At 47.7% G+C, this 120,648-nt stretch overlaps 1 protein-coding gene across 2 annotated transcripts; it reads left to right on the top strand.

Moving 5' to 3' along the window:
* Positions 1 to 19,196: 19,196 nt before the first annotated feature.
* On the top strand, positions 19,197 to 71,529 carry MICALL2 (MICAL like 2). 2 transcript variants are annotated; one of them, XM_083585651.1, is made up of 17 exons: positions 19,197 to 19,971; positions 33,980 to 34,028; positions 42,134 to 42,275; positions 43,150 to 43,328; positions 43,906 to 44,027; positions 46,808 to 47,482; positions 49,290 to 49,558; positions 52,917 to 52,995; positions 53,897 to 54,036; positions 55,807 to 55,959; positions 57,868 to 57,932; positions 58,877 to 59,000; positions 60,861 to 60,951; positions 62,103 to 62,176; positions 63,928 to 64,042; positions 66,949 to 66,995; positions 68,738 to 70,319. In XM_083585651.1, the coding sequence occupies exons 1-17, from the start codon at positions 19,829 to 19,831 to the stop codon at positions 68,815 to 68,817; spliced, it is 2,547 nt and encodes an 848-aa protein (XP_083441777.1). In that variant the 5' UTR covers positions 19,197 to 19,828; the 3' UTR covers positions 68,818 to 70,319. The 2 variants fall into 2 exon arrangements, with proteins under 2 accessions (XP_083441777.1, XP_083441776.1); XM_083585650.1 differs by having other exon boundaries at positions 19,204 to 19,971; positions 49,287 to 49,558; positions 68,738 to 71,529.
* Positions 71,530 to 120,648: the final 49,119 nt, after the last annotated feature.

Genomic DNA, 120,648 nt, shown 5'->3' with positions numbered 1-120,648 from the left:
GTGAAGACCCAGTAGACGAAAGACCCAGGAGCCAGAGAATTAGTGGTCCTGAGATACTCGGTGACGGCCAGATTGATTGCCCTCCTAAACACCGATGGACAGCAAGAGACAGATCTCTGCTGTCTGGTCTTCTTTGCCTGGGTCATTTTGTCTCAGGGACAGGTTATCCATTCAGTACAGAGAACCGCAGCATGGAAATGGATGCCGACCCAGCGGCCTTTTGCTCCTTGGTTTTACACTTCCCTTTAACACATCTTGATTAAATCTGGAAGTTCGGCAGGGAGGAGTCGATACCCGCCGGGGCTTCTGGGCTTCGGCTGTGTGATGGTCAGGTGTCTATGTAAGTAACATCTTCTGCATGCCATGAGGTGTAATTAAGGTAAACATATAAAGGTAAAGGTTAAGGACCCCTGACAGTTAAGTCCAGTCGTGAACGACTCAGGGGTTGTGGCACTCATCTCGCTTTACTGCTGAGGGAGCAGGCGTTTGTCCGCAGACAGTTTTTCCAGGTCATGTGGCCAGCAGGACTAAACTGCTTCTGGCAAACCAGAGCAGCGCACGGAAACACTGTTTACCTTCCCACTGGAGCGGTACCTATTTATCTACTTGCACTTTGACGTGCTTTCGAACTGCTAGGTTGACAGGAGCTGGGACCGAGCAACAGGAGCTCACCCTGTTGCGGGGATTTGAACCGCTGACCTTCTGATCGGCAAGTCCTAGGCTCAGTGGTTTAACCCACAGCGCCACCCGCGTCCCTAAGGTAAACGTATAGCTAGGTGTAAAAAAAATGTGTTAGGCTGGGAGGAGGCGAGAGAGCATGCTTGGAATGTGGGAAATGATTGGCCAAGAGCTTGAAAGGGGAGTTCGAGTGCTGGTGGGAGTCAGCATAAGAGCATTAAAAGAGCCTTGTTAGAGCCATCCAGTCTAGCATCTTGTTCTCCCAGGGGTCAACCAGATGCCTGTGGGAGGCCAGCGAGCAGGATCCAAGCATGAGAGCCCCTCTCCCCTCCTTTTGGGAACACCCTCCCATCAGATGTCAAACAGGTAAACGGCTGCACAACTTTCTGAAGGCAGCCCTGTGTTGGGACGTTTTTAATGTTTGACGTTTTGCGGTGCTTTTATTGCGCTGGAAGCCGCCCAGAGTAGCTGGTGCAACCCAGACAGATGGGTGGGGTATAAGTACTAAATTATTATAAGTAATAAATTACTATGGAAGGGACCTCAAGGGTCTTCTGGTCCAAACCAACCCCCCTGCATTGCAGGAATCTGCAGTTTTCCCATACAGAGATCGAACCGGCAACCTTGGCGTTATCAGCAGCATGCACTAAAAACGCGGGTGGCGCTGTGGTCTAAACCACTGAGCCTCTTAGGCTTGCCGATCAAAAGGTCAGCAGTTCAAATCCCTGTCACCAGGTGAGCTCCCGTTGCTCCTGCCAACCTAGCAGTTCGAAAGCACACCAGTGCGAGTAGATAAATAGGTATCACTACGGCAGGAAGGAAAACAGCATTTCTGTGCACTCTGGTTTCTGTCACGGTGTCCCATTTTGCCAGAAGCAGTCTAGTCATGCTGGCCACATAACCCGGAAAGCTGTCTGTGGACAAACGCCGGCTCCCTTGGCCTGAAAGCGAGATGAGCGCTGCACCCCACAGTCGCCTTTGACTGTATTTAACTGTCCAGGGGTCCTTTATCTTTACTAATCAACTGATCTTCTTATTGCTGCAATTGTTATCCCAAAGCATTGCCGCTTCCAGCTGTGGAGGGTAGAGCAATAGCCATCATGGCTACTAACTATCAATAGTTTTCTCCATGAATTTGTATAATCCTCTTTTTACAAAGCCATCTAGGATGGTGGCCATCACTGCCTCATGTAGGACTGAGTTTCACTATGTGCTGCGTGAAGAATTTTATTTTATCTGTTCTGAATCATCCACCCTTCAGCTTCATTGGATTTCCACAAGTTCTAGCATAAGGAGGGACAGAGAAGAACTTCATCCCCTTTCTCCTTGCCGTGCATAATTTTACACCCTTTTATCATGTCACCTCTTTACTCGCCAGAAAGTCCCAAATGCTACAACCTTTCTGCATAGGGGAGTCGCTTCTTCCCATTGATCGTTTTGGTTTCCCTTTTCCAACTCCTCTTTGAGACGAGGCGACCAGAACTGTGCACAGTACTCCAAATGCAGTCGCACCGCAGATTCGTATAACAGCATTATGATATGGGCAGCTTTGCTTTCCTTTCCTTTCCAAAGGATCCCGACGTGGGAGGGTCAGTTGAGTTTGGGAGTGGGTGGCAGTTTGAGTGACCCCTGGAGGTGGAAAGATTATTTGGGATGGAAGCAGAGCTGAGCCAACACATATGGCCCAAAGTAACAAATAAGAGAATACAAAGCTGAAACCGTATGCCTCTCAACACTTAAGTGATCATCAAACTCTTGTTCATTAGCTCTGTGTTAATCAATTGCTGCATTGCACCACGTGCTTCTTGATAGGCTACTTTAGAGGCGAGGAATATCATGTTTCATTATACAAAGGCAAGGGAAAACTGAGTGCAATAATATCCTTTCTGGCATGCACGACCGTCAGCTTATGGAACTCACCGCCACATGAAGTGATGGTGGCTGACACTGGTTCAGGTGGCTTTCAAACAGAGGGCAAATCCATGGAGGGACCGTTCTGTCAACAGCAAGCAGATATGGCGACTGAACAGGACCCCCATGTCCAGAGGCACGCTAATTATTATGGTTATGATTATGATTATTAAATGTACGGATGATGGGGACAAGTGAAAGGAGGTCTGGTAGCATATCCTGCCCTGCTTGTGCATCCCAAGATGTGCCAAGCTGTGTCCAGCCATATATATTTGGGGGGCAGTGTCACAAGCTTGGTGTTTGCTTGCAGTCGACCAGGTAGCGGGAAGGAAGGCTTGGGAATCTGCAGCTTCCTTCCTCCGAAACATCAGGCCAGGCGCGTTTCCCATCAAAGAGATTGCTGCACTCTCTGGAGTCAAACTAACAGTTCACATCTGACCGCGGCAGCTTCAGCAAACGACTTGAGTGCCCACAATGGGCCTGGAATGAAATCCGAGGCTAATCGCCTAGGTATTTCCCCGGATGGCTTCAGGATGATGAATCTGGCTTGCCTGCCGCTGGATAGCTCCCCACCGGTCCTGCCAACATCTGAGTCTTTACCAGCGTCCGGCCAAGGAGGCAGTGTTGCCCTGCTGATGGAAAAGGAGTTGGCAGACCTGCGGAGCTGGCCTGGGATCTCCCCAGGCTGAATTATAACTTGGGAGACCAGGGTTCAAATCCCCCCTCATCCTTGAACCTTGGAACCTGGGTTACTGTCTCTCAGCCTGACCTACCTCACAGGGTTGTTGTGCGGATTAAATAGGTAAAGGACCCCTGGACGGTGAAGTCCAGTCAAAGGCGACTATGGGGTTGCGACGCTCATCTCGCTTTCAGGCCGAGGGAGTTGGCGTTTATCCACAGACAGCTTTCCGGGTCGTGTGGCCAGCAGGACTAAACCCATGGGTAGGCAAACTAAGGCCCGGGGGCCGGATCTGGCCCAATCGCCTTCTAAATCTGGTCCATGGACGGTCCGGGAATCAGCGTGTTTTTCCATGAGTAGAATGTGTCCTTTCATTTAAAATGCATCTCTGGGTTATTTGTGGGGCATAGGAATTCGTTCATCCCCCCCCCCCAAAAAAAAATATAGTCCGGCCCTCCACAAGGTCTGAGGGACAGTGGACCGGCCCCTGCTGAAAAGGTTTGCTGACCCCTGACTAAACCGCTTCTGGCGCAGCGGGACACCATCATGGGACACCAGACCGCACGGAAACGCAGTTTACCTTCACACTGGAGCGGTACCTATTTATCTACTTGCACTGGCGTGCTTTCAAACTGCTAGGTTCGCCACTCTGAGGTCCTGGGAGAAAAAGGTGGGATAGAAAAGCAACAATAATAATAGTAATAATAATAATATCAGATTGCCTCATTCCCCCGCAAAGAGGCAGATGAGATCCCACATGAATCAAGAAGCTGGGAAACCAAATTCCAAACCTATTAACAGAGCCAATCCCCGCCCCCAAATGTAGGAACAGCCGCCCCCCCCCCCCAGTTCCCTGCATACACAGAGCGTCAGTTGGAGCTTTTTTTATTCAGCTCATGAGTCATTCCCAATAAACTCTGGAGAGCAAAATGGCCATCGCCGCAATCTGCAATCTCTTTATTAGTGTAAAAATAAAAGGAGTAATTTTATTGCTATTACAGCCTGTTTGCCATTATTTGCATAATTGTTAAATGCTAATAAGACAATTAGCAATTATAGCTTAATAATTATGCCGCCGCAATAACTGTCCTATTGTATCATAATGAAATTCTTAATTGTTGCTACGGGTTTTTTCCCCCATTCAGGCTCCGCTTCCTGTGAAGGAGCAAGAGGGAGAAAGGAAAGCAGAGGGGCTGAGAGATAAAAAGGGATGTTTCCTTGAAGAAAAGGAATATAGATATTCGTTAACAATGTTATTTAAACCAGGAGTGGGGACGGGGAGGCGGGCAGAGCTTGGGCTCACATGACTTTTGGCGTGGAAAACCCATGCCCCACTTGCTTTAATAAATAATCATAATAAAACATTTTCCCCCCATAACGTTTATAACTCTGTTTAATAACCAACCCAGATGGTGAGCGCTCTAGCAAAAATGTGGTCATTGAAAAACAAGAGGAGGATCTCGGCATGTAAGAGGGGGACCTCAAAATCTGAAGGACGGGGGGAAACCTTGGTGGGAGAAAGAGAGAGAACAAAACAGCCCAATGAGGGCTGAAAACGATCTGGTGGGGTATAATGGAGTATTTTGGAATAAAGCATGGCTGGCTGGAAGTGGAAGTGGAAGTGAAAGCTGGACCACAAAGAAGGCTGATCGCCAAAGAATTGATGCTTTTGAATTCTGGTGCTGGAGGAGACTCTTGAGAGTCCCATGGACTGTAAGAAGATCAAACCTCTCCATTCTGAAGGAAATCAGCCCTGAGTGCTCACTGGAAGGACAGATCCTGAAGCTGAGGCTCCAATACTTTGGCCACCTCATGAGAAGAGAAGACTCCTGGAAAAGACCCTGATGCTGGGAAAGATTGAGGGCACAAGGAGAAGGGGACGACAGAGGACGAGATGGTTGGATAGTGTTCTTGAAGCTACCAGCATGAGTTTGACCAAACTGCGGGAGGCAGTGGAAGACAGGAGTGCCTGGCGTGCTCTGGTCCATGGGGTCATGAAGAGTCGGACACGACTAAACGACTAAACAACAACAACAACATGGCTGGCTGGTTCTGCTCTGTTTCCACAAGCAGAGAAACTGATGCTTCCTAATTTCAGTTGCTGGAAACTGCAGGAGGAGAGAGTTGGTCTTGTGGTCTGGTCCTGTTGGTGGGTTTCCTACAGGGATCTGGTTGTTCACGATGCTGGACCAGGTGGGCCGTTGGTCGGATCCAGAAGGCTCTTCTTCCAACTCACCTGTGCTTTGAAACATGCTCCAGCCACCCAGCAAGCAAATTTCTTAGAAATACAGTGGTACCTTGGTTCTCAAACACCTTGGAACTCAAACAACCTGAAACCCAAACACTGCAAACCCGCAAGTAAGAGTTCCGGTTTGCAAACCCTTTTTCAGAAGTCGAATGTGCTCCGTTTTGAGTGCTACGCTTCCGATTTGAGTGCCACACTTTCAGTTTGAGTGTTACGCTGAGGTCTGTCTGCTTTTGCTATTTATTTTGTGTTTTTGAGGCTCTTTTTTTTATGTGTGGCAATTTCCTGCCCCCCCCCCCAGTGGAAATAAAGACACATGAGACAATTATTAAGGTTAATGGGCTAAATAAGGCCACAACTTTATTGGTTACAGGTGATGAGCGGTATTGGCTTAGGCATTGGTCCTAACTGACCATATCCAACCAGCCCGTCCGCTTGAAGTCCAGGAAGGGTTAACCACCACTGGATGAGTCCTGCTGATGCACATCACATAGGAACTCCCCCGGGGTCACCGATAGGGGGCGTGCCTTAGGCCCTCACCTCCCCAGGCTTTGGACAGGGCCACGCCCCCTGGAATCCTTTATCAGATTACCCTTCAATATGTGGGGCAGGTGGTGGCACTTCCTCCCTTCTTCCATCTACAGAACTATACCAATGCCTAACCGCCAATACCAAGAAAGTTGTGACGATTTACTACATGGTAGGCGAAAACCAAGTGGCTGATGCCAATTTGCCAAGTGGAAAAATTCCTACCAGGCCCCTCGACGGCGACCAACCAAGGTCCAGAGCAAGGTCAAGGAACGAAAACCTTATAGGGCGGGAGGGTGGGAAAAGCAGGAACAGCTGGCAGGCGGCAAAGAGGGAAATCCCCGGCCGTGTCCTGCTTTAAATAAGGCAGGTCACACCCCCAGAGCCAGCTGATTGGCTGGCCAGGGGATGACGCTGCCGGGAATCCCCCCAATCGCGCGGGGCTGGGCTACAGGTGCCACGCGCATGGTGGGGCCGCAAAGCCCGCAACTCCACCTCCTTCGAAGGGTGGATGGGCTTTGTGTGACTGTGTGGAACCCAGTTCAGCTACCCATTGATTGACTGATTGTGTGACTGCAGTACATTGTTTATTGCTTTCATTTTAGGGATCAAGGGTCTTGTTAGATAGTCAAATTCATGTTCAATGGCTGTTTTAGGGGTTGTTTTTAAAAGTCTGGAATGGATCGATCCGTTTTGCATTACTTTCTATGGGAAAGCACGCCTTGGTTTTGGAACGCTTTGGTTTTGGAACGGACTTCTGGAACGGATTAAGTTTGAGAACCAAGGCACCACTGTAATGGGGAAAGGAGGAAGGGGAGAAAGAGGAACAGGAAATTTGGTGCAAAAGACTTGGGGCTAGCCACATCTCTGCTTCAGATCTGTTCCACCCCCAGGAGAAAACCGCAAGCGTGGCAGGCCTGCCCTCCTAATATTAATTTACCGACCTCATCAGGGCAGGGGAGGTTAATTGGTTAATATTTGCAGGATGATTAGATGCTAAATTACTCTTATTGTTTATCACTAAACCCACGCCATCGGGGGCTTTTAATTGCCGTCAGGAGGGAGCGACTGCATTCCAGTGGCAAGGCTGCCTTGGTTTCATTTGGACTTCAACCTCCAGCTATCTCCAGGGCTCAGCTGGGATTGCCTCTCTGGAGTCACTGGGCAGAAATGCACCTGAAGGCTCGGCTGTGGATTTAAAGCACACGGTTTCCCTCCAGAGAATCCTGGGAGCTGTGTTTTACTCCTTGCACAGCTAAAGTTCTCAGCACCCTTAAATGGCAGGCCCCAGGATTCTCGGGGGCCGAGGGGAGATCATCATGTGCTTTCAATGTACAGTCATACCTTGGAAGTCAAATGGAATCTGTTCTAGAAGTCTGTTTGACTTCCAAAATGTTCGGAAACCAAAGTGCGGCTTCTGATTGGCTGCAGAAAGCTCCTGCAGCCAATCAGAAGCCCCGTCGGACGTTTGGCTTCGAAAAATCGTTCGAAAACCAGAACACTCACTTCCGGGTTTCGATCGTTTGGGAGCTGATTTGTTTGGGAGCCAAGGCGTTTGAGATCCAAGGTACAACTGTACAGGGTGTGTACAGAGCCACGGTTTCCATTTTGAAGATTAAGTCCAAACACCTTATTTGACTTGGCAGAAGACGGCCATTGATAGCAGGGCAGGAGGGATTTGCCTGCTCTTGTTTAAAATGGCAATAGCTGTTACGCAAGAGTAAGGCATAAAGAGAAACTGAGCGGCTACTAGAACTTTGCTGAAAAAAGAGGACACCAGTTTGATGGATTGATTTAGTTTATTTACACGCCACCTTTCCACAGTGAGCTCTGCCCAAAGTGCCATGCAACAGACTTCCCGCTATTTTCAAATACCAAACATTGGTGGAGGGAAGCAGCTTAGGCATGCAGCCATTTTTGCTACTTAAATTTGGCAGCTCAGCATAAACTTGCCATCCTACATAATTTCCTTTATTTGGACGTTAATGAGAAATGCCCAGAAAACTCAAGGGAGTAAAAAAAGGAGAAAGATTTTAAAGGTTAAAATCCATTTAAAATGCATATTTAGGACAGTCAAAATCGGGCAGTCAAACCCAAGTGGTTCTCTCTTCTTGAACAAAGAGGCTAGGATTTTTAACAGAGTTAAAAGGGGACTCTTTTTTTTTGCAAAATATACAATACATTCATTCCATTGGCATATACAGCAGGCTGCCTTTGGCAACAAACAACAATTTGTGCATTCTAATTTATATGGAGGATGCAAATTTAGAAATAGTGACTATGAATGTGAAAGGAAGTTTGGTGTCAAATTGACAAAGGTTTTTTTATATACTGGTCTAACTCAGTATAAGGAAACAGGAAATTGAATTATCTGAGTTAGACCAGTATATTATACTGAGTTAGACCAGTATATTAAAAAAACCCTTTGTCAATATGAGACCAAACTTCCTTTCACATTTATTGAGTTGTGGGTCCTGTGTGTTGTTCTTGTGTCTTTTGCCCTTCTTTGAAACAGTTCCAGTTTGTCTGCATCCTTCATAAACTGCAGCGATAATTCAAGCATATAGGCACCCAGAGCATAGGTGCCAAACCCCTGGGTGCCCGGGCACCCACACAATTCCCCGTGAAGCAGCCGGGCACCCACAAATTTCGGTCCAGGGCCAGGCACGCTGCATGGTACCCATGGCCCCGGGCACTCCTGACCCAAAGGAACACCTCTTTGGCCTTTCAGTAAGTGGGGAGTAGCTTGTTGCAGAGTAAATCAATATAGTCATACCTTGGGTTACAGACACTTCGGGTTGCGCAATTTCGGGTTGCGCACCATGCCGAACCTGGAAGTACCGGAACAGGGTTACTTCCAGGTTTCAGAGCTTTGTGCATGTGCAGAAGCGCTAAATTGCTCAGAAACGCATGCACAGAAGCGCCGAATCACGACCCACACATGTGCAGACGTGGCGCTGCAGGTTGCGAACACTGCAGGTTGCGAACGTGCTTCCCGCATGGATAACGTTCGCAACCCGAGCGTCCACTGTACAGTGGTACCTCAGGTTACAGACACTTCAGGTTACAGACGCTTCAAGTTACAGACTCTGCTAACCCAGAAATAGTACCTTGGGTTAAGAACTTTGCTTCAGGATGAGAACATTAGCTAAAGTGGTGCTTCAGGTTAAGAACGGGTTCAGGTTAAGAACAGACCTCTGGAACGAATTAAGTACTTAACCCGAGGTACCACTGTATAGGAAACAGCAGGCAGAGTTTGGCAATGGTTCAGAGTGGAGGTTTTGAGCTTGGCACTAGTCTTAGGGTACTAACAGACATTTCCCTGTTTTTATCAAAAAGTGTACAAGGTCGCAGGATATGGAATAGAAGGAACGGACAGACTGAGCATTAGAATCATTGTGGGTGCAAGATTGCAGGAACCTAAAACCAGCTGGAACAGGTCAGGGGCCCGTCTAGTCCAGCATCCTGTTCTCACAGTGGCCAACCAGACGCCTGGGGGAAACCTTCAAGCAGGATTCGAACACAAGAGCAACTCTCTCCCCTCAGAAGCATTTCTATCTCCAGCTGTGGGGGTAGATCATAGTCCTCATGGCTTTGTTGTTGTTGTTGTTGAGTTGTTTAGTCGTGTCCAACTCTTCGAGACCCCCTGGACCAGAGCACGCCAGGCCCTCCTGTCTTCCACTGCCTCCCGCAGTTTGGTCAAACTCATAATGGGAGCTTCAAGAACACTGTCCAACCATCTCGTCCTCTGTCGTCCCCTTCTCCTTGCGCCCTCCATCTTTCCCAACATCAGGGTCTTCTCCAGGGAGTCTTCTCTTCTCATGAGGTGGCCTAAGTGTTGGAGCCTCAGCTTCAGGATCTGTCCTTCCAGTGAGCACTCAGGGCTGATTTCCTTAAGAATGGATACGTTTGATCTTCTTGCAGTCCATGGGACTCTCAAGAGTCTCCTCCAGCACCAGAATTCAAAAGCATCCATTCTTCGGCGATCAGCCTTCTTTATGGTCCAGCTTTCACTTCCATACATCACTGCTGGGAAAAGCATAGCTTTGGCTAGTAGCCATCAATAGCTTTCTCTTCCATGAATTTCTCTCATCCTCTTTTAAAGCCATCCAAGTTGCTGGCCATCGCTGCCTCTTGTGGGAGGGAGTTCCACAGGCTAACTGCACGAACAAGTCCTTTCTTTTATAATCCCAAATCCTCAAACTTTCTGCTTCAAGTCGATGAGCTCTAGCGTTAAGGGAGACAGAGAAAAACCTTTCTCTCCACGCTTTCACCACGTTAATGCAAAATTAAATAACCTTTTCAAATGTTGCCTTTTACTTGAATTTTCTCTAAACTAAAAAAAGAGAAAAAAAAGTCCCAAATGCTGCAGCCTTTATTCTCAGGGCAGTCATTCCATCTCATTTATCATCTGAGTGGCCCTTTTCTGAACCTCCTCCATCTCTATGATACCCTTTGCGAGGTGAGGCCAGGGCCGGATTTAGGTTTGATGAGGCCCTAAGCTACTGAAGGTAATGGGGTGCTTTCTATGTCCAGCTGTCCTTTGTCAACAACAAATTGTCACTGTTTGTTGTGTTGAATATATGCTATATGGTAATTTATGGACCTAATAGGTATCTAAAGCCATTTGCCCATGTTGCCATGCTACCAGTCCATGCAGAATGTAGGCACCCTATATATAGAAATAAGCAAACCAGTGATATTTGAGGGAGCAGGCTAGCAGGCGGGGCCCATGACTTGCATCACAGGAGCCCACACAACACAAAACACTGTTGCTGTATGTAGGTTTTATTTTATTTGTTTTTTATCTTATATTTTGGAAATATACATCCAGGGTTTTTTTCCTTTAATTTTTTTGGGGGCCCCCAAGAAAGTGGGGCCCTAAGCTATAGCTTGTTTATCTTATACGTAAATCTGGCACTGGGTGAGGCCGCAAGAAACATACACGGTATCCCAACTGCAGTTGTGCAATTGTATAACTCCATTACGATATTGGCAGGAATTAGTTGCAGAGAGTTATTTGGATCCTTGGCTGGGGTCCTTTGCAACGGAATGGTCCGTTGCTAAAACCCTTCTGGGCTTTAAAGGCCTTGCCTTTTGACATGCCTCGCGGGTGTCGCTTAACGCCGTGCAGGTCTAAACAGATGCCGATTCCGTCCTCTTTCGTCCGCCAAGCCCGGCCGTGACTGAAGGAAGTGAAGTTCCACAGTGTAATATATTTCCCATCAGCGGCCGACAACCTATTTATTATCCCACTTGTAGAGCAACATATGCTAAACCCTTATTACAAGAGATTCCTATAAACGGCGTAAAGGATTAATAATGCATTTATAACACAACTTTGCTTTTTAGTATGAAATGATCTATAAACGCGTAATAAATGTTTTATAATGTTTTTGTAGCCTGTTATAAATGATGGATGGGGGGGAGGCTATAGATGCCGCATCAAATATTAATGGCGCATTGTTTGCGCCGTTGCGCTGCTGCAGTTCGGGAGCCCATTAATAATAAAGCGCGCTGAGATGCGGGAGAGGGAAAAGGAGAAAAGTTGCGGGCGGTGGACGGCGAGCCATTTATAACGCCATCTATAATCCTTACCGTAAAGTAAATGCATTGTCCGGTGACCGCTGATGTAGACGGAGGGAATATGGTGAATTATTTGTAACGGTGGTTATATATTAATGTATATTATCCATATCATGCCCATAGAACTGTCATCAATATATTATATGGCATGTATTATTAATAATTCCAGCCCAATTTATGAGCAGCAGCTCTGGCAGAGGGGGAAATAAGCCTTACCTCTCCTGTTTTGCCGCACCATCACCCGGGAGCGACGTACGTTTGTTGGGTCTTCCCCGACATTTCCTGCGAATCAACGGCGAGGGTTTATCTCTCTGACACACACACACACACAGCTCCCACCAGGATCCCAAATGCCAGTTTGGCATGGAGTAACGTGACAAACCTGATACATGACCAGTTAGGGGGCGCTTGCTCATCGCTTAAATGCTGCCAGCACTGTAGATGGCATTTCTCAGCATGAAATAAGAAAGAGAGGTCCCTGCCCCAATGAGCATACACTCCAATCTCAGAGCGGCAAGAGACTCCAGGGGTTCCCACATGCACCCAGGGTTCGGTTGCCCTGGAATGACGGTCAACGGAGACTGCAATGTCTTTAGGATACATGGTTTTATTTACACATATATACCATCTGAGCATGGGATGCGGATGGCGCTGTGGTCCAAACCACTGAGCCTAGGACTTGCTGATCGGAAGGTCAGCGGTTTGAATCCCCGCAACGGGGTGAGCTCCCGTTGCTTGGTCTCAGCTCCTGCCAACCTAGCAGTTCGAAAGCACACCAGTGCAAGTAGATAAATAGGTACCGCTCCGGCGGGAAGGTAAACAGCATATCCGTGCGCTGCTCTGGTTTCACCAGAAGTGGCTTAGTCCTGCTGGCCACATGACCTGGAAAAACTGTCTGCGGACAAACGTTGGCTCCCTCGGCCTGTAAAGTGAGATGAACTCCGCAACCCCAGAGTCGTTCATGACTGGACTTAACTATCAGGGGTCCTTTACCTTTACCATCTGAGCATAGGATGGAGGGGCTCGCAGCATTAATGCCCCAATAGATCTTGCTTGCCCATTAATGTTCCAGGGAAGCCCCCAAGCTCACAGCTTTGGGTCCAGCACAGAGCAAGACGTGCCTCTCATTCTCCAGCTTCCAGCATCAGCCCAACTCTTAAATGCAACTCTCTCAAACTCGGTCCCCCTTGGCCTATCCATCACTGACCTGTTGTTCTCCCTCTTTGGCCTACTCTTAGTCCGGTGGGGTGGGAAAAGGCTCACTCGTCTGTCCCTATGGCAACCACTTTAAACATGTAAATGGCAGTACTTAACTGGGCAGCCAGTGCCATTCCCTTAACAAAGGAACAAGTTTAACCAGTTCAGCAGCTTCTTCCACTAGATTCTGAGTCTCATTGGACACGAGATCACAAGCTTGGAAAGGACCCGGGGTATCATCCAGACTGACCCCCCCCCCAAAAAAAACACCCCATAACAATTTAATGTTAGCCTTGGGCTAACATTAGTCTAACTAGCAAGATTAAGGGCTGTGATGGTTTCTATGAGAGAATCTGGAAAGGATGCAAACCACTTCAAATGATGGTTGGCCATGTGAGAACCCAATGCTGGACTAGATGGGCCTGATCCACCAGGGGTCTTTTTATGTTCTCCTTCGAAATTAGCACAAATTTCAATGATATATTTTTTTAAGGCAAATGGCAAAATCATGGAAACAGGGCCAGCTGACCTTTAGGGGGAAACAAAAATGAAAAAAGAGGTGAAATTGATAGACATGCCCATCACTTCTCACTTCTCACTGTAATTATTTGGCACTTGCTAATGCTCACCTGTGGACGTGGGTGGCGCTGTGGGTTAAACCACTGAGCCTAGGACTTGCCGATCAGAAGGTTGGCGGTTCGAATCCCCAAGACGGGGTGAGCTCCTGTCTCTCGGTCCCTGCTCCTGCCCACCTAGCAGTTCGAAAGCACATCAAAGTGCAAGTAGATAAATAGGTACCACTCAGGCAGGAAGGTAAAGAGTGTTTCCGTGTGCTGCTCTGGTTCGCCAGAAGCGGATTAGTCAGGCTGGCCACATGACCCGGAAGCTGGACGCCGGCTCCCTCGGCCAATAAAGCGAGATGAGCACCGCAACCCCAGAGTCAGCCACGACTGGACCTAATGGTCAGGGGTCCCTTTACCTTTACCTTAATGCTCACCTGAATATATGAACTGCCTCACCGTTAGAACACAATGTCTTCAAAATTGTCTGTCTGAAGTGATTAAGCTATGATTTCTCATCCATACATGGTTCTCTCCATTAGCCACCAAGGAGTGAGCTTGTGTGAACCAGCCCAAAGAAGTGAGTTAGATTTATTACAGTCTTCTTCAACCTCGGGACCTGAGATGTTACTGCATTACAACTGAACGAGGTACCTGTTAGGCGGATTTGCAGCTGGTTGACTGAGCCCATTGTTGTTCAACATCTTTACAAATGACTTGAATGAAGGTATTGAGGGGGTTTGCAGATGACACCAAACTGGGAGGGGCAGCCAATGTGGCAGAAGAGAGAACCAGGATCCAAGATGACCTTAACAGACTGGAGAACTGGGCCAAAACTAACAAAATGAATTGCAATAGGGACAAATGTAAGGTTCTGCACTTAGGCAGTAAGAACCAGATGAGGGATACCTGGCCTACTAGCAGTACATGTGAAAAGGATACAGAGGTCTTAGTAGATCACAAGCTTAACATGAGTCAACAGTATGTGTAGCAGCAAAAAAAGCTAGTGTTATTCTAGGCTGCATCAAGAGAAGTATAGTGTCCAGGTCAAGGAAAGTAAGAGTACCACTCTGTTCTGCCTTGGTCAGACCACACCTGGAATACTGTATCCAATTCTGGGCACCACAATTTAAGAAGGATGTTGACAAGCTGGAACGTGTGCAGAGGAGGGCGACCAAGGTGATCAAGGGTCTGGAAACCAAGCCTGATGAGGAACAGTTGAAGGAGCTGGGTATGTTTAGCCTGGAAAAGAGGTGACTGAGAGGAGATATGATAGCCATCTTCAAATACTTCAATATGGAAGGTACAGCAAGCTTTTCTCCTTCTCCAGAGAGGGAGAAACTCAAAATAAAGGATTCAAGTTACAGCTTCCAACAAAACATTAAAAATACAGTAAAAGATCAAACATTAAAAACTTCCCTAAACAGGGCTGCCTTCAGCTGTCTTCTAAAAGTAAGATAGTTGTTTATTTCCTTGACATCTGGTGGGAGGGCGTTCCACAGGGTGGGCGCCACCACCGAGAAAGCCCTCTGCCTGGTTCCCTGTAACCTCGCTTCTCCCAGGGAGAGAACTGCCAGAAGGCCCTCAGAGCTGGACCTCAGTGTCCGGGCTGAACGATGGGGGTGAAGACACTCCTTCAGAAAGGAGATTCTGACTAAACATCAAGAAGAACTTTCTGACAGTAAGAGCTGTTCATCAGTGGAACAGTCTCCCTCGGGAGTTTGGCAGATTCTCCGTCCCTGGAGGTTCTAAGCAGAGGTTGGATAGTCCTCTGTCATGGATGCTTTGGTTGAGATTCCTGTGCTTCAGGGAGTGGGACGAGATGATTTTGGGGGACTCTTTAACGCTACAGTTCTATGATTCCCATTAGCCTCAGACAGCTTGGCCAGGGCTGATGGGAATTGTAGTCCAGCAACATCCAGGAACCCAAGGTTGAAGAACACTGAGAAAGTGCAAAGATAAGAAGGTAGAAATCTGATGGAACAGCAACCCGCACTGGCTTTCTAGCTGCAAATGCAAACTGGCTAGCATCTTAGAAGGCTGGGAGAGAAATGCGCTTTACTGAACTGGTTCTGACAGAGGATTAACCCAACAAATGCATGCTGGCGCTGGCCTCCCCTAGTCAGGTTCCTGCGCAGAATCATGGCCCCCTACTCATCTCACATGTTAACAAAGACTCTTCCACCATTCCATGTTTCACCATAATCCATAGATCATTTCGGAGAGGCGTACGTCGCCTTTTAAAGTCTTCATCTTTCCACAGGGCTGACATGAGATTTGAAAAAATCTCCGCTGACATTTAAGCACATGTTTGCTTGGCTGCAATGGGATTAGGCGGCTGTTTCTGCTGGTTGTTGTCTGTGAAGTGGGAGGAATTTTTCAATAAAAACAGAGCTTTTTATTTTTATTTATTTTTATTTTTTAGCAGAATAAAACTTTATTTAGAATTCAACAATAACAAAGAGGGGGAAAAACAACCACAGTGGTTGCTACATCAAGTCATTACAATTAAACAGTTTAAACATTTTGTAAATACTACTAAAGAAATTACATAGTATCACTTTGAACTTACTGAGGTTTTCATAATACACTTTTATCACTTTATCTTTTTCTTAGCATATCAAAAAGAGAAAGACCAAGAAAGGAAACACAAAAAGAAAGAGAGAAAAAGAAGAGCTTTTTAAAGGTACGTACGTAGCTCATTTAGCCATGGTTAACAAGCAAATCAGGGACGCGGGTGGCGCTGTGGGATAAACCACAAAGCCTAGGACTTGCTGATCAGAAGGTCGGCGGTTCGAATCCCCATGATGGGGTGAGCTTCCTTTGCTCGGTCCCTGCTCCTGCCAACCTAGCAGTTCGAAAACACGTCAAAGTGCAAGTAGATAAATAGGTAATGCTCCAGCGGGAAGGTAAACGGTGTTTCTGTGCGCTGCTCTGGTTTGCCAGAAGCGGCTTTGTCATGCTGGCCACATGACCCGGAAGCTGTACGCCGGCTCCCTTGGCCAATAAAGCGAGATGAGCGTCGCAACCCCAGAGTTGGCCACAACTGGACCTAATGGTCAGGGGTCCCTTTACCTTTACCTAACAAGCAAATCAGCCATGCCCGTTGCCCATAACACTGATCAGCAAATCCCTATTTGGGGGTAATGTGGGGTGTATGTGTGTGTGTGTGTGTGTGTGTGTGTGTGTGTGTGTGTGTTCACAATTGCAAGGAGTATGGTAGCGACTGTCACCTGTTTATAAGGCGAAGGGCTGTGGTTCAGCCAGTGTGGTGTAGTGGTTAAGAGCGGTAGACTCGTAATCTGGTGAACCGGGTTCGCTTCCCCGCTCCTCCACATGCAGCTGCTGGGTGACCTTGGGCTAGTCATACTTCTTTGAAGTCTCTCAGCCCCACTCGCCTCACAGAGTGTTTGTTTTGGGGGAGGAAGGGAAAGGAGAATGTTAGCCGCTTTGAGACTCCTTCGGGTAGTGATAAAGCGGGATATCAAATCCAAACTCTTCTTCTGAGACCTTGCAGCGCTGCTGCCAGTCAGAATAGGCAGTTCTCAGCTAGATGGACCAGTGGGTTCGCCTCAGTAGAAGCTTCCTGTTCTCCGATCTTCCCAACTCCTTTTGCGTTGTAAGCAAGAAGGTTGGAAGTGGTCTCAGTGCAGGTGGGGAGAGTGGGCCATGCACCTCCTTCCTCGCTACCTGCCCTGGCACACACACACACACACACACACACACACACACACACACCCTTTCTGTTTGGGTTCTGCCACCCTCTGGAAACCCTTATTTGTTTTGGCAGACCTTTGAGGGGAGTTTGGGGCCTCCTTGGTGAATTAAACCCCAGAAGATTGCTGGGTCCGGGAGGCATTCCTCTTAGAGCAGGAGTCAGCAAACTTTTTCAGCAGGGGGCCGGTCCACTGTCCCTCAGACCTTGTGGGGGGCCGGACTATATTTTATGGAAATAAATGAACGAATGCCCCACAAATTATCCAGAGATGCATTTTAAATAAAAGCACACATTCTACTCATGTACAAACACCAGGCAGGCCCCACAAATAACCCAGAGATGCATTTTAAAGAAAAGGACACATTCTACTCATGTAAAAACACGCTGATTCCCTGACCACCCATGGGCCGGATTTAGAAGGCAATAGGGCCGGATCTGGCCCTTGGGCCTTAGTTTGCCTACCCATGTCTTAGAGAGAATCTTTAGAAAGAACTCAGATGCGAAAACTGCTGATCTCCTTACAAAAATATGCAATTTGTTCCCAAGCTCAGCTTCCAAACTTGAGGACTGGTAAGTGGCCAATGAAAAAACTTTTTTTAAGGGATCTGGCGGGGAATTTCCAGGGGGGGATCACAGGCTGGTTAGCTTAAGTGTCTGTTCTGGTGAAATGGGTTGGAAAGCATTGCTGTTGTTGTGGATTAAAGATCTCCTTGGTTTACAAAAGCACATGCCTTGCCTCTTTTTTCAGGATTTCTCACAGACCAATGACATTTGGTATGAAACATTAGTGCTGAGTACAGTATAAGGCTGGAGAAGAAGAGGGGGGAGAGGAAGGGTGAGGGGGTAAGGCTTATATTCTTTTATATAGTGTACTTGTGTGTGGGGGGGGTTGTGTCAGCCTTGGTTGAAATGCATTGTTAAAGATACTATTTTGTAATTGTTGGCAACCATCTGTTTCAGGAGATGTCTGCGGGAATCCCCTGGAGACAAGAGCAGTCAAGTTGTGCAACCACAGCAGTGGCCAGAGGAGGAATGACCGCGGGAGGAGCAGAGAGAAAAATCGCCCTGGTGCATCTGCAGCAGCACAACTGGACACTTTCATGTGTCCCAGCTGCAACAAAACATGTCTCTCCCCTATCGGTCTCTACAGCCACGGCAGGCGCTGTAACTGTCCAACAGTTTGACTTTATCCAGGAAGGTGCACTTCTCCATTGTCTCCAGGGGTGCCAAAAACAGGGGATAAGAGCAGAGGCCCTCTTATGGATTAGGAACTGCTTAAGAAGTGGGTGGCGTTGTGGGTTAAACCACAGAGCCTAGGACTTGCCGATCAGAAGGTCGGCAGTTCGAATCCCCGTGATGGGGTGAGCTCCTGTTGCCCGGTCCCTGCTCCTGCCAACCTAGCAGTTCGAAAGCTCGAAAGTGCAAGTAGATAAATAGGTACCACTGGGGCGGGAAGGTAAATAGCGTTTCCGTGCGCTGCTCTGGTTCACCAGAAGTGGCTTAGTCATGCTGGCCACATGACCCGGAAGCTGTACGCTGGCTCCCTCGGCCAGTAAAGCGAGATGAGCGCCACAACCCCAGAGTTGGCCACGACTGGACCTAATGGTCAGGGGTCCCTTTACCCTTTACCTTTAAGAAGCAGGAAGCCAAAAGTAGGAATAAATGGACAGCTCCCCCCAGCCGAGCCCTGTGTTTTTTTAAAAAATCATAAATGATCTAGATCGTTTTCCTGTTGGACAACAGGATCGGGCTGGACGTCCTATAGGACTCTAGGAGCTTACTTCTAAAAAAGTGCTATCAGGATCCGACCGCTCGCCCCACCATTGGGAATCCTTTGCAGGGACCCGGTCCTCCCAACTGCGCGAAGCGCACCTTACTCCAGAGTAAGCATGCATAGGATCCGGCCAGGACACCCCACTGGACCACTCCCGAGCGCACCGGAGAGTAAGCACGCAGAAGATCGCCGCTGGAGGCCCGACAGCAGCAAGGAAGGGCAGAGCGGGGAGGTCCGGGAGGCGGAGTTCGGCTGGTCTCGTCCCGCTCCCCGCCCTCCTGCGCTCCAGGCTCGGCCATTGGCTCCCCGGTTCCCCCCGCCGCCGAAGTTTTCCTTTCCCTCCCCGCCTCCTCTTTCCCACAGATCCGGAGGCTGGAGTTTCTCCGGCTTTCCCGGCGGAGCCTCCCCGACGCGATCGTTCCTTACGGGGCTCCCTCCGCCCTGCCGCCCGGCCGCTCCTACGGGCGCCTCTGGGGTACTTTTTGGAGAGGTCGTGCGTCTTGGCGCACGTCGGAAGCGCCGCGGCCGCTTTCCGTTCCACCGATCGGGAGCGGGGCTGGATTTCGGCCGGCGCTGCTCTTCCCGGGCGCCGGATTTGGGGAGGGTCTCTGGCACAGAGTGCCCGCCCCGCGCCCCACAACAATTTGGCACATTTGGGAACGCGCGACGTGGCTGGCCACCAGACGTTGCCCCGCTGCTAGACACGTGTGCCTGGGATTTCAGACAGTTTTGCCTGCAGCTTTCCTCGCCTCCTGCTATGGAAAAAGGAGGGCGCGGGGCGACTTGGGGGGCTGGATAGGGGCGGGGAGAGCTTTAGACGGCGGCGCGCTTCGGAAGACCGCCAGCGTCTCCAATCCTGCGCTGAGCAGCCCAGAAGCCAAGGCGAGGGGCTCTGAACAGCTCTCTCCTCCTTCTCCATCGCTTCCTCGTATTTTCATCGCCCCCCTCCAAGATGGCAGCTATCCAAGCCCTCCAGCAGTGGTGCAAGCAACAGTGCCAAGGATACCGGGATGTCAGCATCACCAACATGACCACTTCTTTCCGGGACGGTTTGGCCTTCTGTGCCATCCTTCATCGGCACAGACCGGATCTCATGTGAGTTCTACAAAGAGAGAGAGCGCTGGGGAAGGGGTTGCCTTAGGGGTCTCACCCCCTTGCAATTAAGGACTTGGTGTGTGTGTGCAAAGAACCCTTGCAAAGCGCTGGGGGGCAGGGATGAGGGCAGGATGGCAAGTTTCTGGCAGGTAGAGCTTTCAGAGGGGGGTCTGCTGGAATAGCTAAGTGGCACCTCCATGGACAGATGCAGTCTACCAGAGTCATAAGCCAGCGTGGTGCAGTGGTTAGAGTGTTGGACAAAGGCCTGAGAGTGACCAGGGTTCATTTGGCTATAAGTCACAGAATCAGAGAGTTGGAAGGGACCCTGAGGGACATCTAGTCTAACCCACTGCAATGCAGGAATATTCAGCTGCAGGAATCAAACCTGCAACCTTGGCATTATCAACACCATGCTCTAACCGACTGAGCTATATCTTGGAACAGGCACTTATTCTCAACCTGGTCTGCTTCACGGGGCTGTTGTGAGGATTAAATGAGGAGGCAGGGAAAACCATGCAAAGGCAGGATATTTAAAGCAAATAATAATAATAATAATAATAATAATAATAATAATAATAATAATATAGGTGGTGTCGGTGGCAACTTCTTCATGTCTCCAAAAGGCAGGATCAGCTGGGGTTTGTGGTCCAAAGTTGTTCCTACGCTAGATGAAATGTCAAAGTGCTGTGATCAGAAAATATGATGTGGGGATATCTCTCTTTAAGTAGTAGTAATTGCTGATGTTGGGGACTACAACTCCCATCACCCCCTGGCCATTTGCCTTGCTGGCTGGGGCTGATGGGAGTTGGAGCCCAACAACTAATGGAGGGCAGCAGTTTGCAGGAGGCTGCTTTGGTCCATAGAGTTTCACATTCATTAACCTGTGAACATCCAGGTCGATCCAATAAGCTTCCTTATCAATCTGCCTTTGCTCTGAAATCATGTTCCAATGTCCACCTCTGTTTGTGCCTTCCCTTTTCAAGCAAAGTGGGTGGTGCTTAGTGAGAGAAGCTTTCTTCCTCTGTTATGGGATGCCGTCCCCTGAGGCTCACCTGGCAGCATCACGGCTTTCTTTTAGGTGCCAAGTAAAAAAACAAAACCATCACCTTTTTGTTTGCTCAGCCTTTGAAAAAGTTCTTTTGCACTTTTAAAATGTACTTGCCTGCTCCTTCCCCCTCAGTTTCGTCTTGTGTTCTTAAAAACAGACAAACAAACAAACCTGTAACCTGCCCTGGAGTCAAGCCGGATGAAGGGTGGTTTTAAAAACATGCTCATTAATTTTGCCCTGACAATCCGTACAACAACCCTGCGAGGTAGGGGTGGTATTAGTGCTGGCTGAAGCCCGCAGGGTGGTTTGCCAAACTCCCCCGAGGGAATTCAGGACAGAGGTGAGATCTGAACAAGTTTTTTCACCTAAAAGCAAAAGTGATAATACAGATGTCATGGCTAGTCACTGCCAATAGCCTTTACCTCCGTGGATTTCTGCAATCTGCTTTAAAAGCCATCCAAGTTAGTGGCCATTATCACATTTTGCAGTAGGGAACCTCACAATTTAACTATGCACTATGTGGATAAATTATTTTTGTCTGTCCTGAACTTTCCAATGTTCAGCTTCTCTGAATTTCCTCTAGTATTCTGAGAGAGGGAGCAAAACTTTGATCTATCCACTTTCTTCATGCCATGCATAATTTTTATAAACTTGTATCTTATCCCCTCTAACTTGCCTTTTCCCTAAACAAAAAACTCCCAAATGCTGGTGCCTTTCCTTGTAAGGTTGTTGATCCATCCCCTCGATCATCTGCATTGCCCTTTCCTGAACTTTCTCCAACTCTTCCGTCTCCTTTTTGGGGTGAGGTGACCAGAACCCTATACGGTTTTCCAAATGCAGTTTCACCTGAGATTTACATCACAGTGTCATGATACTAGCATTTTTCTTTTCAGCTCTTTCACCTAATGATCCCTAGTGTGGAATATCGATAATTTTGGTTGCCCTTTTCTGAACCTCTACAATCCCCTGGATGGCTCAGCCAGTAGAGCATGAGCCCCTTAATCTCCAGGTCATGGGTTCAAGCCACACATTGGGCAAAATATTCTTGCATTTCAGGGGGTTGGACTAGGTGACCCTCATGGTCCCTTCTAGCTGATGGTCCAATCAGCTGATCCGCAGTCACAGCAAGCCCTGGTGAGATCAGCTGCAATAGGGAGTGCCTGAGTGGGGGCTGCACAGCACAGCTTGCCCCTCCCATTTCAGCAAGTTCACCCCCCCCCCGTTTTGCCCTAGATTCACACTAGGGCTGCATGCATTCCCCCAAAGCTAAGAAGTTCACTGTTCGTCTCCCGAAGCTTCAAAATTAATTCAGATTGGCAGTTGCCGCCCACAAAAAGCAGGATGGAATTCTAAATAATAAATAACAAAATTCAGCCCCTCCTCCTCCATTTCTTCCAAGTAAGTCCATTGCAGGAGCAAAAGGATTAAGAAACAAAGAAAAGGAACTGCCTTCTCTTGGGGGTTAAGAAAACTAAGAGGTTTTCCACAGGCCTGTCGGGGGTCCACTATATCGCCCTCCACTTCTGCAAAACCAGGGCCAGACAAAGGAATCGCTCACAATCAAACTTCGCCCACCGGATGACGCTATCCCTGTTGAAACCCCAAACGCACATGATGAATGAACTCAGAGGTTATGCATGACTGTCTGAGCCACTGTGGCATAATGTGCCCTTGTCCCACTTCCTTCCATATGACTGACTCTGACGAAGAAACTGGTGGGAAATGAGAAAGGAGACAGCTGAGCGGTCGAGCTGCATCACCGCTTCTACCCAACCCTCTCCTCTCTGTCTTCAGCACCAACAGGTCAAAGAATCGTAGAAATGTTGAGTTGGAAGTGCAATAAACAAAAAACTGCCCTTATTCCCTTATGGGGAACACAAGAGCCCTTATAGAGTCCTTTGCAGGTTCTCCATCGGTCAGAGAAAATAACAGAGCCAACCAGAGAATATTGAGAAGCAAAGCAGCTAGTAAGCCTGATCTTTATTGATCTGTTGCAACAGGGTGCCCCCTTCACACGCAGGAGGAGGACCCAGAACAAAAGTGTGCCTGCCCTTATATAGACAATTTAAATTGCCTTCCTGGAGCTCAAGACCACCCCTCCATACATCATATATACATCCCAGAAGGGGTGTAACCCAAGACCACCCCCCACAAACATCATACCTACATCACAGAAAAGGCGGTCTACAACAGAAATTTGAATGTTGTTGTTTTTCCTGTCTGCCAGGTTATCTGGTAATGCCTTATCTGATTGCCTTTCCTGGTAGTCTGGCCATTCCTTTGAGATGGTGATTTCCCAATTCCTGAGACAATGGGAAGGTTCTCTGTTCCCCTCTCTCCTTGCAGAGAAAACATTTGGTCAGTTTGGGAGTCAAAATGGTTTCAGGACTGTCTTTCCGTGCTGATCTATGTACGTGCTTGGTTGGTACATTTATGAACATTTATTTTATATATATAAGACCTTAAAATTTTTATTTCGGAAGGGACCCCCAAATGTCATCTAGTCCAACCCCCTGTAATGCAGGAATCTCAGCTAAAGCATCCAGGACCATCCTCTGCTTAAAAACCTCGGAGGAAGGAGAGTTCACCATCTCCCGAGGGAGGTTCTTCTGCAGTCTCACTGTTAGATCCGCAGATGGATTCAATAAGTTTTGCTCTCTTCTTAAGAGCCCATCTGATTCTGGACCTTTGCAATGGAGCCTTCCTGGAAAAAAAGCCAGGATTCTTGTCCCATATCCTTTCTCTTGATTGCATCTGTGTTTAAACAGCGTTTATTTCTCAGCAAACAGACGCTAAACTTACCCCTTGGAATGTGGAGGTTAAAGCAAATAGTTTAGATGGAAAGTCTGTTATTGTTTTGACTTGCTTTGCTAACAGGTCTGACACATGTTTGGCTGTTTATACATCATCCACATCCTTCTCAGGAAAAGCAGGCGAGAGGGTCGGAGGAGAGAAGTGAAACAGAATCTGCTCGCCCAAGGGCTAGCCCCCGCCTTGGTATTTTTACAATTCGTTAATCACCTTCTAAACCACTGTCCCAAGGTGATTTGCACATAAGATAATTAAAAACTGTTAAAAAAACACAACACGATTAAAATCCCAGTGAAGCATAGTGGAAAAGACCCCTTTATCTATCTGTCGGATCAAAAATGTCTTCAGCTGTTTCTGGAAAGTGCCTGTTGAATCTTGACAGGAATACTCTAGCCAAGTAAGATTGTTTTCCATGAACGCAGTCTTAACAGTGAGTCTGGAATTGACTGTGGAGGCCAATACCGGATCCACCTGTCCTTCCACAGTGGAGACATAGGTTTCCGGGCAGGAGTTGATCACAGTGAGGGTTTGCCAAGTGTGCCTTCCTCTTAGCACGTTTCTCCCTTGTGTCCTGAGTTTGAGCGTCTTCAAAGGCAATGACACCTTTGGTAAAGGCTGTTCTCCAATTGGAGCGCTCGTAGGCCAGTGTTTCCCAGTTGTCGGTATTTATACATTTTTTTAGATTTGCCTTGAGAGAGTCTTTAAACCTCTTTTGTTGACCACCAGCATTACACTTTCCCTTTTAAAGTTCAGAATAGAATAGTTGCTTTGGAAGACGATAATCAGGCACCCGCACAACATGACCAGACCAACGAAGTTGATGTTGAAGAATCATTGCTTCGACCCTGGAGATCTTTGCTTCTTCCAGTACACTGGCATTAGTTCGCCTGTCTTCCCCAGTGATGTGTAAACGTTTTCGGAGACACCATTGATGGAATCTTTCGAGGAGTTGGAGATGGCGTTTATAAGTGGTCCGTGTTTCACAAGCATGGGACCTGAGCGCCCCGTGTGGCTTCTCACCTGTTCAATACGACCAGCAGAAGCTGAGTCAATTCTTCCCACTGGCATGATTTGCATAATGGATATAGAGGGCAAGACTTTTTTTTGTGGGGAGGAGACATTTGGGTGAAGTTGAGCAGGATTTTGATGCAGACATATCTCTGTTGTTAATAGGGAGTGGGCTTTTGTGGGGCGGCTTCTGTGACCCTCTCTATGCTGTTTCTTAAAAAGGTAAAGGTACCCCTGCCCGTACGGGCCAGTCGTGACCGACTCTGGGGTTGCGCGCCCATCTCACTTAAGAGGCCGGGGGCCAGCGCTGTCCGAGGACACTTCCGGGTCACGTGGCCAGCGTGACGAAGCTGCTCTGGCGAGCCAGCACCAGCGCAGCACACGGAAACGTCGTTTACCTTCCCGCTATAAAGTGGTACCTATTTATCTACTTGCACTTGAGGGTGCTTTCGAACTGCTAGGTGGGCAGGAGCTGGGACCGAACGACGGGAGCTCACCCCGCTGCGGGGATTCGAACCGCCGACCATATGATCGGCAAGTCTTAGGCGCTGAGGTTTTACCCACAGCGCCACCCGCGTCCCCTCATGCTGTTTCTTAAGTTGCGTTAAAAGATCATTTGCCAGCTTGCTGCTCCCCCCAAAAGCATATTTTGTGCTGTTACCTCCCAAAAGCCCCAACAAGCATGGGGGGGATTTGTGGTCCAGAGCACTAGGAGGGCACCATGTTGATGAAGGCACCAGGTTGCTTTGTAAACAAGCATTTTGGTTTCCCTGTGAATGTCTCTGTCCTTGTACACTCTACACTTCAATTGGGAGAAAGCTGTACTTGCAGAGCTCAGGTGATGCTGAATTTCGGCATGAATGTCGGCCCTTGTAGAAAGATAACTCCCCAGGCAGGAGAAGTGATTGACACTTTCCAACGTTACACCATTGCGTTGGATTTGTGACACTGCGGAGGGGTTGTTTTGTGCTTGTTGGTGCAGCACTTTGTTTTTTTGGATGTTGAGCAATAGGCCAAGATTTCCATAAGCTTCTGCGAAGATATTTAGGATGGTTTGGAGGTCATCTTCTGAGTGTGCAAACACTACGTTGTCATCAGCATACTGAAGGTCTATGACGGAAGCCATGGTAATCTTATTCTTTGCTTTCAGCCTATTCAGCTTAAAGAGCTTTCCATCTGGTCAATATATGATTTCTACTCGGTTGGGGAGTTTCCATTCGACAAAGTGTAGGATCATGGCGATGAAAATAATAAATAGAGTTGGGGGGATAACACAACCCTGTTTAACACCTGATGCCACTGTGAATGGTTCACTGAGAGCCATTGCTATCTGCGATTGCTGCTGTCATATTATCATGGAGGAGCTGAAGTCATTGCCTCCAATGTTTGACATGCGCACACTGCAAATCTACCTTAAGAGCTGAGTGCTGGGAGCAATTCACATACGGTACTTTTTCCTGATAATCTTTACAGCGACACTGCGAGGTAGACCAGTATGATTATTCCCATGTAGCAAGGGAGCTTTTTAAGATGCTCATCTTGCCAACAAAGGTCCGTATGGTTAAAGCTATGGTTTTCCCAGTAGTGATGTATGGAAGTGAAAGCTGGACCATAAAGAAGGCTGATCACCGAAGAATTGATGCTTTTGAATTCTGGTGCTGGAGGAGACTCTTGAGAGTCCCATGGACTGCAAGAAGATCAAACCTATCCATTCTTAAAGAAATCAGCCCTGAGTGCTCACTGGAAGGACAGATCCTGAAGCTGAGGCTCCAATACTTTGGCCATCTCATGAGAAGAGAAGACTCCCTGGAAAAGACCCTGATGCTGGGAAAGATGGAGGGCACAAGGAGAAGGGGACGACAGAGGACGAGATGGTTGGACAGTGTTCTCGAAGCTACCAGCATGAGTTTGACCAAACTGCGGGAGGCAGTGGAAGACAGGAGTGCCTGGCGTGCTCTGGTCCAGGGGGTCATGAAGAGGCGGACACGACTAAACAACAACAACAACAAAGCAAGGGAGCTACAATTCCCAGATTTCCTTGGGAAAAGGGATTGGTTGTTGAACCACTCTGGGAACTGCTTCTTCTACTTTCTTCTTTGGCGATGACTCGTAGCCAAATAAGATTGTCTGCAGCTGCGCGAGGGCAATAGAGGGGTCTCCCAGCGACTCTCAGCACCCTATAAAACCGCAGCTCCCAGGATTCTTTGAGGAGCTGAACTGGAAGCTGACCTGAAGCTGATTTGTGAGCGGAGGAAGGAAAAATCTCTTGTGCTGAGGATCCAGAAGTAAAAGTGAGTCTTCACCGAAACTGTGGAGAAGGCAAAGAACTCAGTACTTTCCTGCCTCTGTCCTGGGTCAGCGGCGCCCGAGCCAGGAGAGGCGGCTGAGCTCCTCTGTATCTCCATATCTTAATAACCTTCATTGGGGGGTTTTAATAAGAGGTTGGGTGGCCATCTGTCCTATAAGATCGAGTTGAGATTCCTGCATTGCCGGGGTTGGACTAGATGACCTTTGGGGTACCCTCCCCAGTTCTATGATTCTATGAAACCACAGCTGTTTAAAGTGGCATCGCAGCCCTTTATTTATGGTGCCAAGTGGCCTTTGTTTCTTCATTATTTACCCTCCTTTCCCCCTTCTCATGAATCTCTTCCTGCTTCCTGCCAGCCCCTCCCACCTCCCTCAGGCATTTCCTTGAACTTCCCTCCCTGCCTGTTCTCTTCCTGGCCAGGGAATCAACTTTTCTTTCAAACTTTGGCAGCGGGAATCCATTTTTCACTGCCCTGGTGTTGATTCCCCTCCCTTCTCCCTGCTTTCCCTTCATTTCCACTCCAGTTTAATTACTAATTGCCTCTGTTAATCTGTTAAGCCAGTTCAATATACTCCAACAGTTTGTCTTGCCATTCTTTTTTTGTTGGCACAATTTCTTTTTTTCCAGTTTTTAGCAATTAGGATCCTTGCCGCTCCTGTGGCATAGAGGAATATTTTCTGATCTTCTCTTGCTATACCTGTGTCTGTTATCGCTGGTGGAAAAGCTTCTGTATTTTTCATAAAGTTATACTTAAACATTTTTTTAAGCTTGTCATATACAGTGGTACCTCAGGTTAAGTACTTAATTCATTCCGGAGGTCTGTTCTTAACCTGAAACTGTTCTTAACCTGAAGCACCACTTTAGCTAATGCGGCCTCCCGCTGCTGCCGCGCCGCCGGAGCACAATTTCTGTTCTCATCCTGAAGCAAAGTTCTTAACCTGAAGCACTATTTCTGGGTTAGCGGAGTCTGTAATCTGAAACATATGTAACCTGAAGCGTATGTAACTCGAGGTACCACTGTACTATATTCCAGAAGCTTTTGATTTTTTTCACAGGTCCACCAAACATGTATAAGTGTCCCCTCTGTTTTACCACACCTCCAGCACAGATTTGTTTTTGTCATACATTTTAGCTATTTTGGTAGGTGTTAAGGACGCGGGTGGCGCTGTGGGTTAAACCACAGAGCCTAGGACTTGCCGATCAGAAGGTTGGCGGTTCGAATCCCCGCGACGGGGTGAGCTCCCGTTGCCTGGTCCCAGCTTCTGCCAACCTATCAGTTCGAAAGCACGTCAAAGTGCAAGTAGATAAATAGGTACTGCTCTGGCAGGAAAGTAAACAGTGTTTCCGTGCGCTGTTCTGGTTCGCCAGAAGCGGCTTAGTCATGCTGGCCACATGACCCAGAAGCTGTACGCCAGCTTCCTCGGCCAATAAAGCGAGATGAGCACCGCAACCCCAGAGTCGGTCACGACTGGACCTAATGGTCAGGGGTCCCTTTACCTTTAAGGACCATCTATAAAACATCTTGATTAGATTTCCACTCCAGTTTCATTACTGCACCAGGCAAGTCTGTTTGAACTCCTGTGCCTTTAATAGTTGTGTAGAATTTGGAGGGTAGAATTTTATTCTGTGCTGCTTCTCCCCTTTCCTACAGCAAGACAAGTTGCGCTTGCAAAAATGTCCTCTTTTAAGCAGCTATGAAATGATAGAGTAGACCGCATGCCCTTGAGGAAATCGCTTGGCTTCTACTGAGTGGGGGTTTTTTTTTGCATGACAGGCAGAAATCAACAGGTCAAGCCTTTCCCAGGATGTTGATATGGTGATGCTGGAAACTTGCCACAGGCATGTGGGGGTCAGTGACTCCGGGTCAGCCTCAGACCCTTTGTCCTTCCTTGGCCTGAGCTGAGATGCGAGTAGGGGCAGGATCCTTCGGGGGAGCGGAGGACAACCAAGCAACTGTTTCCAGCTTCTCTTCATCTGCGTTGTTTGCATGTACAGGAAAGGATAAACTCACATTCCAGCAAAGGGCACTTCAGAAAACTGGAGAGCAACAGTAGCAATGTGCAAACGTCAAGTAAGATGGACTAGTGAATTCAGTTTGCACTCTATGTGGGGCTACCTTTGAAGGTGACCTGGAAACTACAACTAATCCAGAATGCGGCAGCTAGACTCGTGGCTGGGAGCAGCCGCCGAGACCATATAACACCAGTTCTGAAAGACATACACTGGCTCCCAGTACATTTCTGAGCACAATTCAAAGTGTTGGTGCTGACCTTTAACCCCTAAACAGCTTCAGTCCAGTATACCTGAAGGAGCATCTCCACCCCCATTGTCCAGCCCGGACACTGAGGTCCAGCGCTGAGGGCCTTCTGGTGGTTCTCTCACTGCGAGAAGCCAAGTTACAGGGAACCAGGCAGAGGGCCTTCTCGGTGGTGGCGCCCGCCATGGGGAACACCCTCCTGCCAGATGTCAAGGAAATAAGCAACTGTCTGACTTTTAGAAGACACCTGAAGGCAGCCCTGTTTAGGGAAGATTTTAATAGACTATTGTATTTTAATATTCTTTTTTTTTTATAAATTTTTATAAAAAATTTTTTTATAAATTTTTTATTGGTTTTTCAACACATATTAAAAGACAATACAACACAATACATAAACAAACAAACAAACAAACAAACATATAAACATATAAACACGTATAATTTCTTAACCTTTTTTTCCTTAAACCTTTCAGCGACTTCCCCATACCTCCCTTTTCTGCATCCCTGTTTTAAATCTTTCCAGCAACCCCTAATTTCAATTACTTGTAGCACTTTCTTTAAATCCTTTTTCTCATATCCAATTGTTTGTCACTGCAATTCTATTTTGCATTACCCAAGACATTTTAACACTCATTAATTTTACAACAGTTCTTAAGATAAACTTTAAATTTCTTCCAATCTTCTTCCACCGTCTCTTTCCCTTGGTCACGGATTCTGCCAGTCATCTCAGCCAGTCCCATGTAGTCTATCACCTTTGTCTGCCATTCTTCCAATGTGGGTAGCTCTTGTGTCTTCCAATACTTTGCTAAGAGTACTCTTGCTGCTGTTGTAGCATACATAAAGAACGTCCTATCTTTCCTTGACACCAATTGGCCTACCATGCCCAGGAGGAAGGCCTCTGGTTTCTTCACGAAAGTGCATTTAAGCACCTTTTTCATTTCATTATAAATCATTTCCCAGAAGACCTTGATCCTTGGGCACGTCCACCAAAGGTGGTAGAAAGTACCTTCAGTTTCCTTACATTTCCAGCATTTATTATTGGGCGTTATTGTATTTTAATATTCTGTTGAAAGCCACCCAGAGTGGCTGGGGAAACCCAGCCAAATGGGTGGGGTATAAATAAATAAATCATCATCATCATCAGCATCATCATACTAGGACTGCTACTTGCTTGCCATTATGGTTTCATTTACTATATTTGTAGGATAGGCTGTGACAGAGCAAATGGCCTGAGGCTAGTCAGTGAACTTTGTGGCTGAGTGAGGTTTTGAAGCAGGATTCAATCCTCTAACCCAGGCTTCTTCAACCTCGGCCCTCCAGATGTTTTTGGCCTAAAACTCCCATGATCCCTAGCTAGCAGGACCAGCGGTCAGGGATGATGGGAATTGTAGTCTCAAAACACCTGGAGGGCCGAGGTTGAGGAAGCCTGCTCTAACCATTGCACAGCCGGTCAAACTATTGGAAAGGTCTTCCTGATTTTTGATTCTTCCGGTCATTTTAGCCATTTCAGCATAGTCCATCAACTTCATCCGCCATTCTTCTCTGGTAGGGACTTTATCTTCTTTCCATCTCTTCCACCTCTCCTTTTATTGGCCTACTGTCGTTATCTGCGGCTGGACACGCAAGCCAGCAGGGGATTTTCCTCCCGTGCCCAACCTCTGTGTTTGCGTGCTGAACTTTGCACCTGCCAGTTGGGTCTTAAGCTTAATGCCCAGGTGGAAACGAAAGAGAAAGCGAGGGCGTTGCCTCCAAATTGCGGCAGGTTTATAAGCTTAAAGCTCTGGTGGTGATGATTTCCTTTCAAGTCTTGAGCCGGAGTAGGAAAGAGTAAAGATCAGCGTGAGTTTTTGGCTGCTTTGCGGCGTCTGCGTTGCCCAACCAGCTATGCCTTCGGAGGAAATGTGTTCTCAAGCTGATTTTTGATGACTCATTGGTGCTGAGTCATGCTTCCCTAAAACCGCTGTGGTAAATGCCTGCTAGCTCTCTGTGCCCAGTTCTTCCCAGTACAGTGGTACCTTGGTTCTCAAACCTAATCTGTTCTGGAAGTCTGTTCCAAAACCAAAGCGTTCCAAAACCAAGGCACGCTTTCCCAAAGAAAGTAATGCAAAACAGATTAATCCATTCCAGACTTTTAAAAACAACCCCTAATTTAACATGAATTTTACTATCTAACAAGACCACTGATCCATAAAATGAAAGTAATAAACCATATGGTACCTCTAGTTACGAACTTAATTCATTCCAGAGGTCTGTTCTTAACCTGAAACTGTTCTCAACTAGAGGCGTGTGTTCACTAATGGGGCCTCTTGCTGTTGCTGCACTGCCGGCACATGATTTCCGTTCTCATCCTGGGGCAAAGTTCTCAACTTGAGATAACTCTTCCAGGTTAGCGGAGTTTGTAACCTGAGGCGTTTGTAACCTGAGGCGTTTGTAACTCGAGGTACCACTGTACTGCACTCACACAATCAGTCAATCAATCAATCAGTAGCTGAACTGGGTTCCACACAGTCACAAAAACAAAACAAAAAAGAGGCGCAAAAGCAAAAACCCAAAATAAGTAGCAAAAACAAACAGACCTCAGTTTAATACTCAAAATGGAAGCGCAACACTCAAAATGGAGCATGTTTGGCTTCTGAAAAAAGTTCGCAAACCAGAACACTTACTTCCGGGTTTGCAGTGTTTGGGTTCCAAGTTATATGAGTACCAAGGCGTTTGAAAACCAAGTGTGATAGCCTTAGGGGTTGCTTTTGCGTAAGTTACCGCTGCTCTGGGCTAGGTTGCCTGGTTAAGCCGTTTCTGCCTGGACAGCCATCCACTCCGTGGCTGTTCAGTCGCTGGCAGAATCCGTCAGTGGGCGTTTCTTGAACCTCTTCCAGCAAAGAAGTTCTTTGACGCCAAGTCACCGCCTACTTTCCCTGCGCGGAAGTCTTCTGCGCAGGGTGGGTGTGGGCAGCGGAGGACCTGTGCTCTCCTCGCTGGTCTCCTGCGAAGAGTCCTGGAGCCTCGTCTCTGCTTCCCCCATCGGCCCCCCTCTATCCCTGGTATTACGCTGATTTTCTTCCCCAGCCGGAGACCTGCCTCTCTCCCTGCTTGGCCCCTCTCCAGCATCGCTGTGGAGCCTTGCCTCCTCCTCTAGTTCCGATGGCAGTTCCCTGACACCAAGATACAGTCATACCTTATGTTACGTTTGCTTCAGGTTGAGCGTTATCAGGTTGCGTCCCACGGCGACCCGGAAGTACCGGAAAGGGTTACTTCTGGGTTTCGTCGCTTGCGCATGCGCGGACGCGCAAAATGACGTCATGTGCATGCGCAGAAGTGGCGAACCGCGACCCGCGCACACACAGATGCGGCTTGCGTTCTTTTCAGGTTGCGAACGGGCCTCCGGAATGGATCCCGTTCTCAACCAGAGGTACCACTGTATAGAGTCTCTCACCCACTCGGTGGACAATTGGTTGCTTGTGGCTTGGTCTGAGATCAGAGGCAAGTGCAAGTCAGCATTTCCCAGGCTTAAGGGAGTTGTAGTTCAAGATCTCTGGAGATGCATGGAGTTGGGGATGGCGGCTATAGGATATGGAGATGACTGCACTGGTTCCTCAGCAAGTTTGGAAGGTTCTTTTAATAAACGTATCTACTGCTTCTCTGGACATGGGTGGCACTGTGGGTTAAACTGCAGAGCCTAGGACTTGCCGATCAGAAGGCCGGCAGTTCGAATCCCCGCAACAGGGTGAGCTCCCATTGCTCGGTCCCTGCTCCTGCCAACCTAGCAGTTTGAAAGCATGTCAAAGTGCAAGTAGATAAATTGGTACCGCTCCGGCGGGAAGGTAAACGGCGTTTCCGTGCGCTGCTCTGGTTCGCCAGAAGCGGCTTAGTCATGCTGGCCACATGACCCGGAAGCTGTACGCCGGCTCCCTTGGCCAATAAAGCGAGATGAGCGCCGCAACCCCAGAGTCGGCCACGACTAGACCTAATGGTCAGGGGTCCCTTTACCTTTACCTTTACCTGCTTCTTTGGCCACATTAACAGCATACATTTAGAACAGCACCATGCTATTTTAAACAGGCATGGCTTCCCCCCTGCAAAGAATCCTGGGAGCTGTAGTTTGTTAAGGGTGCTGGGAATTCTTAGGAGGCCCCCATTCCCTACCCTCCAGCACATCAAAAGGGAAAAACCAGGACGCCATATTCTGGGATGTTATCCCTTTTTTTCTTTCTTGCGAGGGCACGACAGCCATTTTGGGTGCTGTGATCTCCCGTGATTTCACGCTGCAATCTCTCCCTGAAAAAGCGCTTTTCAGGCATGGTGCCTCAAAATGCCCAAGATCACAGCCCCGGGGAAAACGCTGAGGAAATCGTGCGAGATCACGGCGCCCCAAATGGTGAGCGGAGCTGGCGAGCTGAGGGTTCAATCCTGCCGGGTGCTGCTTTGCCTGCAACAATCCCTGCAGGGAACACATTTGAAACTCAGATCCCTGCACCCGGCAGGATTGCATGCTCCACCCTCCAGCTGAATAAAGATCTCGGTGCCCAGTCTCGCTCGTTTGGCTTAAACCTCCCTTCTCTTTGACCTTCTTTTCCAGAAACTTCGATGCTCTGAGCAAAGAAAACATCTACGAAAACAACCAGTTGGTAAGATTTTCCAGTTCTGCTTCCTGCTGTGACGTCATGTTTGTTGTGCCCTCAGGTGCTTCTCTGCCCCTCCTCTCTGCCCCATGCTTTGGCCCTGGATAGATTAGATCAAAACAAACGGACCATAAATTTAGACAGCGTGCCAAGAAACTTAACCCTTCTTCCATTCTGCCTGCATCTGGCAGCCTTTGGGTCAATTCAAACACTCCTCCATCTGTACCTGTTTAATCTGCTTTTGCCACTTTGTACAAAATGCTTGGCAATGTGCCCTGAATCAAACCAAAGGCTGCCGCTCGTTTGCCCTGCTGCCAGAGAAGAAAACCAGGAATTTGTTTGAGCCATGGGCTAGTATAGAAAGTATCCTTTACTGTTCAGGACATAGAGTGCCGCCCTTTTCTGTCCAGGCTCTGAAAAACCAGTTCTGCAAGATTTCCAACGTGGTCAAATGCAGCGAGGGAAAAGCTGGACGCGAGGGGTGTCTATTGGCCAATGCCCGTGCCGTCACCAACACTCATACACACCCACATCCTCAAGGTGGTTTTGCAAGTTTATAATTTGTTTGAGGGGGAGAGGTGAAAGATTGAAGAATAAGCGTATCCACATGGATTTGGGGAAATGTGTCTCTGTGAGGCAAGTGGAGAGGCTGGACTAGGACCTGGGAGAACAGGGTTCAAATCCCCACATGGCCATAAAGCTTTCTGAGTGACCTTGGGGTTCAGTCACTGCCTTTCAGCCTAACCTACCTCAGAGGGATGTTTTGAGATTAAATGAGGAGGTGGAGAACCATGCCTGCTATCTTGAGCTCCTTGAAGATGCAATAAATAAACAAATAAATAAAAACTAAACACACACACATTTTTCTGAGGACTGTGGAACAGCATAGATGGCACTCCTTCCTGTTTTATCTTCACAGCAACCCTGTGAGGTAAGTTAGCCATAGACTTGCCCAGTAGGCTTTGAAGACAGAGGTCCTTTGGCTGGGTCGGGACAATATGGGGGGCAACTCCCATCTCTTGCGGGGGCGCAATTAGTGCCAGCACTGTCCGTTAAGAATTTGGGTGTAATTTTTGACACCTCCCTTTCCATGGAGGCGCAGATTGCAGCTATAACAAAGGCAGCATTTTTTCATCTCCGCCAAGCTAAGCAGTTGGCGCCTTACCTCTCTCGCCCTGACCTAGCCACTGTGATCCACATGACGGTCACTTCCAGGCTAGATTGTAACTCACTCTACCTGGGGCTGCCCTTGAGACTGACCCAGAAACTCCTGTGGGTGCAGAATGCCGCGGCGAGACTCCTTACGGGGTCCTCACCGCGAGATCACATTCACCCGGTGCTATACCAGCTGCACTGGCTCCCGGTGGGGTACAGGATCAGGTTTAAGGTGCTGTTTTAACCAGCCCTATACGGCCTAGGACCCTCGTACCTACGGGACCGCCTCTCCTGGTATGTCCCACGGAGGACCTTACAGTCTTCAAACGAAAACATCTTCGGAGGTCCCAGGCCACAGAGAGGTTAGGCTGGCCTCAACCAGAGCCAGGGCTTTTTCGACTGTGGCCCCAATCTGGTGGAACACTCTGTCACCAGAGACTAGGGCCCTGCGGGACTTGACATCTTTCCGCAGGGCCTGCAAGACAGAGCTGTTCCACCAGGCCTTTGGCCAAGGCACAGCCTGACCCCCTCCTTTGGTAATTCTTCACAGACCTCTGGCCCAATGGTTGCTATTAATTTGATTTGAACTGATTTTATAATGAATGGATTTTAGAATGCTGTATTACTTTAATGTTGTTAGCCACTCTGAGCCCAGCTTTGGCTGGGAAGGGCGGGATATAAATAAAAAAATATTATTATTATTATTATTATTATTATTATTATTATTATTATTATAGGCTTCATGACTGAATGGGCTGGGTAGGATTTGAACCTGGGTCACCCCTGTCTCAAACCTTTATTGCCATACAAACAAAATTCTGAAAGGTTCAGTGCAACAGATCACTCAGCAAAATCTGCATCTAACGATTAAAATACTGTCGTGCAACATTCGCGAATCCTCACTGCGTGTTGCAGAAACCTGGCTACTGTCTGCAAGATCACCCCAGTCTCCAATCTGACCCTGCTATCCTTGCACCTCGCTGGCCTCTATATATATATATATATATTTGCAACCTCTCCCTAGACTCTGCCTTTCCATTTGGAAACTGGACCGTGCCCTGCTCATTCGCTTGTGTTTACCGAAAATTGCATTTCTGGATCTCTGCATGCGTGGTGGTGGGGGAAGGGAGCTGTTGTCTTGCACAGATGTTTCCCAACAGAGGCACGGCATTCGGACCACCCATCCGGCTCTGTGCTGGCTCCAGAAATCTGAATGTGGGCTGGATACATGCATGCATGAATGAATGCATTCAGAATGGAATGTGCCTTGCGAAGAAGATGGGCTGCAGATTTTGCGGCTTCTCCAAGGAGAGCTTCCTTGGCTTTGGCCCAGAATCCGTTCCACTGCTGCTCAGCATGAACCTCAGAAGCCTCAGCCTGCCCCTGCCAGAGAATATTTCCATGAGGACTAGTGACTTGACCCTCCGCTGAGCGCTGGGAAGATGCTGCAAAGAGGCCACTCTGACATCCCTTTGTCTCTGGGCTTGTTTTGCCTCTGATTCCTGATTCCCCAAGGATTTAATTCAGCAGAGCGTGGGGGTGCTTCATTCCCTTGTGGTAGACTTTTCGGGGGCCTGATGCTTGGGCTGGGCTGGGCCAGAGGCGGGAATAGGCAGAAAGGCATCTATACAAAGAGACCCTTAGTTTTTTCCTGGCAAGGAAAATATATTATCATACTCTACAGCAGGGTGGATTTGATTTAACTCAAATCGATTTAAATCATGATTTAAATCACTAGTCAGTAAGGCTTGATTTAAATCACTAGTCAGTAATAATATAATAATATAATAATTTATTATTTATACCCCGCCCATTTGGCAGAGTTTCCCCAGCATTAAATATTAAAAACTTCCCTAAACAGTAAGGTAAGACTTGATTTAAATCTTTTTTTTTTTTCTTACAGAAAGACTCATTCTTGCTGGTATAATCTTAATATTCACAACCAGATGAAGGTTTCATTTTTGGAATAATAAATTTTCAGAGTAGTTTTTACAGTTATATCAAAAATTGCTGATTTGGTTATAATACATAGACAGATAATTATGAAATTATTTACAGGTAGGTAGCCGTGTTGGTCTGCCGTAGTGGAAACAAAATAAAATTCCTTCCAGTAGCAACTTAGAGACCAACTAAGTTTGTCATTGGTATGAGCTTTCGTGTGCATGCACACTTCAGGCTTGTTTGCCTCGATTGACTACCGTCTCCAATTTTGTTCATACAATATTGATTTATTTTATTAGCTGTATCTCCACCATATGTTCTCTATTCAAGAACTTTGAAATACAGTATATATATATATATACAGACACACACACACACACACACACACACACACACACACATTATTAGCCAAACGTTGCCTCTTACTGCTTAAGCTGGTCTGTGTTTGCAACACAGGGTATTTTTTTTGTTACATGCAACCTGGACCAGCAGATCTCTTCATTGCCTCCTGCGGTTTCCTTCATCCTGATACCCTCCAGCTGTTGTTGAACTCCAGCCCCATCAGCCCAAGCCAACATCTGGAGAACATCAAACTGGGCTGGGCTAACCCACTTGCAGTATAGCCATTAAGGGACGCCTCTCATCCGGCCTGAGCTGACCCTACTGAACCACAGCAAGACGTGGTTGCCGGGGCTGTGGGAGGTCTCTCTTCTCACCCAAAGTTCTTATTTTTTGCCCCCCCCAAACATGGTGGTCACCTCATTGCTGTAAGCCCTGTATATTTATATTTTGTTCTTTAAAGCAGTTGGGTGAAAGCAAGCTACTGTCTCTGTGACTTGCCATAAAAGCCTTAAAAAGAAAAAGAATGCAATAAGAATTAAACCTAAAAAGATGGTGAAAGAAGAATGGGAATGTTTAAATAATTACCTAGGGGGTAAGGGTTCATCAATAAAGACCTGGTTATGTTTAGAATGATACCGCATAGAGAAATGTTTCCTGATACCAAGATGAGGGATTCTATGAAATGCAGATAGAGAGAATTGATAAGAATAATGATCTGTTGTGACCTTGACGGAAGCGTGCAACAGACGAACCTTCTTGTGTTTTGGCTCATTTTCCTCTTTTTTCCCTTTCTTCTTCTTTTCTTTCCTCCCCCTTCCTCCTCCTCCTTTCCTTTTCCTTTTTTCTTTTTTTCTTTCCCATAATAGCTTATGTTTCATGCCATGTAAAGGTAAAGGGACCCCTGACCATTAGGTCCAGTCATGGCTGACTCTGGGGTTGCGGCGCTCATGTCACTTTATTGGCCGAGGGAGCCGGCGTACAGCTTCCGGGTCATGTGGCCAGCATGACTAAGCCGCTTCTGGCGAACCAGAGCAGCGCACAGAAACGCTGTTTACCTTCCCGCTGGAGTGGTACCTATTTATCTACTTGCACTTTGATGTGCTTTCGAACTGCTAGGTTGGCAGGAGCAGGGACCGAGCGACGGGAGCTCACCCCATCGCAGGGATTCGAACCGCCGCCCTTCTGATCGGCAAGTCCTAGACTCTGTGGTTTAACCCACAGCGCCACCCGCGTCCCTTATGCCATGTACTTTGAATTTTTTTGTAGGTTTTTTTTTAGCTTTTCCCATTATGATGATTAAGGATTTTTCTTTTGTAATTTTGGTTGTTTATATTTATATGTATTTGTTTAAAGCAAAATAAAAGTATAAAAAAGAAAGAAAGAAAGAAAAAGAAAAAGACAGATATTGTTCTCTGTGAAAACGAGGGGAGGGGGAGTCTAGAACAGGCCAAGCTTTAATACAAATTGGGAGGGGGGAGGAAACTCAACCAGGAAGCTGATTTTAAGATCTCTCTGCTCAGCTGTGTAAAGCTGTAATGGATTCAAGATGGTGGAGCTTCATGGAAAGTCGCCAGTTGAGACCCAGGAGGACCACGTTCCACCAGCACTGGTAGCAGTGGGCAGATAGAAACAATGGTCTTTGACTTAGCGATGTTGTTGTTTTTGCTGTTGTCATTTATTTAAAACCTTTTTACAACCTTGCTCTTTCGTCCCAGAGCGCCTTTACTAACAACAGTAGGCAGGCAAACCCTCCTCAGGCTTCGAAACTTACCGTCCTTTTCTGTGCAGGGTTTTTTTTACTTTAAAATCATGCTAAAAAGTGGGGGTCATCTTATACATGGATAGTGCATAGGGTGGACGTTTGATTGGCTGTTAGCAGCTATTGTGCGTATGATTGGTTGCTGAATCAATGGGTGGTGTTGATTGGCCGACGCGGCGAGACGGGAGGCGGATTTTGCGACACGCGCAGGTGACCGATTTTCTGCATTCCCCCTTTAAAAAAGTTCAACAACTCTTGGTAACCCCCCCCCCCCAAGGAAAGCTCAACGACTCTGGGCAATCGTCCCCCCCAAAAAGCTCAACAACTTTTTGCCATCTCCCCCCATTTTCTGAAAATCCAGTCCTCCAAAATAAGGGCCGTCTTATAAATGGAGGCGTCTTATAGACAGAAAAGTACGGTAAATGGTAGGGCACACAAGGAAGAAAAGAGGAGGAAGGGAGAGGAAAATCTTCCCAGTGAGCTCCAGAATCAGCTCTTAACGCGAATGTCAGAGCTACCCTAGGTCCCAGCTCACAAAGGACCAACGCTGCTTCGTTGTTAAGTATAAAAGTCTTTATTGAAGTTCAGTTTCACTTCCAGAGCCGCAGCGCGCAGCCCCACGTCTCAAGTGTCAGACCGCTGATGCTCCGTCTGAGTCTCCTCCCCCTTGACACCAATTTAAGATTCTAGCCTTGCTCCACCTTCTCCGCTGCTCCTTCCTCCTCTGGGTCCGCCTGCCCGCCGGGGTTCCGCCCTTTCTAGCCTCTTCTCCCGCTGATTCCCCTGAGCCTTCTCCCTCCCTCCGGCGGGCTTTAGGAGCTGGTTCCCCATCCGGGTCTCCTGCTGTTCCGCGCGCCTGCACATTTGAACTTGGCGCGCGCGCCCAGCCAGCAGCTTTCCTTCTGACCGTTCCACTGCTGCTGTCACTGCTTCCCCCTTCGGGGGGGCTAGCTGCAACTGACCTCCCCTCCGTTGGAGGCGTGGTCAGCCCTGACTCCCTCTCTGGAGGAGACACTGCCCCTGACACATGTGACTCTTCCCCCCCACTACGCTCTGGTGGGGAAACTGGTCCCGATCCCCCACTGCTGCTTTGGGGTTCCCCTCTGGCTCCTTGTTTCTGGTGCGTCCCCCATGGGACCCCCCTTGCCCTGACCATCGGCGCCCCCTTCTGGGAATCTTCTGATTCGCTGGAGAAGCTCATGGAATCTCTCGGGCCACTGTCATACTCCCCTACGCTGCCCTCGGATTCTTCCCCTTCGCTCTCCCAATCCTCTCTCCCCAGTGCTCCTGCTCCTGATTCCCTGACAGTGAATTTATTTATTTGATTTTAAAAGAATTCTAGGGGCAGGCACCCTCGCCAAAGGGGCGAATTCCACGCAGATACACAGATGTAGGGGTGCAAATATCCAGAGTGTGGGGGTCAGGTGGGATTGCTATGAGGAATTATGAAATATGGAGCAAGCCATTTGTGTCAGCGGTGAAAGCATTGCGTTGACTGGGTTTGATTCATTGACAATAGTTTCTGATCGAATCTCACAAGCCTCTCTACCTCTGTCGTTGGCTTTCTCTACACCTGACAGGCATGTATAAGCATTCCAAATACACAGACCAGTTGCCGTTGCTTCATCAGGCATTCTGGGTCATAAAGATGATAGTTAGCTTTGATGTAGCTATTGTTAGTTTTGTTAATCTAAGGGCCGGGAAGAGAGCTCACAAGGAGACGGTAAATCCTGCCTCTCCTGTTTATGATCTCCAGGGCTTCCTAAAAGCATTCCTCCTTGTTTCCTCTTTTATTTACTCTGGACTACTGTGCATGCTCAAATTAGCTCAAATTAGGTAATGCAAATAAACACAGTATCTTAATCTCACACATTTTTACAGCAAAATTAATGTAAAAAACCACAAACAGCTGTACATACCATATGTAATATTACAGGATAGTGGATCTTATAGCACAGTAGCGGTTGCAGTCAGCAGCGACTGTTACCAAGCAGGATTAGATGGACAAGCGCAATATTGGTTTGAGTAACACCTGTTGGCAATCCACAGATACAAAATTTCTTTCTTAAAGTGACCCATATGGCACAAGAGAAGTAAAGCAGTTCATGCTCAGATGTTATACGTGTAAACTCATACATAAATGTACCGTATTTTTTGCTCTATAAGACTCACTTTTTCCCTCCTAAAAAGTAAGGGGGAAATGTGTGTGCGTCTTATGGAGCGAATGCAGGCTGCGCAGCTATCCCAGAAGCCAGAACAGCAAGAGGGATTGCTGCTTTCACTGCGCAGCTATCCCTCTTGCTGTTCTGGCTTCTGAGATTCAGAATTTTTTTGTTTTTGTTTTCCTCCTCCAAAAACTAGGTGCGCCTTGTGGACTGGTGCGTCTTACAGAGCGAAAAATACGGTATTCAGTTTTCAGGTCTAAAGTAGTAGCAGTCCACAAATACAAAATTTGTTTTTCAAAATAATCCACTTGGCCCACAGAGGTAAAACAAACTGCATGCAGACGGCCATGGGTTCAACCTCTGGTATCTGCATCGAATGAGGTCTCAGGCAGGGCGGGAAGATAGCCCTTGCCAGAGACCCTGGACAGCCCCTCTAGAAGTTGCTGGAGTGTTCCTGGCCCTCCTGAATCGAGTCTTGCTTTCGACCAGGGTTTCTGAAACCTGGATCTCCAGCTGTTTTTGGACTACAACTCCCATCAGCAGGATCAGTGGTCAGGGATGATGGGAACTGTAGTCCAAAAACAGGTGGAGACCCAAGTTTTGGAAGCCCTGCTTTAGACCTTGTAGCAAACCATAGTTCAGCTTTGTAAACCGTGGCTTGGCCTGGCCTCTCAGAAATCTCATTGGTTTGGGATTTCAAAACAAAACAAAAATCAAGTCTCCTTATCTCCTCTGTTCACGACTGATAGGCTTTCAAAGTGGCCGAAATGGAACTGGGAATCCCGGCCTTGTTGGACGCTGAGGACATGGTCGCTCTCAAAGTCCCCGACAGACTGAGCATCCTCACCTACGTCTCCCAGTATTATAACTATTTCCACGGACGGTCGCCAAGTAAGTAACTTTCCCCAACCCCTTCCTTTTCTCCTGCAGAGCTTTTGTCTGAAAATAGATCCGCAGATGGCATGAACGCTTCAAAAAAAAAAAAAAAAAAAAGGTTCTAGCAACTAGATGGAAGTGACAGCTTTCAATTGCTGTGTTAGTCATGCTTGGGTGTTAGGAAACCCCTGTTTCCCCTCACAGAACTAGTTTCCAGAGTGGTTTAACCATTGACCCCTCTTCCCAGTGAATTCTGGGAACTGTAGCTCCGTGAGGAGAAACGGGGGTCTCCTAACAAAGCTCTGCACCCTCAACAAACTACAGCTCCCAGGGTTCCTTGGGGGAAGCCATGATGGTTTAAAGTGGTACCCATTGTGCTTTAAAATTATTGGGGGAATGTGTTATTCATTGCGTCTGAGCTACTTATTCCCCTGACAGCCCAGTGAGATCCATTAAGCCAGTCTTCCCCAAACTGGGGTTGATGGGAGTTGCTCTCCAAAACTTTTGGAGGTCTACCAGGTTGACAAAGGAGGTTGTGTTACGCTGAAAGACTACAGTCCCCTGCTTATTAGATCCAATTAGTTTTCTGCTGACGTTTTCTCAGTTTGGGGCATTGATCTATAATAATAATAATAGTAATAATAATAATAATAAATTTTATTTATACCCCGCCCTCCCTGGCAAGAGCCAGGCTCAGGGCGGCTAAAACAGTAAAATTACATTAAAACATAATAGGGGGGAATTTAAAATACAGGTTAAAATGCAATTTAAAATGCAGCCTCATCACAACCATAAGGGGAGGGAAACATAAGGGTCAGACTAACCACTTTAGGTCACTCCTGCTTCCTGCTTCCTTCTTGAGACTTTTTTTGCCTTCCTTTCCCAACAGTTGGAGGAATGTCTGGCATTAAACGCTCTTCTTCCGCACCCAGCGAGGAGCCGATGGGGAAGAAGGTTGTTTCTGAACCGGTGGCCCCCAGCAAGCCCCCGCGAGTCCTGCCGCCATCCGAACCCAAGACTGTTCCAGCCTCTCGCAATCTGGCGAAGGAGAACTCACCGGTGGCAGCGGTATGGATCCGCCACCTTTTGCCCTAGAAGCTAAACGGAGGGGCAGGGAGCCTGTCGACAACAATTGGATGTGATGTGGGTGGCGCTGTGGGTTAAACCACAGAGCCTAGGACTAGGTCGGCGGTTCGAATCCCCGTGACGGGGTGAGCTCCCGTTGCTCGGTCCCTGCTCCTGCCAACCTAGCAGTTCGAAAGCACATCAAGTGCAAGTAGATAAATAGGTACCGCTCCAGCGGGAAGGTAAACAGCGTTTCTGTGCGCTGCTCTGGTTCGCCAGAAGCGGCTTAGTCATGCTGGCCACATGACCCAGAAGCTGTACGCCGGCTTCCTCGGCCAATAAAGTAACATGAGCGCCGCAACCCCAGAGTCGGCCATGACTGGACCTAATGGTCAGGGGTCCCTTTACCTAGCCAAGAATGGAACTTCCACATCTAGGGGCAGTGTATCTCTGGAATGCAGTGGCTTGTCTGCTTCCTGGAGTCACCTGATTGGCTGCAGTGCAAAACGGGAGGCGGGATTAAATGGACCCTTTGAGTCGGGTCTCAGGTTCACTTCTCTCTTGCCTTTTTCTCCCCCAGAGACGTGTCTTAGCAGAGAAAAGCAACATGCGAAGCAGCAACTGCGCCACCTGCGGAAACCACGTCCACCTGGTACAGCGCCTCCTGGTGGAAGGGAAGCTTTATCACAGGAACTGCTTCAGGTACTCTTCAGGTGTGGCACTCGCACCTTCTTTCCACCTTTTCTCTGTTTGGATTGTTGCTGCTGCTGCTGTGTTTGTTTGTTTGTTTGTTTCACAATAATATTTCTTATTTTTCATACAAAAATATAACGAAAGAGAGAGTAAACAATAATAAAAGGGGAAAAAAGAAAAGAGAATATGAAACATAAAATACATCAAATCACCACGTAAACTAAAACTTAATTAATTAATTAAAATCCTTCTTCATAAACATATTACTTGACTTCCTCTAATCTCTTCCATCTGAATTTCTTAGTAATTATATATAGTGGTTTCCAATATCATTATTTCATAAAACCATATCACAGTCATAATCATATTTCCAAACTTTTCTTATCGTACATTTTCTTATTTATTTATTTAATCCTAATTTAGTCCTAGGCCTATTTAATTCTTTCAAGTGGTTACATATCTTTAATATTACAATATTTATTCAAATAGTCTTTAAATTTCTTCCAGTCTTCTTGGTGTTCCTCTTCTTTCTGGTCGTGTGCTGCTGCTGTGTTTGGATTGTTTTTTTAAACAAAATTTTATTAAGTTTTCCAATTTTTTAAAAAATATTCTCAATCGAATATAATTAACAAAAGGAAAAACAGATACAAGATTTCCTTGCACCCTTAGACCTCCCTCCGCCATTCCATGGCTTCCCCATATAACATTTCCTGATGCATATTTTATGCCTTCCATTTATTCCATTTAACATTTATATCTTAAGTCTCTGTTAACCCACAAGTGTTATTTAAGTCCTGTTAAAAGAGCTCAACTGTTTACAGCGGTCTTCCAAATACAAAAAAAATTTCTTCCAGTCTTTATTATAACCTTGGTCTTCCTGAATTCTGATATTTCCAGTCATTTTCGCCATCTCAACATAGTCCATCAGTTTAACTTGTCAATAGAAGACATCTGAAGGCAGCCCTGTTTAGGGAAGCTTTTAATGTTTGATGCATTACTGTATTTTAATATTTTTGAATGCTGCTCAGAGTGGCTGGGGAAGCCCAGCCAGATGGGCGGGGTATAAACAAATTATTATTATTATTATTATTATTATTATTATTATTATTATTATTATTATTATTCCCCTCTGGTTGGGACCTTTTCGTCTTTCCATCCTTTCCATTCTGGCAGCTGTCGTTGCAGGCGTAAACCGTCTTTTCAGCTCCTTCCGTATTTCTGCACTTATAATAAGAAAGCTTCTGGTTTTTTAACAAACGTTCTTTTAAACATTTTTTTCATTCCCGGAATGTGTTCGGATTTTCGCTGTTGTTAGCATTAGAATTAGCATTAGCATTTATATCCTGCTTTTTTATCCAAGCTTCTTAAGGGGGCGTACAAGATAGACCCCCATCTCCTTTGACCCCCACAACAACCCGGTGAGATAGGTTAGGCTGAGGGGCAGCGACTGGCCTCCAGGGTCACCCTGAGATCTTCATTGCAGCCAAGTGGGGATTTGAAAGCTGTGGCACAGGACACAGAAGAAATCTTGTATTGATTAAAATAGTTGACCACTTGGACTCAGAAGGGACTAGAGACTTGCCTCGTTCATTTTGAGAAACAAATGTGGAATCTTATCATTTTCCTCTTCACAAAACACATAATCTTAGGGCTGCTGCTTTCTGCGTAAAGTGCTCACCCTCTGTCTGCCATTTTTCTTCTTCTTTCTTTCTTTCTTTTTTAAGACTAATACTTTATTTAGAATTCAACAATAACAAAGGAAAAACCCACAGTAGTTGCTACATCAATTCATTACAATGAACCAATTTTAACAATATATAAATCGTAATAGAAAAATTACACAACATCACTTTTAACTTGCTGAAGTTTTCATGTTACACTTTTATCTCTTTATCTCTTTCTTAACATATCAAAAAGAGCAAGAGCAAGAAAAGAGACACAAAAAAGAAAAGAGAAGGGGAAGAAGAAGGGGGGGATGAGGGTAATGGGGAAAAGAAAAAAGGAAAAACAAAACAAAACAAACACATTTGGCTTCCGATTAGACTCATTGTATTATTATTTCTACAATTTTTTTCACACACAGTTCCAAATTATTGTATTTCTTTCTTTGTTCTCGCCAGATATCAAAAAACATATTTGTTGTTTTTCTAAAAGTTTTTTTTATTAGGAATTTCAACATAACAGTTTATCAAAAATACACCATCCTCATTTCCCCTAATTTCCCCCCTCCCCTCCCCTCCCCCCAAAAAGAAAAAAAAAACCCTCCCACCCCCACAGACTTCCCTCAGCTCCTCTCTCTGGTTTCTCAGCACATATTCTTCTCTGCATATTATAAAATTGTAAAGATCCTTAATTAATCTATCAATATGTTACCAGTAAAAAAATTGTGTATGTTTATTCCAAACCTGCCAAGGAGTCCAGTTCATTTTGTTGTTTCTTTAAGTACAGTGGTACCTCGGGTTAAGTACTTAATTCGTTCCGGAGGTCCGTTCTTAACCTGAAACTGTTCTTAACCTGAAGCACCACTTTAGCTAATGGGGCCTCTTGCTTCTGCCTGCTGGAGCACGATTTCTGTTCTCATCCTGAAGCAAAGTTCTTAACCTGAAGCACTATTTCTGGGTTAGCGGAGTCTGTAACCTGAAGCGTATGTAACCTGAAGCGTCTGTAACCCGAGGTAACACTGTACTTTGTAAAAGGTTCCCATTCTTCTTTATTTGTTGTTTTACAAGGATCATTCTATTTCTGCCAGGAGATATTTGTTATTGTATTGCTGCCATTTTTCTCCCCAGGTGCAAAGAGTGCTCTAGCACCCTGCAGTCGGGAAACTACAAAGCTGGAAGCCACGCCGGCACTTTTGTCTGTAACCGGCACGAGCAACCGACGCCCCTCCGGGATTCCTTGTCCTCCGGCACGAGGGGTTTCCCCAGCGAGGATAAACCTCCCGCTCCTGCCTTCGCCGCACAGAACTACTTGAAGGGACTCGAATCCAAGACGCCGTCCGTGAAAATGAGCGGTGCCATTAAATCGGCAGCTTCTGAGCCACCTGGGAATTACAAGGGCAGCTCTGCGTCCGTAAGCTCAAGTTCGCACTGGTCAGACCTTACCGGGGAAAAACCGGATTCTCTAGCCGTTTCCAGCCCTTCTCCGTCCCCACCGTTCTGGACACCATCGTCCGCCAAAACACAGCAGGCTCGGGAGAAATTTTTCCAGGCCGGATCCGGGAGCTCGGGACTTCCTCCGAGCAAAACGGAGACGGTTAAAAACCAAGGCTCTCTTCTGAACCCTCCTCGCGTCTCCGGGAGAGCATCCTTTTCCGGGACCCATACGTCAGGGACCGGTCTGGATGTCAGCGAGAAGGACAGAGCACGGAACGTCCTGATGCAGGCTTTGCCGGGACTCCAGCCTTCCTCCAACAGGACTAGTGGCTTTGGCGGCGATTCGCCCAACTCAACGGCATCCAGCACGTAAGTGCTTTGTGTCCCTCCTTTGGCACCCCTGAGCAGGCAGCAGGTTTCCATCTCTGCGCTAGAAAAGTCACAACCACCCGTAAATTCTGCAGTCCTTTTGTACTTGGAGGTATATTGCTCCTGGGATGGAGGTTCTAGTTGCCTACATTGGATAATGGGAGGCTCGACCAGCTAATTCTCTTGCAAGCCCCAACCCCCTACCCCTTCTGTTTTTAACATGCAACTAGAAAAACACTTGCCCCTGTGATTTGGGATCCTGTACACTAGCGAGGCAGATGTGTGCATGTTTTACTGTGGTTGTAGAAATTTTAATTTGAACAAATTTCTGGTCTTCTCTACTTCCCTCATGTTAGGTAAGGTAAAGGGACCCCTGACCATTAGGTCCAGTTGTGGCCGACTCTGGGGTTGCGGCGCTCATCTCGCTTTACTGGCCGAGGGAGCCGGCGTACAGCTTCCGGGTCATGTACTAAGCATGACTAAGCCGCTTCTGGCGAAGCAGAGCAGCGCATGGAAACGCCGTTTACCTTCCCGCTGCAGCGGTACCTATTTATCTACTTGCACTTTGACGTGCTTTCGAACTGCTAGGTTGGCAGGAGCTGGGACCGAGCAACGGGAGCTCACCCCGTCGTGGGGATTCGAACCGCCGACCTTCTGATTGGCAAGTCCTAGGCTCAGTGGTTTAACACACAGCGCCACCCACGTCCCTTCCCTCATGTTAAAAAAGAACTAAATAAATCACAGGCTAGGTTTGGAAATTTGGGAGTGAAGTTTCAGCCTTGCAATGTACACACTGGAAATTTTAAGAATGCAAGTTTTTTTCTCTCTTTTTTGCCAATTATTTTTATTGATTTCCCATAATTTTTAACAAATGGTCACCAAATTAATACAAATTCAATTCAAATTTAAAAGCTGACTTCCCACCCCCTCTATTTTCCTCCACAGCTCCCAATAAAACAACTTTTCCAACTATCATTTCAAAATACATCCATCCCCTTCTCCCTATGCATCACCTCCCTACACATCACCAATTTCTGCTTTGGCTTTTGTACATTGTTATAACCTGTCCTCGAAATAGTTGATTGGAGTAAATCCTCTTCTGTCTATCTGTAATAATGGTTCATCAATTTTCAAACATTTCTTTCTGATACCTCTTGAGTAGCACTTTGCCTGAGAAAAATAGTTCTTGCTTCCTCCCAGACAAGTTCTTACCCAATGGGACTTAGTGGGCAGCTAGACTGGTGACTGGGAGCGGCCGCCGAGACCACCTAACACTGGTCCTGAAAGACCTACATTGGCTCCCAGTACGTTTCCAAGCACAATTCAAAGTGTGCTGTGAATTTAAAGCCCTAAACGGCCTCGGCCCAGTATACCTGAAGGAGTGTCTCCACCCCCATCGTTCTGCCCGGACACTGAGGTCCAGCTCCGAGGGCCTTCTGGCAGTTCCCTCATTTCGAGAAGTGAGCTTACAGGGAATCAGGCAGAGGGCCTTCTCGATGGTGGCTCCCGCCCTGTGGAATGCCCTCCCATCAGATGTCAAGGAAATAAACGACTATCTAACGTTTGGAAGACATCTTAAGGCAGCCCTCTTTAGGGAAGTTGTTAATGACTGATGTTTTAATGTATTTTTAATCTTTTGTTGGAAGCCGCCCAAAGTGGCTGGGGAAACCCAGCTAGATGGGCAGGGTATAAATAAAAAATTATGATTATGATTATCATCCCTGGGAGGGGTTGATGGTCAGCTGGATGTTGTCCATTGTCCATCCCACTGGCCAAAGGGCTAATCTCCTCCTCTTGCCCATAGCAGCAAGCCATCTCCAGCCACCTCTGGCACACAGCATATCGAGACGAAAAGCATCTCGGACTGGAAGCCTTCCAGGCCTGTCAGCGTACCAGCTGCCACGGAAGATCCACGGAAAGGACCCCGGGCGCTTTCACCCGCCCTTGAACGTTCGCCCAAGGATCTGGGTGGCAAAGCGGGCATTGGGGTGGCCCCCCAGAGCAGGCTCAAGGATCAGCCCCCCAGCAAACCTGCAGCTGACTCTGGGCATAAACCGGACGTTAAGGTCTCCAAAGGTAAAAAGTGGCCCTTGCTTTATTTACTCATTGCATCACATTTTTGTCCGTTTATTCATTCATTTCATGAAATCCATACATCGCTTGATTGTAAGCCAGCTAACCAACCTCAACCAGCCAGGGACACGGGTGGCGCTGTGGGTAAAACCTCAGCGCCTAGGACTTGCCGATCGCATGGTCGGCGGTTCGAATCCCCGCGGCGGGGTGCGCTCCCGTCGTTCGGTCCCAGCGCCTGCCAACCTAGCAGTTCGAAAGCACCCCCGGGTGCAAGTAGATAAATAGGGACCGCTTACCAGCGGGAAGGTAAACGGCGTTCCGTGTGCTGCGCTGGCTCGCCAGATGCAGCTTGTCACGCTGGCCACGTGACCCGGAAGTGTCTGCGGACAGCGCTGGCTCCCGGCCTATAGAGTGAGATGAGCGCACAACCCTAGAGTCTGGCAAGACTGGCCCGAACGGGCAGGGGTACCTTTACCTTTACCTTTAACCAACCTCAAAGCAGTTTAGGAAAAAAGATAAAACAACGAAGCTGAGAAACATTTACAGCAATACTTTAAATCGTACAAAAAGTCAGCAAACTAAAACAGATTGAAATTCTCACCAGCCTTTCTAAGCATCCTGGGAAGCTTGCTTAAATAAGAATGCTTTTTAGCAGGTGCTTAAAAGAATTCAGTGAAGGCACCTGGTTGAGGTCAATAGGCAGGGAGTTCCACAGTGTAGATGCTGTCACACTAAATGAGACTTCTTACCAATGCGGAAGAGGTTGAGTAATAGAATCACTGTGTGATGGCCTGGGATTCGGACTCAGAGGCTGAACCTGAGGAATCCCAGCCTGCGCAGGAGTCCCCGCCTCCAGAACCAGCTGAGCCGGGGCTGGGGCATGAATCTGAAGGGTCCTCACTTGTGCTGGATCCTCAGGTGCAGGCATCAGCTGAGTCTGCTCTGGCTCCTGAGGCGATGGAGGACCCATTGCCTGCAGGTGCTCCACTCTCAGCCCCGTCAGAGGAAGCTGAGGTTGCCTCTGGGTCCGGGAACCCTCCAGCCTCTCCTGAGCTGCAGAGGCTCAGGGCAGAGAGGAGGAGGGAACTAAGTTCCCGCAGGAGGAGTGCTCGCCTCCAGGCCAGGAGAGGTGAGTCACCTGTGGGCCGGGGCCGCCCTATGCCTCGGGGCAGATAAAAGCCGGCCAGCCCCAGTCCCAGGTTGTGGGAGCAACATTGTTGGTAGCCTGTTCCTGCCGGCACCCTGTCCTGCTCTTCTGCCAGAGTTCCTGACCCCACCCGACTCCCCGCCTTGGACCCAGCTACAGCTTTGACGGACAGCCTCCATACCGCACCATTGACCTCGGACTGGACTCGGACCTCGCCTCTCAGTTAGCCCCCGGGACCAGCACACAGTGAATTGTAGAATTGGAAGGGACCACATGGGTCATCTCTTCCAACCCCTTGCAATGCAGGACTGTTTTGCCCAGCATGGGTCTCAAACTCATAACCCTGAGATTAAGAGTACAATGGTGCCTTGGTTCTCAAACTTAATCCGTTCCAGAAGTCCGTTCCAAAACCAAAGCGTTCCAAAACCAAGGCACGCTTTCCCAGAGAAAGTAATGCAAAACGGATTAATCCGTTCCAGACTTTTAAAAACAACCCCCAAAACAGCAATTTAACATGAATTTTACTATCCAACGAGACCATTGATCCATAAAATGAAAGCAATAAACAATGTACTGCAGTCACACAATCAATCAGTAGCTGAACTGGGTTCCACACAGTCACAAAATTAATTAAATAATGCAGACGCGAGTGCTGAACCCGCACTATATTCTGTTAGTTTTCTGGAAGTGGCAATTTATGTTTTGCCAAAGCTCAAATATAGCGTGGAACTGAACAGGTTTGTGTGAATGCTGCCCTTAACTTGCATACTCTGTTCTTCCTAGTTACAGGTAGGTAGTTGTGTTGGTATGCCGTAGTTGAAACAAAATAAAAAGATTCCTTCCAGTAGCACCTTAGAGACCAACAAAGTTTGTTATTGGTATGGGCTTTCGTGTGCACTTAGAAGTGTATCTGAAGAAGTGTGCATGCACACGAAAGCTCATACCAATAACAAACTTCATTGGTCTCTAAGGTGCTACTGGGCGGAATTTTTTAATTCTATTCTGCCTGTTCTGCCTGCATGGAGGGTCGATGTTCTGTGCAAAAGCCTTATAGCTTAGGGTTACCAGACATCCCCGGTTCCCAGGGACAGTCCCCAGATTTGCAAATCTCTCCCCGGGAAATGTGGCAGCGGCAGCCTCAGCAGCCCAGAGCCAGCTTGTTAGCGCAGTTGGTTCTGGTTGGCTTCAGGAGCTGCTCACTGCCCGCTGCCGTGGCGCCCGCCATTTTTCCTGTGCCATGGCAGCGGGCAGCAAGCAGCTCCATAAGCCAGCCAGAGCCAACTGCACTACCAGGCTAGCCCCTCCTGGGCAACGCCTGCCCGCCTGTGACTCCCAAGCCTCCCCATATCTGTCAAAACAAAGGGGGAAGGGGGAAGGAGATTGGGGAAGACTCGGGAATCACGGGCGGACGGCACGCCGTTGCCCAGTTTTTTCAAAAAAACTACATTTTTGTTTCACAGGGTGTGAAACATCTTTATACAATATGCACGTGTGCTTGGGCCCAGGGTCTTTTATAATAAATAATAAATTTTTATTTATACCCCACCCTTCCTGGTTCAAAAACCGGGCTCAGGGCGGCTAACAACAAATTTAAAACACTTTAAAACACTTAATTATAAAAGCAGCATAAAGTACAGTATAAAAACATGAATAACAATAAAATTCAAAAATCAGTTAGATCATCCCCAGGGCTAGCTGGCTGAATTGGTCCTACTTGGGCCAGCGAGGAGACCAGGGAGAATTAGCTGTGGGGTCTCAGAGCGGGTGATCTTCATAAAAGGGAAGGAGGTGGGAAGAGAAGGGAAATAAAAGATCAGGCTGAATTCAAATTAAAGGCCAGGCGGAATAGCTCTTTCTAACAGGCCCGACGGAAGGAGGTTAAATCCTGAAGGGCCCTAGTCTCATGGGACAGAGCATTCCACCAGGTCGGAGCCATCACTGAGAAGGCCCTGGCTCTGGTGGAGGATACTCTGACTTCCTTAGGGCCCGGGACCTCTAAACTATGGTTATTCATGGACCTTAAGGTCCTCTGCGGGGCAGACCAGCAGAGGCGGTCCCGTAGATACGAGGGCCTCACCATCCCCACTACTGACTCCCTGTTGCAACTCAGCTTAAAAAAAAAAAAAAGGGTCCCCGGATTCATTGAAAAAAATCTGGTAACCATATTATAGCTGCCTTCTTATAGTCTCATTCGTGGATGAATTCTTTCTCCAGCGGGAGCCACAAGTGTTGCGGAAGAGAAATCAGAAACGCCAGCAGATTGGAGATCTCTGCTGAAACCAGTGGCAAACAGGTGAGTAGGGCAGGAGAAGAGGGGATTTCGGTTGGGTGGAGAACATAATATTGTGTTTGTGGACACACACAACGGCGGACACACACAACAAAAGTGTGCCATAGGCAATATATAGCAAAACATTTGGTCAAGCAACCAGGATAGAATATCCCAGCGGTCAGGTTTGGAGCTTCAATGTCTCGCGGAATAAATTGTGAAAATTGAGGAAATGTATGCACAACTTAGTCTGCATAAATTGCACGGGTAAAATTCTGCTTTTATTGGCATGGAAAGTTGGCTGAATGAATGAATTTTATTATTACGGTCACAGACCAGTTCTGGCTCACTTACAATATCAGGAAAATCATGAAACACAATAGGAATACATTGAATTGCGATTGGGTATAACAGAGACAATACAGATATAGCGGCAGTTAAAAATATATATTAAATCTTCATCACTAAAATATAACCTAAAATTGTCATTTAAAACCTTAATCAGCTTGTTCCCTAAGTTTTATGGCAGTCGCACAGAATTTGGCCACCCTTAGCGTGATCTCTAGATCCTTGTCCAGGAGTTTTAGACATTGAAATTCGGAACCATTTGGAGATTTTTGTATCACAGGAGTGATAAATACCAAGCGTATATCTCCTTAGAAATGGCAGCGTAACAAGACATGAGAGACAATTTCTACCTCCATCAAGCCGCAGGGGCAGACTGGTTCCACGTGCGGTTTACCCTCGAATCTGCCCTGCAATAAGGCAGATGGCAGCACATGGAAAGTTGGTTTGTATTAGAGCAGGGTTTGCATTATTTGTCTAGCACAGGATATAAACAGCTCTGTTAAAAGCCCTTTTAGGGTTGCTGGGTTTAGAGGACTTTGGGCTCCTTCTCTCAATGCTTGCTTCCCTCCTTTTGCAGAGTCCCTGGCCACGGTGACCCCAGAACCGCTCACAAGCCTGCAGATGTTCACAAGGCAGCTGTTGACATAACTCCGAGTCCGGGGCAGAAAGACAAAAAACCAGCTCTTTCAACAACCTCCCCGTCGAATCAGGAAACTGGTATGATAGCATTGTAAAGGCAATAAGTGCAGCAGCAGGGCAGTTTGTATAGAATTCGGCATAGAAACTGTGATTTGAACCACCTCAGCAAGTATCCAGTCCTCATTGAGGCTATCAAAAAACCTAAAAATGTGGGCTTTGTCCCTGTAGAAAGCCCAGACCCCCCACAAAAAAATGTGTCCCTGGGCACTTTGTGCTAATGCAGATTTAAGAACATAAGGAGAATTTGCTGGATCAGTGGCCCATCTGGTCTGCCATCTTGTTTTCACAGTGGCCAACCCAGTGCCTACAGAAAACCCTCAAGCAGGATTCGAACACAAGAGCCCTTTCTCCTCCTGTGGTGTCCAGCAACTGGTATTCTCCTAGGCAGTAGCCACCGATAACAATCTCCTCCGTGCATTTGCCTAATCCTCTTTCAAAGCCATCCCAGTTAGTGGCAGGGAGTTCCACAGGTTAACAGTGCACTGCACGACTAAGCATTTTCTTTCATCTGAAGCAATTTCATGGCTCACCAGTCATCTGCTAGACAGAACGTTGCACTTAGAAATATTGGACCAGCCAACCAGCAGCATCTAAGGATGCTTAAATTGATCAGCTCCATATTTTAGACATTCAGATTCATAAAAGTGGGAAAAACTGGTTTGCTGAAGTAGCCCTGGGTGCTATCAGTGTGTGCGCAGTAGAGAATTTGTGTGGTCGGGGTCTCTTGGCAGGATTAAGCTGTGTTGTTTGTGCCTGTTTTTCTTCCTTCATGTCCCCCCCCCCCAGTTTGGGGATAGAAAAAAAAAACCACCCATGTTATGCTTGTCTATTTGTTTTAATTCTATTGTGTTCTTAACTTTTGGAAGTAACCCTGAGAGAGCTTTTGAAGGGTGGCGTTTGAGTTCCTCAAAATATGTAAACCTTAGGTTGGATGGGCAAATGGGCAAGATTTTTTAGGAGGTGGGGTTTCCACACGGGAAGCAGGCCTGAAAAATCTCATTGAGCAAACGGTTTTTCAAGATGTCTTCGGAGGAACCTGTTTCCTGCAGGTCTGCCACTTCTGTTAATGAGCGTGCGGCAAAACTCCGGAAATATACCGTATTTTTCACTCCAAAAGACACATTTTTTTCCTCCTAACAAGTAAGGGGAAATGTCTGTTCGTCTTATGGAGCGAATGCGTGGTCCCTGGAGCCGAATTGCCCAGGGGCGAAAAGCAGATTGTGCTTTTTTTTTTTTTTTAGAAAGAGGGAAGGGTTGTTGAAACAAAGCCGCTGAGCAGCTGATCGGCAAGCGATTGGGAGGGAGATAAGGGACTCTAGCGATAAAGGAGGCTGCCTGGGAGGGGGGGAGGTAAAAGCCCATGGATCCTCAGGATTTTTGCATTGGATCACCCCAAATTCATCATCAGATCACATAGCATGTCCATGGCTACAACCTGCACCAAAAAAAAATCACGCACCCACTGTTGCCTGGGGTGCAAAAACATGGTTACAAAGCACGGATCCACATGGATTCTCAGGATTTTTGCATTGGGCTACCCCAAACTCACTGTCAAATCTCATGTCTGTGGCCACAGCATGAACCACAAAAATCATACATCCACTGTTTTGTTCAGAATATTTTTTTCTTGTTTTCCTCCTCTAAAAACTAGGTGCGTGTTATGGTCAGGTGCATCTTATGGAGCAAAAAATACGGTACTTCCGGGTTTGCCGCTCACGTATCCCGAAGTTTACGTAACCGGAGGGATACGTAAGCGGAGGTACGACTGTATATATTTTTTCATTGCAGCTTCATCAGCTGATCAGCCGCCAAAGAAAAAACTGCTGGTGCCTCCCGTGGATATTTCCAGTGGCTGGAGGTCCCCCAAGCAGCAGTGGGAGGATATTGCCACAACCAAGAAGGCCGAGGGGCTGAGCCCCTCCAGGAAGGCTGTTGCGCCTGGTAGGTTTCTGCCTCCTCGCTGGACTGGTTGTGTGTCATGCTAAGCCACGGTTTAGCCTCGCTGTGGAGAACCTCTGACCTGTGGGCCAAATGTCGTCTCTGTTGGGATACTGCCAGGGAGATAAAGCCCATCATGGCCCCCACGTCGCCTCCGGACGTCCATCGACCTCCCGTAGATACAGTATCAGCAATTAGCGACACGAGCTCCAGAAAATAGCTTGCCACATTCTAGAACTGATACACGCTCTATCAGCAGATAATGCGCAGCGAAAGATGCACGCAGGAGAGCATTTTTCCAAGTTTATTCAGCGTTGGTCAGAACAAAGAAAAAACATGACTGCCTGCTTCAGTCTGCTCAGGCACAGAGTGAAACAAAAGCATAGACACAACAGAAACATCCTGTGAACAGGAAATACGCAGACTCTGTGACTCACAAAGCCTGCTCCCTTTTCAGGTGGAACGGAAATATCCTAACAGTCTCCAGGACTCCTTTATATGGCTCTTGGTGTCATGGAATTCTACTCAATATTGATCCAGAGTAGATTCCAATGTATAGTTAGCAGAGAAACCACTTTAACACGTTGCAGGATTCCCCAAAAATAGACCAGAGGCAATTTAGGGAAGTTTTTAATGTTTGAAGTTTTATTCTGTTTTTAGTGTTCTGTTGGGAGCCGCCCAGAGTGGCTGGGGAAACCCAGGCAGATGGGCAGGGTATACATAATAAAATTATTATTATTATATTATTAATATTAGTATTTCATCCAGCAGAGCTTTATTGCTACTAAAGGCAAATGAGCATAATAGTCACAAATCCAATACATTCAGGATTGGCCCTGTCCATAAGAAATCCAGACATAACTTAAACTTACAATAACTTATAATAAGTCTAAACCTTAACACTATATACAGAACACCACACCAGAAGGAAAAAAGAGATAGAAAGAGAAAGTGAAACCCAGGCTCCTTCTGGCCTTTTATAGTCAGCATGACCTTGACAGAAAGACAGGACTAGTTTAAGCCAGCTGTACTCAGCTTCTCTGAAGGAATAACCCACACAGAGAGGCTTCCAGAACCCTCTTGAATTAAGTAGAATAGCAAAGATCTCTACACATCAGATCAATACTTTCTGTACTAAGAAATGCAAACTGACGCTTAGGGCCAGTGGAGTCTTTCCCAGCCTTACCAAGAGACTCCAGATATTGCACCCTCTGCATGCTAACTGAGATACAGTGGTGCCTTGGTTCTCAAACGCCTTGGTTCTCAAACGCAACGGAAGTTACGGTTTTCGAACATTTTTCAGAAGCCAAACGTCTGATGCAGCTGTCAACTATTGTTTCCAGGGCACCTGCACCAATCAGAAGCTGCCCCTTGGTTTTCAAACATTTCGGAAGTCAAACGGACTTCCGGAACAGATTAAGTTTGGCACTTTTGTTTTTGCTATTTATTTTGCGGTTTTGCGGTGTTTTCGGTTCCTTTGTTTTTGTGACTGTGTGGAACCCAATTCAGCTGCTGATGGATTGATTGTGTGACTATGGAAATGGATAAAAGTCCCCCATCCAAACAACGACTATCATCAGTACAGGGAAGAAATTTTTAAAATTCATAATAAAATTCATGTTCAATGGCTGTTTTAGGGGTTGTTTTTAAAAGTCTGGAGCGGATTCATCCGTTTTGCATTACTTTCTATTGGAAAGCACACCTTGGTTTTGGAACGCTTTGGTTTTGGAACAGACTTCCGGAACGGATTAAGTTTGAGAACCAAGGTACTACTGTACAGCCCTGCAGTTCTGCATTTCCTTACCTGGTAGCAAGCCCTATTGAACGTGGTGGGGCTTGCTTCTGAGTAGAGATGAACTGGGTGGTGTTGCCCGTCCGTGTAAGAGGCTTTCCTTTTTCCTCTCTTCCCAGTGAGGCCGTCTCCTCCTAGAGTCCTCCAGAAGTCTCCGACTGGTCGAGCGCTGTCTCCTTCAAAGGTATGGCCAGGAGTGTAGAAAGGCAGTTTTGTTCAGGGGTGGGGAGGCCTCTATCTCTCATCCAGGAGCAGCAGGACTCTGAATCCCATCTGCACCTGCCGGCATGGCCAGCGGTCATGGGTGATGGAGTCTACCAGCAGGTCTTCTGCAGGCATCCCATCTCTGATGTTAGGGGTGAAGAGGCTCAGATTTGCTCAAGGCCATTGGTGTGGGGCAATATTCTGTTTCTCTCTCTCTCTCTCATATATATATATATAATTAGTTTTTTAACATATCATTTTCAACAATTATTAAACATACTTTTATATCTTATACAACTTTTTTGACTTCCATCAATCACATCTGAAAATTTTCCAATCTTTTCACTTAATTTACATTTCTTACTTTCACTATTACATTTAAATATCATAACTTATGTCCCTCTTCTTTCTCTTCTTTGCAATATTTCATATATTTCTCCTTACAAAACTTCTTGTAGTCCTACTAGCGTAATTTGTTGATTACAGTTGCTCTTCAAATAGTTTGTATATTTCTTCCAATCTTCTGTAAATCTCTGGTCCCGCAGGTTTTGAATCCTTCCTGTCATTTTATCCAATTCTGCGTAGTCCATTAATTTTGTCGGCCATTCTTCTTTCGTCGGTACCGTTTCTCAGCCCGACGTGCCTCGCAGGGTCGTTGTGCGGAACAGAAGGTGGCGGACTCTCCTTTACTGGAGGTTTTTGAACACAGGACAGGCGGCCAACTGCCAGGGATTCTTGAGCTGTGATTCTTGCAGGGGTTGGTCTAGATTTCCCTTGGGGGTCCCTTACAGTTCTGCAATTCTGCGAGAATAATGTGGAGGAAGAGAACCGGATGATTGTGCTCCGAGGTCCCTCCTTAACGGTAAGGATTATATTGTCGTATGGCGTGCATGATAAAGTACGGCTATTTTTTTCCCATTTCAGCGCCGCCCAGACTATATCCCCGAGGAGGAAATCCAGAAGGAAGTCCGGCAGATCGAGAAGGATTTGGACAAGTTGGAGCTCAAAGGGGTGGAAATGGAGAAGCAGCTGAGGAACTGCGAGGGAGGTGAGGCGGGTCCAGTTGTCTTCGGGGCGGAGAGGCGACTGCGGTCCCCCGCTGTGGGATTACTTATTCTTAATATGGGATACAGTGGTACCTTGGTTGTGAGTCGAGGACCCTCCACCCTCATAGGATTATAATAAGACACAAAGACACATTGTTTTTGGTTAATGGGCAAAATAAGGCCACAACTCTATTGGTTACATCATGTGAGTAGTATTGAATCATAGAATCATAGAATCATAGAGTTGGAAGAGACCACAAGGGCCATCGAGTCCAACCCCCTGCCAAGCAGGAAACACCATCAGAGCACTCCTGACATATGGTTGTCAAGCCTCTGCTTAAAGACCTCCAAAGAAGGAGACTCCACCACACTCCTTGGCAGCAAATTCCACTGTCGAACAGCTCTTACTGTCAGGAAGTTCTTCCTAATGTTTAGGTGGAATCTTCTTTCTTGTAGTTTGGATCCATTGCTCCGTGTCCGCTTCTCTGGAGCAGCAGAAAACAACCTTTCTCCCTCCTCTATGTGACATCCTTTTATATATTTGAACATGGCTATCATATCACCCCTTAACCTCCTCTTCTCCAGGCTAAACATGCCCAGCTCCCTTAGCCGTTCCTCATAAGGCATCGTTTCCAGGCCTTTGACCATTTTGGTTGCCCTCCTCTGGACACGTTCCAGTTTGTCAGTGTCCTTCTTGAACAGTGGTGCCCGGAACTGGACACAGTACTCCAGGTGAGGTCTGACCAGAGGTCTGACCAGATACAGTGGCACTATTACTTCCCTTGATCTAGATGCTATACTCCTATTGATGCAGCCCAGAATTGCATTGGCTTTTTTAGCTTAGGCATTGAATGAAACAGCAATACAAGACTCCACGGGAGTCACATCAGGGTTATCAACCAATGGGAGGAGCTTGTTGATGCAAATACAACTGGAAGCTCCCCCATGACATCACCGGGGGTCGTGCCACGGCCCTAGCCACCAGCAGGGCATTGGACAGGATCCACGACCACCGGATTCCTTTAACGGAATACCCAAAAGAGGAGGGGTAGATCATGGGCATACCCAATCCTCCAGCACAGTACACATATTCCAATGCCTAACCGCCAATACCAGAAAGTTGTGACGAACTGCTACGAGGTAGGCGGAAAAACCAAGAGGCTGGTGTCAATTTGCCAAATAGATAAAAGAAGACCTACCAGACCCCTTGGTCAACCAAGGCAACCAACCGAAGTCCATAGCAAGGTCAATTTGCAGAGGAAACTGACCTAAAGGGAGGGAGGGAGGGCGGGAGATCCGACGCGAGCAGCAACAGACTGGGGACACAGCGCTGCCGCGGCTGCTTAAATGCAGCTAACCCCGCCCACCAGCCAGCCCTATTGGCCGGCTGAAGGGCTTGGTCGCAGCAGCGGGGCAAATCAGGAGCAGGGAGCCGAATAAGCCTGTACAATGCTGTACAATGTTTATTGCTTTCATTTTATGGATCAATGGTCTCATTTGATAGTAAAATTCATGTTCCATGGCTGTTTTAGGGGCTGTTTTAAAGTCTGGAATGGATTAATCCGTTTTGCATTGCTGTCCATGGGAAAGCATGCCTTGGTTTTGGAACGCTTTAGTTTTGGAACGGACTTGCGGAACGGATTAAGTTTAAGAACCAAGGCATCACTGTATATGAAATGTTGAAGCTTTTCCTTCAGGACGCTGCCCATGGTTTGCTTGGCGGGGTCCGAGATGTCTCCCCCATTCAAGCCCCAATTAGCTTAGTTCTAAGATTTCTATATTCCCGGAAGTCAGAGTTTGTCAAACCTCTGACAGCCTCCGAAACGAAGAGCTCAGAGGTTTCTTTGGTCTTGTGTGTGCAGATGAGAGCGAGGATGCCCTGATGGTGGAATGGTTCAAGCTGATCCACGAGAAACAGCTGCTGCTGCGGCGGGAGTCTGAGCTGATGCACAAGTAAGTGAAACCGGAGAATTGCAGAATCGTGGAGGGGCACCCAGGGGGCCGTCAGGAGTTCAGCCTACACTCGAGTAGGACCCTGGCAGAGACACATGCCTGACTGGCATGTTCACTCCCTCCTGGTCGATCGTTCGGGAACTTCATAAGCTTTCTTCGGCCCGAACATCACAGCGACCGATGCCAACCGACACCGGCACACTTAGGGATCCGCAGAGTTTGCGCAGCTTGCTTAACAGACCTCAGCAACTCAGCATTTTGGCTAATCTACTTTATTTACATATAAACACACACGGAGCACTGCAACATGGCTCCCTCTCTCTCTAGCATCAAGCAGTAAAGAGAAAATGAACAAAGGACAGTAGTCCCACTTCACAGAACACAGTAACACAAATATCCTGTCTTCATCACTTCCCACTTTGCGGAGTCAAAACATATACCGTCATGTGATAGACAACAATCCCATGACTGCAATCACAGAGCAGGAATTCTAACAGGGTCATCCAGTCCAGCCCCCTGCAATGCAGGATCGCAGCTAAGGTCTGGAAAAGTTTGCCCATTTCTCAGCGGGGGCGGGGTGTGTGTGTGTTATGGGAAAGTGGCTGCAAAGATGGTATTCGGCCTGTCAGATGATATCCTCCCCTCTGCTGGATTTTTGAAATCTGGCAGATTATTTATGTGTTTATAACCGTATTCACATACCGCTCTTTACTAAATAAATGAAAACAAGAAGGATCGGAGTGGCTTAGAACAATTTCACATTAAAAACCATACAATGGAAAGCACAAAAAGAAGTTTAAAGAGCCATCGTGCTGTTAGTGGCTTAAGTGTTGGACTAGGACCAGGAAGAGACCGGGTTCAAATCCTCCCATCAGTCATGGAGGGACTCACTTTGGGGGCCAGTCTCTGCCTCTCAGCCTAACCCACCTCACAGGGTTGCTGTGAGGATAAAATGAGGAGGGGGAGAACTTGAGGAACTTGAAGGGGAGGGGGATGCTAGGTGACACAGATAGGGTGCAAGAGAGTCAAAATGGGAAGGTGGAAAATAGTCATACCATGGGCAAAATTTCTTGATCGTGGCCAAGTTGTTTTGATGCTTGATATCATTTCTCGCTAACCTTCCTCCCCCTCCTTTCTTTGGAAACCGACAGGATGAACCAACAGAAGCTGGAGGAAAAGCAGTGGGACATCGAGAGCGAGCTAAGGAGCCTCATGAGCAAATCTGGTGGGTCCTCCGCCTTTCTCTAGAGACTCTTTTTAAAGAAAGTGTTTCCCCCTCCCCTTTCCCTTTGCTCTGATCCAGTACAGGTGACTCGCGTCTTGTGCTGCTTTCACTTTGTGCAGGTGAAAAATACATACATACGTACATACATACATACATACATACATACATCTTCTTCTTCTTTGGCGATCACTCGTAGCCAAGTAAAATTGTCTTCCATCAACACAATCTTAACAATGAGTCCGTAAGTGACTGTGGAGGCCAATTCTGGATCCACACGTCCTTCCATAATGGAGACATAGGTTTCCGGGCGGGGGTTGATCATGGTGAGGGTTTGCCAAATGTGCCTTCCTCTTAGAACATTTCTCCCTTGCGTTCTGAGTTCGAGTGTCTTCAAAGCCCACAAGACCTTTGGTAAAGGCTGTTCTCCAACTGGAGCGCTCGCAGGCCAGTTTTTCCCAACTGTCGATATTTATTCTACATTTTTTAAGATTTGCCTTGAGACAGTCTTTAAACCTCTTTTGTTGACCACCAGCATTACGCTTTCCATTTTTAAGTTTGGAATAGCGTAGTTGCTTTGGAAGACGATCATCAGGCATCCACACAACAGGACCAGTCCAATGAAGTTGATGTTGAAGAATCAGTGCTTCAACACTGGTGATCTTTGCTTCTTCCAGTACACAGGCATTAGTTCACCTGTCTTCCCAAGTGATATGTAAGATTTTTTGGAAACACCATTGATGGAATCTTTTGAGGAGTTGGAGATGGCGTTTATAAGTGGTCCATGTTTCAGAAGCATATAGTAAGGTTGGTAGTACAATAGCTTTGTAAGCAAGCGTTTTGGCTTCCCTGCGAATGTCCTGGTCCTCAAACATGAAAGCGGCACTCACAGAGCTCAGGCAAAACATACGTACACGGAGAGCAGGGGAACCAAAGCCTCATGGAAGCTACAAGTTGCCTGCACATTTTGCCAGGAACACCAGGTCCACTGTCCCTCAGACATTGTGGGGCGCCAGAATATATTTTTTGGGGGGAAATGAACAAATTCCTATGCCCCACAAATAACCCAGAGATGCATTTTAAATAAAAGGACACATTCCACTCATGTAAAAACATGCTGATTCCCGGACTGTCTGCAGGCCAGATTTAGAAGGCGATTGGGCCGGATCCGGCCCCCGGGCCTTAGGTTGCCTACCCATGTTATAATGTCTTGGGACCTTGGGGTCAAGGAAGGTGATCAATTTATTATAAATTTATTATTTATTACAACTGATTTATTAACCTCCTTCTAAAGCACCATCTCAAGGCGATTTACACATAAGGTAAAAAAAAAAAATTAAAGTTCAAACACAGCAGCAGCAAATGCATTTAAAACATGACTGGAACTCGTAACAAGCGGACACTCATGGTAGAGATCTACTGGGTGAATAAGGGGCAAGACTGTCAGCGGCTTGCTCTGTACTCCCATGTCTTCCTCTATTCCTTCCCAGCTTCATCTCATTCTGTTCCCTTCGCCACTCCTCTGATGGAAGGAGCATTCATCCTTTCAGTTTTCTTTTCCGTTCTCCTGCCGTCACTGTCGCCACTCGAATCCAGGACACGGGGACGGACTTTCACATGCCTTCCCTCTTGGCAAGCCCTGTCAGCCACCTCCCCACCACCACTGCCACTGCCCCACTCACAGCTGTGTGGATATTTCATGAGCCAATTAATGGTAATGGCCTGTCCCGTTTTCCCTTCCCCCTGATGCTCAGAGTTCTCGAAGACGCCCAGGGAGAAGGCCCGCGAGGAGGAGCTGCTGGCGTTGTATGTAGCCACGGTCAACGACCGGAATAAAATCGTGGAGGACCTGGATGAAGATCGACTCAGGTGTGCAAAGGCCTTTCAGGCGGGGGATGGGGAGAAGGTCGTGGTCGTGCATTGCCTTGACTCTGTTGCCTATCCCTCACCATCCTGGAAAAAAAGGACAAGTGAGGTACTGTAGGGTTATGTCCTGGACCCGTTGTTGTTCAACTGTCAGACTTCAGGGAATCGGCTTTCTCCCTGCCCGCTGCCCACCCGGCAGCAGATAAGTAGAACAAAGGGAAAGGAGCCTTCTTACCAGTTAGAAACTTTAAGGATCACAGCGAGAGAACAAAGGACCCATCTCCTAGAATGGCGGTGCTCCCATTTAAGGATTACACCCCCTTAATCTACAGGCAGCAGATAAGCAGAACAAAGGAAAAGGAGTCTTCTTACCAGTTAGAAACTTCAACGACCACAGTGAGAGAACAAATAACCCATCTCCTAGAATGGTGGTGCTCCCATTTAAGGATTACACCCCCTTAATCTACATCACTCCTATGTCTTGTAATCTGAGTTTGTCCCCTCTGCTTTCTGTTCTGCCACTGTCTCAGCCCTTCTTGACCTTGGGGACAGCAGATGAATGCTTTCCAGAGACAGTGAATCTGTTAACCCTCTCTCTTCCAGTGTCTCTTCTCCTAGCTGTTCCCCATCCAGTATTTCCCAGCTTCTGCCTTCTGAACTATGTCCCTCTGCAAGCCACTGTTCCAAATCCATACTGCCCTCCTGCTCCTGGGGAGAATCAGGATCCTGATCAGGGCGAGGGGGAGGCTCCCACCATTCTTCCTCAGTGCCGCCCTCCTCTGCACGGTCCCTGACATCAACGTCTTTGTAAGGAATGAAGGGGATGATCATCAAATTTGCAGATGGCCCCAAACTGCGAGGGGTAGCTAATGCCGCAGAAGACAGAATCCGAATTCCAAATGGCTGTAACAAATTACACAATGGGAATCACGGTGATTGGCGCAGAGTCGTCCGTGTTCTGCAACGTAACCGTATGCAAAGAGAGCAAGTAGATGCATGGCTTGGTTTGCATAATATGTGCCAGCTGCAAAAACCGACTTTTATTGGCACAGAAAAGTTGTTGACCTTAAGGACAGGTGAGGCAGTGGAATAATAATCATCATCATCATCATCATCATCATCATTTATTATTTGTACCCCGCCCATCTGGCTGGGTTTCCCCAGCCACTCTGGGTGGCTTCCACAGAGACCAAAAATACACTAAAATGTCACACATTAAAAACTTCCCTGAACAGGGCTGCCTTAAAATGTCTTCTGAATGTCAGGTAGTTGTTTATCTCTTTGATATCTGACGGGAGGGCATTCCACAAGGCGGGCGCCACTACCGAGAAGGCCCTCTGCCTGGTTCCCTGTAGCTTTGCTTCTCGCAATGAGGGAACCACCAGAAGGCCCTTGGAGCTGGACCTCAGCGTCCAGGCAGAATGATGGGGGAGGAGACGCTCCTTCAGGTATACTGGGCCAAGGCCGTTTAGGGCTATAAAGGTCAGCACCAACACTTTGAATTGTGCTCGGAAACATACTGGGAGCCAATGTAGGTCTTTCAAGACCGGTGTTATGTGGTCTCGGTGGCCACTCCCAGTTACCAGTCTAGCTGCCGCATTCTGGATTAGTTGTAGAAGAAGACCCCTGGAGGGGCACTGCCAGTCAGTGAAGACAGAACTGAGTTAGATATGGCCCCAGGACTCAGTGCAAGGCGTCTTGCAGTCCTAAGGGAGATGCCTTTCACATGTAAGAAGGCAGGAACTGAACTCGGGGCCTTTGCCATGCGAAGGTGATGCTCTGCTGCTGAACTCAGACCCCTCCCATCCTCTCCAGTCTTGGCGCTTCAGGGCTCTGTTGGTTCCTCCCTTCCCTGTGTAGGAGTGGAAAAGGCTGCAAAGTTGGGCTGGCTGGCTCTTCTTTCCGTTTTTGCCTCCCTGTTCCTGGTTTTCCTGTTTCTCAAGAGGAAGCCCCTTCAGGAAAAGGAGGCAGGACTTCTTAATAGAGGGCCCTGCGTTGAGGAAGCCCTCTTTGGCCTCAGCGTTTTCTGAGAACGGCCAACAAGCTCCCACGGTGGGTCTTTACTGGCTCCTTCTGCCAATCGAGGTTCATAGGGTCCGGCTCCTTGGCAAGCCTTTTGGAGTAATTAGGAACCGTCTTAGTTTCTGGCTGCTGTTTCCTTGTCGGTCCAGGTCTTTTCGCTCCAAGCTCTGAAAGGACTTGCTGACTAGGCAGGTGGGGAAGAGACTGCATTGCCAGCCTGGTATTTCTCTCCCCTGCTGCCCCCCAACCCCCCAAAAACTTTCTGTGAACCAAATCAAAACTTTGCTGAGTTAAACCGAAGGGCTTGCTTCAATTGAAAAAGACTTGCAAATGAGTGTCAGGGAGGAGGCGAGGGTCCCTGCTGGGTCTTCTTGAGTCTCTGCTCGCCTCTTTGGATGAATGAGCAGAACAGGAACTCCTGCAGGACGACAACAGGCAGCCTCCTCTGGGAAACAAATCATCCTGTGCCTTCGATAGAAGAATGATCTGATGATTTGCGCCACAGAGACATGGCAGAATTAGCCAATCCCGGCAACAGTTGATTGGAAAGAGGCACGACTGCTGTAGGGAATCATGCAGAGAGGCGGTAGACAACCTCCTCTTTGCCCCCTGCCTCCTTGATTAGTTTTTTGAGGAGATGGCTTGCTTGATAGAAACGGGGGAGAGGGAAGGAGCTGAAAGGGTAGAATGCGCTCTGCTCCTTTGAAAGGTAGGGTCTGGCTTGGCTGAGCTGAGCCAAGGGTCATTCCTGACCTTTATGAAGCCAAGAGTCCTCATCTATCTAAGTTGCATAGTTCAGTGCGCTGTTCTCCATAGCGTTCCAGCTGCTGAAACATCTGGAGTGCATTCTCCCCCCCCCCTTCAACTGTCTGTCTTTCCTTCCTCAGGGAAATTGAAGAAGATGAAGTGATAGCGGCCATGATCCAGAAGCTTGGTAAGCCTGATCTGCGATATTTGGGGGGGGGAGGGGGGTAAGACCAGATGTGCTGGGTCAGATCTGGACCACATTCACAACACACATTTAAAGCAATATCAATCAGTCATTTTATCTGCATGCTGCCTTTCCAAAGTTCAAACCATGCTCAAGGCGCAGCTTACAACATATATATATAATCACATAACTACACACAAAGCAAAAGTAGTCATGACCGATAAACAAAGCATCATCAAAAGGTACACAGCCTGCTTAAACGATCTCCACATAAATCGTGAGATCCAAAAGAAAGATGCAAAAACTTCCTGCAACAACTTACCCGAAGCAATACAGTGGACGCTCGGGTGGCGAACGTGATCCATGCAGGAGGCACGTTCGCAACCTGCAGCGCCACGTCTGCGGATGCGCGGGTTGCAATTCGACGCTTCTGCGCATGCGCAAAGCACGATTTAGCACTTCTGCGCATGCGCGATCGCCAAAACCCAGAAGTAACCCGTTCCAATACTTCTGGGTTTCGGTGCGTCTGTAACCCAAAAACACGCAACCTGAAGCGTCTGTAACCCGAGGTATGACTGTAATCTGTTTGGCAGCCTCAGCTTTTGCAGCTGGAGTCAGTCCGGGCCCTAGGAGGAAACTAGACCAATAGAAGCCCAGATGCTACAGTGGTGCCCCGCAAGACGAACGCCTCGCAAGATGAAAAACCCGCTAGACGAAAGGGTTTTCCTTTTTTCGATGCGCTTCGCAAGACGAATTTCCCTATGGGCTTCCTTCGCAAGACGAAAGCCCATAGGGAAATCTCCAGGACAGCGGGGAAGCGCAGCGCGTCTTCCCCACTGTCCTCGGACCTCCTCCGAAGGCTGGCGGTGGGGCGGAGAGACCTCCTCCCGCCGCCAGCCTTCGGAAGGCTCCTCCGAAGGCTGGCGGTGGGGCGGAGAGACCTTCTCCCCGCACCAGCCTTCGGATGGCTGTCCTGAAGACTTGCGGTGGGAGGAGGGTTTTCCTTCCCACCGCCAACATTCAGAATGCTGTTCTGAATGTTGGCGGTGGGGAGGAAAAACCCTCCTTCCACCGCAAGCCCCGGGAACAGAGGAGAAGCGCTGCGCGCCTTCCCCTCTGTTCCCGTACCTGTCCTGAAGGCTTGCGGTGGGGAGAAAAGCCCTTCTCCGCACCGCCAGCCTGGCAGGCGGTCTCCATAGGAACGCATTAATTGATTTTCAATGCATTCCTATGGGAAACCGTGCTTCGCAAGACGAAAAACTCGCAAGAAGAAAAAACTTGCGGAACGAATTAATTTCGTCTTGCGAGGCACCACTGTACTCTCCACGTGGTGTTGTTGGACTCCATCTCTCATCAGCCCCCAGCCAGGGATGATGGGAGTTGTAGCAGGCACCATGCAGCCTGTCTCTCCCATAGATAACAACCTTCCTGGTCTGAGGAGTCGGGTGATCTTGGGAAAACAGTCTTGAGCCCTATCCTGCATTTACACTCCATAATCTGTCACACCCCTTGATTGCAACCGCATCTGCACTCTTGTTCAGTTATGCAAAGGTGCGTACAGTGGTACCTCGGGTTAAGAACTTAATTCGTTCCGGAGGTCCGTTCTTAACTTGAAACTGTTCTTAACCCGAAGCACCACTTTAGCTAATGGGGCCTCCCGCTGCCACTGCACGATTTCTGTTCTCATCCTGAAGCAAAGTTCTTAACCCGAGGTACCACTGTATTGTTTTTCTCTCCCTCTGTAGATGTGCCCCGTAACACCCAGGAAAGTGAAAAGAAGAAAACGAAATTCGGCTTATTCCATATGTTGAAGATAAAGAACTAGGGGGAAGAGTGAAGTATCTTTGGAGAGACGGAGAGTCCTTTTTTCTGTCGGTGATGGAGTAGCCATTCCGTTTCTGTTTTCTGCTTTGGGAGAGCAAAGGCCATTTGGCCAAAAAAAAGAAAAGAAAAAAGAAAAGAGGAAGCTGAAGAATGGAACAAGGGGTTTATTCAAAACCTGAAAAATGGACAGTCAGGGATGGAGTGTCCCTGGTCCAGATCCGCAAACTGAGCAGGCCTTGAAAGCCAACTTGATGGACTCATTGGCATCATTTGGAGAGCAAATGTGATCATTGGCTGGTGTTTCTCTGTACACTAGTCTGTCTGGAGAATCCTAGTCCAGCCTAGAGCAATTCAGGAACTCTGTTTAGGACCAGTTTCTCCCTCCTCTGCTACCAAGAGAGTACAGTGGTGCCTTGGTTCTCAATCTTAATCCGTTCCGGAAGTTCGTTCCAAAACCAAAGCATTCCAAAACCAAGGCGCACTTTCCCAAAGAAAGTAATGCAGAACGGCTTAATCCGTTCCAGACGTTTAAAAACAACCTCTAAAACAGCAATTTAACATAAATTTTACTATCTAACGAGACTATTGATTCATAAAATGAAAGCAATAAACAATGTACTGCAGTCACACAATCAATCAATCAATATCAGTAGCTGAACTGAGTTCCACACAGTCACAAAACAAAAAAGCCGCAAAAACAAAAACCCTAATAAATAGCAAAAACAGACAGACCTCAGTGTGGCACTCAAAACGAAAGCATAACACTCAAAATGGAGCACATCCGGCTTCCAGACTAAGTTTGCAAACTGGAGCACTTACTTCTGGGTTTGCAGTGTTTGAGTTCCAAGTTGTTTGAGTACCAAGGCGTTTGAGAACCAAGGTACCACTGTAACTGGGCATGGATGTAGAGCTGCCAGAAGCCTTATGGCTTCTGCAAAGAATTCTGGGAAGTGTAGTTTGTTAAGGGTGCCGAAGGATCTTAGGAGGCCCCTGTTCCCCTCTCAGGGCTACAATCAACAGGATTGCGAAACCACTCTGAGGCCATGTTCATACCACACATTTAAAGCACTATCTTACCTCTTTAAACAGCCGTGGCTTCCCCCAAAGGATTATGGGAGCTGTGGGTTTATTGAGGGGTGCTGAGTGTTCTTACGAGGCGCCCCCACTACATTTCCCAGAGTGGTTCAACAGCGGTCACCATACATTTAAAACACTGTCATAGACCCTTAAATTTTTAAGCTTCCCCCAAAGAATTCTGGGCATTGTAGTTCAGGATGCTGGGAGCCCGTCCCAGAACTACAGTTCCAAGACTTCCCTGGGAAGAGGGAGACACTCTGGGAATTGTAGCTCTGGGAGTGGCAGTGCCAGATTTATGTATAAGCTAAACAAGCTATAGCTTAGGGCCCGCCAGTCTCTTGGGCCCCCAAAAAATTAAAGGAAAAAAACTGGATGCACATTTCCAAAATATAAGATAAAAACAAATAAAATAAAACCTACATCCAGCAACAGTGTTTTATATTGTGTAGGCTCCTATGGTGTAAGTCATGGGCCCCGCCTGCTAGCCTGCTCCCTAAAATATCACTGGTTTGCTCATTTCTATATATAGGGTGCCTACATTCTGCATGGACCGTTTGCATGGCAACCTGGGTAAATGGCTTGACATACCTATTAAAGGTAAAGGTATCCCTGACCGTTAGGTCCAGTCATGGATGACTCTGAGGTTGTGCGCTCGTCTTACTCTATAGGCCAAGGGAGCTGGCGTTTGCCCGCAGTTTTTCCGGGTCATGTGGCCAGCATGACTAAGCCGCTTCTGGCAAACCAGAGCAGCTCACGGAAACGCCGTTTACCTTCCCTCCAGAGCGGTACCTATTTATCTACTTGCACTTTGACGTGCTTTCAAACTGCTAGGTGGGCAGGAGCTGGGACCGAGCAACGGGAGCTCACCCTGTTGCGGGGATTCGAACCGCCGACCTTCTGATCGGCAAGCCCTAGGCTCTGTGGTTTAGACCACAGCGCCACCCGTGTCCCATAAGATACCTATCAGGTCCATAAATTACCATGTAGCATATATTCAGCACAAAAAACAGCGACGATTTGTTGTTGACAAAGGACAGCTGGACATATAAAGGGCCCCATTACCTTCAGTAGCTTAGGGCCACATCAAACCTAAATCCGGCCCTGGGGAGGGGAATAGAAGCCCCCTGACAACTCTCGGCACCCCCAGCAAACCACACAGTTCCCAAAATTCCTGGGGGGGGGAGCCTTGGCTGTTTTTAATACCCTGTCCTTACGCAAGACCCCTTCATGTGTTGAGCAGAGAGGAGGGTGGCTTTAACTGGGGGGGGGGGCGCTGCTGAATTGGGCTTGGCTATGCATACCAGGCGCAGAGCACCCATATAGAAGCAGCTCCCACCACCCCACCAGTTAGAACGGGAAGGGGGCCTGCTTGTTGGACTAGATGACCTTTGGGGTCCCTTTCAATTCCACAATTCTATGATTCTGTGTGTGGGGAGACCAACTCGCTGCGAACATTTCCTTCTAACCACTAGGTGGCAGCGCAGCTCTCAGCAAGCCGGTTTGCCCAAAGCATCACGGACCAGTTGACTTTTCCCTCTTTTCAAAATAAACCTCAGGAAGTTGTATTAAAGACAGAAGGGAGGGGTGGAAAAAACAAATAAGGGAAATTTGTTCTTTTCATATATATATATATATATATATATATATATATATATATATATGAACGACAACATCCAAACATGCGTGCCCGTGTAGCTAGCTGGTTGCTCCCGCAATAGACTTTCTTTTTGCACTTGTTTGTATTAAATCGAGAATGATTTAAACGGTGCCGGTTTATATAACGTGGCTTTGCTTTGGTGGCTCGGGGGAAGAAATGGCCTTTTCCCTCATCTGAATTTCACCTGGTGTTTATACTGGCAGCCAAGGGAGAGGACTTTGGGCAAGTAAATAATATTAATAAAAAAGGGGACAGGCGGATGTTGTTGTTTTTTTAAAGTGGGGGACCTTTGATTGTCCGTCTTTCTTTTTAAAAAGTAAGTGTGGCCAGTTCAGGTACGCTGCTGGAGGTGATGCCCTCATAATCCAGTTAAATATTTTGAATAGGACCACGTAGCATTTTTCATGGGAGTTTCCTGGCCTATTCTTAGCCACAGGAGCCTTCTCCAGATCAGGAGTTTGCAGATCTATTCCCTTTTTTTTTTTTTTTTTTTTGAGTGAGGTGGGTTGGGAATTGTGCAGAGTTAATTCTCAAAGGCATGTGAAAGGCTCCCATCTCCTTTTGACACCATGCCTTTAAAGTGCTGCGGGACCATTTCAAACAGTCATGGCTCCCCCCACCCCAGAGAATTCTCCATCAAATTTGTGCGTACGGAAATTGGGAGGATCATTTCAACCCATTTGTCCCAACAGTTTCTGAAATACTTTATTGTCACTTGTACAACTTGTATGCAGTGAGATTACACGAGCACCCTCACTCAGCTCTCTTAGTCTTAATTCCCCTCGTTTACTGACGCACACCCACCAAACCCGAAAGTCCGTTGCCCTGTTGTTATCTTTTCATTCAGCAGCCTAACAGCCCACGGATAGAAGCTGTTCTTTACCCTGTTGGTGCAACTAATCATGCTTCTATATCTTCTGCCCAAGGGCTGGAGATCAAGAAAGTGCCAGCCAGGGTGTGAATCATTCCTGAGAATTTTCCTCACAACGTTCTTCCGCAATGTCATCCAGCGGATTCACAGGACAGCCCATAATATCACCATTTGCAGAAGCAGAGCTTCTCCCCCTGTAAAAAAGGGTTTGGGAGGTTTTTTTGTGCCGTAGCTGCAAGGAGGGTCAGAAATTGTTGACTGCCCAAGTGCACTTTTGCAACTGGATAGAACCATGGTGGGGTGGGTGGGAGTGGGAATGCTGGACATGCCATAAAAACAGACGAAAATATTCAGAAGAGATTCTGCAAAGTGGCCTTATTCTTTGACAGGCATAGGCAACCTCGGCCCTCCAGATGATTTGGGACTACAACTCCCATGTTCCCTAGCTAGCAGGACCAGTGGTCAGGGATGATGGGAATTGTAGTCCCCAAACATCTGGAGGGCCATGGTTGCCTATGCCTGTTCTTTGAGGTGAGACAAGGGAAAATCTGGCATTTTCTCAGAAAAACAACTTTGGGGAAATTTTGACTCGGCAATAATATGATTTATTTGGGACTATTTAATGCCCCACCTCTCCGCCGCACACACGCCTTTAAAAAGCCATGGGAATTGATTGCAAAGCCCTCCAACATTTCTCCAGTGAAAATAGGGACATCCAGTGCTATTTTTCTAGAAAAAGAGGTTCTGGAGCTCACCATGAGCGCCTCCCTTGTTCTCTTATGATGGCAATGGTACTCACCTGAGAGCTGTTGGAACTGAGTTCTGGTGAGTTCTAGCTGGGGGGAAAGCCCCAGGGATGTCCAATTCCATACCCTCCAACATTTCTCCAATGAAAATAGAATTGTCCTAAGGAAAAGCATGGAGTTTTCTTGGCAGGGATACTGGAGTAGCTTGCCAGTGGTCGCTGGTCCCATCACCTCCTGGCAAATAGAAGGGGAAGAAATGGAGGCAGTGAGAGATTTTACTTTCTTGGGTTCCATGATCATGGCAGATGTTGATAGCAGTCACGAAAGTAAAAGAAACCTGCTTCTTGGGAGAAAAGTGATGACAAACCTAGACAGCATCTTAACAAAGCAGAGACATCACCTTGCCAACAAAGGTCCGTATAGTTAAAGCTATGGTTTTCCCAGTAGTGGTGTATGGAAGTGAGAGCTGGACCATAAAGAAGGCTGATCGCCGAAGAATTGATTCTTTTGAATTATGGTGCTGGAGGAGACTCCCGAGAGTCCCATGGACTGCAAGAAGATCAAACCTATCTATTCTTAAGGAAATCAGTCATGAGTGCTCATCGGAAGGACAGATCCTGAAGCTGAGGCTCCACTACTTTGGTCACCTCATGAGAAGAGAAGACTCCCTGGAAAAGGCCCTGATGTTGGGAAAGATTGAGGGCACAAGGAGAAGGGGACAACAGAGGACGAGATGGTTGGACAGTGTTCTCGAAGCTACCAACATGGGTGTGACCAAGAGGCAGTGGAAGACAGGAATGCCTGGCATGCTCTGGTCCATGGGGTCACGAAGAGTCGGACACGACTAAACGACTAAACAACAACAAAAGAAAAGCAGGACATTTTGGGATCAGATCAGAAACTGGGATGACTTCTTAAATCTGGGACTGTCCCTGGAAAATAGGGTCTGTGGTTCAGGCAGCCATGTTGGGAGATGGGGATCCAACTGTGAGATAGACCCAACCAGAAGAGTTAGCTAGGACTATGTGCTCAGGCCTTGGCACATCAAGAGATGACATGGGGCATCATCTATGTGGTTGGCACACAACACAAAGCCTCTGGATTGGCCAGACCTTGCAGGATCAGACCAAGGGCCCATCTAGTCCAGCATCCTGTTCTCACAGTGGCCAACCAGATGCCCATTGTGGGACGCCAGCCAGCAAGACCTGGGTGCAATAATGCTGTCCACACTTGGGAATCCTGGCAACTTGTATTCAGAAGCATAGCAGAGGAAAACTGGCAGAATCCGAGACTTGGGAGAAGAGGCGGTGGAGGAAGACTGGAAGAAATTTAAAGACTACCTTCAGAAATATTGTAAAATTAATGAATGTTAAAATTATGTTTGGATTGGCAATAAGTGGTATTCAGCAACAAAAGTTAATAAGAATATGCAAAAATGAATTGTTAAATGGATGAAAAGATAGAGTCATAATATGTTAAGATATAGAGTCAAGATAAAGGAAAGAGGGTAAGGATTTGCTGAATTGATTATGTAAATGGGAATGCAAAAAGGGGAGGTGTGAGGAGGTCAAGGAAACAAGCAAATGAGCTTAAAAATATCAAAAAATGGATTTATTTTTTGTACTTTTCTCTTTTTTCTTCTTTATGTATTTTTGAATTTTTTATTTTTCTTGGTTTTTCTTTTACTCTGTGAACTTTCGTTTTTGTAAAACCCTAATAAATATCTTATAAAAAAAACAAAACAAAAACAGAAGCATAGCAGAGGAAGAACATTGAGCCATCACAGCTATTGATAGTCTTCTCCAGGCTAAGGGTGTTCTCTGCTGTCTCCACCCTGCAATGAAGTAGAGAAGCAGAGATGCAACTTGGCCAATGATGCAAAGGCATTTGTCCTGGCGAGGTTGTGGCAGGAGAAGGCCTTGATCCGCTGCGCGATGCTCCTGGGAAGTTTCGCAGACCCTCCAGACAACAGCCCAGGACTGATGTGAGTCTGAAACTGACAAGGCTTAACTGGGCGTCTCATCTTGAAACTCCCGATTTCTGGGCCGGTTGGAGGAGCTTACTGGATGCATATCAAAGCCTTCACGCAAATTGTGGCGGCGTGATGGAGGTCTAGAGTGAAAGTGATAAGACCCATATCAAGGGAATAACTTAATTAACCGGTCTTGATCAAAGAACTGCATGGATTCAATAGCCCAGTTTCGAGAGCTAAATGAGGACATTTAAAGAAACTCTACTTGACTGCATTATCAATTTTCCTGGCCAAAGAGCTTTGAAGTAGAATTAAGCAGGGATAGGAAATTGTCCCTCCCCCACCCCAGCTCCCTCGGCTGCCAAGTGGCTCTGTGTTTCACTAGCAAAGGGATACTTGAGATCATCAGAGGCGCAATTCAATGGGCAAACAGATTTCTTGCGCAGCCTCACCAAGATGGACCACGAAAGCCAGGAGTCTCTTATCATTGTGTGTCACCAAAGAGAACCAACGTTTATAGCATGCCATCCACCTGGGCACCTGCGAAAGTCATATGCGCTCATCCCAGGCGAGTTGCTAATTGCAAGGGGGCATTGGAACCAGTGTTGGCAGGATTCATGGATTCAGAAGGATCAGTCCTTGTTTTGGCAAGCTTAGTACTGCCTTCATGCAGTGTTTCAGGGCTGCATAGAGATGCCAGAATTTGAATCTGGGATCTTTGGTAAATGGAGCATGTGGTCTGCCACTGAGCTAGAAAAAGATCTCTGGCTGCAGGACTTGGAAAGATGGGCGACTCTGGGGTTGCGGTGCTCATCTCACTTTCAGGCCGAGGGAGCCGATGTTTGTCCACAGATAGCTTTTTTGCGTCATGTGGCCAGCATGGCTAAACCACTTCTGGTGCAACAGAACACCGTGACGGAAACCAGAGCGCACAGAAACACTGTTTTCCTTCCTGCCGGAGTGGTACCTATTTATCTACTTGCACTTTGACATGCTTTCAGACTGCTAGGTTGGCAGGAGCAGGGACAGAGCAACGGAAGCTCATCCCACAGCGGGGATTTGAACCGCTGACCTTCTGATCGGCAAGCCCAAGAGGCTCAGTGGTTTAGATCACAGGGCCACCCGCGTCCCTGCTTGGAAAGAGACTTGCTATGTAAGTAGACCAGCCTTCTTCGGCCTAATGCTATTGACCTGATGTTGTGGAGCTCCAACTCTCACCAGTCCCTGAGGTCAGGGATGATGGGACTTGTAGTCCAAAACTTCAAGAGGGCCCAAAGCTGGGGAAGGCTGGAAGAGGCAGTTCTGAGTTAGCTGGACGAATGATCTGACTCGGCTGGAAGCAGCATCCTTTGCACATATGGTGGGACCCTATTTCGTTGCTTCCTAAGCTGTATGTTCTTGGACCTATTAATTGCTCATCAACATTTTCCACATCATCTCAGCAGCTGAGCTTGGGGGTCTAGGCGAGGGGCTCATGTCAGTCACCTGAAACCAGAGCTAAGCAGAACCAACGGAAATGGAAGTTTGCAAAATCTGCAGGTTGCCTTTTCGTCGCACAGCACATCGTTAAACTATGGATCCCACTCACCCAAGAGGCAGCGATGGCCGCCAATCTAGATGGCTTTAAAAGAGGATTTGACAAATTCATAGAAGAGAGGAATATCAAGGTCTACTAAGCATGATAGCTAGACTGCCTGAGCTGCTGGAAACCACAGAAGAGGAGAGTGTGCTTTTGCTATATTTATTTATTCATTCTGCGAACCGCCCCGAGACCCCCTGGTATAGGGCGGTATATACATTCAATAAATAATAAATAATAATCTGGTTGGCCACTGTGAGGACAGGGTGTTGGACTGGATGGGTCATTGGCCTGACCCAGCAGGGTGTGATGGCCTGGGACTTGGGCTCGGGCTCGGAGTCTTTGTCTGCACCGGATCCTTTGCCTCAGGCAGCATCTGAACCTAGTCTGGGGCCTGATTCTGAAGAGCCCCAGTCTGCACAGGTTCCCCTGCAACAAGCACCAGCTGGGCCGAGTCAGGGACTTGAGCCTGCCCTGGCTCCAGATGCGGGGATGACCTCGTTGCCTTCAGCTGGGCCATCACTTATAGCTGCTCCACTACCAGTTGGGTCAGGGGAGGCTGAGGCGGCCTCGGGGTCTAGTAACCCACCAACGTCTCCCAAGCTGCAGAGACTAAGGTCTGAGAGAAGGAGAGACCTGAGTACTCGCAGGAGGAGTGCTTGCCTTCGGGCAAGACAGGGAGGTGAGTCACCGGAGGATGAGGACCGGCCGTTACCTCGACAAAGATAAAAGGCGGTTGGACCCCAGCCCAGGTTGCGAGAGCAACATTGCTGTTTGAGATCCTGTACCTGTCCTTGCCTGGTTTCCTGCCTCGTGTCCTGCCTTGGCCCTGTTGGACTCTCTCCTCACGGAACCCTTGGATTCAGGACTGGACCTGGACCGTGTTGCTCGGGTTAACCCCCGGGCCCAGCACACAGGTTCTCCTTATGTTCTTATGGTCTGGCCTAGCCTGCAGATCTCTCCCTGTGCTGCCCTTTAATCTGACATATCATTGCAAACCATCGTCTGGGCTCCCGCAGATGATCCAAACCACGGCTTAGGTTTTGAAACCAGACGTGCAGCCGTACCTCCCTGTCCTTCTGCAACGGTTGAACTTGCAGTTTCCATTGACGATCTGGAGAGTGAAAGGGTCAGGGGGCAACTCCCTCTCTCTCCTCCCCACCCCACCCCACCCCCCAAGTTGTATTTTCCTGCTGCCATTCTGAAGGTGATAATATAATTCACGTCGGAAGAGTTAGTGGGCTGAAAATGAATTGGTGGAATCAATCCAGAGGGTATAAATGAATTAGCATGTAAATGAGGACACTTGCTCTACATACTTTCATATCGCCTGCAGCTGTAAATAATTCCAGGGATGGAATCAAACACTGCAAACAACTTCATTTTGATGCTCTTCTCCCCCTCCCTCCCATCCTCTCCATCTTCCACTCTGGAGTACTTGCAGCTGCAGGCACGGGATTCTACCTTCCGTGAGGGTGGGGGAGGCTGGCAGAGAGATGTGTCTCATGTGGATTAAAGGGGGATCCGTTTCTCGCATTTTCCCATATCCCCCTTCCTGCCCGATCACGCATTTGTTTTTACAAAACGGGCCTGCTAATCATTTGGTTTTTTATTTTTGTTCCTTTTTTGCATTCCTGCTTAGCACACGTACAGTGGTACCTCTGGTTAAGAACTTAATTCGTTCCGGAGGTCCATTCTCAACCTGAAACTGCGCTTAACCTGAGGTACCACTTTAGCTAATGGGGCCTCCCACTGCCGCCGCGCGATTTCTGTTCTCATCCTGAAGCAAAGTTCTTAACCCGAGGTACTATTTCTGGGTTAGCGGAGTCTGTAACCTGAAGTGTTGTAACCCAAGGCACCACTGCATTAAGTCATCCAAACGGGTCGGGGGGTGTCTTGCTAGCAACCCAGTCAGATGGGCAGGGTACAAATAAAAAAATTATTATTATTATTATCATTAGCACCCTAGGCAGTGATCATAATCTCCCCTTGAAGTGTGGAAATCCTTTAGACACAGATGGGTGAGTATCTAAGAACTGCCATTTGCACAGGGTTACAGTATCTGGTAAGGGACGCGGGTGGCACTGTGGGTTAAACCACAGAGCCTAGGAATTGCTGATTGGAAGGTCGGCGGTTCGAATCCCCACGACAGGCTGAGCTCCCGTTGCTAGGTCCCTGATCTTGCCAACTTAGCAGTTCGAAAGCATGTCAAAGTGCAAGTAGATAAATAGGTACCACTCCAGCGGGAAGGTAAATGGCGAATCTGTGTGCTGCTCTGGTTTGCCAGAAGCAGCTTAGTCATGCTGGCCACATGACCTGGAAGCTGTACGCTGGCTCCCTAGGCCAATACAGTGAGATGAGCGCCACAACCCCAGAGTCGGTCATGACTGGACCTAACAGTCAGGGGTCCCTTTACCTTTACAGTATCTGGTGGTTAATTTCTAAAGCTGGAGTGATGAACCTGTGACCCCACAGATACATATTTTTATTTGTAAAAATATTTTTATACCACGATTCATTTTTTTTTAAAAAAAGAGTGGTGCACAATTTTATGTACATACAATCAGTACTTTTCCCCCCTGGGGGTATGCATACCCCTAAACATTTTGTGAGTCTATGTTTGGCCTCGTTGTGGGGCAGTATTTCAATATGTGTAGGGAAATGAGAGTACCCCTAAACTTTTATTTTTTTTTAAAGAAAAACAGCACTGCATACAATGAAAACAATATAAATATGTTAAAATCAGAAATCAGCTAGCTATTTTGCTAAGATGCATTCCTCTTGCCTGCGTAGGCCTGATGGAATAGAAAAGTTTTTGGCAGGCATTTAAAAGTTAAAGCAGCACATTCTGATTCTCTCTTGGCAGAGCATTCCCCAAGATGGAAGGGTCGGTTCCTTGTTGTTCTCAAATGAGCCTCGCCGACTCGGGAATGATCAGTGGTGCTCCTGTGGGTTATCTTAGTGATCAAGCTGAAATAGAAGGGTTCCTACAATTCTGTGGTTCTAAGTTGTTCTGTTTGGCCAACTCCCATAAGCCCCAGCAAGTGTGACCAACAGGAAGGGTGATGGGAGATGTAGTCTAATAGCATTTAGAGAGCCACAGGTTCCGCATTCCTGTTAAAACGAGGTGGTGGAATACAAGGTTGCTTATGAGCTACACCCTTTGAATAGCCCATCCTGCCACCTAACCCCAGATTACAAAATTACTGTGTCGATTTTGTGATTGGGGGTGGAGGGGAGACATTGCATAGGCTTACAGATAAAGGTAAAGGGAACCCTGACCATTAGGTCCAGTCGTGACCGACTTTGGGGTTGCGGCGCTCATCTCGCTTTACTGACCGAGGGAGCCGGCGTACAGCTTCTGGGTCATGTGGCCAGCATGACTAAGCCGCTTCTGGCAAATCAGAGCAGCACACGGAAACGCCGTTTACCTTCCTGCCAGAGCAGTACCTATTTATCTACTTGCACTTTGACGTGCTTTCGAACTGCTAGGTTGGCAGAAGCTGGGACTGAACAACGGGAGCTCACCCCGTTGTGGGGATTCGAACCGCTGACCTTCTGATCGGCAAGTCCTAGGCTCTGTGGTTTAACCCACAGTGCCACCCGTATTACAGGTACAGTCTTCTTTATTATTACACCGTATTCTCCTGCGCGGAGCCTTGGCACAAATGTATGCGATGATGACTATGAGCATATGAAGGTACCTTACTCTGAGCCAGGCCATTGAGGAACCCTCTGCATGCCAGGCACAAGAGCAATGATCCCTCTTGTTTATTTGGGCTGTGGGTGCAGTGAAGAAGAATCTGAAGAGACCAACCTGGAGCAAGAAGACATCTAAGACCTGGTAGCAAGCTGCTTTTATGAGCATCCGGTATCTCCCACTTGGACTACTGCAATGCGCTCTATGTGGGGCTACCTTTGAAGGTGACCCGGAAACTACAACTAATCCAGAATGCGGCAACTAGACTGGTGACTGGGGGCGGCCGCCGAGACCACATAACACCGGTCTTGAAAGACCTACATTGGCTCCCAGTACATTTCCGAGCACAATTCAAAGTGTTGGTGCTGACCTTTAAAGCCCTAAACGGCCTCGGTCCAGTATATCTGAAGGAGCGTCTCCACCCCCATCGTTCTACCCAGACACTGAGGTCCAGCTCCGAGGGCCTTCTGGTGGTTTCCTCACTGCAAGAAGGCAAGATACAGGGAACCAGGCAGAGGGCCTTCTTGGTAGTGGCACCCGCCCTGTGGAATGCCCTTCCACCAGAATGTCAAAGAGAAAAACAACTACCAGCCTTTTAGAAGACATCTGAAGGCAGCCCTGTTTGGGGAAGCTTTTAATGTTTAATAGACTATTGTATTTTAATATTCTGTTGGGCGGAGTATAAATAAATTATTATTATTATTATTATAGCAGCACAGTAGTAGATGGGGAGGAAAGAGAGGCAAGAGCTTCAGGACCCAGGACAGCTCCAAGTTTGCATAGATGTTGTTCCAGCAAGAGATGGAAGTCAACCAAGCCTTTGTATCCTGAGGCAGGTCCAGTGACTGTCTAAGCCTTACCCCTCTGTTGAGAGCAGACAAGAGCCTGAAGGAGCAGCCCACTGTCCTGAATTCTTACTCTTATTTGACACTCAGTAGTCTCTAGCTGTGTCTCTTCAGGGCTGGAGTTGTAGGGAAGACGATGCCTCCTTAATCCATATAGAGAAGCCAGCCAGACTCGCAGCTGAATCTTACATCAACACTGGTGACTGAGGAGTCACTGGTGACTGAAGGCTGCAAAACAGGCCACACAATACCCTCAGTCCTTTCCTCCACTACCACACTGTTCCTCAGCATCCACAGCCCGAGAAAGCTGCCTCACCTTGCCTAATAATAATCATAATAATAATATTTATACCCTGCCCATCTGGCTGGGCTTCCCCAGCCACTCTGGGCAGCTTCCAACAAAATATTAAAGTACAGTAATGCATCAAACATTAAAAGCTTCCCTAAACAGGGCTGCCTTCAGATGTCTTCTAAAAGTCAGATAGTTGTTTATTTCCTTGTCATCTGATGGGAGGGTGTTCCACAGGGCGGGTGCCACCACCAAGAAGGCCCTCTGCCTGGTTCCCGGTAACTTGGCTTCTCGCAGCGAGGGAACCGCCAGAAGGCCCTCGGCGCTGGACCTCAGTTTCTGGGCTGAACAATGGGGGTGGAGACTTAATGGTAGTGCTGGCCCCAGGGAGGAGGAAATAAACAAACCAAGTAGGACAGCTTATGGTTTGTTGAACAAGCGTATGGCTTCTTCGCGTCGTGTGCAAATGAAACTAGCTGGTATGAGCATCGGTGAGGGGCTCATGTTTCCCTTTTGAGGATGCCCTACCCGGCTCCAAGTCCGGGAGCAGATAGGTCCTGACGCCCGCTGGAGGTTTGATTCCGAATACTTGCAACCGTCTCCCCTCAACTGCCCTGCCTTTCCGCTCTCCTTCATCTTGGCTTTCTCACTTTGACACTGACGGATTGTTGTCTTGCCTCCTTCATCAGGCCGGCGTTTTGGGTTCCACGCAAACTCGATCTCCCAGGTGGACTGGAATCGCTGATTAAGACAGATTGAGTCGAAGCGAGTCCATTAAATTGTTAATAAAGGATATTACACCCCTGCCTTAATCGCCAGCGAGGCTGACACCTTATAAAAGTACATTAGGGCCTAATCCAATTGCCAGCCCCGCTATCCGAGGCGCCTCCTCCCCGCCCCAAATTGAAATTATATCATATTCCTCGTTTCTTAAATTAAAAAGCTAAAACCTTTTAGTTTGTTCTCATATGCTTGTGTAAAACTTAATCAGAGGCTTTAACAATGTTATTCACCCCTCCCCAAGATGGGCCATTTCAGCTCTCATTTATTTACAAGGGAGAACTTCCTGGTAGGCGAAGTGATTCAATTTGCGGGCGGATACATCAAGCACTTAAGGATTTCGCCCGGGATTGATTGATTATTTATCGTGTTATCTTGCCTGAAGACGTCTGATATGGCTTTCCTCTTGCTATCTCTTTTTCCACCTAATGCTCGGCTTCTTCGTAGTTTTCTCCCTGCCAAGCGCTCCGAGGCCTTTTTTCTTCTCTGTGACAGCAGGAAAAAGCTGTCAGGAAACCCAGCATTCCTCAGCCCATGTGGGAACGGAGACCCTGGCCTGCCATAGCACATCAGTTTAATGACTGAGCGCATTGGCTGCATCCCTGGCAGTTTGAAGCACAGGGATGCTATTCCGTATTTATGTGTTGAATTTACAGCCCACTTTTTCCTCCAAGGAGTGTACGTGTCTCTCCCTTGCTCCTCATTTTGTCCCCACAACAATCCTGTGAGGGAGGTCCGTTGCAAATCCTGAGGCGCCAGGTGAAAAAGTGTCTCTTCAACGACGCATTTGGTTGGTTGACATTCTATGACTTCTTAAATGTGTTTGTTTTGCTTTTGTTTTACAGTGGTACCTCGGGTTACATACGCTTCAGGTTACACACTCCGCTAACCCAGAAATAGCACCTCGGGTTAAGAACTTTGCTTCAGGATGAGAACAGAAATCGTGCAGCGGCAGCAGCAGGGGGCCCCATTAGCTAAATTGGGACCGCAGTTTAAGAACATTTTCAGGTTAAGAACGGACCTCCGGAATGAATTAAGTACTTAACCCAAGGTACCGTTGTATTATGTATTTTGTGCTCTCCTTCTGTGAGATCTTCGGATGAAGGGCAGTGTGCAGATTTAATAAATAACAATAACAATAATAATAGGTTAGGCCAAGAGGCAGTGACTGCTTTCAAGCTCACTTACATGGCTGAGTGTGAGATTCGAACTCTGATCCCCAGGATGCTACTCCGACAATCTAACCACTGCACCAAACTGTCTCTCGAGATGACCATGAGGCGGTCACTGGGCTCTCTCTCATAGGGATGGGGAAAACTGTGGACCTCTGGATCTTTGTGGACTCCAGCTGCCATCACCCCTGACCATTGGGCATGCTGGTTGAGGGAGATAGAAGTCTGATAGCATTCATAGGGCCCCAGGCTGGTCATTTCTGCTGTATGTCCAGCCCCGTTAAAGCACGGATGAATTCAACACCACATTTAGACTATCTAAGTACAGTCATACCTCGGGTTACAGACGCTTCAGGTTGCGTTTTTTCGGGTTACGGACCGCCGAAACCCGGAAGTACCGGAACAGACTACTTCCGGGTTTCGGCGGTTGCACATGCGCAGAAGTGCTAAATCGTTCTTTGCGCATGCGCAGAAGCGCTGAATCGCAACCTGTGCGTGTGCAGACGTGCTGCTGCGGGTTGCGAACGTGCCTCCCACATGGATCACATTCGCAACCCAAGCGTCCACTGTATTAAATAGCACTGCCATAGAACCAAATACATTTCTTTGGTAATGTCTCCAAATTTCCCCTCCATACACCCCCCTCTCTTCTTTCCCTTTTTAGCTTTGGGGACCCACTCTGTGCTAATAGCCGTTCCATATTTCTAATCAAAGATGCGCTTAAAAAAAAAAAAAAGCCACAGCAAATGTTGCCAGCTGCAGAGAGACCTGACGATTAATCAAATTCATTCAGCAGAATGCAAGAGAACTGGGAAGAGACCAGCTTCTTCCAACAGAGATGTCAAGCAAAACATTTGGGCAGCAGAACTCTGTGGCACAGTGGAGCCAAATGGATGGTTAATGCCGTTCTGGTTGAGGAAATGGTAGCCAAACTAAATGCGCCAGGTGGAGGTCAAAACGGCAAGCCTGGGCTCGTGGTGGAGGGCCTGTTTGGCGTGCACAGGGTCCCGAGTTCAAATCCTGACATTTCCAGGTAGGTCTGGGAATGACCCTTGCCTGACTCCCAACTCTAGAATTCTATGCTCCTGTGCAATGCTAGAGAGCTGCTGCCAGTCTGTGCAGACAGCACTGGGATAGATGAACCACTGATCTGATTTGGTGTAATGCTGATTCCTGTGTTTCTCACATCATTTCCCTCCACCTGTCCCGATTTGACTGGGACAGCCCAGAATTACAGACGCCATTACGGCTTCCAGTTGGATCCCCAAATGTCCTATTTCTTGGTCCCGCACTCTCTTGTGGGAGTCAGCTGGCCTGTCGACCTGTCAATCCTATGATTTTGGGGAATATCACCAGCTTATCTCTGTTCCATCTTAAAAAGTAGAGACATCACCTTGCCAACAAAGGTCCGTATAGTAAAAGCTATGGTTTTCCCAGTAGTGATGTATGGAAATTGAAGCTGGACCATAAAGAAGGCTGATCGCCGAAGAATGGATGCTTTTGAATTATGGTGCTGGAGGAGACTCTTGAGAGTCCCATGGACTGCAAGAAGATCAGACATGTCCATTCTTAAGGAAATCAGCCCTGAGTGCTCACTGGAAGGACAGATCCTGAAGCTGAGGCTCCAATACTTTGGCCACCTCATGAGAAGAGAAGACTTCCTGGAAAAGACCCTGATGTTGGGAAAGTTTGAGGGCACAAGGAGAAGGGGACGACAGAGGACGAGATGGTTGGACAGTGTTCTCGAAGCTACCAGCATGAGTTTGACCAAACTGCAGGAGGCAGTGGAAGACAGAAGAGCCTGGCGTGCTCTGGTCCAGGGGGTCACAAAGAGTCGGACATGACTAAACAACTAAACAACAACAACAACATCTCTGTTCCTGGTGAAATGTGGTTGCTCTTCCCGTTTCTTTCCAGAAACACGGAATGCAAACAAAAGCAAATCATCAATATTTATTAATTTACCATTATACGGCAATGCGAGTGAAAAGAAAATTATCCCCTGGCCTCTGATTTGTTGACGGCTGCTAAAATTGCAATCACAGGCGACGCGTCGTGTTAAAAATACCTTCTGTAAAAGAGTGGATTACTAAGGTTTAGCATGCTGCTCAGAACTGACAGAATTTGGGGAGTTGAGAGACGGGAGACAAAAGGCGGCTGGGGGGGGAATGTTAATAAGAGGCATCCATTTATCGACTTGTGAAGGCCTCTGCACAACATTTGCTATCAATATTTCGCAGCGGCATAAATAGTTGTGCTTTCAGTTCCATAACTCCGACTCCAGTCCATTTTGATTCCTTGCGATTGTAATGGAAAGCGGGGGTTGTGGCAATTGTAAAGACAGGCATAACCTCCCCTCCCCATCTCTTCGTTTTGCATATATTTTGCATACATGCCCACACATAAGGAGCAATCCGACCTGACAGTTATGCCAGGGAGCTGGGTAGACTCTATTTTCCAAACCCGCCTGACTCAAGAGAGGAAAGATAAACCATGTGACCAGAAAACCAGGAAGTGGCACTGAAAAGAGAAGCCACGCCCCAAACAGTCGTGGGAATGCCCGCCCCCAAGGCCAACCAATCAGGGATTGTAAGGTAAAGGTAAAGGGACCCCTGACCATTAGGTCCAGTCGTGACCGATTCTGGGGTTGCGGCGCTCATCTCGCTTTATTGGCTGAGGGAGCCGGTGTACAGCTTCCAGGTCATGTGGCCAGCATGACTAAGCGGCTTCTGGCGAACCAGAGCAGCGCACGGAAATGCCGTTTACCTTCCCGCTGGAGTGGTACCTATTTATCTACTTGCACTTTGACGTGCTTTCAAACTGCTAGGTTGGCAGGAGCAGGGTCCGAGCAACGGGAGCTCACCCCGTCACAGGGATTCGAACCACGACTTTCTGATCGGCAAGTCCTAGGCTCTGTGGTTTAACCCACAGCGCCACCCACGTCCCATCAGGGATTGTAGTGGTTCCCAATTGCCACCCAGACATAGAGCCAATGATGATGATAATTAATATATTGATCGCCTTCCAAACCACTGTTTCAAGGTGATATGAGAGGAGATATGAGAACCATCTTGAAACATCTCACAGAAGATGAAGCAAGCTTGTTTTCTCCTGCTCTGGAGAGTCGGACTCTACCCAATGTCTTCCAGTTGCATATGTTTCTGAGCACAATTCAAAGTGTTGGTGCTGACCTTGAAAGCCCTAAATGGCCTCAGTCCAGTATACCTGAAGGAGCATCTCACAGATTAAGTTCGAGAACCAAGGTACCACTGTACCATGACTTGCTACAGGGCTTGCTACACCAATTCAATAGGTTTGAAACATCTTCAGCACCCGTAAAGTTTGTTGGCACAGGGCTGAGCCAATGTTGTGATCAGGAAAACCGACACAATATTCGCTACGTCTGAATATTGTGTCCCAGAGCCTGTTTCATTCCCAGCCAGATGGATGGGGTATAAATATGGTAATAAAATCATCATTATTATTACTACCATGACTTCATAGCCCAATAGAATCACAAAGTTGGAAGGGATGCGAGAGTCATCTAGTCCAAACTCATGCAATGCAGGAATGTTTCACCCAACGTGGGACTTGAACCCACGACCCTAGGAGTCCCATGCTCTACCGCCAGAGCTATCCACTCAATAGAAGCTTAGTCCGATAAGCGTCCGGCGGCTGTGAATCAGGTGATTTCTGTGTTGGGGAATCATTGTAGCATTTCTGATCGTCTCCAGCGCAGTGCATATCAGTCTGTCTGTCTGTCTTCCTGCCCGTCTCTCTTTTAAATCATTTATTTCATTTCGACAGGCATATAGTATCGGATAAGAGGAAAAAGGAGGCGGGATAAACAAGAGCTGCAAAGCGAGCTGAGAATGAAAGCAAGTTACATAGCGGAAAGGTACGCAGGACCATAGAACTGTAGAGATGGAAGGGACCCCATGTGCCATCTAGTCCACCCCCTGCAATGCAAGCAGTCAGGTTAAATGTCAGAGGGCTTCCCAGATGAACCCATACTTAGCAGGGACCCTATTACCTTGTAGGTAACTGGTGGCCTGTGTCACGGAAGCAGCAACAGAATCCTCTGAGATATTGACTGAATTTTCTCTAAGTATAACATCTCCTGCTTTTTAAAGTCACTTACCTATTGTAATGTGGGACGCGGGTGGCGCTGTGGTCCAAACTACTGAGCCTCTTGGGCTTGCTGAGCAGAAGGTCAGCAGTTCGAATCCCTGCGACGGGGTGAGCTCCCGTTGGTCGGTCCCAGCTCCTGCCACCTAGCAGTTTGAAAGCAAGTGCAAGTAGATAAATAGGTACTGCTCCAGCGGGAAGGTAAACGGCATTTCTGTGCGCTGTTCTGGTTTCGCCAGAAGCGGCTTAGTCATGCTGGCCACATGACCCTGAAAAACTGTATGTGGACAAGCACCGGCTTCCTCTGCCTATAGAGTGAGATGAGTGCCGCAACCCCAGAGTCGTCCGCTACTGGACCTAACGGTTAGGGGTACCTGACCATTAGGTCCAGTCGTGGCTGACTCTGGGGTTGCGGTACTCATCTCGCTTTATTGGCCAAGGGAGCCGGTGTACAGCTTCCGGTTCAAGTGGCCAGCATGACTAAGCCGCTTCTGGCGAACCAGAGCAGCGCACGGAAACGCCGTTTACCTTCCCGCCGGAGTGGTACCTATTTATCTACTTGCACTTTGCCATGCTTTCGAACTGCTAGGTGGGCAGGAGCAGGGACCGAGCAACGGGAGCTCACCCCGTCGCGGGGATTTGAACTGCTGACCTTCTGATCGGCAAGTCCTAGACTCTGTGGTTTAACCCACAGCACCACCCGTGTCCTTAGGGGTACCTTTACCTTTACCTATTGCAATGGTTGAGCCCCCTTTCCAACCCTTACCAGCAGGTAAAGGGCCAGCAGTTCTGATGCAACTGACACATTGTTGTCTGTAAATATGGAAAGGACGCAGAAAGTTCTGTCTCTCTTTTTGGAGTGGCGCTGGCGACGGCGGAGTTTTGCGCAAAACCATATGCCCGAGCGTCGAAGCAAACCGCAAACAGGCCAGCGACGGCGGCAAGGCTGGTGCGTGGGTGGGGAGGGAAGTGTTCATAAACGAAGCTGCGGAACCCAACAAGGGGGGGGGGAGCACTCAGCAAGGTATGCCAGTTGGTATTTTGATTTTTTACAAAAGCAATATTGTGACGGCTCGGCTCACACTTCCTTCTGAGACGCTCGGCGGGTTAACGACATCGTGGAAGACGCACAATTTGAGGAGGAGGCTGAAGGAGTTGGGGAGGGGAGTCTGGCAGAGAAGCCCGGGAAGAATATCCTCAGGGGCAGACATAATTCTCCTGGAAAAGGGGCCACAGCCAGACACCTTTGTTACCTTAATGACCCATATTGAGGGGGCCGTTACCCAAAAGCTGCCTGACTAGTCTAACAATTTGAATCCTTCCTTCGATTTTAACACTTGCTGGATCCAGGAATTATAAGGGGTACTCCTTGCAAAACTCATAGCAGTTTTATTAGGGTTGCCATATTTTGAAAATGCTTGATGAGCATTTTTTTTTTTTTAGTTTTGCACAAAGTTCTTGATCATTTTTGCAAAATCTCAAAAGAAAATGAAGTTTTTAAAGCTATTTTTAATGAAATTCGCCAAAATCTAGACTTCTGACATCAGTTGCCATACGTGGTTTCCTCCCAGACACTACTTCCAACTGCAGTATTCTGACTATATATGGGAAATTCCGGACATATGGCAACCCTTGCTTTCCACTATGTATGATAGGGTCTTTCCTCATTGGAGGGTTGCTCCATCCCTTTGAATGATCTGGTTGTCCTTTTATGAACCATATCCGACTTTTCAATATCCTTTTTGAGTCGAGGCGACCAGAACTGTACACAGTGTCCCAATTACGACAACACCATAGATTTGTATGAAGGCATTATGATGTTGGCAATTTTATCTTCAACCCTTGTCACAGAACCCGTTATTGCTATGATACCAGCTGGCCAGAGCACTTGCTTCTGCACTCCTCACAGCTGACCTATATGTTCTTAGACAAAGATGATTTCACAGAGGCCATGAAGGTGTATTCTTCTCCCCCAAAGGAGCCTGCAAATGATGGCACCTCCACTTCTGAGAAGGGAACCCACCCCTCGTCCCCTGCAGGGTGGGGATGGAAAGCTGCTGTGAGACCCCCAAATCTGCACTTACAGCAGTTGTCCTCTCCTGAACAAGAGCCACAGATATCCCTCGCTTGGCTGCATCAGCAGTCAAGCTGATATTCCCTGTATCAGTTTCATTGGAGACCAAACAGCCTTGTATCTCTGTCTTGGGCTTGTTTTCACCTTCACTATATCTTGTAATTATGTCTTTATCTGTGCTCCGTACAAAATTGGTTCGTGTCCAATTATAACCCCCCCAACGCATCTGCGCATGTGTTCACCCGCGCAAGCAAAGCCAGCCAGCGCTGTTCCAAAAGTTCCCCCTACGTTTCTCGCCTGAACACCAATTAATGAAATAATAATAATGATAATTGCATTCCAAATTATTATCAAAGGAGAGGAGAGGGTGGGGTGGGGGAATTGTGAAATTCTCACCGGTGGGGTGCAGAGATTCTGGCCCAATGCAGAAACACAGGGCTCTGCCTTCGGCAAAGTCTGACCATTGGGTCTATTGATTAGTATTGTCTACACTGACTGGCAGCAGCTGTCCGAGGTTTCAGATGCAGAATGTTTCCCAACTTCACTTGGAGATAACTGGGATTCGAACCTGGGACTTTCTGCGTGTTGTGCAGATGCTCTGCCATTGAGCCACAGTCCTGGGTGCTTGCGTGAGCTGTCTTCCTTTCCGCCTTCTTTTTCTTCTAGCATGCCTTATTCAGCTCTCTCCATGCTCAGTGGAACAATGTGTGTTTTCCCTTGCAAACATTCATCCAGCACTCTGCTACGCCCGCCCCTCGCAACCCACGCTTCCTGATCTTAAAAGCCCTGTGGGAGAAGTAGCCACTTCACATCATGTCTTGGGCTTTAACTGAAGCCCGGGCACCCATGAAGGCTGCAGGCTGCTGGCTGTTCAGCCCTGGCATTTTGCCCTCCCTCTTGCCACGTCAAACAGCATCTCGAACCTGGCAGGTGGCTACCGCCCCAACGTGGCTTGAGAAAAGAGCTGCTAAATCAGCAGGCAGCAGCAGGCAGCCCACCTGGCTGTTCTTCTCCAGAGAACATAGAAGCAGCTTCCTCCCTTTCCAGGTGCCGACCGAGTGCCCATTTTGTGCCCCCACCACTTGCCACTGATGTCTTTTCTTGCAGGGTCCAGTGAATGTGATTGTGGGTCCCTCCAGCGCATGGGTAAGAAAATTAAGGCCTGGGGCCGGATCTGGCTGAATCGCCTTCTAAATCCGGCCCGCATACGGTCCGGGAATCAGTGTGTTTTTACATGAGTAGAATGTGTGCTTTTATTTAAAATGCATCTCTGGGTTATTTGTGGGGCATAGGAATTTGTTCATTCCCCCCCCCAAAATATAGTTCAGCCCCCCACAAGGTCTGAGGGACGGTGGACTGGCCCCCTGCTGAAAAAGTTTGCTGACCCTTGCGTCCAGCTGCACCAACTTGCGTCAAAGACTTGGGTGCCCGGCCTGCGCATGCCGTACCATGATGTGTGGCGTCCTGACGGTGCAGTATGGCTTCTTGCGCACGTGGTCTGGTGCTGTGGCAGCAACTGGGCCTGGGCCTGCAACTCCACTGCTCAGCCTTTGTGCTGCGGCAGCAGTGCCAGTGGTAAGGCGACAGATTCCAAACTGCTGGAATCTGTGGGTGCAGAACCTTTACATTGTATTCTGCCCACGGACTGTCTCACCAGAGTGGTGCATGCTCTGGTTATCTCTTGCTTGGACTACTGCAATGCGCTCTATGTGGGGCTACCTTTGAAGGTGACTCGGAAACTACAACTAATCCAGAATGGATGACATTGCAGAAGAACGTTGCCTCAGGAGAGTGAAGAAAATTCTCAGGGATGATTCACACCCTGGCTGGCACTTTCTTGATCTCCTGCCCTCAGGCAGAAGATATAGAAAGCATGATTAGTCGCACCAACAGGGTAAAGAACAGCTTCTATCCTGGGCTGTTAGGCTGCTGAATGAAAAGATAACAACAGGGGAACTGTCTTTCGGTTTGGTGGGTGTGTTTCAGTAAAAGAGGGGAATTAAGACTAAGAGAGCTGAGTGGGGGGTGCTCGTGTAATCTCACTGTATGCAAGTTGTACAAGTGACAATAAAGTATTTCGATTTCAATATGATTGGTCACAGTGGAAAGCAAGATGCTGGACTAAGGCGGAGATTCCCATCCAGAAGACCCAGGGAATCAATCATGTTTCATCCAAGGGGGTTATTTCTACTTGGAAATAGTCATGGGGAAATCCATCCATTCTGGTTTCCTTCGGTTTCTCATTTTTTGCTGCCTTAAGTCTGTTCCTGTCCATTTTTGCATTAATTTGTGGATTTCTTAAAGGCCCTTGATGATTGGTCAGTGATTTGGTACAAATTTCTCCTTATGTATTTATCTTTGTGTCGGCGTATGTTATTTTCTTTTTCTTTTTTTCATTTCTTTTTATTGAATTTCACTTAGATAACCAAAAGAGAAAACAAATCAACAATTTCAAAAGAGATATCCAAACATAACATAAAAATAACATCAGTTTCCGTTACAGTTCTTTGTCTTCACACTTAAATCTTTATATCTTTAAATATTTAAATCTTTCCTCTACACACCTATTGACCTCCATCCCTCCCGATTTCGGGCTTCTTAATAAAAATACTTTCTTTTTCCTGCAGCTGACAATTGTTAATGGTTTACACATCGTAAGATCTATATCAAACCTGCTATAATTTTTAAGTTTCTATAATTCCCTTCAGTGTATACCATAAATTTATTCCAGTCACTAATAAACTTTGTATTTTTTTGGTTTCTGATTTTTTGTGTCATTTTTGCTAATTCAACAAATTCAAATAATTTTATTTGCCAATCTCTAATCGCTGGGGTGTTTGGACTTTTCCAATTTTGTGCAATTAATATTCTAGCCGCAACTGTAGCATACTGGAATAATGTCTTATCTTCTTTTTTAATTTCATCCCCAATTATTCCTAGTAGGAAGGCCTCTGGTCTTTGGGGGAAAGTGTATTTAAATTTTTTTTTAACTCATTATAAATAAGTTCCCAAAATTTCTTCATTTCTTCGCATGTCCACCACATATGGTAGAAATTGCCTTCTTTGATTTTACACTTCCAGCAGGCCTTATTTCCTGTTTTATACATTTCCCCTAATTTTGCCGGTGTGATGTACCACCTATACATCATCTTTTCCAAATTTTCTCTGAGTAAGACACATGCCGTGAATTTCATTCCACTAGTCCATAATTTCAACCACTTATCATATTCTATATTGTATCCCAAATCCATTGCCCATTTTGTCATGACCTCCTTTATTTCTTCATCTTTGGTGTCCCATTCTAATAATATGTTATACATTTTGGATAATAACTTGGATTTACCTTCGGCGTATGTTATTTTCAAGGGATGCGGGTGGCGCTGTGGTCTAAACCACAGAGCCTAGGGCTTGCTGATTAGAAGATTGGCGCTTTGAATCCCCGTGACAGGGTGACCTCCCATTGCTCAGTCCTTGCTCCTGCCCACCTAGCAGTTCGAAAGCACGTCAAAGTGCAAGTAGATAAATAGGTACCGCTCAGGCGGGAAGGTAAATGGCGTTTCCGTGCACTGCTCTGGCTCACCAGAAGCGGCTTAGTCATGCTGGCCACATGACCTGGAAGCTGTACGCCGGCTCCCTCGGCCAGTAAAGCAAGATGAGCACTGCAACCCCAGAGTTGTCCGTGACTGGACCTAACTGTCAGGGGTCCTCTACCTTTACCTTTATGTTATTTTCACTCACGTATGCCAACGTATGCATACTTCCCCCTCATATGCCCATTTTCACACACATTATTTGACTGGAGAACCAGATCACAAAATTTGGAGACGTGTCCTTGTTTCTTTCACCAGCACGTGCCCAGTTATGCCCAGTGCCTCCTCGTGTGTGCATTATTGCGTCCGAGCAGCGTCACAAAGTTCGGAGAACCGCGAATTTCAAAAGGCAGCTGCGTTCCGGTTTCCATATTGTTTCGAAAAGGACGAAGGAGGTATGTTTGCGTTAAAATCCAGAGATCAATTTCTCCATCATTCCTAGGCAGAAGCACATAGGGCCGACTCTGGAACGGACCTTTCGCCCTGATTCAGCAGAGCTCTTTATTTAAACCAGACGTCACTCCTGCCTCCCCTCTCCAGAAGACTAGAAATAGCAAGTCTCTTTCTCTCTCTCTCACAAACACACAATTTCAGAGGCAGCACTTCAGCCACAAACAAGAAGAATCAGGCTCCATGTGCCACCTCGACGGGGGGAAATCCTGCGGCCGGCCGTGTGTGAATATTCATGCGCCATCTGTGGACGAAAGCGCAGAGCGGCTGGCTCAGCTGTTTGCGCCCGGGCGAGGCGTCACGCTCCAGGCTGGCTCCCTTCCAGCTCCGAGTGCAGGTAGACCCTCTGCTTTCGTCCGGAGCCTGGCAAATGTCCGCCCTGGGCCCTCTCGTCGGAGGCGTCCCGGTCATGTGACGGGCCCGTCAGCTGACAGAAGAGGATGAGTCAGCTGGCAGCTGTCGGGCCGCCTCGAATAATGACAAAAACAATTAGCAGTCCGAGTGGTAGCCTTTCCTTAATTATCTCCTCCGAGTTTAATTAACTAGCTAAATTATCAGCAGTAATGTAGGCATTAATTATGTCAAATTACAGTGTAAAAATCACTAAGTGTGGAAAATGTCAGTTCAGCTAAGCTCACCTGCCGGGCTGAGCTGAGCTGCTATGACAGGGTGCTGTGGACAGACGTGGAAGGGGGTTTCGTCCTTTTTGGCATAATCTTTCCAATGCCCCCCCCTTTTTTACAGGTACTGAGCGCAGCGACTCCTCAGCCCTATCTAAAGGGCAGAGGTGAGCAATGGGTAGCTGAGTGGGGGGTGTCACAGCAAACGGTTGAAGCGGCCGGGGGGGGGGGCTTCTTTATTATTCACAGCCTTGGGGGATATTCTGGTCTCGAGCAGGGAAAAAAATAAAAATAAGAGAGCGAGCGAACAGAGGAATATTTTTGGCTGGTGCAGAGGGAAGGAAGCAACGCAGCTCCCCTAACCAGATGGCTTGGCTGCCGAATTATTAAATTATGAATATTAATACAAATCAGACACGGAAGAGGTAATAATTTTGCTGCCCTACAGAAATAATTAACATAATTTTGATAAATTACACGATAAGAGAATCTAAAAATTGAGGTAGATTTATCTTAATTAACATCTTGGACCTGCTCCGAAAGGTAAATTGTTCTGCTGGGGATTACGGAAGGACAAGGAACGGGGGCGTCCCCTCGCCTCGGAGAGCCGAGCTGGCCTTTGCCCCCTCCTCAGTGCTTCGTCGTTAAAGCCATTAAGGCTACAGGCCCAATCTACAGACAATTCTGGGAGCAACTGAGACCCGGGGCCAGTTGAGAAAGCCATTCTCGCCTCTCGATTTCTTGCCACCAAAAAAAAAATTGCCTGACATTTGGCGAATGTCTGAACGGATATCACCGGAAAACCATTGTGACATTGAGTTGTGAATGTGCTCTCTGTGTTGTTTGGTTCAGACATTCAAGTTCACCCTAGTGCCTGTAGTCACTGAACAAGAGGTGTGCAGTACCACCACATGTGGATTACTGTGTGCAGTTCTGGTTGCCTCTGTTCAAAAAGGATATTGTTACAGTTCACCCCAATCTCTGAGCAGTCAGGGATTCCAGGGGTTTCAGGTGCTCAACCAGGATTCGGTTTCCTGGGAATGAAGGACAGCGCAGAGCATTTCCTATCAGAAGAAGTACAAGTACCACCAATGGGACACAGCACACACGCCTTCAGCCGTCCCGAGAAAACCCCGACTTTATTTCACTTTATTCTTTGGTAAAGGTAAAGGTAAAGGGACCCCTGTCCGTTAGCTCCAGTCGCAGACGACTCTGGGGTTGTGGTGCTCATCTCGCTTTATTGGCCTAGGGAGCCGGCCTATAGCTTCCGGTTTATGTGGCCAGCATGACTAAGCCACTTCTGGCGAACCAGAGCAGCTCACGGAAACGCCGTTTACCTTCCCGCCAGAGCAGTACCTATTTATCTACTTGCACTTCGACGTGCTTTCGAACTGCTAGGTTGGCAGGAGCAGGGACCGAGCAATGGGAGCTCACCCCGTCGCTTAGGGCCCTCGTACTTATGGGACCGCCTCTCCTGGTCTGCCCTGCAGAGGACCTTAAGGTCCATGAATAATAATAGTTTAGAAGTCCTGGGCCCTAAGGAAGTCAGACTATCCTCGGCCAGGGCCAGGGCCTTCTCAGTGATGGCTCCGACCTGGTGGAATGCTCTGCCCCACAAGACCAGGGCCTTGCAGGATTTAACTTCCTTCTGCAGGGCCTGGAAGACAGAGCTATTTCTCCTGGCTTTCAATTTGAACCTGGCCTGATCTTTTGTTCCCCTTCCTTCCTTCCCCCTCCCCTTTTTGTGAAGATTGCCCGCTCTGGGATCTCACAGCTAATTCTCCCCTAGCCTCCTCGCTGGCCCAAATAGGACTAACTTAGCCAGCTAGCCCTGGTGATCATCTAATGTTTATTGGATGGATTTTCCCCCTGAATTGATTTTTGATTTTATTGTTATTTATGCTTTATACCATATTTTATGCTGGGTTTTTTTGTAGCATCAATTAAGTGTTTAAAATTTGTTGTTAGCCGTCCTGAGCCTGGTTTCCTGAACAGGGAAGGGTGGGGTATAAAATAATAATAATAATAATAATAATAATAATAATAATAATAATAATCATCTCAGGGCTGCGGGTTCGAGTCCCATGCCGGGCCAAAGATTCCTGCATTGCAGGAGGGTGGGTAGGCTAGAGGACCTTTGTGGTCTCTTCCGACTCTTGTAGAGTCTGTGATTCTAAGAGACCTGCAGCTGGATCACACCAAGGGGGCCCCTCCAGTTGAGCATTGTGTTCTCGCAGTGGCCAACTGGATGCCGCAAAGGGGAGTCAGAAAGCATGACCCAAGAGCAGCTTTCCCCTCCTGTGGCTCTCGGCAACTGGCATTCAGGGCCTCCGACAAAATGCTACCCTGTTGCCGGCATCGAAACAAGATTCAGCTGCTCTTGCGTTCTGCAGCCAGCGTGGCATGAGATGGGGGTGCAGCTGGCATAGCTATAGGATGGGTGTTGTAGCCTATTTGGTGGGGAAGCCCGTTCCCTCCTGACTCCTGGCCAAAGGCAGAAATCCATCATTGCCTTCCCTCCTCCTCTGCCTTCTCTCTTGGCAACCAGATCGGGTGGGAGCAGCTGGAAAAGAGAACTTAGTGCTTGGGCGGATGCGGGGCTGGTGTGAGCCCCCCCGGGGGGCCGCGCTCCTAATTTGGGAGTCGCCACAAAGGCTCATCCGGTCCGCACCAGAGGACTTGCTTAGCAATCTGCAAACAGTCTCTGTTGTGCGTGGCGAAGATCAGGTGGCGAAGGGGGAACGGCGCGCAGAGTACATGTCTGGGCGGCGCAGAGAGCGGCGCTGGAAGAAGGGGAACCCCACTGAGGAATAATTAACGTGGCTCCGTTTCACCAGCTTCTCCCAGCTGGGCTCTGCCGGGGCTTGTCCCGGTTCGCACACCTCAAACGCGACCCCCGACGGCAAGCTGTGCAAAGCGGTCCGAGACGCATATTGATAGGTGCTGTGCGCTGCAAGGATAGATATTGTGGGGTGGGGGGGGGGAGAGAGGAAGGGCCTTGGAACTGTGCCCACTGCCCACCCCACCTCCAGAGCCCAGCTGAGCTTCGCTTTATTGGCCTTGTGACGATGCACAAAAGATGACGAGGACGTTGGGCCAGCCGCCAGATGTTTCGGTCTATGACTCCCATCTGCCCCAGCTGGCATAGTTGCCCATCTCCATCACCACCTTTCATGACCACGGCCGCACAAGTTTTTCCGCGCACTGCTCCCTGCCCTCTGCCTCAGATGGTGTTTTAGTGGCTCTGCCAGTTTTGAGCGGGAGCCGAGCTTGGCTCCCATTCGTGGGTGCCACCTGCCCTCTTCCTTTGCCCATAATGCAATGCCTGGGCCTGCAGATCTATGAAATCTGTGCATTTCACAGACCTGTAGTCTGCGTTTTGAACTCTCTGGGCTCTCGTTCGGAAGTGGAGCCCCCACTTAAAATGTCCATCCAGGGTCCCGATGGGGAATGTCAGTGTGGCCCCCAGTGAGGGGCCCTTCTGAGCCCCTGGGGCCATTGGTCAGGGTCAAATGGGCCTGAGTGTAACTCCTCTTAGCAGCAACCAGGACGGAGGTCACCAGATTTTGTGGGGTATCAGCAACCTTGTATGCCTCCAGCCCGCAGAGGGCGGGATTGAGACCTACAGATAAAAGGTAAAGGGACCCCTGACCATTAGGTCCAGTCGTGGCCGACTCTGGGGTTGCGGCACTCATCTCGCTTTATTGGCCAAGGGAGCCGGCGTACAGCTTCCGGGTCATGTGGCCAGCATGACTAAGCCGCTTCTGGCGAACCAGAGCAGCGCACGGAATCGCCGTTTACCTTCTGGCCGGAGTGGTACCTATTTATCTACTTGCACTTTGACGTGCTTTCGAACTGCTAGGTGGGCAGGAGCAGGGACTCAGCAACAGGAGCTCACCCCGTCGCGGGGATTCGAACTGCCGACCTTCTGATCGGCAAGCCCTAGGCTCTGTGGTTTAACCCACAGCGCCACCCGCGCCCCACAGATATAAAGGGGAAAATACATTTTGTGGTTTCCCGCCAGACTCCTAAGTTCCATTTCTCTCTCTCTCCTGCACGAAGCAGCCATGATACAAGCTCCAACCATGAAGACCTAGAATCTGAAGCCATGCTTGTAAATATGAAGAAGCTGAAAGTGAATAACATTTCCCCCGCTTTACCAAAGGGACCTCTCTCTCTCTGCTCTTTTAAGCAATGCTAGCTCTGTGTGAATGAGACAGAGCAGGTGTTGGTGGGACTTGGTAGCTCCAGCTTCCAGGCTTTTAACTTTGCTGTAAACCAAACACCTTTTCACTTTATTATAATTATTTATTTATACCCCGCCCATCTGGCTGGGTTTCCCCAGCCACTCTGGGCGGCTCCCAACAGAATATTAAAAACATAATAAAAGAGCAGACATTAAAAACTGGATTCTGCTGATCTCCCCCCCCCTTTCCTCCCCCTTTAAACAATAATCACACAAACATGCTTATAAAAGTTAAAAATAACATTTACTCACTCGGAGTAACAGATACAGCAGCTTTGTTCAGGCAGGCTTAAAATGGGAACGTTCTTTCATATGTGGTGGACTTGTAAAAAGGTAAAAGAGTATTGGGAAATGATCCATAATGAATTGAAAAAAAAGTTTTAAAGTACTCCCCCCCCCAAGTCCATCTGTTGAAGATAATTCAGACTGAAATTCCCAGGTGTCAAAAAAGGTTATTTATGTACAAGGGTGGCGCTGTGGGACTTGCCGATCAGAAGGTTGGTGGTTTGAATCCCTGCAACGGGGTGAACTCCCGTTGCTCAGTCCCTGCTCCTGCCAACCTAGCAGTTCGAAAGCCCGTCAAAGTGCAAGTAGATAAATAGGTACCGCTCCGGCGGGAAGGTAAACGGCGTTTCCGTGCGCTGCTCTGGTTTGCCAGAAGCGGCTTAGTCATGCTGGCCACATGACCTGGAAGCTGTCTGTGGACAAACGCCGGCTCCCTTGGCCAATAAAGCGAGATGAGCGCCTGGACCTAAATGGTCAGGGATCCCTTTACCTTTACCTTTACTACTGCGGCCTGTGTTTTCTGAGCCCAAAAATGGAAAACGAGCGAAGTCCCAACCAAAGAAGAGTGGCAACTTAAGCTGACAGAATATGTGCAGTTTGCAGACTTAACATACAGAATAAGAGAACAAGAAGAACATCTGTTTAGAGAAGACTGGAAAACGTTTGCTGAATATATGGGAAATAATTGTGTACAGCTGAAAACGTTGGCAGCATTAAGATAAATTCAACAGTATAAATAAGTTTTGATGGATGCAATAACGGAATACTGAATGGTATAGTTTTTGTAAAATATGCAGGGAGTTATGATATGTAAAATGAACCGTGGAAAGAGAAGAAGGGAAATCACTGATATTTTAAGGATGTAAAAATGAGTATTTTAAATTGTAAAACAGAAAACTTAATAAAAACTATGTACAAAAAAAGAAAAGGTAATTCAATTCCAAAGATATATTTAAGTCTAGCTTAAAATGTAGTCTGAGCATGGTGCTCCTGTAGGAAACTTACAGGAAAACTCTGTGAGCTTCAGTTCCTGCCATGTGCCTATCTAGCAAAACATGAATTGTTGGTTTGATTGCATTTTAGATAACCCCACAAAATGTCCTGATTTATTTCCACTGACTGGCAATAGCTCTCCAGGGTTTTTTTTGGGGGGGGGAGGGGCACATTCAAAGCCCAACATGGAGAAGGCAGGCATAGAACCTCAGACATCTTGCAAGGAAAGCTGGTGTGTTTGGTTCATGCATATGGCTGTTCTCTGTGATGATTTTGCTACTGCAGTTTTTTCATTTAAAAATAAATAAATTCTTGTGTTCCGGTGGGTTGCATATATTGCTTTTTATCTTATGATCTGCTTGTTTGAACCCATTTACTCGTTTCAAGGCAACTCTGAGCAGCTTGGCATTTTGAAAACCTCTAAGCGGTGTACAAAAACCGCCACGTAAAATGAAGAAAACAGTGTAATGAAAACCATGCAGTAAAAACCGTCTTGTAAAAAAGACAGGGAAACAAGAGATTCGGGTCCAATCTTATGGGCCGGGGAAAGCCTGGGCAAGAATATATTGTCTGAAGCAAATGATTAGATGATACTTCACATCTGGTGGAGAGAAGGGTATTCCACAAGCCTGGGGCAGGGAGGGAAAAAACCCATTTTCCAGTCACTGCCCTGAAACACTCTGTTAGGACACATAGCAATAAGTAACATTTCCCTTGCTGATTATTCCAAGTGATCATAGAATCATAGAATTGTAAAGAGAGGGTACCTTAATGCACATGTGGTGGGACTGTGTGAGGATACGAGAATTCTGGGATATAAGATACAGCAAACTTAAAAAGATTTTAAAATTCTCCTTCCAAAAAAACCCCAGAAGCCTTTCTGTTAGGCATCATGTCCACTGAAATACAAAAACTGTTAAGTTGTGGGTGAACATATCAGACGACACAGTGATTCTTCAAACAGCTCTTGTTTATTCACAGGCCAGAACTGAACTGAAGGGTTCAGCCAGCCCGCTTATATAGAGCTCCACTACAACACAACAGTAACCATTTTCTGTAACTATCCAATCACTGAACGTCACTTTCAATCCCTTATTTGCATATGTGGACCTGAGTGAAAACTATTTACAGTATCCCCCTGCTGGCCCAGGGTGAGAACTTCAGTACATAACAAAAACTTTTTAGAACCATCTTTATGTACGCAACTACGGCGGCTAGAATCCTAATAGCAAAAAACTGGAAAGGTGACTTAATTCCCACAAAGCTTGACTGGCAGGTAAAGATGTTAGAATACTTGGAACTTGCAAAAATGACTGGGAGAATAAGAGGAAACACAAATCGGAAAGTGAGTAAAGAATGAATAATTTTTAAAGAATATATAAAACAATATTGTGAAAATGCAGATCTCCTGACAGGTTTAGATTGAATCTTGAATATTAAGGAATGCTAGAAACTTAAAAATGTCTTCGTGATATGCAATTGATATAACAGGAAGTGCATATAGGCTGAGAATATGTAGAAAGGTGAATCGGAAAGTGTGTGTGAAGTTATAAGATTTGTTGTTTGTGTGTACTTGATGCACTGTTCTTTCTGTTTGTGCTGTTTTATGTAAACTGTTTTGCAATAAAAAAAAAGAATCATAGAATTGTAGGGTTGGAAGGAGCCACAAGGATCATCTAGTAATATTAATAGTAATCATAATCATAATAATTTTATTATTTGTACCCTACTCATCCGGGTTGCCCCAGCCCCTCTGGGTGGCATCCAACAGATATGAAAAACATAACAAAACATCAAGCACTAAAATCTTCCCTAGGCAGGGCTGGCGTCAGAGGTCTTCTAAAAGTTGTTGTCAGAGCTGCCCGAGGTCCCAGCTCACAAAGGACCAACGCCACTTCGTTGTTACATACGAAAGTCTTTATTGAAGTTCAATTTCACTTCCAGAGCCGCAGCGTGCAGCTCTACGTCTCAACCTTTAGACCGCTGATGCTCCGTCTGAGTCTCCTCCCCCCAGACACCAGTTTAAGACTCTAGCCTTACTCCACCTCTTCCTCTGTTCTTTCCGCCTCTGGTTCCGCCTATCCGTTGGGGTCTCGCCCTTTCTAGACTCTTCTGACGCTGAATCCCCTGAGCCTTCCCCCTCCCTCCGGCGGGCTTTAGGAGCTGGTTCCCAATCCGGGTCTCCTGCTGTCCCCCGCGCCTGTACATTTGAACTTGGCGCGCGCGCCCAGCCGGCAACTTTCCTCCTGACCGTTTCACTGCTGCTGTCACTGCTCCCCCCTTCGGGGAGGCTAGCTGCAACTGACCTCCCCTCCGTTCCCCCACTCTCCGATGGAGGTGTGGTCAGCCCTGACTCACCTTCTCTCCCCGCTGGAGGAGACGCTGGCCCTGACACATGTGACTCTTCCCCCCCACTACGCTCTGGTGGGGAAACTGGTCCTGATCCCCCGCTGCTGCTTCGGGGTTCCCCAATGGCTCCTTGTTTCTGGTGCGTCCCCCCTGGGACCCCCCTTGCCCTGACCATCGGCGCCCCCTTCTGGGAATCTTCTGATTCGCTGGAGAAGCTCATGGAATCTCTCGGGTCACTGTCATACTCCCCTACGCTGCCCTCGGATTCTTCCCCTTCGCTCTCCATTTCCTCTCTCCCCTGTGCTCCTGCTCCTGAGCCCCTGACAGTTGTTTATCTCCTTGACCAGTTCAGCCCCCTGCAATGCAGGAATCTTTTGCCCAGCATGGGACTTGAACCCATGACCCTAAAATTAAGATGCTCATCCTCTACCAACTGAGCTAGCGACAGGGTTGCCATATTTCAAACAGTGAAAATCCGGACAGGAAAAGTTGTTGAGCATTTTTTTTTTTGGCCAAAGTTGTTGAGCTACCAAGGCCAATCTTACAGGTTGGATGGTCTTTCAGGTAAGCCTGGTCTTGAGTTATTCAGGGGTTTAAGGTAAAGGGGCCCCTGACCATTAGGTCTAGTCACGGACGACTCTGGGGTTGCGGTGCTCATCTCGCTTTACTGGCCGAGGGAGCCGGCGTACAGCTTCTGGGTCATGTGGCCAGCATGACTAAGCCGCTTCTGGAGAACCAGAGCAGCACACAGAAATGCCGTTTACCTTCCCGCTGGAGCGGTACCTATTTATCTACTTGCACTTTGACATGGTTTTGAACTGCTAGGTTGGCAGGAGCAGGGACCGAGCAACGGGAGCTCACCCGGTTGCGGGGATTTGAACTGCCGACCTTCTGATCGGCAAGCCCTAGGCTCTGTGGTTTAACCCACAGTGCCACCCGCATCCCATTCAGGGGTTTACAAATGAGTAATAAGACACTTGCATGTGAACTGCTAGCAGACAAAAGAAGCTCAAATCGCTTCTTTCATTTATTTCATTAAAGTGTATATACCACCTGAATGTAAGGGAGAAGCAACAACTCAGAACCGTTTAGAAAAAGAAGAACACACACACACACACACACACACACACACACACACAGTTAAAACTAGTTATTGAAAACATTCAAAAAATTAACAATTGAAATCAATGAGAAGCTGAAAACAGTTTAAAACACACACCAACCTTCTACATATCCTGCTAGGCTTGCCTGAACATAAATGTTTTTAGAAGGCACTGAAAAGAGTACAGCTGGTGTATCAATTGGCAGGGAGTTCCAAAGTGCTGGCGCTGCCCCGCTCAAAGAAGGATTTCTTATAAAAGGGTATTATGTGGCACCCGTAACAGCGCCATTTCCGCAAATCGAAGTAGCGGTGGAGGATTGTGCATATGCAGAGTGATAATGAAAGTGTTTTGGGATATACCCAGAATCCTTTGCAACGCCCGTGACTTCCACCACAAGTGTTGTCAAGGCCTGACCTGCCAAAAAGAAAAGAAAAAGAAAAAGGTTTCCTCGAGAGTAGAAGCATTGCAGTTGGCAGCCTTTGGCCAGCAAGCTTTTGGCCCCCGATCCGCCGCGTGGCCGTCCCCCCAGCGCTGGCCTAATTACTTTCCGACACGCTGCAGGAATAGGGAGGGAGATGGCTAAAGCTGGAACAACGGTACTGACAAGGAAAACATTAATTTCTGGAGTTCTTTTAATTAATTCATCAGGAATCATGCTGTGTGGGATGATTACGTTAAAGTGTTTAATTACAAATTTATATGTAATGATGCACTTTAATTACTTTGGACTGGTACATTATTATTGGGCCCCTTTCCCGAGATTCCTGGCACCAGAGCCGGGCTGAAAACTAGAAGCTGCACCGATGGGGCCTGCGTCCCTGAATTATTTACGGGGCGTTGGGAGAGATCCAGTGGTGATTGATGGTGTGTGTGTGTGTGTGTGTGGAAGCTCTCCTCCTAAGTGGACGGTCTCGCCTTGGGATCAGCAGCAAAGCGGGAAAGCTAGGATCAAATGTCCTCTTCTTAGGGGAAATGGAAGTGCTGGAGCCCATTGAGAGCATATTGGAGAAGGCTTCCCCAAGATGGCGCCCTCCAGATGTTCATACTATAATTCCCAACTCGTAGCCCCAAACCTCTGGAGGGCACTAGCTTGGAGAAGGATACACCAGAGGCAACTGATTTCGAAGTTCCAATTGCCTAGTGAAGCAAAATAGTTAAAAAGCTAAGAAAGAGGCAATAATAGTAATAATTTTCATTAATTACCGTATTTTTCGCTCTATAGGACGCAGCAGACCATAAGACGCACCTAGTTTTTGGAGGAAAACAAGAAAAAAATATTCTGAATCTCAGAAGCCAGAACAACAAGAGGGATCGCTGCGCAGTGAAAGCAGCAATCCCTCTTGCTGTTTTGGCTTCTGGGATAGCTGCACAGCCTGAATTCGCCCCATAAGACGCATACACATTTCCCCTTACTTTCTTGGAGGGAAAAAGTGAGTCTTATAGAGCAAAAAATACGGTAATTTTTCTGGTTGCAGATTGAGGGGATGCAGAAATAACGCAGCTAATGAAAGGATTCCTATGGAGGGTTGTGGGGCAGGGGTCAGTCTGGGTGATTCCAATGGATACCTTCCGATCCTGTGATCCTGCGCTCGCGAGGCTAGAATCTAAAGGAGCAAGTTGGGACAGATCCCTTGTTAAGGTCATGGCCTGAACTCCTCAGCCAAGTACCTATCGTCTGCATCTTCAAGAGTGGGCTCTGTTTCCATGGAGACAAGCAGGAGTGTCTTTTCCTATCTCACCTGGCTGGATGCCACATTCTAGGATAGCAAACAACAGGCCAAAGGGGGGGGGGAGCTGTATAAGAGATAGCTGTGTGTGAGAGAGTTTGAGGATGTTGCTGAAAACTGGAGCGACAGAGACATGGTCTTGCTCGGTGCTGGACTTGGGGCTCCCCTGATACCTGAATGGAAAAGCAAGATCTGTTGGGGTGTTAATGCTGTGAGCAGGGCTGGATTTAGGTTTGATGAGGCCCTAAGCTACTGAAGGTAATGGGACCCTTTATATTTCCAGCTGTCCATTGTCAACACTGGTTTTTTTTGTGTTGGATATATGCTGTATGGTAATTTATGGACCTAATAGGTATCTTAAACCATTTGCACATAACAAAATATGTATCAAAGTAATTGTTGAACTAAAATACAGTTAAGAAGAAGTACAGTGGTACCTTGGGTTACATACGCTTCAGGTTACAGACTCCGCTAACCCAGAAATAGTACCTCGGGTTAAGGACTTTGCTTCAGGATGAGAAGAGAAATTGTGCTCCGGTGGCACGGCAGCAGCGGGAGACCCCATTAGCTAAAGTGGTACTTCAGGTTAAGAACAGTTTCAGGTTAAGAACGGACCTCCAGAACGAATTAAGTACGTAACCAGAGGTACCACTGTATATTAAAAATGAGCAAACCAGCAATATTTGAGGGAGCAGGCTAGCAGGCGGGGCCCATTGCTTACATCATAGGAGCCTACACAACACAAAACACTGTTGCTGTATGTAGGTTTTATTTTATTTGTTTTTTATCTTATATATTGGAAATGTACATCCATGCTTTTTCCCCTTTGATTTTTTTGGGTGCCCCCAAGAGAGTGGGGCCCTAAGCTATAGCTTGTTTAGCTTATACAGTGGTACCTCAGGTTAAGTACTTAATTCGTTCTGGAGGTCCGTTCTTAACCTGAAACTGTTCTTAACCTGAAGCACCACTTTAGCTAATGGGACCTCCCGCTGCAGCTGTGCCACTGGAGCACGATTTCTGTTCTCATCCTGAAGCAAAGTTCTTAACCTGAAGCACTGTTTCTGGGTTAGCGGAGTCTGTAACCTGAAGCGTATGTAACCCGAGGTACCACTGTACATAAATCTGGCGCCTCATGCATCTCAGCTACGGGTTCTGAAAAGGGCCCTCTGCCTTTTAGCTCTTTGCTCTCCTACTTTCAGTGCTTGCTGGGTTCTGGGAGATGAAGGGTCTGGAATGCTTTCTAAAGACACGGTGTCCGTCAGCTGTTGCACCTCTGGTGCTTCTGCCTCCTCTTCCTCCTCTCCCATTATTTCCCAGCTTCCCCCCTCATCTGCCTCTGAGCTGTGACCTCCCTCAAACCACTGTCATAAATCTATACTGTCTTCTTCTCTGGAAAGGTCAGGCTGGGAAGTCAGTCTCCACCATTCCTCCTCTGCCCAGTCCCTGACAGTCTTGTTGTCTGGGCAGCCCAGGACCTCCATGTGCACTGCCCAGGCTTGCACCCCGTGGAGGTCACTTTAGTGCTGTTTAACTTCACCCCTGGGACACGGGTGGCGCTGTGGGTTAAACCACAGAGCCTAGGACTTGCTGATCAGAAGGTCGGCGGTTCGAATCCCCGCAACGGGGTGAGCTCCCGTTGCTCAGTCCCAGCTCCTGCCAACCTAGCAGTTCAAAAGCACATCAAAGTGCAAGTAGATAAATAGGTACCGCTCCAGCGGGAAGGTAAACGGCGTTTCCGTGTGCTGCTCTGGTTCGCCAGAAGCGGCTTAGTCATGCTGGCCACATGACCCGGAAGCTGCATGCTGGCTCCCTCGGCCAATAAAGCGAGATGAGCGCTGCAACCCCAGAGTCGGTCATGACTGGACCTAATGGACAGGGGTCCCTTTACCTTTACCTTAACTTCACCCCTGGAGGTGCACTCCATTGCCTCTCGAAACAGACAACAAATGCCCCAAAAACCGCCGTCTCCACTGACATGCATTCCAAGGAAACAAAACCCTGGGTAAAAATGCAAGAACCCATGGAATCTCTCATCGCTCAGAGACCATCTTGTGTGCAACAATGTACAATCCACCATAAAATAATGACAGCAACGAAATCCACAATAGTGCAATATTCACAGTAAACAGTCTTATGCACTAAGCTGTATTAGCGGCTGGGAAAGGGCCGTGGTTCAGACATAGAGCACTTCTGTTCCATGTAAAATGTCCCAGGTTCAGTTGCTGCCCCCCACCTGAACTTCTGAAGTCCCGTTGTAGATATAATTCTGTTATGTACTGAGTTGAATAGGATCCAAACTGCAGCAGTCTGATTGGTCCTAGAACAATAGGATTCAGAATGCAGCAGTCTGATTGGTCCTAGAACAATAGGATCCAAAAGGCAGCAGTCTGATTGGTCCTAGAACAATGCAGCAGTATGATTGGTTGGCAGGAACCACCCAATCATGCTCCAGATAGAAGTGAATCCACAACCTGATTGGCTTACAGTAGAATTCTGGAATTAGCCAATCATGTGCAGCCCATTTTGTAAATAATGTATATAAAGCAGATACCTTGAGGGGACTTTCATTCATTCCTCCTCACCACTATGAGCTGAATAAAGAGCATGAAATCACTTTGCGACTCTGAGTATATTTCAAGTTCTGAGCAAGATGGACGAATGCTCTTACTATAAGGAAGTTTTCTATTTTCCTATGTTCCTATATGTCTCTCTTTCTTCTTGGGCATTTTCAGTCAATGGCTAGTATGAATTACTCATCTTTGGGCTCTTTTCATAGAATGACCGCTCAGACCATCTGACACCAGTCCTGAAAGACCTACATTGGCTCCCAGTACATTTCCGAGCACAATTTAAAGTGTTGGTGTTGACCTTTAAAGCCCTAAACGGCCTCAAAGGCCCAGTAGACCTGAAGGAGCATCTCCACCCCCATCGTTCAGCCCGGACACTGAGGTCCAGCGCCGAGGGCCTTCTGGCAATTCCCTCCCTGTGAGAAGTGAGGTTACAGGGAACCAGGCAGAGGGCCTTCTCAGTAGTGGCGCCATTCCTGTGGAACACAGATGTCAAGGAAATAAACACCTATCTGACTTTTAGAAGACACCTGAAGCGGCTCTGTTTAGTGAAGTTTGTAATGTTCGATGTTTTATCGTGTTTTTAATATCCTGTTGGGAGCCTCTCAGAGTGGCTGGGGAGACCTGGCCAGTTGAGTGGGCTATAAATAAATAAATAAATAAATAAATAAATAAATCAAATGACAGAACTGTAGATTTAGACCACGAGGGTCATCTAGTCCAACCCCCTATTGTGCCCAACATGGGACCCGAACCCACAACCCTGAGATTAAGAGTCTCATGCTCTACCGGCTGAGCCATCCCTTTCCAGAGCGGTTTAGCCACCAATCCCTCTTCACAGGGAACTCTGGGCATTATAGCTCTGTAACAGGAGCAAAGAGGCCTCCGAACACCTCTCAGCACCCTTAACAAACTACAACTCCCAGAATTCTTTGTGGGAGGGAGCTGTGACTGTTTACAGCGGTGTCCTAGTACTCTAAATGTGAGGGTGGCCTGGTCCTGCAGTGGCTACATCTCCAAATGGATATCGTGGTCAACAAAAGAGGTTTAAAGACTGTCTCAAGGCAAATCTTTAAAAATGTAGTATAAACGACAACAATTGGGAAATACTGGCCTGCGAGCGCTCCAATTGGAGAACAGCCTTTGCCAAAGCTGTTACAGGCTTTGAAGACACTCGAACTCAGGACACAAGGGAGAAACGTGCTAAGAGGAAGGCACGCTTGGCAAATCCACACCGTGTTCAACTCCTGCCTGGAAACCAATGTCCCCACTGTGGAAGGACGTGTGGATCCAGAATTGGCCTCCACAGTCACTTATGGGTTCATTGTTAAAACAGTGTTTATGGAAGACAATCTTACTGGACTACGAGTGATCGAAGAAGAAGAAGAAGAAGAAGAAGAAGAAGAAGAAGACGTCTCCGAAGGTAGTAGCTTGGACTGGGCGACATGCCTGAGGTCACCCTGTGAGCAGGGATTTGAACACAGCTCTCTCTCTCTCTCTAGCCCCTCTCTGGCCCACTGAACCATCTCTTTCTAATCCTGCCCCCCTACACCCTCACCTAGCCCCAAACCATCCTGTCATTTTGTTTCCAGAAAAGCCACCATGAAAACCAGGCGATGAGGGGTGGGGGTGGGGTGGGACGACTGTCTGTCTGTCTGTCTGTCTGTCTGTCTGTCTTCAGGAAGAGACGGGCATCTGCCTGGGAGCCTGCCTGTTCGATCTGGGCGAGAGCAAAACCGCTGCCAGGCGTGCCAATGCCAGATGGTGTTTGCGAGCGCTGCCAGGTCCCAGCTGAACGCTGCCCTCGGAGAGCCTTTGAGAAGTTGCCTCTGCCGCCAGCCCTGCCAACTGCAGTGGCATACGCTTGGCTTTGCCCCTACACCTGTTGGTGGGGAAGATTCACACTCGGCTCTGGCAGCCGTGGAGGAGAGGAAGGAAATACCCAATCTGGAAGTGGGTATTTAAAAAAAGAAAAGAAAGAAAACTGAGAAGAAAGCTGTTAAGGTTCCTACAACTCGAGGGAGAAAGCTGGCTTGCCAGAAGAGAGCACAGAGGACCCATCAGAGGACTGCAGCATCGAGAGACACGCAGAGGAAGAATACCGGGAATTCCTGGTACGGGATGGGGGAGGCGTTTTGGTGCACTTGTGAAATAATTGGGATTATTTATACCCCACCTTCGCCCCCAAACTGGGACTCAAGGTGACAAATTAAAACGACACAGAGAAAACTCAGAAGGCTAAAAACATAGAAAAGGTAATAGTTTAATTAAAACTCCCATAGAATTAAAACAATATATTAAAAACAGATCTATTAAAATACAGATAGTAAAAACAGCATAGTACTATTTAAAGGCTCTTTCCTTAAAAAAAGGTCTGTCCTTCTCCCAAAGCCTGTTGGATGATGATAATTATTATTATTATTATGATATTTTATTTTCCTCCGATGGGGCTAAAAACAAGAACCACTAAAAACATAGGAAAAACCCATCATTAATTAAACATTGATGGAATTAAAACTATACACCTATATACAATGTTTGATATATACGAGCAATTACAATAAAAACAGCGCGACACCAGGAATAACACTGTCTTCAACTGTGGGCAGCAAGGAGGGAGCCAGTCTGGCTTCACTAGGGAAGGACTTCCGAAGTTGTCTGGGAGTGGCCACCACCGAGAAGGCTCTGTTCCACATCCCTACCAAGCATCCCTGTGAGGCAGGGCAGGACAGAGAGAATAGCCTTCCCCAAAGATCTTAAAACTTGGGCAGGTTTGATGGGAGAATAGGGTCCTTCAGGTGGCCTGGCCCTTGACTGCACAGATCCAACCAACCTAAGACAGGTGGATTTTTTGCAGGTGTAATCTGTGACATGTTGTTCAGGCATTCATCATGTATTAGCGATGGATTTATACGGGACCATCTACTCATCATTCTGCCTTAGTCATTTTGTGGTGCTTCTCCTGCTGTCTGTCTCTCGCTCTGTGTGTGTTTTCAGTAGATCTGCAGTCAGTTCAGATATGGTGGTGGCAAATTTTTGGAAGGCTTTTGATCTCGGTAATCTGGATCACTGGTATTCCACGACATGGCAAATCCATGCAGGGCATAGTTGGAGAGCGCTCTCACCCAAGGCAATGATGGCCACCAATTTGGATGGCTTTAAGAGAAGGTTGGCAAATTCACGGAGGAAAGAGCTATCGGTGGGTACCAGCCACAATGGCTCATCATTGGCAAATTTGTGGAGGAAAGAGCTATCGGTGGCTACAGGGCTGTCTTAAGCGTATGCTTAAGGGCCTTCTCAGTAGTGGCGCTCACCCTGTGGAACGCCCTCCCATCAGATGTCAAGGGAATAAACAACCATCGTATTTTTAAAAGACATCTGAAGGCAGCCTTGTTTAGGGAAGTTTTTGATATTTAATGCTGTATTGTTTTTAACACTCGATTGGGAGACGCCCAGATGGGCGGGGTATAAATAAAAAAAATATTATTATTATTATTATTGTTGGCGCTGGGGTGCAAATATCCACCCGGTGCCCCCCCCCCGGTTGCCCAGTCACAGGCGCGCAGGAGGGTGGAGCCGTCTGCCCACCTCAGGGTCTTGCTGGCTCTGTCGCCCCCCGATGGGCTGGCTCGTCCCCAGACTCAACTCTCGGGCACTGGCGTACAGAGGGGGGTGGGGGGAGCACACCGGACCAGGTCCCATTTTGGGAAAGGGTGCCATCGCGGCCGCCGCCCCTGGGACACACGCCGTGCCCTCCCGGGACACGTGCCATGCGCCGCACAACCTCAGGACACGTGCCACGCCCCCGGGGGTGATGCGGCACACCCCTGAGATGCGCGCCAGCCACGCTCCCGCATGTTCTTTCCTCCGGGGGCTGCAGCATGTTGCTCCGCCACTTCTCTCAGGCCCTGGAATATTGGCCTGGCGCCCCTGAGAGCCCGGCGCCCGGGTGCCCCACACCCCTAGCACCTATGGGGAAGACGGCCCTGGGTGGCTACCGGCCACAATGGCTTTGCTCTGCTTCCACAGCCAGAGGCAGTAAAGTACCGGTTGCTGGAAAGCATAGGAGGAGAGGGGGCTCTTGTGTTCGGGTCCTGCTCGAAAGTTTCCTACAGGCATCTGGTGTGCCCCTGTGCTGGGCCTGGGAGTAACCCTTGAAACATGGTCCAGGACAGGTCCAGAATCCGGAGGTTCCACTGGGAGTCAGTCCGACAGGGCCAAGGCAGGACACGAGGCAGGAAACCAGGCAAGGACAGGTACAGGATCTAGCACACAGCAATGTTGCTCCCACAACCTGGGGCAGGGTCCGGCAGCCTTTTATCTTTGTCGGGGTAGTGGCCGGTCCTGATCCCCCGGCGACTCACCTCCCTGTTTTGCCCGAAGGCGAGCACTCCTCCTGTGAGTACTCAGGTCTCTCCTTCTCTCAGACCTCAGTCTCTGCAGCTCGGGAGACGTCTGTGGGTTACTAGACCCAGAGGCCGCCTCAGCCTCCCCTGACCCAACCGGTAGTGGAGCAGCTGTAAGTGATTGCCCAGCTGAAGTCTACAAGATAATCCCCGCATCAGGAGCCAGGGCAGGCTCAGGCACCTAACTTGGCCCAGCTGGTGCTTGTTGCAGGGGAACCTGTGCAGACTGGGGCTCTTCAGAATCAGGCCCCAGACTTGGTTCAGATGCCGCCTGAGGCAAAGGATCCGGTGCGGACTGAATCTCCTCTGGTTCTGAGTCTGAGCCCCAGTCCCAGGCCATCATAGCCCCTACGAGAACAGGATGCTGGAATAGGTGGGCCATTGATTTGATCCTTCGGGATAATTCTTATATTTGTTGTTGTTTAGTCGTTTAGTTGTGTCCAACTCTTCGTGACCCCATGGACCAGAGCACGCCAGACTCTCCTGTCTTCCACTGCCTCCCGCAGTGGCTGAGTCAGGAACAGTTAGGGGCTAGGCAGACAAGTAAAATATCTGAGAGGTAGTTTAGTGAGTGAGAGCAGGTAGCAAAAGTTATAGGTCTGGATAGGCACCCCATGAATGTAATTGACTGATGCTGTTGTTGTTGTTTAGTCGTTTAGTCGTGTCCGCCTCTTTGTGACCCCATGGACCAGAGCACGCCAGGCACTCCTGTCTCATGCTGGTAGCTTCGAGAACACTGTCCCACCATCTCGTCCTCTGTCGTCCCCTTCTCCTTGTGCCCTCCATCTTTCCCAACATCAGGGTCTTTTCCAGGGAGTCTTCTCTTCTCATGAGGTGGCCAAAGTCTTGGAGCCTCAGCTTCAGGATCTGTCCTTCCAGGGAGCACTCAGGGCTGATTTCCTTCAGAATGGAGAGGTTTGATCTTCTTGCAGTCCATGGGACTCTCAAGAGTCTCCTCCAGCACCAGAATTCAAAAGCATCAATTCTTCAGCGATCAGCCTTCTTTATGGTCCAGCTCTCACTTCCATACATCACGACTGGGAATTGAAAACAATAAGAATTGAAAACAAAGACAACAATTCTTATATACTCACAGGAATTCAAAACGGGGTGGAGGCAAAACATTGCTGCAATCCCCTATTTCTCTGAGCAGCGAGAAGTTTCAAAGGTGCACCCAATCTGCCTTCCCTCTTCTTGGTCGCTGGAGACTTGCTGACATTTTGTGCTATTTCCATTTATTTGCAAACACGCAGGTGGGGGGGGGCAGCACAACCCACACACTCCACCAGGCAACCAGAGCCTCCCATAGGATCTCTAGGGAGGGGGCAGAAGGCCCCCTAAGACGCAGAGCCCTCAGGCATTTTATTTTGGGTGTCATTCCAGGGCAGCAAATGATTAGCTCTCCATTCATTGCAATTGCATTTTGACTCCCGGTGAGGAAGGGAAGCGCATGCTGGATTTTCTGCCTAAGGTGCCAAAAATAGCGCAGCTTACGATAACTGGTTTATTATTCATTTATTTACATACTCCCTTATAATTAGCATTCCTAAGCGGTGTTGAGTACTGTGTACCTTGACGGGGGGCCAGGAGTGAGGGTGGGCACAATTTGCCATTGCACGTCAGGCAGCAAAATTTACTGGACAGTCCCTGTCCCCAAAGATGCATCCCAAGGGCACATTTACAACACATGGCTCCCCCCCAAAGAATCCTGGGAACTGTAGTTTGCTAAGGATGCTGGGGACTGTAGCTGTGCGAGGGGGGAAACTGCACTTCCCATGATTCTTTGGGGGAAGTCACATGCTTTCAGTGCACATTGGGGTTACAGGAAATGTATGGTACAGATCTGCAGGTGGCCACGGTCAAAATGGGAAATTGGTTTTTTGTGTCCTTCTTGGGCACCTGGATTTCAACAACTTCAGCCAGGAATGGGGTGGGAGAAAGAGGTCCTGTATCTCCCTTCCAGGTGTTTCCTACTACTCAAAGCAACTAATGTACACATTTCTTTTTCTTTTTTTTTTAAACCCAAATACAAACACAAACCCCAATATCAAATATAGTGGTACCTCAGGTTAAGAACTTAATTCATTCTGGAGGTCCGTTCTTAACCTGAAACTTTCTCAACCTGAAGCACCACTTTACCTAGTGGGGCCTCCTGCTGCCACCGGACGATTTCTGTTCTCATCCTGAAGCAAAGTTCTTAACCCGAGGTACTATTTCTGGGTTAGCTGAGTCTGTAACCTGAAGCGTATGTAACCTGAAGCGTATGTAACCCGAGGTACCACTGTAATAATAGTAATAAGAAGTAAACAGAATAAGTGAATATTCAGCAAACGGGGGGGGGGGGGGGAGTCATGCCAAGAGTAAGCTGAAAAAACCAGACTGGATCAGCAATAAACAGAAACAGCACACAAACACAATGTCAGATCTCTGTGCATGTTGAAGTTTACCTTGAGTTTAGATCTTATGCGTTTCGTCAGTTTAATTTATGGAAATGAAATAGCCTGGAAAACAAATCCATCTTATGACTAATTTCCCCTCATCATCACACCCTAATCTGCCAGCGAGAGGCAGGATGCTTTGTTTTTCTGAAAAATTAGTTCTATGTCCAGCTTAGCAACAGCTTCCTTCTACATTTTCCTCTCTCACCATAAGAAATGCTAGAAGAGCCTGCAGCTGGATCAGGCCAATGGCCCATCTAGTCCACCGTCCTGTTCTCACAGTGGCCAACCAGGTGCCTGTGGGAAACCAGGGAGCAGGACTTGAACACAAGTAAGATAAAGGACATGGGTGGTGCTGTGGTCTAAACCACTAAGCCTCTTGGGCTTGCCGATCAGAAGGTCAGCGGTTCGAATCCCCGCGACGGGGTGAGCTCCCGTTGCTCTGTCCCAGCTCCTGCCAACCTAGCAGTTCGAAAGCACACCAGTGCAAGTAGATAAATAGGTACCGCTCCGGCGGGAAGGTAAACGGCACTTCCGTGCGCTGCTCTGGTTTCAGTGTTCCATTGTGCCAGAAGTGGCTTAGTCATGCTGGCCACATGACCCGGAAAAACTGTCTGCGGACAAACACCGGCTCCCTCGGCCCGTAAAGCGAGATGAGTGCTGCAATCCCAGAGTCGTCTGAAACTGGACTTAACTGTCAGGGGTCCTTTGGTAAAAGACCCCTGATGGTTAAGTCCAGTCAAAGGCGACTATGAGGTTGCAGCACTCATCTCTATTTCAGGCTGAGGGACTCGCATAGCTGTCAACTTTTCCCTTTTCTTGCGAGCAATCCTATTTAGAATAAGGGAATTTCCCTTAAAAAAAGGAAAACGTTGGCAGCTATGCGAGGGAGCCAGCGTTTGTCCACAGACAGCTTTCCGGGTCATGTGGCCAGCAGGACTAAACCGCTTCTGGCACAACGGGACACTATGATGGAAACCAGAGAGCACGGAAACGCTGTTTACCTTCCCGCCACAGTGGTACCTATTTATCTCCTTGCACTGGTGTGCTTTCGAACTGCTAGGTTGGCAGGAGCTGGGACAGAGCAACGGGAGCTCACTTCGTAGTGGGGATTCGAACCGCCGACCTTCCAATCGGCAAGCCCAAGAGGCTCAGTGGTTTCCCTCCTGTGAGATTCAGAAGTATTGGTGCCTCTGACTATGGAGGCAGAGTAGAACCATGGATAGAACCCAAGACATCTGAAGGACATAAGGATATGGGAGACTCATGTAGGAAGATCCTGTTATGAGTGGGCAGGTGTGTATGTGTGTGTGTGTGTGTGTGTGTGTGTGTGTGTTTTAAAGTCCCTTTGATATGCCCAGGTGTATCCGACATAGGGCAGTTACTTATAATTCACAAGCAGAAGAGAGACCCCTTCTGGTGGGTTATGAGTGAGATGCGAGGCTCTCCCGTTTTTCTGGAATCCAACAACCTAGCTTCCAGCCACAGGAAACTAAAGTTAAGCAGTGTCTTCTCTCTCTCTCTCTCTCTCTCTCTCTCTCTCTCTCTCTCTCATTCAATTAATTTTAATTCACCGAGAGCAACTACTCTAGGGGGTAATTGCTTCTCTCCTTGGAAATTGCGTAAACTTCATAAGTGCACATGGCCCTCCTGTTAACACGCTTTAAAGGCAGAGTCCCTCCTTTGAACTCTAGTCCTGCCTCATTTCCATTCTTTCTTTCTTGTTAATAATAATATTTAGCATTTCTAAAGGAGCACTTTGCATCTTCAAAGCGCATTTGCAGACATTAAATAATGGAACAGCACAACCCCTTTTGGGTCGTGCGGGGGGGGGGGGCTCACCAGCCTCCTTTTGCAGGTGCTTCTAAGGAGAGAGAGCGAGAACGCAGGAGAGAGAACAAAAAGTGCATTAGAGCTGGGTTTTAATTTGTGAATTCCTGACAGGGTGCAAACCAGAATTCAGTGGCAGTGGGGAGTGGGAAGGGAATGCAGGGGAATACAACTCCAAGACCTTTCTGCCCCCCAGAGCAGGAGCAATTTGGTCAAGGTACCTGATGAAGAGGTGATAACGAGGCTTTCAAGTTTTACTATTGTTTGTGAATACGGACTGAGGCTAGCTGACTATTCTGTGACCGATCCTCACAAACTGGACATTATCCTGGCCACCACTGCTCTTTGTTATGTGTTAGTGTGTGTTATAGGGACCACGAGGGTCATCTAGTCCAGCCCCCAGCAATACAGGACTCTTTTGTCCAGCTTGAACCCATGGCCCTGAGATTAAGAGTCTCATTCTCTACCACCTGAGCTGTGGCTATGTGTGCTTTCTTGATGAGCTTTCTAACCCCCTGGCCAAGGGTGTTTTCAGGCAAGAGGATCGCAGGCATGCAAGACGTACAGAGGCATTTCACTTTCTTGAATGACGGGTGGACCAGACCAAACATTTATCTGGTCCCACATCCTGCTTCCTGCTGGGGCCAGCCAGGTGCCCCAATGGCAAGACCCCTCCCCAAAAGCAAGGCACAAAGGCAACTTTCCTCTCCCATAACTGGCATTTACAGGTAGACTGCTTTTGAACATGGAGGTGCCATTTAGCTGGCGCAATAAATAGCTGTTGATAAACCTCTCTGCCTCTGCTGGAACAAACAGAACCAGTGGGATGTGGTTATGTCTAGATTTAAACTCTATAGGAAGGACAGAGTAGAACGTGGGGGCGGTGATGTCACTCTGCACATCAAAGGGGCCACTGTGTCCAGCAAGAGCTTTTCTGAATGGTGGGCGAACTCTTGTCATCTGTCCAAGAGAGCGTTGCTCTGACACTTTCAGAGACCTGCTGTAACAACTTGGCAATGCACTTCAAGGACACAGTTGCTCTGATTCGGACAGACTGCTTCGTCTAGTTCAGCGCTGTCTACACAGTTGGCGCTCTTTCGAATCCCTACGTGGAGAATCGAGGGACTGGACCTAGACCCTTCTGCTTGCCTTAAGAGAAGGCTGTGCCCAGGCCAGTTCACCTGCTGCAGCTCACAAGGTATGTTTTCATTCATGTGGAATGATTGCAGTGTGTGTGTGTGTGTGGTATTTGTGATACATGCATTTGCATAGCACTTCCAGTTTTTTCAAAAAAATTCTGTATGCATCATCTAATTCTAATCCGTACATAGGACACGGGTGGCGCTGTGGTCTAAACCACTGAGCCTCTTGGGTTTGGCGCTCAGAAGGTTGGCGGTTCGAATCCGCGCAATGGGGTGAGCTCCCATTGCTCTGTCCCAGCTCCTGCCAACCTAGCAGTTCAAAAGCACACCAATACCAGTAGATAAATAGGTACCGCTGCGGCGGGAAGGTAAACGGCGTTTCCATGCGCCCTGGTTTCCATCACAATGTCCCGTTGCGCCAGAAGCGGTTTAGTCCTGCTGGCTACATGACCTGAAAAGCTGTCTGTGGACAAACGCTGGCTCCCTCGACCTGAAAGCGAGATAAGCACCGCAATCCCATAGTCGTCTGTGACTGGACATAATTATCAGGAGTCCTTTACCTTTTACTTTTTACCTTTAATCTGTACAACAGCCCTGTCGTGTAGATTCTGCTCTGGAGTAAATAACGTCAGATATCGCTTCCAACTCTAAAATCCTAGGATTCAGATAATAGTATTAGCCCCCATATTGCAGATGGGGAGACTGAGGCAAGGAGAAAGAGAGAGAAAGAGACTTGCACAAGGTCTTTTGGCACATCTTGCAAGAGGGAAAATTTGAACCAGGAGCTGCCATGATACATAACCCTGGTCTCAAAGTCACTATGCAACATCCTATCTCTGATCTATCTATCTGTTGCCATTATGCCCCATGAATCCAGCTCTGCCATACATCTAAGACTTTACTCTATATTCTAGAGACTTATTAGATGTGGCTTTCTGATCAAAAACAAACAAACCCTGGGTTTCTAGGGTCTAAATTTGGAGGATCTGTTGCCCAGATTTTAACTGCAGGGGTGAAAGAAAAAAATAATGACTGTTTAGAAGTTTTAAACTGCAGGGCAACAGCGTCTTTTATTTGCTTCTGAGAGCTGTCTCCTGGAGAGAGGTGAGCGCACATGAGATTGTCTGCTATTCACCAAGGAAAAAGAGCGCCAACAGATGGCGCCCTACTGTTTCTTAAAGTCTAAGAGTTGGGTTTTCCAGAATCTCTTGACAGGAATTTTTTTTAATAACCATGCTGCTATATTTTGAAGACTTTAGTTTTTTTATTCAAAAAATCACAGTACATTTCAAGTAGCTTAAATCTCTGCATCTCCCTCCTTTCCAGTGAGCTTGACGAGTTTCAAGGCCACAATTATGGATGACGGCTACTGGGAGCCAACGGGCCACCCATTTTAGTCAAGAGTTTTCAGTCCAGGTTTGCCATTCCAACCAACATCATTTTACCAGTCTTCCCAGTGTAAGCTAGGCAGCGCTGGAGTCTGCAAAGATTCTGCCAGCTCATGCAAATCTGGCTTGGCTCCGCCCACAACCTATCAGCCCCCATCCTGGCTCCACCCCAGCATGCCAGTCTCCTATAGGCTCTGCCCCAATCCACCAGATTTCACCCCTTCGAATGTTGTGGTGGCACTAAATGATGGCGAACTGTTAATCATCATCATTATATTTTTACCAACACAAGGAAGGGGTGGCACTGGGAGTTTTGACCTCAGGCACTAGGGCTTGCCGATCAGAAGGTCGGCGGTTCGAATCCCCGCGACGGGGTGAGCTCCCGTTGCTCAGTCCCTGCTTCTGCCAACCTAGCAGTTCGAAAGCATGTCAAAGTGCAAATAGATAAATAGGTAACGCTGCGGCGGGAAGGTAAACGGTGTTTCTGTGCGCTGCTCTGGTTCTCCACATGACCCAGAAGCTGTATGCCGGCTCCCTTAAAGCAAGATGAGCGCCGCAACCCCAGAGTCAGTCACGACTGGACCTAATGGTCCGGGGTCCCTTTACTCTTTACCCTTTACCTTTACCAGAATGTCGTAAGCTGTCTCTGAGGCCCTGTTCACACTATACATTTAAAGCACCATGATACCACTTTAAACAGTCATAGCTCCCCACAAAGGATTCTGGGAACTATAGTTTGTTGAGGGTGCTGAAAGTCATTAGGAGACCCTTCTATTCCCCTCCTAGAGCTACAATTGCTGGAGTGGTTGAGCATTGCCTCATCAGAGGGAACACTGGGAATTGTAGCACTGGGAGCAGAATAGGAGGGTGTCCGAATAACTCTCTGCACTCTTAGGAAACTACAGCTCCCAGAATTATTTGGGGGAAGCCGTAACTGTTTAAAGTCATATTGTAGTGTTTCAAATTTATGTGACGGTGGCCTGACTCTGCCTCGCTTGCTCCCATCCTAAGCTTCATAGTCTTCAACCTAGAATATAGGCTTAATAGTTCCGAACTGGGGGGAAATAAATCATTACCGTATTTTTCGCTCTATAACACTCACCCAACCATAACATGCACATAGTTTTTAGAGGAGGAAAACAAGAAAAAAAAATATTCTAAACGAAACAGTGGATGTATGATTTTTGTGGTTCATGCTGTGGCCACAGACATGTGATCTGATGGTGAGTTTGGGGTAGCCCAATGCAAAAATCCTGAGGATCCATGTGGATCCGTGCTTTGTAACCACGTTTTAAGTGGGGAGGGAAGGAAAAGCACTCAAGGGACAAGGAACACGCGTGGGGTGGGTGGAGAAGGATGCTGTTAATAATGCAGAAGAGGGGTATAAGAGGAGAAGGCTCCTCTCCTCTCCCGCTTTGCTCCTTTAAAGCAAGCAGGCTCTCTGTCCCTCTCTCCTCCCCACTCGGCGGCTCTTCTCCCGCTTTGCTGTTTCAAAGCAAGCCACGGAGGAGGGAAGGAAGGGGAACCATGGATCCTCTGCTCACGACTGCAGCAGATCCCTCCGCCATCCTTAGGCATTCGCTCCATAACACGCACAGACATTTCCCCTTACTTTCTAGGAGGAAAAAAGTGAGTGTTATGGTGCAAAAAATACGGTACATCATTTACAATGCAGTCCTATGCATATCTACTCAAAAGTAAGTCCTGTAGGATAAAATGGGGCTTACTCCCAGATATGTGGGTGGAGGCTTACAGTCTTAAATTTTTTATTATTGACACGCTGGGCATTCTGGGATTGAGATAAATAA

Source organism: Podarcis filfolensis (assembly GCF_964270895.1).
Source record: "Podarcis filfolensis genome assembly, chromosome: 14".
NCBI lineage: Eukaryota > Metazoa > Chordata > Lepidosauria > Squamata > Lacertidae > Podarcis > Podarcis filfolensis.
This window is presented reverse-complemented; position numbering and strand designations above follow the sequence as displayed.

What these genes read in the sequence shown, in the direction of transcription:
- MICALL2 (XM_083585650.1), top strand. Translation starts at nt 19,829, where the DNA reads ATGGCAGCTATCCAAGCCCTCCAGCAGTGGTGCAAGCAACAGTGCCAA. An exon ending in CCCGTCGAATCAGGAAACTG is followed by an intron (nt 54,037 to 55,806) that starts GTATGATAGCAT and finishes TTTTCATTGCAG; the next exon opens with CTTCATCAGCTGATCAGCCG. An exon ending in GAGTCTGAGCTGATGCACAA is followed by an intron (nt 60,952 to 62,102) that starts GTAAGTGAAACC and finishes GGAAACCGACAG; the next exon opens with GATGAACCAACAGAAGCTGG.